The following is a 144,179-nucleotide window of genomic DNA, read 5'->3' as shown; positions in this document are numbered from 1 at the left end:
AGCGCACATTTTCATAATTGCAGTGTAATTGGGGAATTACATAAAAGACTGTGAAAACCATGGGTTAGATTAAGTACGCAGTATATACCACTATTACAAGGAAAGAGAGATTATTATTTTAAGAACAGGATATATTTTATTATTATATTATATTTTAAGACAGGAATAAACACTTTCACCAATTGTATAAATAAATGTTGATGCTGAACAGGCTGGCTGCTTTAGTTTAGAGTTATTTATTTATTATATATAAGCTTGGTTACAACACGCAGCTAAACCAGAACTTTGCCTAAAAAAGGTAAGAGCTCAATAAATGCATTAGCAAATAACTCTTACTGAAGAGGAGCCTAGTTTGCACCGGATGCTATTCAAAGATGAATGCAGTGGTTTCTTGTGTCAACCGGGAGTTGTTAGACATCTTTTAATCCAGGCGTCACCACTACACTACCCTGCTTTTAAAGCAATAGCAGAGAACGCCTCCTAAAGACAGCATCTATGTAAAGTTTGCTAACTAAGGCTAACATTAGCCACCTTCAGATACTGGTCATACAAGAACGAATAAGGCTGTAGCAGCACACGTTTTAAAATGTGCAAGATAATGTTGTATTGCTTATGAATGAACGTTTTATTTTTAAGGGGGTATTTAGTTGTTTCATCTTTCAAATCATTTTATAGTTTACCCTTTAAATCTCAGAAAAACTGAGTAGTAATCTAACCACCAGTCTTTTATTGTCTCCTGTTTATAGAGTGAACCAGATGTGGTCCCTCAAACAGACCTGGTGCCCACCCTGGCTCTCCTGCTGGGAGTTCCCATCCCTTACAGCAGTGTGGGCCAGGTTCTCCTGCCTGTGTTCCCTCCTCATGAGCAGACACATGGTGCAGTTGGAGGTTTCAGCCAGCTGGAGGCACTGTGGATCAATGCTAAACAGGTACTCTGCTCAGTTGGTGCTGTGTGTTGTTTAATGTCTCCACACAGAAAAAGCTTCAGACCTCACGTTTCCCTGAGCACATCACCTCATGTGACCATTCTGTTTCTGCAGGTCAACCGTTTCCTGGAGACTTACTCAAGCATGGCCAAAGACATCTCACCCGAGAACCTCTCTAAGCTGAAGGAAGAATTCTCCCACCTGTCCTCTGAGTACCTCACCATGGTCAGGGAGGGCCGCTCATCCTCCCCGCAGCTGGCCGCCTCCCTGCAGGCTTACCTCACGTCTGTCAGAGACACCTGCAGAGCTACCTGGGCTCAATTCAACCCAACCAAGATGGCAGCGGGTTTAGCTGTCCTGGCATTTGCCTGCTTGACTTGTTTCATCCTGTCTGAGCTGTCCCTCGTGTTAATCAGTGAGAATGGTCCGGGACTTAAGGCCCCGGCCGTGGTGGCTCTCACAGCAGGAGTTTGTGTGGCTGCTGGTCAGCTGCTCACACAGGGTTACATTGATGTTGTGTGGTGCCTGGCAGCTGCTGCCCTCTGCTCTGAGCTGCTCTTTCTCCGCTGGGCACGTCAATCCAGGACTATAACTGTCGCAAAGAACGGATCTAAAAAGTTTGCTAGCTGGCTGTCCCTGCGCCACTTTCTCGTCCCGCCTCTCCTGGTGCCGCTCCTGCGCTGTGCCTCTCTGCTCTCAGATAGCTATGTGATCGCTGAAGGCCGTGTTGTGACCTTTCTGGTGTTCTCTCTGGCTCTCTATATTCCCATCCATCTCAACTGGGATGGTCTGCTTCTGCCCCCCAGCCACGACCCTCTGAAACCTGCAGGGCTCCTTCCTGCTGCAGCCTTGCCCCCGTCTACTGTGAGGAAAGAGAGCAGCACCCTCCTAGCCTTCTTAGGACTTCTTGTTGGCAGCCTCTACCTTTCCCTCTCCTTCCATGGCTGTCGAGAAGAACAGGGCTACTGCCGCCCATCCCCCTTCCTGTCCCCTCTTTCCCGGTTGCAGGATGCCCAGCTGAAGAACCTCCACTACATCCTCTCTGTCTTTTCCCTTGGCTTGTGGACTTACCTGCTGAGACGCTGCCTCCGTCACTATGGTAACCTGAACTCCTCAGGGGGGACTGTGTTCACTGCCCGCTGGATCCTACCACTGCTGTCTGTATGCCTGGGGCTCCACTGGGCTGTTAGTGCCACTCCAGAGGACAGCTTCAGGAATCTTGCTGAGCTGATCAGCGTGGGCCAGCTGGCCCTCCCAAGAACCGCCTTCCTTCTCCTAGGACTGGGGCTGTTCCTAATCTGGCTCGATCCTCTCACTGTGTTTGTTAAGACAAGGACTGCAACTACAGCCAGAAATTCATCTCTACCCCCGCCCAGCTATCGGGCCAGTACTGGAATTAGCCCCCAAGCTGAGTTGCACCACCTCATCCCTCAAATCTACCAGCGCATGCGTCGTTCCCTGGATGATGGAGAGCTAAGTGGGGGCAATGAGGTGGACAGCAGGCCTGCTGTGGAAGCCTATGGCCTGGGAACTGTTTACTCTGCCCCTTTGCTTCTGTTTTGTGGCCTGCTGGGAATCGGTCTTCTGCTGCTGCACCCAGAGGGCATGGCTGTGTCCTTCCTACTGCTGCTGCTTGAAATGGGAGCTCTGTTGCACATCCACGCCTCCTCCACTACCCTCAGCGGCCTGCATGGAACAAATTCTAGTGAGATTTTCCTTTCTGTTTTTTTCATCCCTTTGACGCAGTCAGTGTCATCTTTACCCTTCTCACATTCCTCTTACTATTTCCCTTAGGTGGCTTTATTGTGCCCTGGACTCCTGTCATGTTGTGGTCCTTGGCTGCCACCCAGTTTTTCCATGCAACAGGTCACCTTCCCACCTTCCCCTCCATCCAGTGGAGTGCTGCCTTTGTTGGATTCCCTGATGGACACGCTGGCACCGTGCTGCCTGCCTCACTGGTTACCCTCAACACGTTTGCCTCACACATCTTGTTCGCAGGTGCAGTAGTTGTTATCAAAAAAGCAGCTTGAGATAAATGGATAAATTAGTTCGAAAAGTATTTAAAAAGTGATAAAAAATAAATCATTTTTTGGGAGGAATAAGGCTTTTACAACTGGAAACATAACAGTCATCTAGAACAAAATATAAAACACATTTTATAATCTAAAACAATAAAATAAAGATGTCATCCAGATTAAGTGATTTTAATGAAATGGCCGGTATATATACCTCCCCATCAACATCTGTTACATTGAAAATGAAACATTGAAACATGGAATGTGTAGGCAGAGATGTGTTATCCCAGAGATTTCTATAGAGTTTTATATCTTTGATTTGCTGATTTGTGGTTGTGTCCATGTTGTCTTCAGTGAGCTGCCCGCTGCTGTTGTTCTGGCCTCTGGTGTGTGAGGTACGGGGCAGCAGGGGAAGCAGAGCTTGTGGGGAAGAAGGAGAAGACGCTGTGATGGAGATGAGACTGAGAGAAAACCCCCAACAGTTCAGCTCTGCACTTTTACAACTCTCAACACGCTACCTCTTTATACTCGGGGCCCAGGTACGTTCAAAAAACACCCAAGGCTTTTGTGTTTTCTACATCTATATACACCCTGTTACTAACCATTACTGATTTGATATTTATTTATTTAAAAAAAAAAAACCAAAGAGCTAAATTCAGATATCACCAGCTTGTTTTATTATTTTAGTGTGATTATGTTTTCTTTTGTTCAGTCTCACCTTCATGTGTTAATAGTATCACATCCCTCCAGTCACTATCTGTGCACTGCTTCCCAGGTCTTTGCCTCAGTGTGTGCAGCTGCTATCCTCAGGAGACACCTAATGGTGTGGAAGGTTTTTGCACCCAAGTAAGTGTCTGAATGGATTTTCCAGCTCACATAAACTCACTAACAGTAAATGCTTTTGAGGGTATGGCCCCATAGTTACTGCCAACCACGTACTGGATGTAGGCTTTTTAGTTAATGCACATTAGTAATAGTCTGCTTCTCTGTAAGTCCACTGTCAGATTTACAGATCTGCTTCTAGAGAGAATTTCAAATATTTAGTCTTTTAAAAATCGTAACAAATGTCTAGTCTTGAAATGATTGTAATTCTATGCTGGTATGATTTCTTTTTATTGTTGCCTGCACAAAAACAATGAGTTATAACACAGACTAAAGAGTATTTAGAGTTATCATGTACATGTAGGAAACTTCTAATACTCTCCTACTCTTAAATATTGTAAGAGTTTGATAAAGTTCTGTATTACTTTTCAAATTTGTATGCGTTACTCTCCCATGTTTTCTCATTCCAGGTTAATGTTTGAGGCCTCAGGGTTCCTGGTGAGCAGTGTGTCTCTGCTGATCGGGGTCACGTTGGTGATGAGAGTAGACGTGGCCGTGGGCCGATGGTTTAAGAAACTCATCCCTGATGCATCTAGGTAGCGACAGCACTCCCCCTGCTGCTGCTGCTGCTGCTGCTGCTGCTGCTGCTGCTTTACCAATGAAGCCCACCAGAGCTCACTGTGCCACAGAGGAAATGCACATAAAGGTCACTGTAAAAAAAAAAAAGAAAAAAAGAACATTTGCCATCTTTGTCAAGCTCATGGACCCTGACAGAAATGTCGCGTGAACCTGCCTCTGACTTAAACTCTTTTAAGTGGTGAAGCTGACATTGACCGAGGCCCACCTCATTTTCCAACGACGGACTGAAAGACGAGGCTCGGCCTGAACAAGCTCCGCATTTTGTACAGTGTTACAAAATTAAGCACGTCACTCAGCTGATGAGGTCGAAGGCTTTTGAAATCTCCTAATCAGTTGAATGTGCTTTTTTTTTCTCTCTCTGAATGTCCCTTCTTAACACCTGTTCTCTAACTTACAGTTTAGATGAAACCTTCCAACCCCCCCCCCCCCCAAAAAAAACAAAAAAAAAACTGTTTGCAGGTGATGAATAGTCCAGCGGTTAAAATGCCCCCCTAAAAACATCACCCAGTTTGCACCGACTGCATGTCTGTCATAGATGGCCAGAAATTCAAAGAAATATTACTTTGAAGGATTTTTTTTTCACTCCATAACTACCTGATTCAGCTTGTTTTTGTATAAAAAAAAAACTAAATGACTGTATGAACTCATCAACCAGCTGGCTGATCCTTTCACACAGCTGTACCATTATCGTTGTCAATTCAACCTGTCTTCAGCTCCAGGTTGACCACTGAAGAGGCGATCCGTCACACCATGTCTGGAGCTGTACTCTGCTGAAATCCATCAAAGTGCATTTCAGCATGTCTGTCATCTGAGTGTTTGCTGGAGGAGCTTTTATAATTTTTTTTTTGTGTGTTTTGTATTTTTAAGATGTTGAAATAGCCAGTGTGTCTGGTTACTGCCAATTCATAAAGTAGATATTTTTCTTTTTTACACAGTTTTGGGTTCTTAATCTTTCATGTTCTCCTATCTTTTGTGGATACTGATTTCCTAAATAATGCCTATTTATAGATTTCTTTTAATCACTGGTATGTTTTTTAATCTCAAATGAAGCATTTGTCTTATCAGGCCCTCTATGACTATTTTCCTGGAATAGGTGCCTAGCTTTAAGTAATGCCTTTTTTTTCATGTATGATGTCATCCTACTGACTGGGGTCATTAAATCCAGGACGTCCACAAACACTATTAATTTATTTCTGCAGGACGTCTGAGTCAGTGTCCAGTGTAAGATCTGTTACTGTTGGCCAGCTGCAGTCAGCAGCTGAGGCTCATTAGCTAATGCTTGATATTGAAGGGAAGTTTGAGCTCAGGTTGAATTAGCTACAATGCAATAGTACTGCATTTCTCAGGCTGTTGTTTGGGAGTGACTGGTCATTTATAGCAGCTGCTGTATTGACCACAGCCATAGTGATTGTTTGGCTGGGTTATATGATTACAGGACACATTTGTTTTCTGTTCTAAAATGTTTAATATATAAATAACTGAGCAATTAATATGATTTTACATTATGTGAAAAGTGTAATTAAACTTTTTTACTTGACATTTTTGGCCTCACAATGATTAAAAGTTTGAGAAATACCCGGATTCGTTTCAGTGATTCATGTTTCAACTTTAACATTATTTATTGTTGAAGCGCAAAATATTAATACGGAGCATAAAAGTAGGATTTAATGTTGTTTATTGATCCGAGGAGGAGAAGAAGGAGGAGATCGGTGCTGCCATAAGTTTTTACTGCCCATCAGTCAAGAAGCCTCATTCATTATTCACCTGGCCTCTCCACATTTCCACTTCCCATCACTCTGTAAGTCGTCAAATATCTCACTTGTACAAACACAGAACTAAACAAGATTCAACTCAAAACATTTCCACAAGAAGAAAGTCATACTAGTGTGTTCTTGCTGGGTAGAAACTTCAATAAAAAAACTAAACTTGAAGTCTGACCAGAGGTTGACATACCTCTGGATGACGTGTGAACAGTGGTTTAGTATTGCAGCTGCTCATTTCCATTCCACCACTTTTAATTAGTGCGAGTAAACCTAAAAGATGACACCTTTGGATCACACAAAAAAATGTGCCACAACAGTGAGAGTGAACTGCAAATTAAAAACCTGTTTCCCCCCGTATTATTTTACACCATCAGACAGATCTCTGCTGCAGCCCGTGTAAGAGTGTGATCAAAAGCAACAAATGTGTATCAACAGAATGTGGAAAATCTTGAATCATATTCTCAGAGACAGAAGTAACACCCAAGTCATTGGTATTGATCAAGAAGTTTTTATCCATCCATCCATCCATCCAACCATCCAGCCAGCCATCCATCCATCCATCCATCCAACCATCCATCCATCCATCCATCCATCCATCCATCCATCCATCCATTCATCCATCCGCGGCGACGTTGGGGGGAGGGTTGGGGTTGGAGTCGATCCCAGCAGAGAGGCAGGGTACATGCTGAACTAACTAGATTTATACTTTTGTCTCTTGCCAACTGGAGACAACTCTACTGAAGTAAAATGTTCTGTTCTCATGAGAATAGGATGGATGGATATGTTGGTGGGCAGGTTAAGAATCCATTATTCTAATAAGTTACCTGTTACCTGCATGTTTTCTTCCCTCTTCTTTATTAACAAGTATATTTAAAGGAGCAGTATGTAACTCTGACATGTAGCATTTAAATAGGTACCGCAGTCCAAATTTGAAACATTGGAGAGAGCTGTCTCCTCCCCCTCCTCCCTAGAGTCGTTGTTTACGCAGGTCGCCAGGTCGCATACAATGAAGCTTCAGTGTTTAGCCAGCTCTTGAAACCTTTTTGCATTCTGACCTCTCTCTGTTTCTTTTTTTTTTTCAAAAGCATCTCCAATATTTATTCTACTTTTACCACCTGTCTGGTCGTGTAGCTTATTAGAAATATGGCGAGGCTTTTTAGGTTGGGTAGATCAGTTATATCCAAACCAGTTCGCTTGCCTGCTTTCATCGCTGCATCACCTGTTGCTTTGTCATTTGCCTGGCAAACTGAGGGGCGTCCAAAACGGCTGTGTCAGGGTGCCATAGACCTGCCTCCTTTCTCTGGTCAAAACAGATACAGACCGTTCAGGAGCAGAATCTAAAGTTAGAAGGAGGACATACTGGCTGCTGCATTGTTGTCAGAGAAGCCAGCACTTCAACATAGCATGTTTCCTTAATGATCATATAGTAAGCTCACTTTATCATTTAATTTAGTGAATATCTTAAATATTGGTCCTTTAATGTCTATTTTATACAGATTTATTTCTTTAGTACTGTACAAAAAGATTACAGTCTTAATAACAATAATGGGCTAATGACATCATATTTTATTTTGGCCTTGATCTTGAGCTATAACTTCCTGTGGATTATTATTATAGAGACCTAGGCCTATTACTGATTAGAATCTGTTAGATCTCTTACTTGTAGGCAAAACTAGGTGAATAAAAAATGGTCAAGAGATTAATTTGTTTTACCATCATCATATATAAAGTTGTGTGGCAATACAACATGTTATTACTGATTTTATTACTGAAATGTAATTCTAAAAAAAATCCCTAAGATTACATGAAAGCACATTTGATCAAACTGAGTGTTGTAGTATAACCAAGGGGAGTCGAATTATGTGAACATGTTATAGTACAGTACCTTGATGGTAATCATTCTGAAAATAGCTGTGATTACAAAAAGATAGATTTAAAAAAAGTTAGATATCTATTTTGCCCTTGCTTCGAAAAAAACAAAAAAACAAATATACACACAAGCCAGATCAAGAGCTACATTGAAGCATTAAAATGCCAAAATCAACAGAAATGAAAAGTTCCTCCAAGCTGCTGCGCTTGTGACTAAGCAACAAAAAAAAGGCAGTCCAAAGGGCTCCTTTGTTCCTTTTGGTCTCACTTACCTGGAACGTCATGCTCCAGACGAGCACAGTTGGAGGCACTGGTGTTGTATTCATTGAATGCTGAATGCCATAAGGCCATGTTACCATCACATCAACATTTCTAGAATCAGAGTCTGCTTCTTAAAAGTTTCTTAGCACAGTTTCTCACATGATGACACATTGTTGAATGTCTATGAAGATAATATGATAAAGGGGGCATACAGCTACACCAATGAGACTGACAACAAGTAACCTGTTCTGACTGACTTCATCAACTTAGTCAGCTTCGTGTTTAAAGACAGAATGAAATGTGCCAAGAATTCTTTCAAAAGAGCCCCCAAGGCTGACAAACTTAAAACCGCAGCAGTATCTCAAAATGTGACAAATTTTGCAATGACAGTAGGAAACCTCCCTAATAGGGCCCCATTTGACAGCACTCACTCTTGTTGCCCTGCTTAGCATCTCATGTATTATTCCTTCTTTACAATACAACAGTAAAGGACAATGAAAAGAGGCATTATCTGTCTGGGAGTGAAAAAAGAAAGAGCGTCAGAACACTGGCAGATATTATGATGGTTGGAGGGGCCCCCAATGAATTTTTGCCTAGGGCCCCAAAAGGCTGTAGAATCACCACTGAAGATGGGAACCAAAGGTATTACTATTGGGACTGGGATAGACTTCCAGATAATTTGAATGGGACCTTTCATTGCAGCAGTGGCACTTTATTGAAAGGTTGAAAAAGGCTAATTTTTTGTATAAAAACCAATCATGCTGTTTTTTAATGCCTGAAGCAACAGAGGCACAGAGCTGATTACCACTCTGCCCCAAACGTGGACCAGATATCTTGTCCAGCACAGATACAGGACTGCAAAGCCAATTAGCCCCCCCCCCTGCCCCAGCCTGGCACTGTATTAAAACAGTTTCAACATTGCAAATCTTGTTGAAATTGGACAGAGAAAAAGTATTTTATGTGTGGAAATGAACCGTGCATTAAGATATGCTTACAACCTGGGGTACTGTCAGAAAACTTTTCAGCTAATTGAGACTATGTAAATCACATGCTCATCACAATTTTTGCACACAGCTTCTGATTCCTATGGGGTTAAAAGCTGCATGGCAATTTCTGCATGTCACATTGTAAGCTTTACAAAGCCAACGTTCAGAGCTTTACAACTCCATCAGCATTTTTTTTCACAGGAAGAGAAATATGTGACGGCTATTTTTGGTTTGGTATTGTTAAATGGAAAAAGAACTAAGCACTTACTCTATACTCTGATCCAATTTTAGAAACCTTTCCTAAACTGACTGCACAAACCTGTATGGTCCATGGTGACTTTCAATGCATGGATCTGATTTCAAATCTTGGTTGAGCCTGATTTGAATGAACTGACGGTTAATCAGAACTAAAGTGAAGTACTGCTACCTACAAGAGGTTTTATTATTTACAAAGGAATTCCAGACCAGATCAGTTATGTCAGACACAATTTGGTTAAGGTTAGGGATAGTGCATGAAAGTGGAGGAGGATTACTTCTTCATAAAAACAAAAACAATAATTCTTGCATTAATAGCAACACAACGTGTTTTTGGATTGTATCCACAATACCATCAAAAGGGTGGAAAGAAAAAAACAGGGTAGTTGTTCAATGCCCGGCTAAACAGCTTCAAACATTTGGGTTCTCAGGGTATGTCCGATTACTTCCAGCTTTAGAGTACATGTGTGAATGGTGATATTGAGGTGTTTATTTGAACATTATCATTGTCTGCAATCTGAACATGGCATAAATCACAGGTAAATGCTGTTAAAACTGACCTTCACAAGATATGCTGTGTTTTCTTTTACTGACTGACTTATCATTTGGTGGTTCTAGAGAACACGGTAACATCTCCAGCTGTTGATGTGTGAAGCCTTGAATCTCTTATTATTGTATACGTAATGACTGTGAAGTTGTGGAGCCGATCACAGAGCTTTCATTAAGGCATCGGTTATTCTCTAATTGCTCATCATTATCAGTTGAAAGGCCCTTTGGACAACAATCTCCACACTCAGCCTGCATCAACTATTAAAGGCCGACCAATTTTCATCATAGGGATGGAAAAATCGTCTAGCTGCCACTCTGATGTTTATACTGTGAGCTCAGAGAGAATGGCTTGAACTTTCCACATAAAAGCTGACATAAAAGTGTTTTGATGATATCCATCATCACTTTCCCGAGCCCTGCAAATGAATGAAAGGGATGCCGAGTTTCTGGACTCTTATATATGGGCAGAAAATGCCCATTTGTTAGACTATAGAGTTCAGTTAATGGATTTGTAAGGGGCCCACAAAAGGCCTCTGAAAAAATGCCATGTAAGCTTGGTATAGTGAAGGGTAGCTCTATATGCTCAGTGTGGAAGTAGCATGTTGCCTTGGAAACCACTATCCCACATGGAACCTTTCCTTCTGGTATCAAAGCGAGTGAACCGGGCTGTGTTGTGATACTTTTTCAAAACTACTCATAATTTTTTTCAACACGATCTTTCCAATAGTGCTGACAAACTGCAGCTTGTGGTACTGGTCCAGACCAGGTATTGTCATGATGTCAATAATGATATAGTCTGCCTTGGCAGGTTTACTTCTGTTTTTTTTAACTTTGCTTCACAAAAAAACTCACTAACATGTCTGCTTTTCTGGAAAGAGAAAACTTTGTGATTGACAAAAATGTATTTTTTCTCTCTAATAATTTCTATGATGGAGATTATGTTTGAGTTATCTTCATATTATATTTTAATTAGGGCTGCCAGCATTAATGCGATAATCAGTATTCATTAAGACCTCCAATTTAATGTATTAATTCTTGCATTCCAGTGGCTCCCAATTTTTTTCTTCAGGGCCCCCATTGGCAAATTTTTTTTTTTTTAATATCCCTTAGATCTACCCGAAGTTCCTTATTTTATTGCGCAATATATGTAGGTTTGAATTCAGACAGGAAGTAAAGCAAACTCAGTTGTAAGATAGAATTCAAACTTCAAACTAGCAAAAACTGTTTTTAAATGCAAAAGATTGGGGGGGGGGGGGGGGGGGGGGGTAAGGGTAGCGGCAGTAGCTCAGTCTGTATGACTTGGGTTGGGAGGGTCACTGGTTCAAGTCTTGGTGCGGACCAAGTCTGGAAATTGGTCTGGTAACTGGAGAAGTGCCAGTTCACTGCCTGAGCACTGCCGAGTTGCCCTTGGACAAGGCAGCGACCCCCCTCCCCATCCCACCAGCTCAGGAGCGCTCCTTACTCTGACATTTCTCCATAAGTGCCAAAGGATCCTGTTTTTGCATTTGTGTGTATTCAACAACAGCGTGTCAAATTTAAATTCCCCTTGCAGGATTAATAAAGTTTATTTTCTATCTTCTTCTTCTGAAATAATAGAATTTCATATATACAAATGGCATATATTACAAATGGGATTCATCTCAATTAACTATTGAAATTCGGCAAGTATTGGTGATTAAAAAATGTAATCGTTCATTTTTAAGCACATTTTTCTCCACCAGTGCAGTCATGAGTCAAGAACCGGAGGGCCTCTCCACATTTTGTGAAGAGCATGGTATTTACAACTTAAAACTTGCTATTATTATATTTCAATGAGAAAAGGCTTCAGTCATTGTTTGCATGATACAGTCTGATTCGTGAACATCTAGATTGAAGTAGTTTCCAAAGCACTTTCTTTATACTTCATCTGTACAACTACTTGTCCACCAACTGTTCATATCCAGTTCCTAACAAATGAATGTTACCTACCTACAGTGATAATAGGCTATTTAAATATTACAGTAATCTACATCTGACACAGCAGACTCTTCCCTTACACAGAAAACTCCCATACAGATACATCAACATACAATAACTGAAAAAGTAAAGACCTTATGGTATAAAAAACATGATTTGATTTCAATGAAAACTTAATGGGTTTCTGAGAAGTTGTATATATATGATGTGATAGGTTGACGACTTATCAAAACCATCTTGATCTTGTTTTAATGAAAGGATTTAATGCTGTACAATCAGGTAACGCTTATCTCTAAAATAGACCATGAAACATTGGATTATTAATAAACATCTGAAGTGAGAAGGATCATTTTCTAGTGGATGGGTGCTTCAAAGAAGAAAAAGAAGATTTCCTTTATCAATCCCTCGTTGGGGAAATTCAGTTTTATACTCTGTTGTTGAGACATGTTACACAAACGGAGGCAGAATTACACACACATGCACAAACAGGAGTCTACGGACATGCACTAATGGAAAGATGTCGGATAGAGGACTTGAACCAGCGACCCTCCGGTTTCCAACCCAAGCCCGACAGACTGAGCTACTGCCACACCAATAGAATTAGATGAGACTGATGAAAATAAAATGTGTTAATTTGCATGAAATGCCAAACTATAAATATTTCTTGATTTATGCCATCTTAAAAAAGACTAATCCGTTCATTAATCTGCAGGATTTAAATGGCAGAACATTATTGCCACATATGTATAATTGAATATGAACTTGCGATTTTATTGCTTTTACAGCAAGCCCTGTGTTCAATGTCCCTGTGTGACTCTGTTTCTGCAGCACTTAATCAGAAATCTGTAACTACTTTGTTTACCTGCATGAATCTGACCTCTTTTGTGTCTCATATTGATTTGAACTAACACAGGTCATAACAATCACTGAAATGATATCTGCGAGTGAGTCCAGGGAGAAAATGAATCTCCATGTTAAATTAACTCTATCAGTTTTAAACAGATGAGGTTTGCAGCCTCAGAGTGTCGCATGGTCTGAACTCATCTTTGAATGAAGCTGGATTTCAGATTAAAGGAAATAAAAATAAATGACTTATTTCAATGTTGTTTGGACTTCACTGACTCATTCCAGAGAGCATTTCCAAATCAGTTTGTATTTTGCTTAAATAAAAAATGAAACACTGCTTTGGTAAAACACTTTAAAGAGGAATTTTTACTTCAAATCTGTGAATCTGTTTGTAGCTCTAATTCTTTCTTCCCATCAATACCAGTCTCAAGTCACACGGAAGCTTGAGCTTTTGAATAGATTTTCATGCACTTTAGGATTACCTCTCTGTTAGTCTCTTTTACAGAGTATAGGGTATGACAGTTATAACTGGTTTGTGCTATATATTGTACGTCTGTAAATGTAAAATTATATCCTCTGCTTAGAAGGTTGTGATTTGTTTTTTGTGCATCTGCAGGATTAAATTGATAACACTGGCTAAGTTTAATTGAATTGGGTGGAGTAATGGGACAAGGGAGTACTCGTAAATTAACAATTGGAATTGGATCCACTCTACAAACAATCAACATTGCTTGGATCCAACCCTTGAAGAAAAAAAAAAGAAAATGATTGGATTTGATTTATGAGTGATGTAGTAATAGTGGGTCTGACTTTTAAACAGACACAACTGTCCGGTCAGTGGCTGTAAATGCAGATTTTAATATTCTACAATGCCACAATTCATTATGTAAACGCTTTCATCCAAAGCGATTTTCACCAGAGAGTAAGGACAACACAAGCAAGGAACTAGAAAGAAGGAAACAGCGTCAGTAAGAGCAAACAATCAGCTTTGAGTCAGATCTGTCACACAGGAGCTGACAGGAAGTGCACAGAGGCAAAGCACGACCTTGACAGCAGTTCATGAGAGTTCTAATCAGCATCAAAACCATCCTTAAAGGGTCATTATTAAACAAAACCATCATTATCATCATCATCATCAATAATTTCATTAAGTGTGTAGGTATTCATTAAGGAGCTGGGTCTTTAGCTTTTTCTTAAAGGTGCAGAGGGACTCTGCAGATTGAATAGAGTTTGGAAGTTTGTTCCACCACCAGGGGGCGACAGAGGAGATGAGTCTAGTTGGAGACTTACCCGCAATTCACACATACTCCGTGCGCACCGCGGTCCGTCAGCGCCATGGTTTTGCTCTGTCGGACGGCTCGCGCCCATTCACACTAGATCCGTTTCTGGGACGTCAGCGCACCCATGACACATCACAGGAGAACTACAAGATCCCGCGGGAATAAAGAGAAAAACATGCAAACAACATGTTGCTTTGTCTTTCTGAAGATAATAAAGTGATGAAAAATACGATCGCGAGTCAGTATATTGTGTTTTATTTTGAAATTGACTGGATGTTCTGTGCGTTTCCTTGTCTGACTTCCTGTCTGGGCTGTCATATTGTGTCCAACTTGACGCGAACTTGCAGCGTGCTCTGGCGAAAATAGACTCAGTGCCGTCGGTGGTACGCGCCAGAGACAGACCGCAGCGCGCCCTGTGTGAACACAATGATTGACTGGAGTGGAAGCTAAGTACAACGTAGTGCGCGGCGCTGACGGACCGCGGCGCGCACAGAGTATGTGTGAATTGGGCTTTAGGACCCTGTTGTGATATCATATAAGACTTTGAATATCAGTCTTTGTGGAGATCTCCAGTTGTCCCTCTACTCGTATGCACTTTTATGTAGCAGTCTTTTATGGCCATGAAGTATTCCCATTGTGACAAATTGAGTCATCTTGATGTCGTATATGGTGCCATTTAAGTTAACCATGTCAGCAGACCTGCCAGAGGGCTTAACATGCTAAGAAAAAGAACATTTTCAAAGGGAACATGTTAAGAATAGATGGCTGATTGCCTCTGAAAGGGTCAGTGACAATATGGATTGAAATGCACAGTGAGGGCAGCAGGTAGCAACACATATGATATACACTTGTACTGCTTTTTGGCCTGTTATGATTGTGTGACATAATGGCTACATTCTTAGCTTTACTCAAACTATGTGCTATATGCTTTACCCCAGCTCTATCCCTTACTCAAGCCTTAATTCTAAAATGAACTGTATGTAACATTTCTGTTCCCTGCTCCCTGAACCAGGAATATGACTATATAAACTAATAATGTGCTGTCCCTACAACAGGACAAACATATAAAGGCCTTTGCACACTGAACCTCAGTTATGGAAAAATGCTCCATGGCCCTTTACCAATATATATATAAAAGCAGTATCAGGATTCAGAAGCATGCAAAGAGGAGCAACAAAACAAGTTAACACCAAGCTGCAAAATGCAAAGAGCAACCCACCGGAACCATATTTCTCCATGTCAAAGAGTGCTCTGGCAGGATACCCAAACCTAAATTGTTCCCAGAGGCATAGCCATCAGTCTGTAAAAGAGCATTTAAATCATTAGTTCTGTCACGAGTGTGTTAATGCATGTTTTGATGGGTGAATGTGGAGATGTAGTGAAAGCTGCTTTGAGTGGTGGGAAGACTAGAAAAGCTGAAGTCCATTTACCATTTACCATCCATTTACCATCCATTTACCATCCATTTACCATTTACTATAAGCACAATAAAACAGAAATACAGTCCATGTAAACACAAAATGAAATGTAACATTTTATGATAAAATGTGAACCAAAAAAAAAGTTTATGCCGCCATTGTTGAAGGGAATTTCATTCATATTATTTGCACAATTACAGCCCCATACTGATTAAAAAGCTATGTGAGTTAAAGCTGGAGACAGACATATTATATATATATAGATATAGATATAGATATATTATACATACTCCAGTTAAAGTGATGATGTTCCCCAATATTAGCACCTGATGTCCCCAAAAGTGAAAGTTTTAAGCCTGAAAGGATTTATCACAGAAGGTGGAGACCTACAAACTGTAAGAGCTCATGAACATGCACACATCAAAACTTCTGTAGGCTTTAGAGCTGTCAAACTGTTCTGCCTCAGCAAGCTGTGTCAAAGCCAAGGTGAGATTTCTTTTCCAAAATGCTCCATGCTTGGATACACTGAAGGACACAATTTGTTGCTTGAATGCTTCAAGTAAACGGGGATACTTTTTTTCTGTGACAGCGAAATATTACTGTAAAATGTGACAACTCTGCCATTAAAGTTCCAACGGCAGTTTATGAACCTTCTTGTGAATATTTCATAGGATGCCAGACATCATCCAAAGTCATGTTCAGTCATGTTTATCGTTTAAAGCCATAATTTCACACATTCCGTAATGACTCAGAGGTTTTCAGATGCCAGACAACATTATACATCCCTATCCAAGTCTGAAGAAAATAACATTCAAGGCAATCAATATTTTCTACATTAACAATGGATCAAAACACAATGTGTTTTGGAGCATGGTAATGCAGTGTGAATTCAATGTCACAGATGGCAAACACAGATGGGCAGGAGTATAATACCCATGCTTGTTTGCCCAGTTGGCACCAAACAGAGACAAGGCCACAGTCTTCTGCTTAGAAGTGGAAAATAAGAGGTTTTCTTTTTCAGTCTCAGGGTGAAAACCTTTGATATCTAGGCATTTAAGACACTGCAGGATAGCTCCTACTGTGAAAACTAAAGTCAGCTTGATGTCTGTGTCCTACTCACCTTTCTGGTCAGTGACTGTGCATTCTTTTCTTCCTCTAAAGGTTTTTCTTTAGGATTAACTTCATAATGGTTTTCACTGCAGAGTATTCTTTGTTTTCTAAAAATTGATTTTCCCAGGAGGGTGATATCATCGAATAATGAAAGAACACAGAAATAGACATACAACAGACAAAAGGTTTCAGATCGGGTGAGCGTTTGTTTCAGTCCTTGGAGCAGATATTGCCTGTAGGCGTTTGAGGTGTGGAAGAGGAGTATTGGCTGTGATCAGATAAAAAGAATCGTATCCAATGTTTTTGAGTAAATATGAAAGAATATTATGCTGCTTTTGAAAGCTGGAGAAGGTTTCTGTGCCTGTGGGAAACCTCAGCTTGTGTTATGTCTGAGGCCTACTTTTGAAAGGTCACGCAGCCGAGAAGATACGAAGAAGAACTGGAACAGCTGCTCAATGAGCTGCTGATGCAATATTATTCTCCATGAATGCTCTGAGATGGAAGAAAGAGCAGATAGATTAGACTCTGGCATCACAATGACTTTGTGATTTGCTATTGATCCTATGGAACAAAAGATCAAAGGTCAGCTTCATGAGGCTTGAGCTCAGCTCTTACATGGTCGCCCTTCAATGGTCTCTATTACACCAGTATGCTTTACAGACTGGATTTATTGAATCATGTCAAACAGAATCAGGTTTTAATAACTAAAGTTCACTTCAAGTAAGAACTTAATATATGCACATAAATGACTTAAGACTGTTATCTTGCTTAAGTTGAAAACATTTTTTAAGGAAAGAAAAGAATAGTACAATTTTGGTTTAAACTTAATATAACTGAACAAATGATCCACTTGTTCTGAATACATCACCCCAAATAATATATATTCAGCATCCTTTTCAGCGATTCTAACAAACCTACATGGTGGTCACACTGCTCCTTGGGTGATATAAGACACTTCCACCTCAAAATAGAACCTAGGATTTAACTGTGATGATTCAGAATGCTCTAAGGAGATCCTGACTCCTCATACTTTAGATAAAAATATTGAACTCTGTTCGTGTCTCCCTTAAGCCTTACAGAAATGTCTAAATGTGGAAAAGTGTTGAGCTATGTCTAAGGTTACATAAAATAAAAACGCTTGCTATGGTTGATGGAAAAACAGTATCAGAAGTTCTCTGAATTTAATCAACTAGTGCCGGTATCTATACGTTCTTCAGTATTCAGCCAATATAAGTATACCTATGAAAATGAGTGATTTTAAGAATATAAGTAAATAGATTAAAGAAAATGTATGTTTAGCATCTGCATTTACTGAAGTGAGTAGTGGGGCGGCTGTGGCTTAGTGGTAGAGTCGGTCGTCTATCAGCTGCAGCAACATGTCTGATGTCTCCTTGGGCAAGAAACCTTGATTACGAGTTTCTCCGGCTGCTTCGTCGGTGGTGTGTGAATGTGTATGAATGGGATAAGTCAATACTGATGGACACTTTGCATAGCAGCCTCTGCCATCAGTGTGTGAATGTGTAGGTGTGACCTGCAGTGTAAAAGCGCTTTGAGTAGTCAGAAGACTACTATACAAGCTCAAGTCCATTTACCATTTACCAGGCACTGTTAAGATTTCACTGTTTCAGTTCACAGATCAACACATCATACAGTCTCTCCTAGTAGTGTTTGTACCACAGATTGACCAACAGGCAGGTTAAGTAACGACAAAGCAAAGTAAGAGCAGGTCACACAGTCAATACATTAACATGGACATTTAAATTGAACTATGGTTGTAGCTTAATTTGGCCATTTAATTTGACTACGAACACCCGGGGGGAGAATCGATTTCTTGACATAAATATGCCCGACTTGGCTACAGTAGGTGGCCTATAATATCAGATCAGATTTTAAAGAATAGCAAGCAGCAAACTGGTTGTATGTCTAACAATGAATACATGGGCAACTTTACATTTTAGGCATTCTCACGTTGCCATGTTGATAACTTTTTCTTGTTTTGTTCCTGGTATCATTTAAGCTGTTTCTAATTCTGGGTCGATTGAGGGGTGAAATACAAGAGTAGATTGACCCTAAAACTGCCTGATAAAGGTGTGTTAGTCCGTCTCCAAGAAATTCGACTTTCAGTCAGTCTAACATGTTCTCTATGTATTTTAAAAGTCCAGTTTTAGCCTGACTCACACCATCAATCTACTTATTCTTAACGTCATGTCAATGTAATGAGTCAGTTTAAATGTGACCTGACTGTGTCCCCCAAAACCAACCAATTTAAAAAGGTGTCAAAAGAGCAGAGAAACCCCAACAGGACAGGCAAAGATCCAAAACCACAAAGGAGGCAGAAGAATAATAGCCTGAGTAGAGTGAAATACAGCTTGGATGACACAATGGACAATATGACAAAGAATAATAGCTACAGGGCACATATACTGAGGAGTGTCATTTTTTTGAAAATTTAAATTGAAAATTTAAATGGTGGAAGACAATAAGTACACTGATGCTTAGTGCAGAACAAGGATATGTTTTAATTAACAAGAATTCAAAATGTTTGTAAAGAAAGTCTTATGTGCCTCTGAAACAGCAGATACATTTTCTGCCTTTCTACGGAACCTGTTCACTTAAGCCTCTCGTTAGGGCTGGCACAGGTATGGACCAGCTCCTAGTTATGGTGCTGCCCTCACAGACTTAATGGGAATGCACATCAAAGTCAGAGAGTGTGTCAGGGTTCACATCTAGAATGGGCCTACGTCTTTATTTCAAGCACAAATAACCTACAGCTATACCCTAGTGGTTCATCAAGGCTATTCATTCTTTTGCGATGCTTTGAACAAATTGCTGACATAAACAAAATGCTGACCTCAACACAGGTCAAGACAATAGCTGTTGGAGCTTTCGGGTATTGCACATTTCTGCACATCATATGTGTTCATGTATGGTTACAGAATCACATTTTATCTCTTTATCTTTATATATTTTTTCCCTTACAGATGTTGATGTGCATGTGTCCAGTTTTACTTAAATCACAGTAAATGCCTTTTTAACATGTGGAGAAAGAAGCAAACGGTTAAGACAGTGATATCTTTGACATGGCTTGGGTTACATTTGTAATGACACTATACTATGTTTGCATCGGATGGTTACATGTGAGCTTGAAATTGGGCAGATATTGTTTAGTTTTGATTCCTTAAAAAAAATGGTGACACCTTAGTGTCCATTACTTGGCTTTAACAATTATGTTGGAACAATGTCCAAGGATATACTGGGTCTGCTTACTATAATTTATGCATCAATTCTCACAAATCCTTATGGCTTGGTCAATACAAAACAGGCAGCAACAACAGGGTTAAGAATGTCACAATTGTATGGAACAGAGCTTTGGGACTTTGGGATTTCCTATTGTTATTACTCAGTCATTTGATCATAGAAATAAATGAGATGACCTGGGAGACATGTATTGTTAATTAGATAAAAGATAAGAAGAGGTTAGTGCTGACCTTTGCTGACATACATTTTAGTTATTTTAATAACATTAGAGCCAGTGTTCAGCATGTGTATCACCAGAGATTGTTTTTCATGTGCATCTAGGGACCTAATGTAATAGATGAGGGACTGCAAAGTTTAACATACACAACATGGTCCCTACTGTCTTTCCTATTGGCCTATCATTTTCAAACTATCTCAAAATAACTTAAGCTCTTTACATAAGGTTATTGTATGTTGAAAGTGACAATCAAAATACGAGATCAGATGAGGTTGTAAACTGCTTTACATATATCTGGGTTTGATACTGTTGTTGTTGTTTCAGAAGACTGTGTTATAACCACAAGACCAAATCCAGTAATTAATATAAAATTCAGCATAGGCCCATGCTATGCCCAAACCACGGCCAATCATGGAAAAGAAACTTCTCTATCTCAGCTGTGAAAAACTGCTCTGTGAGCTGTGAGAATCTGATTCTGAACCTGAGGACACAGACCTCCCCATCCTTTGAATAAACAGACTGAGAATCCAAGTGAAGATGCACATGCATAATGAAGGCATAAGTAGCTGTCAAAACTGAAGACTTAAATGTTGAAACTTGTGGCACTGAAGATGATCAAGTGCTCCATGCACACCATTACACACCATTATGCATATTGGTAGTTTATCCAGAATTGCTCTTTTGATAAGAATGCTCTGCTATAGCCAAATGTTTGAAACAAAATTCCAAAGAGCTCAGTGGTGCTTTTTTAATACCAATCTATAAGACATTAAATCATAATGTTTTTATTTATTGATTTGAATGGAAGCAGCTGAATGTTTGGTAGTACTTTGAGTCCAAGACAAATTTATCTTCTATCTTTTTAAGATTTTGGTTCTTATTTGCACAAGACAGAGACAAAGACTTTATTTTTGAAAAGGTTTCCTTTGATGTTATGTGCCAGTGCAGAATTGGGATACATAATTAGTTTGTGTTACTCTGTGAAGTCACCTGACAGTGAGAATAGAGTGTGCTCTTTATATCTTCAACATGAGCAGGTCTCAGTTCTGAATCCACCATTGCATGTCACTGTCATGTTGCCACAGTAACCAAAAATATTCACTGGCTTTGAAGCAGAACTTTTGCCATTTCCATCTGTATCCATCTTTTAAACCCAAATGTCACATTTCAAAACATCATGTTTTAAAAAGTTTACTAAGTCCTTGGAAGATTATGAAAGGAGTCTCAAATGGCGGGTACAAACAAACCTGCTGCTGCTGCTTTTCTTCTTCTGGCAAAAACAACCTTTTGCCTCATTCGGGGGATGCTGTGAATTTGCTTGCCTCGTCTTTCTGTCTATCAAGCTGGCGAGCAGAAAACTCCTGCTTGACAAAGTGAAGAGACGTGCCCCCACACAAAAATATAAATTGCAAAGGAAAGCTATATTACACAGCAAAAGCTCTTGGGTTCTGTAGTGTATTTTTTTTCCCCCAGCTGCCTTGTAATCTGATGAATTAGTCTCAGCTGTCCCTTCTGCGTCCCTGAGAAAATATTTTTCTTCTCTGTTGCTCCTGAGACCCCAGACTTCCTTCAGCACAAACAAATACACTTCTGATGCCTCGCCATAGCCTGGGGCATACAATGCAGGGAAATCTCATCCAAACTAGTTTAAGAGACCAAATAACAATAAGGATGAATAAGTAAGATACAGGAAGCTGATGGGAGATGAAAACTAGCTCGGTGACTGGTTGAAGACAAAAAGTAAAGACAATCTCAAAAAGACTAAGCAGATGACATGATATGTTCCAGTTTAAAGTAACAGGAGTGTTGTCCTGATTTCACTATGTCTGCCTAGAGATGCACAACAATCTTTGATGCTCAGCCAAGACAAATATTCCTCACCTCAATGCTTTCAGAGGAAGTTTGCTGGAACCAACAGAAAAAGACACCTGTGCTCTCTGATAATGACATCCCTGAAGAGATTTTCACATTTTTGGAACTCATTTCTTGCCAACCTGGACAACTGGGTTGTAATGAGAGGCTGTTCCTAGCTAATGGAATTCATTATCTTCAGACTTTGTTTGTTGGAGATTGCTGCAATGTTTCCATGGGCTTGGCTGCAGATGGGTGTCTTCTGTTGTGCCCTTTTTTAATTTATTTTTAAAATCTCAGTAAATGTATAATCACTAAAGATCTACAGGTTTACGCATCCGAAGGTCCTTTTAGCTTGTCTTGTTCGTAATGATAGTTTAAATAGCAGTCATGTTTACTCCCTTAGTTTAGCATGTTATAATGATAACATTTGCCTTTTAGCCTGACATACCAAATAAATCTGAGGCTCATGGTAATACAGTTTTGGAAGTATTAAGTCTTCAATCAAAATATTGGATATGACAGTTCATAATGAAAGCATTGGCTAGTCAAAGGCTGACCATGCTTATAATATTACTCTCAGAGAAACATAAAGGACTACTTTATTTAATAGCAATCAAGCAAATAGTTTTTCCAATTTTTTAGTGGCAAGAGAGAAGTCATAAACTAATCAAAGTCATTTGGATTTATAATCTGTACCCATCACTGCCTGGACTGACAATGAGAAAAACTACTGGAATAGTTTAAACCTTAAAATCAGTCTCTCATCATCACTGTCACAGCTCCAGGCTAGTTCTGGGTATTTTATGTTCTTATCCTTATTTGTTATGTCTTGTGTTTCCTGTTTTATTATTATTTATTCCTGTGTCTCAGGTCTGATCCTTTCTGTCCTTGCCCCCAGTGTCTCTGTGATTACCTGATGTGTCTCACCTGTGTCTAGTTGTCTTCACCTCCAGTATTGTCTCTGTGTTCCCCTCCTTCTGTGCCAGTTTTTGTCTTGTAACTGAGCTTCCTGGAAGTTTATTTTTCGTGTTTCTGAGACATAGCTCTGACCTGTTTCTCATTCTTTATAAATTAGCCCTCAGCCTTTCGATTCAGACACTTTTGCCTTTGGTCTCTGAGTTGTGCATTTGGGTTCAGTGTGACGACCTCACCAAGTGAGATATTCCAAAAGTTGTATGTAATAATCCCAACAATAACCCCAAAGTTTACAAGAAGGTTTTAGTGAATCATAAAACTAATGGTAATGACACAAAAAGCATTGCATATTTACATGCATGATGTTTTCTACTTTAATTACAAATTTTCTGAATATTATCACTTATTAAATAACATTTCTGAAGTCTTTCTCTTCAATCATGCCATGTCAGCATATAGTTAAAATCTGGAGAAGTGAGCCTAGAACCTTGGCTGCATTGACAGCTGTGAGACATATGTTGTTGTGAATGGTGCAGATGCCAGCAGACACAGGGACACATCTGCTGGATAGCTGACACAGGGTAAAGATATTTCCACTAGCATATGAGAAAATGCACAATCTGAATCTAGGTCAATGTTCCAGTAGATTAAGGAAAACAGATTTATCAGAACTGAAAAACTATTCCTACAAGAAATCTAATTACTGGTCCAAGTCTCGGTGCAGACATTTGGAAGTTGTTCTGGTAGCTGGAGAGGTGCCAGGTCACTTCTTGAGTACTGCGGAGGTGCCCTTCAGCAAGGTAATGAACCCCCAACAGCTGTTTTGCGCTCCCTGTGCAGCAGTGTGTAGCAGCCCCACTCCGACATCTCCCCATGAATGCTTGTCCACAGGTCCTGTTTGAGTATGTGAGTATTTCCGGCCAATGTGTGAGAGAAGCCTGTCTGTCAGTAACAGAGTGTAAAACTAGAATTCCCCCTAGGTGATTAAATGTATTTATCAATGTGTTGGAAAACACTAAAATAACACAAAATAAAGCAAATAATTAAGATAAGAAATGTGACGGCCCCTCTGCATTGACTTGTTTACTGGTACTTGCTTTTTGTCTCCAGGGCTGCAGACCTGGTGAGCAGGTAATCAGGAGATGAGACACACCTGGGCCTGGAGTGCCTCATGCTTCTGTCAGACCTTCAGAGAGACTCTTATGACCACACAGCTTGGCTTTTCGGATTCTTTGTCTTCGGTTTTACAACGAAACACTCATACAGTACTTTTCCACACAACCACACCTTACACAATTGACTTTAAAGATTCTTCAAACAGACACGTTTTTTGCAAGTTTTGATTTTCCTTATTGCTTTATTAATAAGTATACCCATGTCTCCAATCTTTGTCACAGTCTAAGAGCGGAGCTGTGACAAAAATGACTTGGCCTGTATTCACAAACATCCTAAGAATCCTCTCAGAGAGCTCCTAACTTACCTTAAAAATTTCTGGCAAGGACTTTTAGCCTAGTAGTGATTTAGGAACATTCTCAGAGAAACTCTGAGCGAGAAAGGGACAGAAACTTTTATCTTAGTGAGGAGGGGGGATTGACCCTGCTGCTAGGAATGACACATTTTTTCAGAAGCTGTGATTGGTTGATCCCAAAAAATTGAGAAATAAAGTTAAACATAGAATCTAGTCAGACATTGTGTAATTATGGACACTATGAAATTATCATCTGTGTGATAATTTGTAAGACGTACTTTACAAGTATAAACCCTACAAGATGTTTAAAATCACATGCTCACTTGTCCAGCAGCTTCTTCACCTGCTGAAGTTACATCAGCAGGTAAAGGCTGTTAATCAGTGATTGGATGCACCTGTAGACAAACTCAACCTGCTGTTGTTTTTGGAGAACATTTACATTTTCTCCTCAGCTTGAGAAACTCTTAAGACTGTTAAAAGTCCTCCTCACTACTCCTACCAGTTTTACACCTTATGAGCTCTCTTAAGGGCTAAGAAGCTTTGTGAATAACTTTCATCTTGACAAGGATCTAGTCCCAACTTTTAGGGGAAATTCTCAGAAAATGTCTTGATTCTTAGAATTTTCTCAGAATTTTGTCACTAGGAGCAACTCTTAGTACTTAGGAGGCTTTGTGGATACGGCCCCATGGTGTTTTCGGAATGAAGTTTAAATCCTAGCAAGACATAAACTGGTATTATATTGGCCTATATAATTACTAATATATGAGCACACATAAGAGAGAGTGAAAGAATACTGTGTATGTTTATTTTACTTTCTTCTGATTTTGGACTAATATTTCATCGCTCATTGCTGTCAGTAAAACTGAATCGTTGATTACCCTCTCACCAACCTAAAATAATAGCCTAAACACATCTCCTTATATGATCATTTATTTTGTGTGTGTTAGATAATTAATGTTCTATGGTAATCCTGACTGTAAGTGGATGAACTATTGCCTTTAAATATGATGTGACCACTTTTTATCCCTAGAAAGTGGTTGTACAGTGTTTTTTTAAATATAAATATGTATTAGTATGAAATACTTCCTGCAAAGTGATTCATCTCACAGGTTGCAGGTCAAAGCTTTTCCATGACGTTAAAACGCTGAGGTGTTTAAGTGTCACTTCAAGGGTCTCACTGTAAGCAGATGTCGGGTCAATGAATATTATTTTAATAATTTAAACATATTACACTCTCATGGCCCCTTGAAGAAAGAGAGAGACAGAGGAAGACACACACACACACACACTGTTTAAACTAAGCTGAAGCCTGGAGCCTCTGTTGGCAGTAACAGACCTTGTGAGAGCTTGCTAAAATCTACAAGTCAACGAGAGGTTGAAAGGAAGATAGATTAGAATATTTTTTGAAAAAGTAATTGCCAGAGGAGCAGGGAGCTGGATGGTCTTGCGGTTATGTCGCATGCTCCATGTACAGAGGCTATAGACCTAGACCACAGCGGTCGTGTGTCCAAATCTGAATTGGTCCTTTGTAGCATGTTATCCCCCACTCTCTCCTCCCAACATTTCCTGTCTCTCTTCACCTGTCCTATCTGAAAGGCCAAAAATAACGCAAAAATATATTTAAAAAAGAAAATTGCCAGAGATACTTCAGTAGTAGCTCAGTACTGTGTCACTACCATCATTGCTCAATTCTTTGCCATTGGTTGGTACATCAGAACAAGACTTATTATAGTGTGAATAACATATGAGTAAGTTAAACCAATAAAGGGTATGTGTATTTTCACTTTGCAGATGAAATGAGTCATCTCCCGCATTCCGTCTGCTTAACAATCTTTCATTTTCTCATTCTGAGTATCTTAAAGGCATTGAGAAAGGCTACCCTGATACAAGAGGGTATGACCCATGGCCTTCTGAGCAGTCATAACTCCATAATACAGTGAATATTTTCAGTCTCAGACACAACACAGAGGTGAATGGAGAGGAGCACATGACAAAGTGGTCATCGGGGCATTAATGGGATTGGCTATTGAGAGGAGAAGAGAACACATTAGGCTAATGGATGAAGCCGGTGGACTTGCGCTTCCATCCCCACAAGCGTCCGAACACTATCTACAACATCAGGGCACTAATGTATAATCCTGTTAAGGACTACTGGACAATTGCATACTTCCTTAAGAGACTATGTGAGAGGCTTTTTATTGGTTTATTTGGGAAGCGAATACTTACATGGTGGAGCTTGAGTCTGAAGTCTGAGAAAAGCTCATATTGACTAAGGTTTTTTTTTGGGGGGGGGGAAAAACACATCACATTCTCAAATGTCAGTATAACCCAACACAATATTGTAATGAAACACAATGTAATGTACCTGAGAAAATGAAGGCATTGTGGCGAGTCTTTTCTTTCTCATTCTTGTTGTTTCACACTCCTCTTGGTTGACATTTTAAAGGAATAATACAACAAAAAGACATTCATCAAATGGAGGCCTTTGGGTTCTGAAAAGTTCATTGCATGTTCCTTCACTGACACCGATTAGTCAGATACAAAGAGGCAGGACTTTCAATTTAGCCCTCTTTCTCTTGTTAGTATTTCCTTCTTATTATCTAAGCCTATTTCCTAAGACCATGGGGATCATAAAGTGTATCATATTAATATCTTAAACATTTAATTTGAAAATCAGTATTTTGGCAATGTGCTTTATTACTTGTCAAATTCCATATATTTGTATTTAGTTATGTATCATACTTAAATGTGAAGAGTTAACATTGATATGGTTAGTGTAGAAAGAAAGCGTAAATAATTGCTCTTAATACAGTTATATGATTGCTCAGTTGAATATCTGCTGCTGCTCAGCCCAGTTTGGCCATCCTGGTCAAGAAAGTCTAGTTCACCGACTGTTCAGAAAAAAAAAAGCATGAGTACACCTATTGCTTAAAAGGAAGCTTCTCAGAGCTACTTTACTTGCCTTTTGGTGTTGAAAATGAAGAGTTTTCTATGAACCCTTCATTGGTTTCTGTATCCTTGGGGATACAGAGATTTCACAGGCGGTGGGCTGAAAGGGGCAAAAACTTGATGCACCTAATTTCATGAGAAAGAATGGACGGGGGTTTGGGTCAAGAACTCAGGTAATGTGACTTCAGGCCAACATTCAAATAGATACAGGGCGGCAGTAGCTCAGTCTGTTGGGACTTGGGTTGGCAATCGAAGGGTCGCTGCTTCAAGTCCCGGCACGTACCAAGTCCAGAAGTTGGTCTGGTAGCTGGAGAGGTGCCAGTCCACTTCCTGAGCACTGCCGAGGTGCCCTTGAGCAAGACACGAAACTCCAAAAATGCTCTGAAGCAATCGCTGTGGGCAGCCCCCTCACTCCGAGACCTCTCCAATAAGGCATGTCTAAAGGATCCTGTTTGTGCATAGAGTGTAAAACCGAATTTCCCCTCGCGGGATTAATGAAGAATAATATTATTAAATAATTTCTATCAAAATCCAAAATGGCGTGTTGCAGTGACAAATACACCGACCACGATCTAATTGTTGTTATTTTTTCATAGTGATTAAAGTTTTTGTTTTTGAAAATAGTATTTTAAGTAATATTTTATAGGTTTTTGCTGAGAAACGAAGAATTGGATTTTTACAACTTTGATAATCAGGGGATGTATGTTTGTATCCTTGAAGGAACATCAACCCGATATGGATTTAAAGAACAAAGACAGCTTCATTAGACATCACGTTATTTTAGATCTGAAATGTGACAGCAGTGGCCTGATGGGATTCTATAAGCTGAGCAGAATTATTGATCTGTGGTTAGTTTTTTTTATACATAGTCAGAGAGGAAGACATGTATTAACCTTGATTACAGAAGGCTCGACAGCAGGTTTCACAACAGATACTCTACTGAGACAGTTTCTCTAGAAGCTGCTGATTTAGTCATGAAGGTGAACAATATTTGCATCAAGACTTTAATTTGAGTTTTGCGTTGGGTCCATTCTATGAAGACTTCTCAATTACTCCTGATTTTGCCACTGGTGGATAACCCAGTTGGGCAGCAGATGCATAGAGGAAAACATCCACCCTGGCGTACTGAAACAAGATTCTTAACTGATTATTAAGCTTGTCAGCTTTTCTGATGGCGGCGAGGGTGATTACGTGTGCCACGGTTTGATGTGAATAATTAGCAAAGTCACAATTAGACAAAATCCACAAATAGACTGCTTCCATTGCCCAGTGTCATTAAGGACTGGCATTTCTTAAGTCAACCTTCAGAGTGCACTTTTCTCATCCAGCTGGCACTCTGTTAGCAGTCAGGCTTGTTAGCTTTTAGATTAATGCTGGACTTTTACAACCATTGATTGCCTTACACTTAAGAGTCAAAGGTTAGGGGATTAGTGGTTCGCAGGATATTCTTCACCTAAATGCCAACTGGTGAATTACAAGACAAGTTTAAGAAGAGAACCATTTAGTTACTCGTATCTTCATTAGGCTGCAACATGGGTAACAGCATGTGGAAGAACACTGATGAAAAATGAATAAAAACAGAGAACAGAATGAACTTTTTGGGGGGCATGCACTGATTTGGAAATACATCTTGAGCCAGCAAAAATGAACTTCTCATGCCCTGTGATGATCAAAGCATCAAGTAATCATGTAGTCTGAATTCCATCTGCAAAACCACTCCAAGAGCAGGACCTTGCATGTTATTCCCCTTTCCTGTTTTGCTTATTTATGCTGTGTGCTAGACTTAGCCACATCAAAGAGAGCACATTGAAAGATGGTCAAATTGTGATTTTAGGAAAGCTGCCAAAAACACATTGCATAACCTGATGGATCGATGTTGGTATTCTCTTCACAAAACCTAAAACAAAGAACCGTTCTGACAGCAATACTGCTAAGTGGGTGCCTGTTTTGGATTCTGGGTATCAGTAAGTATAGTTTTGGGAAGTTGACGGCAATGTTTACAATCCCAGTATAAGGCAAAAAGGGATACATATAGGAGACATCTTTAAAATAGTTTTTTTCTGCCTCTGTCTGTTTACAAAGATCGTGCAACTCTTCTGGATGATTTGTCAGCCTTGATAGTTTCTTGTCTCTTTTGAATAACAGCATTTACCACTAGACAATTTATGGAGCACATTCTGGAAAACACATTTTTGGTCACTATGTGCGTTCACTATTGGTAAAATGTAAATGCAAAAATCAAAACAGCATTCAGTTTGTTGACAAAAATCTCTGACTGATGTAATTTTATTTGCATGGTGCCAATTTGCCAAATGTCATCCCAAGTCACTGTTCTAGACTGTACTCTTGGTTATATTATTTGCAGAGACCCAATATTAATCCATCATGAGCAAAGCACTTTGCAATATTGCAAGAAACAGCAACAAGGAAAAACTTCCAAATGACAGGCACAAACAATGACTCATGTTGAACAGCCACCTACTGCGATTGTGTCGGAGTCGGGAGACAACATAATGTGTTTACTTCTATTTAAATCAAAGTTGATGTTTGGCCTATGTGTCGTGACACTTATTTCTATTTCAATGATTTTAAATTTAAATTTGGGGCTTTTCTGCCTTTATTGGAGGGACAGGTCAGTTGATAGAGTCAGAAATCGGGGCGAGAGAGAGAGAGAGGAATGGCATGAGGGAAAGGAGCCACAGGTTGGATTCCAACAGGAGCCATCCACTTTTGAGTACTTAAACCTCTGTAGCCTACATTACTACAGGCTACAGGCGCCCCCTTACTTCCCCTTTTTTATTTGTGTACATTTTTAACAAAGAAACAGATTTAGAAATGAGTTTGTGCATTAGTGGGATTGCATATCACAAAACTGATTCCAACCTAACAAAACTGAGAGCCCTTTGTGCTATCAGAACTCAACTTTGAGACTCAGTGTGTTGGTGTGGTTGTTTCTTAAATCTTATTTTGACAACATATTTCCATATTGGCACAGCTGATCTCAGTTTCACATGCCCCACAGGGACTATAATCATAATAAAGTCCACACAATGGGGAACGAGGCCAACATGGCCATTCATATTATTACTGCGGCTGCAGGCAGCAAATAGACAACAAAGACGGATGTGAAAGCAAAACAACATCTTGGAGGCTCTCTCACTTCAGCCACTTATTTCCAGATGAAGGGGAGATCAATACAGTTGGTGAGATTTACTACAGCGAAGAGAAGATATCATTTACTGAGAGCAGGGCCGTTATTCTCTGTTTCTCTTTCAGTCAGTGTTGTCTGACTCTAGACATATGGAAAACTACTGCTTCTACATTGTTTTTGTTATTGATATTTTAGAAGGAACTTTTTCTTTATAGAAGTGTTCTCAGCAAGAGAAAATACACTTTAATCAGGAGAGTCTTGAACAATTGAATGAAGACCTAGAGACTTACAATAAATCTCCATGTAACAGTGGGTGAACAATATTCACTTAAAAACAAGAGACAAATCAGATATTCAAACAAATATGTAAAATAGTTTCAGATTTCAAGACTTCCGCTTTAGGATAAAACAAAAAGAAAAGCAGACGTAGACACATCCACAAGTTGTATTTTCTGATCAGTCCATGCAAAGCTTTCAAAACAAAATACACTGGGAAGATGTAAATCTATTATTTTTCATAATTATGATTTACTGATATTGCGGTGTATATTTTTCATTACTTGAGTGGTCCTATTAGTTAACTTGTTCCCTGTTATTTTAGAAAACAAAGTTACAGAGATAGAATAAACCAATAGATAAAAGATGTGGTCTAAGGCACTCTATGGATGTGATATTAGCCAACAAAACAGATTAGCTTGAGAACATCATTACATTTAAATTACAGTTAATAAACAAGGCCATGTCTTCTGCTACAGACCAGAGAAGCAGTGCTTTTAGACGTTATTGTTTACAGGGTCAAGATGTTTATGACATTGAAAGCTGACCGGGGGTGGTTAGGGCGGTCAGATTCTCTCATTGTGGCTTGAGTGCATTTACACCTCTTGGTAAAGTGCTCTCTGTATATAATCCAGTCAACCAGGTGCATGTTACAATAACATTTTGGTGCATTCAGGCTGCTTCCAAAATATGTTATGAGTGTACTACACTTAGAAAAGCTTTCGTTTTAAGCTTCTGTCTGTGGAATGGAAGCATTAAATAATTTGAACTTTGATATGGCTTCAGGTCTTTTAACTACAGTACTTGTAATTAGGGACTCAAAATACCTCACACTTTTGCATTTTTTAACCCCATGTATGACAGGTAGGGTGGGTCTTTATGTCTCTTATGAATTCCTGACTGACATTCACAGCAAATGTTTTTCTACTGCTGCCCTAACAGAATATGATTTGATGAAGTTTGACTACATACCTTGAAACTGTTCGATCATGTACCACTAATATACACAGTTGTGAGTGATACTGGATTCATAGCTTTCAGTCACATGACCGGCACAGAAGCATTAAGGGCAAAAAAAGCTCAGGAACATTTAGTGGGCACCATTGCACACAGTGGGGCTGCCGCACTGGCTTGGTCATTTTCCTTTATATAAATACAGAAGACACATGTTTACATCACTTTACAAACACAGAAAAACTGAGATTTTAAGATAAGATGGAAGTTTTTGGGACTTGCGACCCGTAAACAGCACACGGGACACTATTTCTATCACTAAAAAAATGGAAAGTCCTCAGCAGATATTCATTGCAGTGATGTTTAAATGTATCTAGAGGAGAATCCTTCCCTTTACAGCAGGATGAAATCTTACAAACGTTTGGACAGCTTAAATGTATTTTCAATATGGATGGGTCAATAATGCTTGCCGTTTGGGAAATAAAGGGCAAGAAATTCATCAAGAAAGCATTTGTGAGTGCTAATTAGCAAACATCAGCTAGTTCACATTATTAATAATAGTATCGGGATCACTGTCAGCTGGTCTTTGAAGGGCAGGAATATTTTGATCAAGTTAACACAATATTTTATGGCAGGATGAGAAGTCCGTTCTGTTGGAGAGGAGACAGAGGAGCGTCTAACAGCATAAATCCACAATCTCCTCCTCTCTGGGTTTTCGTTCTCTGTAGAAATGTGTGTGATGTCACATGAAACCTATGACTCGACAAAGAGTTGTTGTTGTTTTCCCACTTGGAAAAGTGTAATCATCCACTGAGGACTCCTATTCACTTGAGAGCCAGTCAGAGAGCTACAGAGCTCAGTATATGATAATTGTGATGCTCTATTGATTTCCAATAAAGCTGCCCTCCTGGAGCAGTAAGACCTTTGTCCCCACTGAACAAGGAAACTCACTCATCATCATTAATCAAATGTATATGACCCTGGTGGTGGAGCGCAGTAAAATGCTTGAACACCTTTTTTTTTCTTTGCTAAATGCAATACTACTTTGAAAACACACAACTCATGAAACACACATGAGAAAGACACCTAACCCCCAACTGTTGGGGTGCTCATTTGTGTGCATCCCCTTCTATCATCTCTACATTAGTGCATGTCAGTAAGAACCCTCATGTGTAGCATGTCTAAACAACAGAGTGAAACATTATTTTTTTCCTCATTGATTAATTAAGTATATCTGCCTCATCTTCTTTCCACAGAATATTGGCCAAAATGGGTTCACATAGCAGTGATTTGGCTTGGTACAATGGTGCATAACAATAAAAAAAAAAGCAGCATCAGAACCAGATAGAGACAGGGACCCAAAAGCAGACTCACACATGGCTGAGTTCAGGAGAAGGCAGAGTTTAATTACAGTCCAGGTCGGTACACAGGAAGGCAAATCTTCAAGGCCAACAAATCCAAAGGGAGCAGGCAAAAGGCAAAACGGTAAGGCAGGCACGGTCAAAAATCACTAGACGTCTACTAGGAAAAATGCTGGAACAAGGTGACACACAGGAACACACTACAAACTGGCAACATGACGGAGGAAACACAGGGATATATACACACAGACAATCAGGGGATAACGAGACTCAGGTGAGCACAATCAGGGCAGGAAAACATGAGGAGCAGGATCTGAAAGACAGAGACAAGGGTAAGTACAAAATAAAACAGACAATAATACTAAATAAATGAGTAAAAAACAAAACATGACACTATATAACTTTACGGATCCTGTCAAGCAGGTGGAATAAAAAGAATATAAAAGTGGGTACAGCAGGTCAATAATCTTTTATAGAAAAAACCCAACTGAGTATGATCAAACATGCATATAATGAAAGCAATGAAGGCATTGTGCACAATATGTCTGTAGCTGCCTTGAAGTTTGATGCTATTGAGAGTGTTTTTCAAGTAGCTGTCTGTCTAACTTGCCTCCACCATCAGTTCTTCAGCATTAGAGAGACAGTTTGTGAAGAGCTAGTGGGCACAAAAGATGACAGATTACACAGAGAAGCAATAAAGCAGCATCAATAAAATATTAAAAGAAACTTTGAGGAGAAAGCAAGATGAACAGTTATGTACTGCTGTGTGAGCTCTTATCTCAAAAAGAGGTCTCGAAGTTAAACAAGATTTCACAAAATCAAAATACAGCTGGTTGTTTTTAAATCTGTTAGCAGTATGGCTCTCCATGAATATATTTGTCCATACAAAACATAAACCAATATTATGGAAGATATCCTGAGTCATTTAGTAAACAGAACTATCTGAATTTATAGATGTGAATGGCAGAAAAGTTCCTGGAAAGATGAAGGACAACCACTCTTTCGGATCTTGTCACATTCTTATATCAGCTTATGAAAGTCCAACATAGATTGCCCAATATTCATTGAAATGGTAAATGGACTTGAGCTTGTAAAGCACTTTTCTAGTCTAGTCTACACATGAACACGCCTCCGACGAAGCAACTTGGTGGTTAAGTGTCAAGGACACATTAGACATATTGCTGCAAGAGCTGGGGATCGAACCCCCAACCTTACAGTTGAGAGATAACCGACTACCAACTGGGTTAGGGTTAAGATCATAAGTAGTCATATTTTTGAGAATTTTGCTTTCATCTAGCAATACAGAGAGAAAAGAACAGTTGTCTTTCCTTGGTTGCCTTTATCTGGAGCAGAAAAAAATTAATGAAATGCAACTACATTCAAATTCAAGGCCAACATGCTGTTTGCATCACCAAGTGAGCACTCATGTAGATCAAACAAGGCCTCAAATCTTCTGAATATGACCTGATATGAAGTCCTATTTATAAATTCTCTCCTTAACCTTTTGACCATCGTGTATCCAATTTGGCAACAGCAGGAGCGGCTTCACACAACAAACAAACATCCATAACAGTGCATCTGTTATAAGTGGCAGTCCATTTCCTTTCACATTAGTGCCCGGCCAAAAGGAAACTTCTTTTTTTTCCGCCCCTCATCGTCCTGAATGGCGTATCCGTCTTTCATCTAACCCAATGACTTGATCAATTATGCATGCAAGCTAAGCACGCCTTTCTTCTTCAAGTACATGAGAGCATCACAACTGCTAAAGCAAGGCGCTGAGATTTTGCGTATAATAGCAGGGTGTCCTCATTGTGCTTTTTTCTCCCCTGCTTTATTGTCAGTTGTTTTATTCTCACCTTACATGTGTCAAGAGGAACATTTGGAGTGTCTTATATTTGAACTGATTCTGAGCTCTAAACTGTACCTTGGAAATATCTCCAAAATAGATAGTGATCAGGATCCTTTAAGGCTGTTTGTTTGTTATGGAAAAAAAATGATTTGCAATCCAAAGTAAATCTGTGCACTTCTGAAAATGTTAAATGGCCTGTAAATGGCTGTGTCTCAGTTGGTAGAGTCGGTTGTCTCTCAACCAGAAGATTGGGGGATTCGATCACCAGCTCCTGCAGCAACATGTCCGATGTGGCCTTGGGCAAAACACTTAACCCCCAATTGCTCCTGCTGCTTCGGTGGCATAAGCATGTGTATGTATCAGATGAGTTACTTGTGATGGTCACTTTATAATAGACCACTACCATCAGTGTGTGAATGGGTTTGAATGGGTGGGTGTGACCTGCGGTGTAAAAGCACTTTGAGTAGTCAGAAGACTAGAAAAGCACTATACAAGCTCAAGTCCATTTACCATTTACTTATAAAGAGCTTGTCCTCTTCAGACAGCTCAAAGCACTTTTACACTACATGCCACATTCACCCAATCACAACACATTTATATATTTAAAGAAGAGGATGATACGTAATTTGGCCAACTGTATTAACTAGTCCCACATGCTGCTGGGTGTTGCCATCAGGAGCAATATGGGGTTCAGTGTCTAGCCCAAAGTCACTTCAACTGCAGGAGCTGGGATCAAACCGCTAACCTTCCAGCTGAAACACAACCCACTCTGAGTCCTTAAAACCAACTCTCCTTGTCAGCTTTATACATGACTATGCTACAGGACCATAATAGAGCTAAACAGTGTACGTAGAAAGATATCAGGTCATTCATTTTCCAGAAGTGTAAACGTTGAACAGAATTTGTGGCTGAAATGTATCTCTGGAAGAAATGCAAGAGTTTCTTGAAGAAAAATTGTGATTAAAAAGGTGTTTTTGGACCAAACAATTCTTGGGACTTTTTGAAGATGAACTATCCACTAGGGAGTTCCCTTAGAACTACACACCATGGAGACTTTTTTTATGTCCTTTTTGGCACCCACATTGTGATGGCTGATATAAACCTCAAAGTAATGTAAGCTGGCAAACAGTTGCTAGAGCAAGGTCAATTACGACACAACCAAAATAAATATGGAGGACACTGTGGTGGGAGCTGTGTGTTTGTTGAGTGGGATTGGGTTTATCAATATAACTGATTTTGGAAGTGTTGATGGTCCATTTATCTGTGTCTAATTAATTTTTTTACGATTTTAAGACCTTATCCGACCGTTATTTATTGTTATAGTGGTGGCGGGTTGTATTGGATTGGCTCTTGGGTTCCACCAATTAACGTAGACTGAGGCATGGTACAATCACCGTGCAGTAATGTTACACACACAGTCCCTCTTGTGCTGGGAGATAGCCTATTCTGAAGCAGGAGCTAAACATGTAAAAATGTTCTTCTAAATGGGGTTCTAAGAACTAAAAAAGTTCATAGTTTAAAATAAAACACCAATTAAGACAGTGTATAAAGTAGTTAAAGATGTCGTTTTGACATTTGTGACGATGCTGATTCACATCACCAACTTGGATGCTCCTTAAAAGTAGCTTGTAGCTGCTGGTAGCCTTTGAGTGGATGTGAAATTAAGTAATTAAGTAAGCACAAGTAATAAATGTAATCATTTAAAGAAAGTACTGTTACACTCATATTATCCTAGTTAGCTCAATGTTTGGCTAAATCCTGCATAATATACTCAAAATGATGACTCTAGTGTTCTCCTTTTATACTTTACATTAACAGCTGTGCTTATGCACCCACTTTACTTCATGGGTTACCCTGGTACAATAACATATAGTATCTACACCTCTGTTTTTAATATCAGTGATTGGGTTCTCTATAAATACACAATATTTACTGGTAATGTTACACTCACTGGTTTGAAGTGGTAAGAGCTCGGATGGAAGAAGGTATAAACATCCAAGAACAAATGGAGACAGCAAAATGTGATTCAGAATCTGTGGGTAATTTGTTGAAGAAAGTATTTATAGGCCACTATCAATGACATCTGATGATACCACTTACAAGCATCCAGTTTTTGAATGTTACACTTTAACAAGGCATAAGGATTTTTAATTTCTCACTTCTACCACCTATTTGTTGTGCAAATTTCATATTAAAGTGGGTCAATTGTTACCAAGTTTTCAGGTGCTTTAGGCTCCTCTGATTAAATGTTTTTTTTTATGTCAAAGCAACTGAAACTAAAACCAATCCCTATATACAACCTCCGAAAGCAAAACCACCCTTAGAGAAAAGTTTGAGTATTTCTACAGATACATTTAATTCCTATTAACAGTCTCACACACAAGTGGGTTAAAGAGCTTTCGTGTTGTGTGCAGTCAACCCTCTCTGGCAGACAAACAGCAATTGTATTAGTGTAAATAAAAGAGTATATGTGAGCCTCCTACCATGCTAAACCAAGATTGGGAACATGGAAAATATTTCATATTCTTGCCATCATCATGTTATAACTGTCATTTTTAGCAGGTTAGCTTTCAGCTCAAAGCACTCCTGTGCAAAAGTACATCATCAGAGGGCCTGCATGCTACCTCATTTGTAACTATACATCTATAATAATTTGGCATCTGAAAAAAAGGATAATTTTTTATTTGAGCATTAAACACACCAGTAACACATGATGTATCTCAACTAAAAAACAATTTGTCATATACACCTGATGACTTCTTAAAGTGGTTTTACCAGCCAGCCTGCTCAGTCAGTGATTACTGTGTTTCCCTGTAATAGAATTGTAGCATGTGATATTTTACTTATTAACAAACCCAGTGATTTGGGGTGGCAGCTGTACTGTAATTGTGGAGGATGTGCGGAAGAAAGTAATTAGATCATTGTGATGCTGTGTTTTGCCTCCAGCTGTCTGTTTTTCATCAGTTTTTTTTCTTCCTCTAAATGGGTTCGGCATATCCCTCCCTTTCTGTCCAAACAGAAGCCAAATTACATTTTTATTTGCATATGATAATTCACTGAGCATTGAACGATTGCTGTTTATTATGCACGTGGAAACAGATTTTGATCAATGCCCAAAGGTAACATTTCACTACAGTAGAGTAAATAAAGTGGTGTGCTAATCTTTGAAAATTTCAAGCTGGTGGAGTTTCTGACTTTGCCTTTTGTGCTTTTCAAACAACAACAAACAAGTTGCATATTTGACCTTAAATCCATCCACCAGCACTCTCCTCAAATGTGTCTTGTCTCCAGTATGACTTTTGGTTCGTTTGTATGTTTCTCTGTTTTTGTAGCTGCCATCCAAACTGCTGACTGCATCCTGTCTGTTGTATTTCCCCACACTAGGAGCATCTGAAACACAAGATTTCCATTACAGGACAGAGTCCTATCAAATATTAAATCATGCTAGAATGCTCTATTGGGCTGCTGCCATTTGTACTCTAACATTAGCTTCTTCTGATTTCTGGGATCTGGATCACAAAAGAGGCAGGGGGGTAGTTCTTGTTTGCACAGCTAATGGCTTTTCCTTTCATTACTTCCTTGCTTAGAGTGCACGGAAATTAATGTCCTCATATTAAAAGATGGAGATGCCAAGTGTGGAAATGATCCTGGAAGTTTCTCTTAATAAACAAGTGAGAGACATCTCTTAGGAAAGTTCCAGACACTCTATTCTTGGTGGAAATATGGATATTTTAAACTGACTCTTCCCGATGTTGTTTCTGTTCCTTCATGTCTAATTAATTAACCCCAGCCACTTCCTCTCAGAGTTCTCAGCAGCAGAAGCGGGTTACCTTGGTAGCCAAAGATCATGCTAAATCTCTCTCTGTGTGCCGGCGCAAGCAGTACATTCTGCACAGTGATTGTTGAGTACATACAAATATTTATTTTACTGAGGTTATTATCATCATTCCGACATTTCTGCTTTCAGCAACAAACAGGAAGAAGTCACACTTGAGCTCCATGCATACAAAGGACAGAGCGCCTCCATTTAAAGATTATGCTTTTATGAATTCACAATGGTTTTCAGTTGAAATGTAAATATCCTTTTTGATCCATTGACTTAGTTTACATAATGAGCATATCCTTTTCACATACATGAACATTCTACAAATATGAAATTGGTCCTTCAATGCCTTGTGTTTGCTTACAGCTGCTGGCTCTGTTTCACAGTGCTAAATCAACAATCTTTGGATTTTGTGCATATTGAAAAGTATGCGGCCTCCTAACTAAATCCAACAAAGTGCAAAGTACAACATTGTTCCTTATCAAATTACACCACTGAGAGCACTGCACAATATAAAACAAGACATGAATAATTTGAGTCCTCAAATACATTACTGAGCCTGTTTACCCGACTGATTGATAAATTTCTTATCAGAGACAAAAGCTTGTACTTTCCCAGATGGGATTAGGTGTACTCTTTCTGCATAGATTATTGCTGCATGAAAGTAAATTAAATTTCATTGCAAATGCTCAGACAAATCTACTATTGATCAATTCATTTGCCCTCCAGTATTCAGGATTGTCTGAGCAGCTTCCATGCACAATATGAAAACAGTGCAAATGTGGGACATGGCTCTGTGGATTTAAATGTTTTATTTTCACAAAAAATTGCTCTGGAGTCTTAGTTTAAAGGAATTTAAATCCCCTAAAGACGTTACACTTCTTCATAGTGTATTAATATTGTCATCATGACAAAGCAAGCAATATTCATCCTCCAAAATGTGTTTTACATCACCCTTATCTTCTCACCACATTTTGAAAATATGTACTTCTCTGTTCGCAGAGGCAGATAAATGAGGTAACTTTTCTTGCTGTGCTCGCAGGACTTACAGCCTGTCCCTATCACTCTATCCAGACCATAAATGGGCAGAAACCTGTGACACATTTAATTAAATTCAAAAGCTAAAGCTGTCAGATGTTGTGTTATGCCCTACCCTCTTTGGATCCTAATGGATGCTTGTGGTCCATAATGCATCTGTGCCAGATCCCCTGTGTCAATTTGGGAGAGTGATGCTAAATAATGGGGTTCTCTGTCAGATCTGGTCGTTATTCTATATGAAACATCTCCAAACCATTCATCAACCTTGAGGTTTGAGGGAATGATCATGTGGAATTCAATTTAGAAAATGATAAAATTGTGTAACACGTGACAGGCAATTTGCTAAAGGAAAACAATGCTTAGTCTGTCAGAGCAAATCCTCTGATCCAGCTTGACAAAGGGGAGAAAAGGACAGTGTTTGGATAAAGCCGTGATTTAATGGGAGCAGCTTCAGATGGCAGGTAGCATCTGGATGAAATCACACCAACTGTGCTCAGTCAGGAGGTAAGCCACATGTCAGCGAATCAGCCCCACAATGTGACAAAGAGCAGCTGTGCTCCAGATTAGTCCGTGTTCTTTAGCTCTGCTTTGCCATGCTGTTGTGCACTGATGGACAGGTAGATAAGAGATTAGCATTTGGCAGCAGTCTATCGGATTTCTGCGCAAGAATGGAAATCCAATTACCACTTCAGTTATCATTTCATGCAGGGGTGTAGGAGTGTGAGGCGGGGTTCTCGAAAAAAGAGGCATTTAAATAGAATTAAAGGGAAAAAATACTATATTTAAAGCTCCATAATAAAGTTGTTTTTACATCTAAATAACAAAAGGCCATTATGGAAAATGTCCAGCTTTCATAATAGGATTCAACTCTGTGTAAAACAAATGAGCGATCAGTATGACTTATGAAATTTGGAGTCTCTGGACAGCGACAGTTTGGCACCATTCATTTATTTGACCAACCCTCTAAAGCCTTGCATGCACTGTACAATTGTATGAAAATCCTGGTGGAATATTGGCTCACACTGTACGACTGAATAATTTACAATGCACAACAAAACTCATGATTTACAGTATATGCACACACTGTACGACCCACTTGTTGGGCATGACCTGAGCTCACAGTGTTATCAGTCAAATCAGGACAGAGCATGAACAACTCAGTAGAACACTCCCAATGACGGAGGTTAAAGTCAGATCTATGTGTATTTTAGTTGTCTCATATACACATCCCGACAAAATAAAACCTGTCACTCTCTCTGACACACTCACACACACTCATCAAAAAAACAAACAAGTCTATAGCAGCTTCATCATAACTAATATGTCCTGTCAGCTGGAGGTCTGCAGATTTTTCCTGCTAATGTTTCTTTTATGATAGGAGGGGGAAGACAGATTTCGACCTGCATGGCTTGCTATTGCCATGGTGATTCTGGACGCTGTCTGTCATTTTTTGTGCAGACACAATCAGGAAAAAAGTGCCAAAGTTGGGGAATCAGCTGGTGGCTCTGCAGTCATACGAGCAAATTATGAACAACTCCAGAAAATCATCCGACTGGTAGGGAGCAGCTGATCAGGCTGAAAGTTTGTTTTCGACTTAAAATGTTGTTGTATGACTCAAAGATAGGGTCTAAAACGGGCTGAAAGCAAGGCCTTAGCCAAACATACATTTTTCTATTGATAACAGAATTTATTGCATTACAATCTTTTTTTCAACACTAATACATGTTGCTAATTAGGTTTTTTGGTCAGATGGAATATGTAACATACAGTCATTTAGAGAGAAAAGTCACTGCCAGAAGGTTTTAGTTTCATCCAATGAGAGGAAAACATGGAAGAAATGGATGTTTATACTGCTACACCCTTTTTATAACAGCTAATATTAATATCATCCATTTATGCTAATGCAATCATGCTTGTTCCCAGAAATCCCCAACTGCGTGTGCCACACCGCATTTAAGTCTAGTGTTCAAAAATGATTACATATCAGGCTTTCAAAGACATGTTTTAATAATTTGAAATCAGTGGCAAAAATGAAAAAAAAAAAAAGAGACTGGCAGCCTGAAAGTTGCTTTAATAACCTGTGTCTGTGATGTGTAGTTTAAGGAATATGAGCTATAGATGCACATGGTTCAACAGTTTCAAAATGTTCAGGTGTATGATATTCACAACTTCCTCCCCCACAAATATTTGAGTACCTGCATCAACGCTTATTGCTCATGTTGATGAGCTGTGTACCCTGAAACTGCTTGTGAGGTGTTTATTCTTTCTTTCCTTGTTTTTTACTCATACTGTCAAAATCTATATTTTCTTATACTGTTAGCAGCCATTTGCTGGTAGTGGTAGAGGTAAATCATATAGATTTAAGGTACAACAAAAACAAATTTAACTGGTGGCTTAGAGTCAGAATTAACAGCTAGTGATGGTTTTCTCTGATGTGTATGTTTCTATTTAGAGATGCAAATACATTTGGAATATAAACAAGTAAAAAAAAAATAATAAAAGATTCACATTTGAAGCGCTTGCAGTTTGAATATCAAATCATTTTAGCTTGCAAATATACAAAACAAAGTTGCTGATGTTTAGAAACAAACTACATTTTTTACAAAGAAAAAGTTTGAGGGCAGTCTCATATGCAGTGATTCATTTCTCTTCTTCTAAGAGACACACACAGTTGTGTAGGAGAACATAATGTCTGACAGAATGATCGTGCAGTTTCTCAAATTCTTAAAACCCACACTTTAAATGTTTGAACAGAAAAGTGGATTATTAGTAATGAAGCTAAAACAGTTGCATGACTGATCAGTTGCCTGGCAACAGTGTTGGTATTGGCACCAACAGGTTGTTAAACCCTGAGGCCTTTAATGCCATGCTCCACTTGGCAATTAGCAGGATTTGCATGATATAAAGCACTGATATTATGTATCCATATGTGTAGATTTAAGACTCAGAACTTATGACTGGTGAAAAGTGCATACTTCCATTTTTTTAAGTTTACAGCTACCTGATTTAGTTACTTTGTAATAGGCATTTGTTTGTAAAATAAAAACAATGTTATGTCCTCTCACTACTTATTTGGATTGCTTTTATGTTTTATAGAAACAATATTATCAAATTGAGACTTTTTCAGAACCAGTCCTCCTTGTAGGTTAAACATTTATAATAACTTATAATGAATGGACTTGGTAAATGGGCTTCAGCTTTTACTGTATGGTGCTATTCTAGTCTCCTCTGACTACTCAAAGCACTTTTATACCGCAGGTCACACCTACCCATACACACCCATTCACATACTAATAGCTGAGGTTACTATGTAAAGTGTCCATCAGAGTTAAACACTCTCACTCATACAAAAGCACACATCAAAGTGTCTTCCCTAAGGACACATCGGACATGAGGCTACAGGAGCTGGGGATTGAACCCCTGACTTTCCTGTTGAGAGACGACCGACTCTACCAACTGAGCCACAGCCGCCCCATGACTGCTGAAAGTTAAAATACATGAAATGAAACGTTGTTTCAACAAAGTGCAGATCAATAGAAATAAAGAGTTACACAAATTATAATTTCTGTTTTCCATCTATTGTGCAGTTTTGAAGTATCCCTCTCCCTCCATCTTTCTTTACAAAATCACATTTTGCATTTTGTTCAGATGCACGGATGAGTCATCTTCCTGTTAATCTGATGGTGCTGTAACATCAAACTAGGCTGAGTTTCATCCACGGCCTTTCTCTCTGGCTTATCTTAAACCCCTGCTGTTAAAGTCTTTGCATAAAGTGTTGCATTCGATGTTTTAATAAAGTGACTTAAAAGATTCATTATCATTCCCTACAGGAAAGCAATTTCAGAGACAGTTGTTTTTTTCCTCTGGGTGATGAGGATGTTTGACCTTTTTGTCTTAAACTGTGTTTGTTCAAGTTGTTTGTTGCAGTTTAAACAATAAACAGATTTAGAATTTAGTTCACCATAATTTTCAGAAACAATGAGTCTTTTAAGTTGACTCACAGGTACAGTCATTAGTGTTATCATTTCCCACATCCGTTTTCATGTAGTGATAAGATAGCTGTTGTAGGAAAGCTAATTAAGCTAAGCTAATGCTCTCGCCATGGTTGATGAATGCTTTAAAAAATGAAAAAAACTGTGAAGGGATAAAATAAGAACTGTAGCTTAACGATGTAATTATTCAGGGATTAAATATAGACAGTTATTACTTCCTTACATAAAACTGTTCGCTGCTTAGCTTCCATACTCAAGAAAGACAGTACCTTAGATTTTTTTGACTTTACAACAGGCTTTTAGGGCCCAGACCTAAATATTTGTTGTTGTTGATTGTAACACTATCTTGCTGGGGACTACACTTAACCTGAAACCAATAAAGTGCAGGTCAGATGTGCGTATATAAGCCTATGTCTGGTTGCATTCTGGGACACATTTCTACAGAATTACACTAGCAGAGGTTATTAGTCCAAAACCCTGACAACAACTCAGAGTTCAGACCAGGAGGCAGAGCTGCAGTCTTACACGCTTCTCTGCGCCTCCCTTAGATCTGTCTCCCAGTCACTATAGCTGTAATTCTGGATCGAACTGTAGTTATACTATAGGTACTGTGTCTGTCCCCCGGCCCAGACCCGTTTTTATAAGTCATCCAAACGGCGTGAATCATCAGAATCTGATTAGAATCAAAACTACGAATACGATTTTGCTACAAGATCGGAGGATTCACTGTGGACTTTTGAATATTAGGTCCTTAGCATCCAAGTCTCTTTTAGTGAATGATCTGATATCAGATCAGCACATTGATTTACTTTTTTTGACTGAAACCTGGCTGTGTCGAGATGAATATGTTAGTTTGAATGAATCCACTCCTCCCAGTCATTTTTGTACTCATATACCTCGAGACACCGGACGAGGTGGTGGAGTAGCAGATATTTTTAATTCCAGTCTTTTAGTTAACCCTCGACCAAAGCTGAATTTTTCTTCTTTTGAAAGCCTTGTAACCCCACATGTTAACAATTAAAATGTTCCTGTTAGACGTTAGCTCTTGAAATGCTCCTGTATAAGAGATAAATAATGTAATTTGATGTGACTAAGAAGGAACTATTTATCTGTTTGTATACACATATCATATAGTATCGGAGTCGGATAGACAGATAGAAAAAGAATGTACAGCAGTAGAGGAATCCATTTGCTCAGAAACATCCCTAATAAACAATATGTGCAAGGGAAAACACAGCAATTTCAGAGTAAAGTGTCAGAAATAACCTACAAGATTGAAGAAGAAACTGAACCAGCATGGCCTACATTACAATGATGGTCATGCTGGTTAAATTGATGACGTGAATCAAGGGTGGCTAGTGTAAGTAGCCATTATGTAAAGGCCAAAGTGTACCACCACACAAGTAAAAGCCTGTCATCTTGATGAAACCCGGGCTGTACGAGATCTTGCGTTTTCCATCACAGCATGATACAGTATGTGCCATACTCCACAATTTGCATAATGGGCAACAGGGTACTGCCAAGTGTAACGAAAGGGAACACAGAGGAAGGAGCCTCTGATGACAACTCTACTAAAGCCCCACCAAATATAGAAGCAGACATATGTGAATTTGTAAAGCGGGGTACACACTAAGATAATCACGTCGATTTCAGCCCAGATTCCCCCTGCTGACAGATGTAAGCAAAGGCCAGATGTTTTAATGCTTTAAAAGATCATGCGCAATGTCCTAAATAAATAAATCAAAAATCCGTCCCTAGCAGTAGTTCTTTGACTTTGTCACACTTTCAGCTTACCTATAGGGCCAGAATCTTTGATAAAAAACAAAGACCTCAACAAGTTAACCTTAAAGGAGCAATATGTAAGATATCTATTGAATCTGGAATGAGGAAACATGTCAACAACATAGCAGCCAGTTTGTCCTGGTCTGGAATGGTCTGTATTTGTCTTGATCAGAGAAGGTAGGCACTTTTAAAGCACCCCACACAGCTGTTTTGGACACCCCTCGGTTTCCCAGGGAAACGGCTAACCAACAAGTGCCGCAGTGATGTAAACGGAACTTGTTCAGATAGAACTGATTCTACCCAAACTAGTAAATCCTCTGCATGGTAAATCTACCGATAAATATTGCGTGAGCATCGACTCTCGGGACGAGACAGGGCAAGCTCTCTCTTCAGTGTTTTGAAATTGAACTACAGTACCCATTTTAAACACTAGGTGTCAGAGTGTAGCTCCTTCAAAGTGCAAGCATTGTGTTCTAGTACGTGAAGCTTGTTCATCAATTGTCCTAATAAAACAACTCAAGCATGTAATGAAACATGTTGTATTAATGAACCCATCAAATGTTACAGCAGATACATGCTCTGTTCATTTCATTTGTTTCACATTTGCTTGTGTTTCATTTTATGTCACCATTTTCAAAGCACCATGGCTATTGCTTTAGCTTGACAGGCCAGCTGTGTGTACTTACGGCCTAAAAAATTGGACACATTTTTATTGAAGTATTTAAGTGACCAAAGTAAGTAAAAAATGAATAAATGTGTATACAGTTCCTTCGCATTCAGCCTGATTTAGGTTATATCGAAAATCCAGGGCACCTAATCAGATCAATTATCTGCATTTAAAATGTGTCACAAATGATGCAACGGTTCTACAACTAATCTGTTTCAGCTACTGTTGTCCTGGTGATATGATTGCATTGTTAAAGGTTGATCTAAACCAGTGGTTTTCAACCTATTTGTAACACTAAGCCCCCCCAACCCAGAAAGAAACAAAACATTTTTTAACATCAATTCACCACACACCCATGCTCTTAACAACAGAACTTCTGTTCTGAACTGTTCAGAACTCTCCCCCCCCCCCCCCCCCCCCCCCCCCCCCATCTTTGGGCCCAGACCTCAGGTTGGGAACCAGTGATCTAAACTACTTTTAATGTTCTTCACTACTCTGTTGCAACACATGGAAGTACTTCCACATTTGATTCTTCTAAAGTGTCAAAAGAGAATACAATTGTTTGTCTTTCATGTGTTCAGTAACATACTGAAGACTGAGAAACCGATTGTGTTAAAAAGCGGATACAATGACCATGTTCATATAGGATTTAAGACAGGTGTCCTGCTGAAATTATTTTTCATTTGCCTAAAAGACAGGATAGCTTCATGATTACAGCAGGACATCAGAAAGGCTGTGAAGCACTACAGCCAAACAGGATGGATACATTCTGTATGAACATAAAACCCATAGTAATGCATGAATAATTTACAAGAAACACAATGAAACAGGAGTGTTTGGAATGAAATCTGAGCACTGTGTTGCTTATGTGAACAAGGGGGGATGTCTCACCACCAGGCCAGACATGACATAAAAAGGAAGATGTGGAGGTCACAGTGTGATGTTTACAACACATATAAACAAGAAAAGTATGAAGCAGCTTTTTTCAAATGGGCCTTAAACTGCTTGTCCTAAGAGTTCACAGCTCTTCTCAGATCCAAAGTTTTGCAGCTACAACCTCAAAGGCACAGTGGCCTTAAAGTTTTATGTCTGGTGCGAGGAACAACCAGACCCTGATCACAGGACCTCAGGGTCCTGCTGGTGTTGTACGGCTTCGGCAAGCTCTTTAATATAAGCAGCTGCTTGATCGTGCAATACTCTACGCAGAATCACAAGAATTTCAACCTGGGTTGTTAAATCGATGGGAAGCCAAAGCAAAGACACAAGGATAAAAGTGACAACATGTTGGATCATTTGTTGGTGGTTCAAGGATGTGATGATGAGACATGTGAAAAGAGAGTTACAGAATGAAACAAAAGCATGGACAATTAACTCTTCAGCTCTGGACACAACAGGGCTGAGTTTAGTTATGTTTCTTATATAGTGAAACGTCAGCAGTGAATTTTCTTGACTATTGCCCGATGTGTTCACACGTTGAGTTGACCCAACTTATTGCGGAAGTTTTTTAACAAGGGGGCTGGCAGGAAAAAGTGCAGATAAAAGATAGCTCATGGAGTAAGAATTTGGGGGAAATGTATAAGCTGAAAGATGTCTCTCTTTCAAACAGTTTCATTTTCTCAAACCAAATAATATTATCACTAATAAGAATAGTTTGACATTTGAAGACTAACTCCTTTTCTTGCTGACATAAAAATGACACAATGGTCTCAACTCCCTTATCCTTCTGTTAACTACAGAGCAGCCAGTAGGAGGTTAGCTTAGCTTAGCATGAACAATGAAAACAGAGGGAAACAACTAGCCTGTTCAGAGGTTGCAAATCCACCAAGCAGCCCCTCTAAAGCTTAACAATCCTTAACCTTAAAGTAAAAATAAATAGGTTAAAAAGTTCCTACCATATTAGAGAGATTAGAGAGAAGATTAATAACATGACAGTTCTTGAATGAGGGTCATTTCTTTAATTGGTGCTCTTGCAGTGAAATCTATTCACCACCGGAACAAATGGCAGAGTACAAAGATAAGGTATAATTACCGTTCACTTGAAGGGACCAGTCAGGTGCCATCAGGACACTTGTTCTCATTCTATAGGGGAAGTTATTCAGTGCTGAAAAGGCACTGATTGCAGGGCTCCAAAATCCAACCCCAAATCCATGGGAATGCTATTTGCTGCAAGAATGCGACTGGACTGTGAATAAACTGTTAATGGTGACAGACTTCTCCACTGAGACCATTTCAACAATTCTGAAAGAGCCACTGTGGCCTTCTATTTACTTTCCCAGCCTTCTTCTTCTTTGAAAAGCTTGGCTTTGGATTCACTACTTGTCTTCATTTAGATCCACTTTCTGTAAGAAAAGTAAAATAAGAGTTTTAACCATGAGCCTTGATTTCTTTCATTTATTTATGTTTACCCCTGAGTTCACACTATTTAGTTCATGTATTAGTGGTCTGCAGTAGCCTAACACAACCAAGCCACATGGAAAAAACTAAAATCCATACTAGTGTTGTAAAGCGCACAGGGAAACAGTGTCACATGCAGACCTGTGAGGGGTCAGGTTTTGCCTGTGACATGCCATAGATGACCATTTCTTCCTCTCCCGCTGAGAAAAGAGGCCAAGCACCTCAAGACCAGCGGGTCAGTGTGCACTCACGTCTTCATTAATAATGCATGGCCCTCCATTTGAGCAAGCAAGTTGGAGAACAGCACAGTGGGACACACACAGTTGTTCATACATTAACCACACAGTGTACCCCTCTGTGGACAGGGACTGGAGAACCTGCCTTTATGTTGCTGATGTGATACTGACTCAGCTTTTAGCTGTGTGAGCTGTCACACCATATAAACATGTAATTAATCTAATGTCTGAGCTCAGGGATCTATACATGTTTATGGATGGCATGCTTGAGGCATGATTTTATTGAATGATGCTGGCATGTGAAGATGCATTTGTACATGATTGTATTTGATTTTCGGGCAGAAATGTCTAGAAATGTAGACAGTGGCTACAGAGTCTGTTGGGGCTTGAGGCAAAAATCAAGTGGGGGGCCCTCCAAACAGCTCCAATCAACATCATGTCTGCCAGTGTACTGATGCATACTCCTCTACCTTTGTTTTCCTGTTCACCTTTTCTCTCCTATAGACGGATTATCCCTCTTCATTTTTCTTTGTTGACATCTACTTTGACAACAAACTTTGGTTTTAACAGCAATAATGCATGCAACGCTAAGCAGGGCAACAAGAGTGGATGCTGTCAGATGGGGCTCCCTTAGGGGGGTTTCCTACTGTTGTTTCAAAATGTGCACATTTTGGTTCACTGCTGTGGTTTAAAATTTGTCAGCCCTCAGGGGCCCACTACTGGCCTGGGGCCCCAATTAGTTGCATGCCTTGCCTGTTGACAAGCAGCGCCTCTGAATGTAGATTATGTTTATGTTGGATTAAAGCCAGATTGAGCCACATGTGCAAAGCATGCAAAACAGAGATTGTTATAAGCTATTACCTATTCATAATATATTTCACGCACATTTATTGTCTCCATAATCCATCCATCCATAATTGGACGGAAAATGTAGGATTGGTTAAGATGCTTTAAGAATAACTTCATTAGTGTTTCTTCCAAAACTCATGATCATTTGTTCAATATCGTGAAAAAAATGTTTTAAAACTGAATTTTAGGATTTTCAAACACATTTTATATGCCTCCCTAGCATCTTCCTAGAAGTAAAAAATTATCTGTGCGGTGCAGATGCAGCCCTGCATGCATTTAATGCCTCCATGTCACACATATGCTCAATTCTGACTCGAGGCTTCCCATGCTGTGAAGACATCCCCAACTCCTCCTCCCCTACTCTTTCTCCAGAAAATGTGACTCTATTCGGTTCAAACATTCAAGCTGCACACCCGTCGTCCAAACGAGCCCTCGTTATGATTTAAATGTCGGGTTACACAACTGTCTGCCGAGGAAGCATCTTGTCAAATGTTTTTTTTTTTAGAACAGCAGGATCCTGGTGATCCTGGCCTATCAAGACTCTGCAGGTTCGCTGAGTAATCCACAATTTATCTGACTAACTCATCGAGATTTCGAAGGGGGATTTGAGGGGGGGCTGCAAAATCGATGGTTATAAATCTGTGATCTAACCTCAGTGTCCGCCCCGCGAGCGTGCACCAAGGTCCCCTCTTGCCTCAACGTTTGTCTCCCCTGACGCCCAGGAATTAAGCTGGGAGGGTTGAGAGAGAGAGAGAGAGAGAGAGAGAGAGAGAGAGAGAGAGAGAGAGGGGAGGAGGAGGAGGACAGAAAAAAAGGAGAAAGATTTCAGCACCGGAGCTGTCCACGGCACTTGAAGAAGTCTCTATTCCTGCCAAGGAGGGGAAACTGCTTCCGATTGTAAATGATCTCTTGTGGACTGTGAGGAGGAAGGAATAATAAACTGCTCTGCCATTCATCTCTCTGCGGGGCTACCTACCGGCCAGGAAAGGCGCACATACTTCATTCGAGCAAAGTCTTGCCATGCTGGACGGCTGGGCTTGAGACAGAGAGGATAAAGTGAGAACAGCAGCCCTTCACTCTTTACGGTGAGTCAACATGCAGCCTGTTTGGCATTCTCTATTGTTACATAACAAACTGAAAACTGTCATGCTGTATATACTGTGCTGCTCTAGATTTTATTTTGTATCGATTATGTTGCAAGCATGAGCTGTAACGGGACGCCTATAGGTGCATACTGCTGGAAAGCCTCATTACACATGCTTGTATGGAAGAATATTTAGGTCAACATCCACATGGGTGTGGATGCGCGTCGCGATTGTAAAAAAAACTACAGGAGTTCACATTGCTATCTTTTGTCTCTCTCTGGTTTCATAACAGTGCATTGTTGGATATAAACAAAACATATTGGAGTTCTTGGGACGTTGTTGTTAGAACAGGTAAAGCAGCCTTACAGTGAGTTGTACCAATGAGAGAGTCTGCAACTAATGGCATGTCTGGATGAGTCAAAATGATATCTGCAGCAAAAGTAGTTTGCTCTTTCCCCAGCTGCTCTGTTCACTTCCTCCAGAACTGTCCCACAGGAGAGTGCTGCTGTCCATTAAGTCCTCCATCAGTCTTTGTTTACAACCCCTACTGTGCTTATCTTTTAGCCAATGCATGTAGGTCCTCAAACAAGCCAATTTCAGTGTTAACCTTGGAGCAAGTCCTGCTCCCCAGTCTGTGACAGATCCCTGCAGCCTGAGCTGCTTCACTGCCGCCTGTTCTGTGGTTATTGTCAGACTCTCTCTGAGTGTTTGGCTGGCACTGGCTCTCTGCCTGGCAGCGCCTGAATGCCAACGTGATGTCTCCAGCCTAACCGTGCATTGAGATTTAAATTCCTCCTCCATTCAGGCACTTTTTTTTTGTTTGTCCATTCACAAACCCCCATATGCATCTGTTCAGCCTTGAGCATATCATGTTTTTTTGTGGAGAATGTTGTTTTGCTCAGGTTGATACTGGAGGGCTGGAGAAGAGGCAGTGAAATGTCAGGGGAGGGCTGTTGGTTTATCCACACAACAGTGTTTCTTTCAGAAGAAATGAGGAATCTCGTAACCAGACGGAAAGAAGATACCAATATTTCAGCTCTTTTTGATTTGTTTGGCTCTGTGTGTCCAAGTGCACCTCCATCTGTGTCCATTTTTAATGGCTGTTAATGATGCCCCTCACTCACTATTACAGCGATCTGGGTGAACTCGTTAGTGTAATTAGTTCTAGGTCTTTGCTTCCCTGGTCTGTGGGTGAGATCTTCAGCTAAAGAGGGATTCATCCCCATGAAAAGGCATGCTTTGTGGGGCTTCCTTTCAAAAATTCCACCCCCCCCCCCCCCCCTCCTCTGAAACAAGGAATGAAAAGGAGGGCTAGTTTGGATTCTAATCAGCACATAACAGTGACATCCAACAGCTCTGGGAGGGTATTCATACAGTACATGTAACATGTTAGAAAGACCAGATTTGCTTCCTTTTTATGCTTTTATGATAGATAAGATGTTAGTTGATAGTACATAATGGGGTGTTGTAAAAGTGTAGCTTGAAAATAGATGATCTGATGTGAGGTAAAAATAAAACCATTGATTCAGATTTTGGATTGTAAATTAGTTTTTCCTATTGTAATCCGGCCAATAGCAATTCAAGTGTTCCAAAAATATAAACTTCAGCTGTGTCAATATTGGTAAAAGTGTGTGTGCGTGTGTGTGTGTGTGTGTGTGTGTGTGTGTGTGTGTGTGTGTGTGTGTGTGTGGGGGGGGGGGGGGGGGGGGGGGGGGGGGCAACAATATATCACTGCCAATTTGACTCACCATGGCACAACTACACGACTCCTCACAGTGGTGCTTGCGGCATGAACAAGACTAACATGAACATAGTTTAATAGGCCAAAGAAGAAGTTGCCAGCTGGGTGAAAGAAGAAGACGACAGCAGTGGATTAGTGTTGGATAGCGGAGAAAAAGGAGTTAAAGGTTGAAGCATTATAAAAGGTCAAATGAAACCAAAGGTGGTGAATAAATACATTAATCTGGCATTTTACCTTTTTAACGACTTTTTATCTTGTTCAGTTAATCACATATCCTGATGTTTTATTATTATTCTAATATCTAGCAATAAATGAGTTACCCTGTGATTGCCAGCCCTCGTTAAAAGGATTAGGGCAATAAATAACTATATCTGTTTCATACCTTTATTGAGCACTGGATGTATCCTCCAAGACTCTAACAAAACGGAGAAAAAGAATATTCATAATGATTGCATGAGTGTAGATTCTTTTGGTTATGAGGGACAACAAGTCAGACTGATGTAGTCACTGATCTTACTAGTAAAGATGATACAGAACAATTTGATTAAAACCACCAAAGTCATGATACCTGAGCATACTTGTTTTCTTGCTATATTTGCAAAGCACCCTATGGAGAAAACATCCAACAATAAATGAATCTTCTTCAAATAATCAATCAAACTTTTATTTATATAACGCCAATTCACACATTCGACCATTTACAAAAGAGCAGTTAAAATACCTTACTCATTATGGTGTTACAAAAGAAAAATGGGATAGGGGAAGATGGGATAAGATGCAGGAAGAAGGATAGAGACAAACAGAATAGGGGTGGGGGGGTCATAGCAGCAGGGTGTCCCCACCAACAATCCTGAGGAACCTACAAGACATTAGAGCTCAGGAGCTCCCAGGAAAGTGTGTGGTTAGTTTCTTAAGATGTACAGATAGTGACATGCAGTAAATGCATGACGTCAAAGAGAGAGAGGTGAAGAGATAGGAGTTAAAAGTTCCAGTTTCCCCCGGTAGTCTAAGCCTTTAGCAGCATAACTAGGTGCTTGTCCATACCTGTGCCAGCCAGAACTATAAGCTTTATGCTAAATGGACTTGAGCTTGTATAGCGCTTTTCTAGTCTTCTGACTACTCAAAGCACGTTTTCATGCTTGTCACACCTACACATTCACACACTGATGGCAGAATAATTAGAACTAACTAACCCCATTCATACACACTCATATGCCACCGAAGCAATCCGGGGTTAAGTGTCTTGCCCAAGGACACATCAGACATGTTACTGCAGGAGCATGGGATTGAACCATCATCCTTCATGTTGAGAGACGACCGACTACCAAATGAGTCGCAGCCGCCCCTTATCAAAAAGAAATGTTTTAAGTCTATTCTTAAATGTACAAAGAGTGTCTGCCTCCCGTACCCTGACTTTTAGATGATTCCAAAGGCGAGGGGCCCAATCACCGAAGGCTCTTCCTCCTATAGTACATTTTGAGACTGTAGGTACCACGAGCAGATCTGCATTCTGGGAGCGTAATTTTCTCGAGGAGTAACACAGCATTATTAGCTCTTTAAGATGAGATGCTGCCTGGCCATGATAGCTTTGTAAGTAAGAAGAAGAATCCATCCCTGTTTTTTTTTCTTTCTTTTGATGACAGACTTCATTACATTCTCTTTTGAACTGAATCGATCCCCAACTGAAATCTCGGAACTGCCCATCTGCCATGTAATCAGAGTGACCTTGTGCAACATCGAGACATTTCCTGTACGGCACAGAGTGAGTTAAGTACTTGTAAAGAAAAAAGATAGTTTAACTAGTTAAACTATTCTCACTGAAAGGAGAGCCAACTGTGAGTGACTGTTATTGCAGATTTTATTTGAGGGTGGACTAGTTCCTGCATCTGATAAATGTCTGTTATATGAGCTCCTGTAGATCTCAATAACATCCCCATGGTGACACTTTGCCAGCAGAGGACTGAATACTAATATGGACCTTAAGCTGTCCCCACTGACCTCCAACATAGTGCTGCTTACAAGAGAAAACTAAGATTCATTCCCTGCTTAAGCATTGTATACTCACCTCTTGTCACCAGTATATCTGACAAAAATAGATCAGACAAAATGTATTTTTTTCCCTCCTCTGTAGATCATAGCATTCACAGAATAACCAAAGGTGGAATTACATTTTTATCTGAAACACAGTGAAGCAATGCCAGTTCAGTGTAATGGATGTTATTGTTGTTGTGAACTGATGTAGTAGACGTTTTTTCCCGACATGGTCTGGTTGTGACAAATAAATGGGTGAAGGGTGAAAAGATTATGAAAGCATTACTAGAAGGAGCAGGAAAAGAATCACAAGTATATGAAGAGCACTTTGGTGCCCCCCCCCCCTCTCTCCCGAAATTATCAATAATTAATTAAACCAAGATTCTCCTGAGAGCTTCATCATCTGAGATCTCTTTACGCTCTGATGCTTCCATGAATCAAGAGAATGAAAGCCATTTGAGTCTAAAATGTTTAATAGACTCATGCAAAGTAAAATAAAAAAGTATATAAAGTTTAATAGGAAAAGAAAATTGATTAACATCTCTTAAAACCAGTGTTTCATTTCATTTTGACTATAGAATAATCATAGATCCTGGAACACAAGTCATCAAAACTATTAAGTTCATGGTATTCTTACCCATCTTAATAATAGTCTGTGGCACTTTAGGTTGACAGCGTCACATTTATTCTTCAATATGTCAGGTTCTGCCCCAAGGAGTGGCCCTCCTTTTCCTCTTTTGGTCCAGTTCTTTTTTTATCCAGGGGCTTTAAATCATTCAGAGGGATCCTGGAAGCAGAGCAGCAGAGGCAGCTGCTGCTGAAACCTTCGGAATGTCAACAGGCCTGAGGGAGTCTCATCCTGTCCTCTTCAACTTGAATTGCCCTCAAATGTAATATGGAGGATAAATTTTGCGTATATGGTCGAGCCTCAGCGGCATCAATTTTTTTGATACATTTGGCACTTGAGGAAAAATGGGATATTCATCATGGCAAGTGTTTAGCTTTTGGACTTTTGCACTATACCAGTTAAGAAATTATTTGAATGTGGAAATATTACACCATCATACTGTGGACCTTAAAGAATACAGATCATCAAACACATAATAAGCCAATATTTGGAGTCAGTATTTACACCTTTATTTAGATGTAAAAGTAAGGACGACAGAATGTTATCATATTGTATTGAAATACAGTATGTTGTTTTTTTGAGTTGGCATCCCTTGGAAAGTGTCCTTAAGAATCCCACCCCGCCCACTAATTATGAATAAAAATTAGTTGAATGACTTGTATCCTTTTGTATGTATCATAAGTGGAAACATGATTTAAAGAACTACAGTATAGTTTAGCGCCCAGGCTAGCCAACAGTTTGGAAGAAAGTGAATACTGCTCTTGCTACTTCTACAACTACTGCTTGCACTATAGCATAGCGTTAGCGCCATATCAAGCCACCAAAAGATTGACTTTAAGCTGTCAGGTTCACACAACTCAAAATGAAACCAATTACTCCAAGGTCAACCAGTGGCTAACATTCACAGGCTAACATGGAACACAACAGCTTTGATGCTAGCCAGAGAGGATAGCTGTTCCTCCACTGTTCAAGTCCCTGCATCAAGCTAACGACATGCCCTGGATATGTGTTTTTTCTTACAATGGCAGAGGCTTCAGTAATCGTATCTAATCTCACAACTCAAACCCAAACCTTTTAAACCCAAACTACAAATTATTTTGCGTACTTGAGCAGTCTGTTATTGACATGCTAACTGTTTGTCGGGTGTCCTATTGAGGCTGGCTTGAGAAGCAGTGGAAGTCATATATATACCAGTTCAAACGAGCCCTTTTTTTACAGCAAGTTTACAGCCTGGTTAAAAAAAATAGAAATTGGTCTGATTAGCTCATGTCTTGATCGGCACACACTGTGAGGCGGTTACATTTTATGATAACTCATCAGTTTTGATTTTAAGATGGATAAGCGTTGTTCACAATAAGGCATGAAGCTGACCTCATTGACAGGCAGGCGCGATGTAACGGTTTGTCAGGAGGTTTAAAACCAGCCTGAGCTCCAGCTCTTAGCTTGTAGTTAGGTTGACTGAAAGTTAAGTTGACACAGCATAGCGATAGCCATCGTGGGTTTACAGAGCCCTCTGCAGTAACAGATGATGAACAGGGTGATGTCACTCAGGCATAGTTCATTAACATTTACAGTCCATGGCCATAAATCAAACTCTGCACAAGCCAAGCTCAAATTATAGAAGGACGAACATAACTTTAACATTTGATGAATGATTATTCTCAAAACACAAATACTTTACAAATGTGCATCATTTTCTGACAGCTTGGTCTTCTTGTCCCTTCGGGCCCTTTTTAAGCACATTTCTACAAGTAACTTGGTGAATATGATGTTATTATTAGCCTACTGCTATAAATGCCAAAACTACAAAAGTATGAGCCAAGCTGTAATTAACCACTTGATTGACATGGAATCTGTGTGTTCATCAAAAAGTATCCATGTCGTTGGTGTAGATACTCACTAAAGTGCTCTTACAGATTTTAAAGAAAACACACCAGCTATCTCTCTTGCGAGCATAAAGTGAACACAGGTGTTATGCTTCACAAACGTTGCTGTCAGTCATCCAGGAAAACGGCTCCATAGTTTGACAGGTTTGTGGTCCAAACCTTTAGAATCACAGACTTGCAAGGCAACCAAGTGGCAGGTTTTCCAGCGCTATGTAATAAACTGAGGTATCAAAGCCAGGCACCGACCCATTTGTGTCAGAATCGACTTGTGCATGGAGGAAGAAAAAAACATGAAGCCCTTATTTAAAATTCACAAGGTAACCTGAAAATGACAAGGTCTTCTGTGCGCTCAGATATGTCCTGCTTCACTTACAGCTCTGTTTGAAGAATGCAAACCCTTGCTCCCCTGTTTTTCTTTTCTTGCTCTATGAATATTTTTTTTTTTTGCTACAGCGGAGGATTTATGTTTTGAGTAAAAAGATGGGCTTTACTGTCACAGGATAATGACAGTAAATTTGAGCATTTTACTGCTGGGATTGATTTGATGCAGTATGCAATGACCTTGGGGCTTTTAATAGCTCTTGGTTTATTGTTCTGCATCTTTCTTTACCTACAACTGTTTGTGAAGCCAATTCACTTTGTTGGCCATTAAAGAACAATTTGTTCATTGTTGTTTATCTCTATTAAAATGGAACTATATATTATCTGCACTGCAATTGAGAATCAAAACCAATATATCAACCAACTCAGACTTTCTCTTTTTCCCCCCCTGGAGTTCATATGAAAGAGGCAGCAGTTTATGAGCTGGTTCTCGCAGGCATCTCTGGCATCTAAAGGATGTCTGTGCCAGCGATGCTCTTTGCCAGAATGCAAAGGTCACTTGAGTGGATAATTATGTCCCTACACTAATCACTGTGCCATCCTTTACTGTGGTGACCACGTTGTCTGTGTTGACAGTGTGAGTTGTTTGTGAATTTCTGCCTGGAGATTTTTGTATATATAAAGTAAATGGACTTCAGCTTGTATAGCAAGTCTTCTGACTACTCTAAGCCCTTTTACACCACGGGTCACACCTACTCATTCACACCACACTCACACACTGATGGCAGATGATGCTATGTAAAGTGTCCATCAGCATTAACTCATCCATTCATACACATTCATACACCATTGACGAAGCAGCAGGAGCAACTTGGGTTTAAGTGTCTTGCCCAAGGACAGATCCGACATGTGGCTACAGGAGCTGGGGATTGAACCCCTGACCTTCCGGTCGAGTGACATCCGAGTCAGCAGATGAATGGCTTATGATAGAAACTGTGTATGTCTCTATTTCCTCTGTACTTTTTCTCGTAGGTCCTGAACTTTTTGTTTTTGATCTTGGTCCATTTGTGACCCCTTACCAAGTGATGATCCTTTCTTAAAGCTTTGCAGTCATCCCTCTCTTTCTTCTCACTTCCTATCCTGTTTTTTATGCAATGCCTTAAGGTGCATCTTATAGCTAGTCTAAGTCTAAGACGCATTGTTTTCGACTTAATGTAATCCCAAAGTAGATGCATAGCACAGATGAGCACTCTGTTATGTGCACCATTTAGTGTCTGCAGAAGGAAAATGTCATACATATGGTAATATAATAAATGTATAAATATAGTTTTTTGCTGTAGGATTTGAAGGTATAAATAATAAAAGTATAAAAAATATAAAAGTAAATATGATTACTGCAGTGTTAATGTTTGGATTCAAGCGGGGGGCCCTTTGTTGCATCCCACCACTTGTTTTCCTTATAGTTCATTGGATCAGTGTTGTTTACTGCTTTGCATTTCACAATGTTTGGAAAGAGATTCCTGTCAGAAAAAAAAGTTGGATTCTGTAAATTCTTAGTTTTATATCCTTTTTTCCATGTTATCCAAAAAATTCCTGCTTTAAAATAACATAGCAGATCAGCCTCAGCTTATCTATGCTAAGAGACTACCTACTGAGCTGATTGTCATTGCTGTGGATAGGATAACACAACACTCTCTGCAGCCTTCAAGAGGCCTACAAATGTGTGTATTTTAATCATTGGATATTCTCATCATGTCCGTGTCATTTATAAGACTCCAGGAGGGCGTTGTTACTAGGAGGACTGACCTTTGAAATAAAGTGGATGTCCTTGAGGAGGATAATTAGTGTGCTAGAATTTTCCCACAGAGTAAAGCTTGGCAGTAAGTATACATAGCCCATATAAAAAGCTATTTTCTGACCTGTAACTGAATATTTTCTGCCATCATCTGCACAATTTTCCCTTTCTGTACAACTTTGAGCACCTCTTCTAATTCCTGTGGAACAATAGAGTACATCAACAACACACTTCAGCCATTTTCAGTGGACATTTAGGTATTTTGGAGTATACTTCATGTTGTCATTTTTCCATTGTGGCTATGCAACATGCCCAAAACACAGCCCTACCTGCTGATGGAGTCAGCTACCCTGCAGCTATTTTTTACATTTGGCTTCCTTTTTTAGACACAGCTGCAAAAATAGATATTGTTTTGACTCTGACTTGTTGTCCTGTTGTCATTTCTTTGTTACTAACTCTTGGTGTATTTTTTATTATTATTTAAATGCATGAAACAAGAGATAGTGCAGCCTGAGTGCTGTGTCTTCCACAGTCTATGAAGTGTGAGTGTAAAGGCAGCATGAGAACATAAGGCCTGGCAGGCTATTAAAGTCTCAGCCTGGGAGGAAGAGGGAGGGAATTACTTCCATTTCACTTCGGATAAATGTGATCAAATTTCACACAAGCACTTATGAGCAGCGTGGATGGATGGGATTGCATTTGAGTGCCAAAGACACATGTCCATAAGTACCATGTAATCAACTTGAATCTATGACAGGCACCTTTTTTTCAATAATTGAATTCACAATTGTGTTTCACTTAAGTACATATTAGAACTAAGTCAGTTTCTGCTTCTTCTTTTTTTCTAACCTTGCTACACCATCTTACGGTAAAGGAACACACTTAACTTCTTTATGAATAATGCATTACATGAGACTATTTGCTGCAGAGTTCAGCTGCTGTTTTAACAGATACAAGCTCAAGTTCAAGAGAAAACTGTTCTGCCTTTTAAAGCATTGAAGAAGGAGCAAAATGACCAGTCATTATTCTGCCTTAAAAGACACATTTTATGGGGCGCTGGTGGCTCAGTGGTTAGTGCGTGCGCCCCATGTATGGAGGCTGTAGTCCTCCAAGCGGGCGGCCCAGGTTCAAATCCAGCCTGTGGCTCCTTTCCCGCATGCCAGTCCCCTTTCTCTCTCCCTGATTTCCGAATCTATCCACTGTCCTATCTCTCCATTAAAGGCACAAAAAGCCCAAGAAATACATTTTTTAAAAATATACATTTTATGCAAAATCAGTTAACTGTGTTGTTCGAACACTAATATGTGTCCCTAGCTTGTCTACGAACCCCGAAAATCATGAGAAAAGTGCATCTCTCCGTCTTTTTCTCCCTCCACTTCTACGAAAATGTGTGCTGAAAGAGGCTGTTTGGACATTTTCCCTTTGTGACATCACAAAGGGCAGTAACCGCTCCCCCTGATGTGTGACACTCCCACAGCTAGTCTTTTGTTCTGCCCTCTGTGTCTGCCTTCTCACCTTTAGCATCCCCTTCCAGAGAGGGGCGTGGTCCAACACAGCTCATTTACATATTTAAAGGTACAGACACAGAAACAGCCTGTTCTGAGCAGGGCTGAAATAGAGGGGTTTATAGACATGATCAAATACAGGATCAGAGTGGATATAGAACAAGACACTTCACACACATATTTCAGGGACATCTGAGACTCATTTAAACTTGTTGAAAAGGGGTATAATATGTGACCTTTAATAACATTTGTGTCTGATGACAAAGGATGCAAATTAGCGAATGCCACTCTTTATTTGATAAAGATAAATAATTAAATTTGTCAAAACAACTTGAAGGCAATCACATTTTAAACAATTAAAATGTCTTCATAGTTACAGCATGAACATGAAGATCATAAACCAGTAGAAAACTCACGACATCCTCATTACCTTTGGTACAAACTCTCCTTTTATCCATGATGTCTTTGTGTATACAGTACACCTCAATCTCACCCTTTTGGTGTTCCAGAGTTGCTTCGGTTTCTACATTTTTCAGCAAAAAATTGCCTTGGCTTTTCAGACAAATGCTCAGCAGTCTAAAGGTGTTCAAGCAAAAACAAAAGTCACTGAAAACCTGCAGGGAGATTGCAGCTAATAATCACCCCAGGATCCAATAAATATGATCTTATTTCATCTGATCTGAAGTCATTTCATTTGGTGAACAGGCGGAATTGAAAAGAGAAACTAGCTGAACTCAGCAGGCTGTGGTGATTGATGCAGTTTATGAGTATTCTACTGTGGAATCATTATAATGAAGCGTACATTCCATACACACACACATACACACATGCACGCACGCACGCACACACACGCACACACACATACACACACACCAAATGTAAAACCTCTTGGGGGTCTCTGAACCCTGAGCAACTCTGGCCTCCTGACATTATTATGCAAGTTAATTTACCTGACAAAAAACAAGTGATGTGTCTTGCTAGTCCACAGGGAGAAGTGCTTAGAGTGCTTTGTGTGGATGTCACACCACCACAAATCCCTGACCAATAAAGACAATTTGGTAAAGGGAATAAGATGACAAACACCTGACGTGGCATAATATTAAAATTCCTTTGAAAATGATTAAATTTACGATTCAAAAACCCTAGATAAAGGACCTTCCAAACCATCACAAATCTTTATGGTTGTGATCAGAAGTCTTAATGTTTTGAGCATGTACTGAATTTGAAGAGTGGCTAGTTATGGGGCACTGAGATTCATGACACTCTCATCAGGAAGAGATATAAAGAGCCAGAAACAAAAGAGCAAAGTATTTATTCAACATCAATATGTACAGAATCCCTTTTTCATTATAATAGGAAGAACATACTTGTATTAAGCTACATATACAGGTTTGCTCATGTTGTCTGAACAATCTGAAACAGTCACAGGGTTCCTAAGGTCTTATTTGGGATTCGACATCTCACACCTGGTGTATAGAAAATGGTTTATGAAGTTTGTGTTGAATCATCAAAACTAAACAAAAAAAGTCTCACTTTGTTCTATATCTACATTGTCCTGGGGTTTGAAATGAGTAATGAAATACTACAACTGAGCCTATTGAAATGTGGGAGCAGGAACAGAGGAGCTGCATTTATAAGTAATGAGGATAGGAGTTCAGGGATGTGTTTCTGAAAGAATGAGATGAGGGAGATTTGAAAGGGCCCAAGGTGTTCAGTGAGTACATAAAGATGTCTGAAATGAAAAGACAGTACCTATTTTCATTGGCTACTGATCTCATCTCAGTGTTTGACTGAAGCAAGTTCTCACTTTTTCCTTATTGGATTATTCTATATTTTACAAAAAAAAAGAAACATTATTGCACCAGTTCTCCAGGTGGTTTACTATCTGTGCTTTTTGCTGTTTCCATTAACTTTTCATGCAAGTCTTTTACCTTTTCTTTGAGGTAGTGAAATAAGGTCTGTACTGCACAGGGATTTTTAGTGCTGTAAAGGTGCTAAGGTGCTGTTAACTTCTTACCAAGGTACATCACCATGGTCACTAATTCTGCACTCCCAACCTGCTCTGGAGCAGGTTATAGTCAGGATAAGAGATCAGCCTGTGCAAAACACCGCCCACTCACCATTTAATTCTCTTTATCACAGAGGTTTTTTGAGCTGATTGGAGAAAGGGGGGAGGATGAGAGTGTCAAAAGACCAGCAACACATGTTGTCTACCGCAGATGATTTTCATGGATAAAAATATGTAATTAAAGATAATCAACCACAACAACTGTGTTTCTTGTATTTAAAAAATAAACTTTGCAGAGGTTTAGTAGGTACACCGAACATCGTAACTATATATATAAATTATATGTATTTATTTAAATATGGATCAGCATAATAGATCTCCTTTAAATCATTTCATTTATCTCTGCATTCAGATTCCGCAAGCTGTGATAGTTGTATTCTAGATTTTGTCTTTAACTTCTTCATATGTATGTTATATCATAGTTTGCTCATAGGTATAATATGTTATTCTACTGTAAGAATGTGAATGGTTTGTGAATGCTCATACATTGTAAGTAATGCCTCTTTGTGAACGCACTCATGGACTGGTTAATGTGTTATATGATATGATAGCCAGCGCTTTGTGACCCCTGAGTTCTATCTCCTTTATAAGGCTAAGCCAGATCACAAAAGATACCCTGGATATGATTACAGGTCTCAGGTCTGGTACTCAATAACAGGCAGGTACCACTGTGTGAATGCACAATGCACGACTGTATATCCATTTACATATAGTGTCACATTATTTATTTGTTTTGCCTTAAGTATATGACCGTTAAAGGTGATGACAGCTTATTTTGTATCCATTCCAGTCACATATTATGCTAAATGAATTTTACCATGCTTACCATGCAACACGTTTTCTAATATGTGTCCATGGCCTGTCTACAAACCCCCCAATTATGAGAAAAGTCCATCCTCTCTTTTGCCTGCTCCACTTTCCAGAAAATGTGTGCTCAAACAGGCGATTTGGAGATTTTCCCATCATGACATCACAAAGGGCAATAACCCCTCACAGATAGGTGACACTCCCACAGCTAGGTGTTCTGTCCTCTGACTCAGTCTTTCCAACGTAAACAATAGGGTATGGTGCAAAAGCACGAACCATATACCCTTCCAGAGAGTCAGGGTCGAACACATCTCACTTTTATTATAAGCTTTAGACTCAAACAGCCTGTTCTGAGCAGGGCTGAAATAGAGGGGTTTATAGACATGCTGAAATACAGGATCAGATTGAGGTCAAGACATTTCAAAGACATGTTTTGGGAAGCTCTGAGACTTTTTTAAACTTGTTGAAAATGAGTATAAGAAGATAAGACTTTAAGATTTATTGAAAATCCTGTAACCTGCATAAAGGCTGGAGTAAAACTAGTTTACTCAATTATCCTGCTAGTAGTTATTAAGTTACTTATTTAAACATATTTAAGCAAAAATCTTGTTTAAACATTAGGATAACGACAGCCAAAACAAACCTTATGCATTTGTGTTGCTAAGACATTACACATTTCACTCCTAAGTTTACAGTTCCAATTCACTTTCCATTTACTTGGCAGAGAGTCTCCACTTTCCATTCAAAAAAAAAAGCAAATAGGACGACATAGGCTTAAGGCAGCAAAATAAAGGCGTCACAAATAACGTTTCTCATAACATTATCTTTTCTAAAGCTGAAACCTGGTTACTTTTAATATTCCTCAGTGAGCATCATATATGATGTATGGAAAAAAATACTCTGAGAAAAGGTTTTGGTTATGGCATGTGATTTACATTGACATTTTGTTTCTACTACTGGTCCATTATGATCTAACAGTATGTGAAGCACATTTTGATGATGGCTTTGGGCTTTTTTGCTGCAAATCACAGCCGCGCAGTGCTGGTAAAGCAAATTAGCTAAGTCTTGGAGCTTTATCTTTTCTGCATATTTTTCTTAAGTTTTATTACTTGATATTACCTCATGAATATTTCACAGTATTACAGGGTTATCATAGATTGCACAACTATAACTTGTCTCTCTGTCTTTCTCTCTCCACGTCTCTTTAGCCATGGGAGTGCTTATGTCAAAGAAGCAGCAGGTGGAGAAGGTGCAGAAGTGCAACGCCGTCGTCTCCGCCTTCCAAGCAACTGTCAAGGAGCGTGCCATAGTCAAACAGGTAGAAGAAGAAGTGGAGGAAGCTGAAGCCAAATCTTCAGCCAGTCCTGATGAAAAGAACACAGAGGAGGCGGAGAAAGAGGAAGCGGACGGTACCGCAGGTCCGTCGACCTCCCAGCAGGCCACAGCGTCAGCCAGAGATGAGTGTAAGGTCAACCAGGAGGCGTGGTCGAGGTTACGGGACGGGAAAGGAGTGGAACCTGAAGATATGGACAAGACCCATCAGCTCACACCGCCTGCTTACGTGCGACCCAAAAGGGAAGCCGATGATGACCAGCCCATAGAGATCGAGCTGGAAAAGAAAGAGCAGGTATTATGGGATGGAAAGTGGTTGCTGTTAGTCTGTATCACATCGAATAAAGAACAGTGCGTGATTTGAAGCAGAAATATATACAGTATATATATTTTTTGAAAAAGCATTTCACTTTGACAAAACATGCACTTTTAAATCCCCAAGCCCCGGGATTAGAGAGATGTCTGCAAGATGTCAAAGAATCTCCATGGCAACAGCAGCCTATTACCCCTCTCCCCTCAAGTTAGGCATTACAATAAAGCAGTTCAGACAGGCGGAGAAGAGACTCTTAAGCTTTATCTAAACACCCTTGTTGAAGGTGAAAAAGTATGAGTTTTATTGTAAGGCTTTTTATTCCCACACACTATCTGTGAGGTGTGTTGTTGTTGTTGTTGTTGTTGTGCACAAGGACTCTTCACAGTGTGCATTTTGTGGGCGGGCTGAGAGAGCTGAGAGTGACCAAATCCAGGGTGACTCTGACTAACAGGGGGTAGAGTTCAAAGGGGCACCGACACCATCAGAGAGTAAACATTGCCTGGCAACTTGCTGAACTGTCAATGCTTCACTTCATCAAGAGGTAGAGAATTAAAAGAGTCCAGTTACAGATTTGGGAAGACTAAACCTGATCCCAACAATGGAAAAACAAAATCTTAGATGGTATTTACAGGCAAGGTTGTTTTTTTTTTAGAGTGTTGCATACTCAAAGGGTTAATTTTGGTTCCAGTTTTATTGTCTCCATGTAGACCTCTTCCCAAATGTCAATGCTGTCATGATTACTGTTATGCTGATGACACTAAGTTGTATCTAGTTGTTGATGCTAAAGATAGGATCTCAAAAGAAAAAAAGAATTCCCCACATGAAACAAACCAATAGACTTACTTCACTCTGCTCTAATAATTTGAGCAATGCATTCATTTGTTTAGTAGTATTTTTTATTTATTGTGTCCGTATGTGTATTCAGCTCATCTTGATGAAGTAGTATCTTTGTCATTAATTAATCATGTTTAATATATTTTCCCATGAATTTCATTTACGTTTAGTATTGCAAACAAAAAAATGCAAAATCAATAAATATTTGGGACTAAATTTCTTCCTCAGTTCACACACATAATTCGTTACTCACAAATCAGGGGGGGGGGGGATTCCATAGAACATAGAATGTGTCCACTGATAGGTCAATAAATTGCCAATCAATTGCTCCCACTATCAGCTCTGTCTCAAGGTCCAGTACACAAAGTATATCACTTTAAAGACATCTAAGTGCAAACATTGCCTGTGGAGTCATCCCTCTCTGAGCAGGTAGCTCTTCTTTGGAGTCTTACAGTTGAGTTCCACCAGCTCCTCTGCTGACGTGCAGAGCTGTGCTGAGGGGACACTTTTCCCCGTTTATTGTGAAGTTTATTGTGCAGACTTTACAGATGTGAGTTTCAGTGTTGGCTCCCCGCCTGTAACGAGCCCTAAGAGAAGAAAAACAAAAAAACACAAACACTAAGTCCTGCGTTTACAACGCAGACCATCTCCAAAGTGGAGATTTTACAGTATGTGCCAGGTTTGTGCCAAACTGATTTAACCCTTTATTACATTAACAGAAAATTAGAAATAGAGGTACAATTTACAGACAGATAAATAAAACATTTTGTGATCCACAGGTGGAGTTGTTGTCATGATCACTGGAAACTTCGTTAGTGAAAAACAACGGCGCAGCTGACACCATTTTTTAGAATTGGTCTTGGTTTGTGAATGAGATGATTTTCATACTGATGCTCATTTGCACAGAAAGGGACCCCATACAGTATATCTTTTGCCCCAACTAACTGCACAACAGCTCATTAAAATACATACATGTGAATAGTACTGCCACACAGAGATGTTGATATGCTTTGCAGCCATTCAGGGTTTCTATTCAATCTTTGCTTGTGCTCTGTGAACTAGTCCTTGCCTTTATGTCTCATGCACAAAAGCCACAGAGTCCTTTTGAGAATAAGGCCTTGCAAATCTGTAATATAATATAAATCATGCTTCAACAGGTGAGTTTTAGGGAAAGTAGCTGAGTACTATCATGCTCCTAAGGGCTTGATCCCTCAGTGTTTCAACACACCGTTTTCTTTAGTATAAGCTGATCTAGTAGAACTCATCTTTCTCTCTATGCCCTGCTAAGTTTAAGAGTAGCTACAATCAGTATGCTGTTCTACACAGGAATCCTGGTTAGACAGTGTGGCGTAATGAAACTTTAAGCCTGGAGGGCTTCATTTTATGATAACTCCCAGCATGTTAGGGAGTTGATGAATGAACAAGTCTGCCCGTCTAAGTCCCCGTTGAAGGCTTAGATTGCGTTTGGAATGGGACTATGAAGACAGAAACTTAAATGCTTAAACGCTGCCATCAGGTCACAAGAGGTGGGCCGTAACTCTAGGATTAAGCTGTGACTTGGGAAATTAGACGTGTTGGCTGAGATGTGTCTACAGCCCCTGAAGCCTGTGCTTCGCTCCTGAAATAAGGATAAGAAAACACCAGCAAGGATAGAAACTCAGTGTGAGCATGAGGTTATCCAGCCATGGCATTCCACAATCATCTTCCCTGGCTTGACATCTGAGTGTACTGTGGCTATAAATGGAGTCCACAGACAAGTTTAAGAAATACAGACAATGAACACGTCAGACAAAAATATAATTCTTTATTATATGATATATCAGGCAGATATCATCTAACCTACCTAAGACCGTGAGCAGTGAATATGACACCAACAATTTATACATTATACAATCCCACCATCAAACCACACTCCTACGACTGAAGCCAAATTTCTCCCTTCTGGCCTGTCATTCAGAGCTTTGATGGACAGGATACACAGCAGTGCTTGTTTGTCTATGTGTTCTACCCAACCAAGATATTAGATCAAATAATCTACACATAATCTGACAGACACGTCTGTTTTTTCATCCTGCTCCCCAGCCACCGAGCGATGAGATGTGTGATGTGTGTGAGGTGTGGACGGCAGATGACCTGTATCCCTGCAGGATCTGCACTCGAGTGTTCCACGACGGCTGTCTGAGAGAGCTGGGCTATCTGCGCGCCGAGGCCCTGCAAGAGATGAGAGATACAGCCCACACTGTTACCGGCTGGAGCTGCTACTATTGTGTAAGTCTTCACAGCTCGCTGCCTTCAACATGAATGTAAACGCACGGATATATGCTGAAACAAATTACACCAAGTGGGTTATTGTGTTAATCAAACACAAGTGTTGCCTTTTTTGTCTTCATTGAATCACAAAAAGTGATCTTGTTTTGACTTCAAAATAATTAAGTTATTTCGCCTTTTGATAAAGTCTACATGGCCAGTCATGGCAGTAATGACTAAGTGCTGTTTAATCACAGCAATCACAGGGTTTTGACATCTGACTGACAACACGTAATGTTGACAGCTCCACACCGAAGCAGCTGGAGCTGTTAGCTTTGCAGACAACTGTGCTGTCACATCTTGGAAGCCCATGATAGGATGTTCTGAAAAGTCTGCCTAGAACACTTTGACAACCTGTTAAGATGTCAGTCACATTGACTAGACGACTGCTGAGCTACCTGCTAGCTAGCTACCTGTCAGACAGAGCATTTTCCCTCTACCTTTTTTAAACATCAAACATTATACAGAGATGTGTATGAAGCTGCCACTTGTTAACATCCATGCATCAACATGCAGAGAAATAACTATACAACAACCTATAGCCATTTGTTTGTCACTGCCGACATTTGCCGTCGTAGCAGGGAATGCACAGGTGCATAACAATGGCTCTTGTTTCCTTGCACTTTCTGGGATGGTGAGTATTTTTGATAAACCTATAGGCTACAAGCATCAACATTGAAGTTGCTAATGAAAGTACTACAGTATTTCAGCAATTACAGCAGAGATTTGGACATGCAGTCATTTGTTTCAGGCAACTGTAATTGTTGAATGGTTTCACATGAAACATGTCCAGCAGCTGTTTTTCTGCAAAACTGTAAGTGTTAAAATAAATTAGAACTTTTCCACAGAACAGTGTTACCGATTTAAAAACAATAAAACAAACACCTAGCGCCTCAGATATTCAAGGCGCCGTGCCAAGACTGATGCCTCTCTGCTGATCGCCACCTCATTGACGCATGAAGAGATCTGCTTTAATTCAGGCATAAACAGCTGAAGAGGGCTTTTGCTAAAGGACCCTTCAGAGCAGAGTAGGTGCTTCTCTGTCTTTCGCCAGCCCTGAGAAGCAAAATCACTTGCCAAATTTGTGCTTAGAGGAGGGGGGGGGGGGGCGTTTTCACACAATCTGAGGAAGGACACTGAAGGGTCCTCTGTCTCTGGCTGCTGGCTCCTTTGGTGTGTGAGAGGAATGAGGGTGGAAGGGGACAATTCAGTGAGGGGGGGAGAAGGAGAGAAAATCTTTATTTGAATTGTGAATTCTAGGGAGGGCGGGAAAACCAGCTTCTTTGTTAGCACACATCAGTCAGCTGTTACAAATCCCCCCCTTCTGTGTATCTGACATTTCATTTCACACATGCATTTGGGACTGCTGCTGGCAGACGGACTGAGTTCCCTTGAATGTGGATTTACAGTCAGCCTTCAAAGTAGACGGCTGCATGTACTGTATGGCTCAATAGCATCCAATCAGACGCAGGAAAGGTTCATGAACTGTGACCCTTCTTTATAGCAGTTCATATCTATGCTCGATGCTATCTGGTAGCAATCCTATGGGCTACTATCCGGGGGTCATGCCAAGTTCAAAGTTGAAGGGTCCCTTTAAAGAGTGACATGGAGCAAATAATTCATCGATTTAAGTTCTATTTTTAGTCTGCCATGGTGAATGCAAGTTCAGTACTTGTCCTGCATTAAGTCTATCTGCTTTTTAGTGGCAGGTTTCTAGTAAGGGAGTGATAAGTCTTATAAGAGCAGAAATGACGACAAATGTAATGAATACATCACAGACATGAAAGGAACTGTTGGTAGTGGCAACTGTTTGTCATTTGTGTTGTATTTTAAATGGCACTATATAATCTATTATATATTAGGCTATACTGTTGCACTATTTATAGTCACATTTGCAGGGGACATGAACATAAACCTACATTGATGCTGCTTTTGTGTTGCTGAAGATTTGAAAATGTGCACATGAAGAACCCCTAATCTACATTTACTGCTGCTGTAGACTTTTTATCCATATGTGCTGTTGTTTATTTACATTTATTTTTTATGGCGTTTTGCACGCTCAATTCGGCTATACCTGGTACAATGAACAAATATTCTATCCTATTCTATTCTATTCTATTCTATTCTTTGGTTTATGTTACCTTTTAAGTCATACTCATCACATCTTCTACCGTTCACATTAGCATTTGACTTGAAGCAGCTTTGAAAACAATACTTTCCAGTCTAAATTTGGCTCATCTGTTTGAACATGATCAACGATGTCATCTTTCTGAAAGGGGACTAGTCTGAAGTATCTATTTTTGCACGCAGCCAAATCAAGATTAGAATGTGGTATTATTAAACTTACTCCCCAAGGGGACAATTTGAATTTGAAGTCGCTAAGAACTTTTTTTTCAGATGCTCTTTTTAGGTGTTGTATAAACTCTTAAATCTCTTTGAAGGGTGTTCATTTTTGACACAACACTATAATTATAGCTTGCATGGCAGATGGACTGTTTCATTGCTTTGCAAGCAGTTTTTACAAAAGGTTATGCTTTATGAACATGATATTGCAGATGTCAGATGCACAGAAAGTATGTCTGGCATAGAATAGTGAAGAGAGCACTTTCCAGTATGATCATTCTTTTGTGCTTCACCAGGAATATGTACTGTATGTCAGATTGACTGTCATGTATGGATGGATGGATACTTTCTGAATTCCTGTGGAAATTGAACTTAATTGAGATGCAGCACACTTAAAAGCATCTAATAATATTATCAACTACACAATAGGAGAGATAGTATGGAGTGGTGAAGTAGATGGTTTTGAAATGTGATTCAACTAGTCGATAAATAGGACCTTAAGACATCAACACAGGCTATAAGAGATGTGCTGCGTTGGAGATAATGGTGTAGCATATTGTGCATGGCTGAGAGGAAACACATCGCCTACTATTTCAAGGCTATTATCATAAATATACATTACAGACAATAACGTCAGCAAGAAACATTTAAATGTTAAATATACAATAAAGATAGAAGACATCAGAGGTGGAACAGCACTATTTCATGTACTGTTTCTTTTTGAACTGCCTTTCCTTTCTTGAATTGTATCCATGCATGTCTTTTTCATCAACCGTTGTGATTATACAACTGCAGGGAGCAGATACTAGAGGGCCAGTGTACTGTAGCTATGTGGAAGAAAGCATGCAGGTTTCTTTGATGTGGAGTTGGCTGCTTTCCGGCGATAGCTTTCACTATGCTTAGGCATTTTATAATAATAGTTCCACTGTTAAAATTATACATTTCAAAATTGTCACAATGACACAAACAGTGTCCCAAACTGGATCCCTACATTTCTACTATTTTGGGGGGTTGGAGACAGGACACAAGTCTGTTTAATTCATTCGATTTTTTATTTCCATTTCCACTCCACACTTGGAGTTAATATGTGTAGGTTAATACTGAATAATTCAGTGCACAAATTAATATATTAATAAAGGAAGGAAGTGGAAATCATACCATCCTATTCCTGTTTCCATTAGGATGATCCAGAATATCAAGTTAGGCAAGCACTTGCAGATATTAGCTGGAAGGACTGAATAATTACTTCAACCATACAGTACGCACTTTTCATCTGTAAATGCTGCAGACAGTGGGGTAGTAAACCGTTGGCAGTTACTCTGATCTTGATGACAGGTTGGAGAATCACTGAAGGACATCATGCAGCTTGTTAGCACACATGTTCAGCCCCAGTGGCTCATTTAATGAGAGCATGTGCCCATGTTTGTTAACGGATGAATCAAACTTTTCTGCAGAGAAAAAGCCGTGGAGTTCAGTTAGGGGCAAGAGGGCTCCAAGAATAAGTTTAATAGAAACTCCAGCAATCATTGGATTCGGGGGGTGGGGGGGCATAGTAGCAGGCCGCCCCCACCACCAACAATCCCCAGGAACCTACAAGAGAGCTCAGGAGCTCCCAGGAAAATATGTGTTTTCTGTATGTCTCCTCCCAATAGGCGATGTGCATGCAGGTTGCTATATCTCAGACATAGAAGATTCAGTGTAAAGCTAGCTCTGCATCTAACTTGAAACCTTTCTGCTTTGTAAACGCTCTCCAATATCAATCCTGGTTTTACAGCGTTTCTGGTTGTGGAGCTTATTAGCAAAATGTTGAGGCTTTTTAGGTCAGGGAGATTTAGTTACATCTGAACCAGTTTGCCTACCTACTTCCGTCTCGTTTGCCTGGCAAACCAAAAGCTGTCCAAAACGGCAGAGCAGAGGTGCCTTAAAACCGCCTACCTTCTCTGGTTAAAAAAACCCAAAACACTTGGGACCAGAACCCCAATTTAGAAGGATAACATACTGCCTGCTATCATTTTATGATAGATAATGTTTAAATTGGTCCTTTAAAGCAATGATAAAGGACAAATTGGAATTCACCTCCATCAGCATTAGGATAAAATCACACCACTTATCTAATGAATAATAAACAAACAAACAAACAATATATAAATATAAAACATCAGTGTCTCCTGAGATTTTCATTCGCAGGATGTGAATCGACATTTCTTATTACATATTTTTATGTCTTTCATAATATGAATTCTGATCCTAATGACCCTCTTGGTATTCCTCAAACACATAACATATTTATATACAGTACATATTCAAATGAGTTGTGTTTTTAATTTTATGTAAGCAGTTTTTTTTTTAAATTAGTTTCTGTCACATTATATGGACTGTGATAAAATACCAAGCCTCATGGTACGCTGTAATTAAAAGTTTAAATTGAAATGAATTGGAAAACACCCCTATGAACAGAGAGTGGGATATAACTGCATTTTATGTGAATCACCTTGGAAACAGAGTCGTCCACAAAATGGATTTGTAATCGAAAACCTAATTTGGGACATAATCCAAACAATTAGCGCACTCTCACTTAATAAACATCAAGTAATACTTCACTTGACTATAATAGAAATTGTGTGAGGTTGAATTTTTTATCAAGTTTAATTTTCTGTCCCCATTTCACCCTTTTTTTTACAGGATAATGTGAATCTACTTCTAACAGAGGAGGAGATGTACAGCCTTATGGAGACCTTCAATCAGTGCAAGATTATTCCAGGTGAGTCACTGACTCAAGGTTAGAAAACACATTTTGTTAAAATGTACCAAAAGGTGGTTAGACTGTACTGAAATCATTTAGCATTGGGCAGTAAGGGACATTTGTAAACATACTTTTAGCTTTCACAATGTTTGTTGGTGGATACTTTCACCACATTGGTCAAGACTAAAATATCCAAATTGTGATATCTATGGTTTGGTATCACTTGTAGAACCATAACCATCAACACTTTGCTCGATGACCCAGACAGAGTGGAATAATGTAATTCCACTTAGCCTTAGCTGCTCTTTTTTATTAAGTATCATTTTGTCAATGTTAACCTGATGTAAACATGCTAAAACAAATTTACATGGAAAGCATTCCATCTGCAATGTTACCATCGTCCCTGAAAGACTCTTAGCATACTGTTAGCATTTAGCTCAAACTGCACTCCTGAAACCACTGACTGTACAGCTTTACAGACCTCCAAGGCCGTGGACTGTTTGTCTTTTTTTTTGTATATCCATAAGCCATACTTAGCCTCATTTAGTTTCTTCTTCACTTAACCTAAAATTAAAATTCCCTCATGCATAAACATCTGGTGACACAATACTTGGAAAATGCTGACTACACCCCCCTCCCCTCCCTTTTTCTGACCCAGTCTGTATGTCTTTTTTGAAAGAAACAGTTTGTGTCCCATTTCTGCTTTTCCTTTTTGTACTCTTCTGCACTTTGCTGTACATCTGTTTCCACCATGGTCTGATTAATTTGTTAGGGGACCAATGTTCTCATATTCTGAATCTTTTTTTGTTAGTTAAGCATTAAGCATTTGCCATCAACTACTTTCTATGCAGTAGATAACTAGCCCGGTCTATCAGGCTTATGAACGTCTAGTACAGTTGGCAGAGGAAACACACAACATTTGTTAGAAAAGTATTCAGCTCACAGAGGAGTATACTGTCTACATATGTTTGCTCCCTTGTATTTTTTATCACATTGCCCAATGGGAGTTATTATGTTATTTCATCCAAATGTGTGGTATTGTTCTGCTGCTTGGATTGAGTACAATCCGTGGGAGGTGGTCTTGCCTTTGTAGAGAATGAGTCATCGTAAGTTAATTATAACTGGAAAACTACTCCAAAACTAATTAAGTCTGACGGGATGAATTGTTCCTTGCTGCTGTAGAGTCATGCCTGGTGTCAGATGAGCTGCTGCAGTACCGCCACTTTGCATCCAAACAGCTATTCGATAAGGACCTGACTGATGAGCAGGAAGAGGAGGTCTTGTCCCAGTTTACAGCACTGGACCCCGAGAAGAAGGGTCACATTGAGTGGTCCGACTTCCTCTACTTTGAATCCCTTGCAGTATTGAGGAAGTTACGCACAGAGGTAAAGTATAAGAATGAAGAAAACAAGTGGCATTTATACAGAACACAACTAGCTTACAGTACACACTCGCTGATTTTGCTTCAGCATCCAATGGAGCCTAGAGAATTGTCAAACTTACTCCTAAAAGGAGATGCCCGAGACTTAACAATGATCAATGTTGGACAGCAATATAGCAAGAACAAGGAAGACGTTTTGGGCATTAGAGAGGACAGAACCCCCAAACGCAAAGACTCATCCATTCTAATGATTGTGTTCATCTCGAAGGATAACATACCATGGCCTATAGCTAAAAATGACATCTGTTATTTAATATTTTATATAATTTGTTGGTTTATTTCCACAGATCTTTCTAATCAAAATGTGCTGATTTTAGACAGTCTGAAATCATAATAAAATGAAGACATACTTCTTTCTTTTATTCTTTCATTACTAGTGAACATGCTACACATAGGTTACATAGACCAGGAATATTTAAAAAAGCACAACCAGAATCCTATGGACATGCACTAATGGAGATACTCCAGAGTAAGGGGCTGCACATGGAAGAGACGCCCCAGCAGTTGGAGGGTTTAGTGTTCTGCTCAAGGGTAACTGGTTTAAGTACAGTCCAGAGAAAAGAACTGACACCTCTCAAGCAACCAACCCAAATTCATACTTTGGTCTGTACTGGGACTTAAACCAGCAACTCTCTGTTTTCCCAACAACAGTGTCAACCGACTGAGCTAGTGCCGCCCCTAAAACTAGAATTTATGGCCTGTGATTAAATAATTGAGAATTATTTAGGCCAAAGACATGCTCCCTATAAATATATTTTCCAGGCCCCTAAAATAACATCTATCAAAATATTAAGAGGACGGAAACTCATAGCTCATAGCTTTATCTAAAAACACTGTTTTGATGTCATTTTCTCCAGAACTCCCTTGTGCGTCTGTTGACTGCCAAGGAGAGAGACACCGCACGGTCAGTGTTCAAGGGCCTGGTCCTGGATAAAGACGGAGTGATCACAAGGGCAGAAAGCCGCCAGGCCCAGCAGTCCTGGTTCCACAAGCTCAACAAAGAATCACAGTCTTGTAATGTGAGGTAAGCACACCAAATGAGAGCCATCAGACACCAAGCAATGCATAATACAATTCAAACTTGGAACATTAGTTTAAATACTTTCACTACACAAAGGTATTCTATATCTAGACTGAGATTAAAGGCAGATATACAGTATATGTACAAGTCTGGCAGGATTTTGAGGAGTCAGGATCTCATCAGTATGGATCTGCAGCTGGCAGAGGAAGAAAATGGTTTTCTGCATGGGGAATAGAGATAGTGGGAAGGGCGTCTGGCAGCAAAAAACAAGCTGTGTTCTTTCCCCATTACATATGCTTCCTCTGGTTAAGAATTATACAACAAAAGTGTCCACTTTCATTGCTCTGCAGATGACACTATGCTTTACTTGCACTGTACGTATATCAAATGGTATTACATTCAGAAAGTATTCCGTGTTTTCAGCATCAGTGTTAGTGTAAAGAGAACTTGTGCAGTCATAGAAAGATTTATTGGTGGCTGCAAATCGTCAAGAGCCAATTAAGTAATGAAGTCAGATCTGAGTCATTCTGTTAAGATCTTCTCTGCTGCCTGATTTAGTTAAAGCTCCACTCAGTGATTGAGTTACAGGGCCACTTTTAAATTTATAGGGATGCTGAACTATGATTTCAAACTGAACTTTGAAACATGATAACTGTCCCATAGGACTTGGAATGATTCTTACCAACACTAGGCCACATAGAAGCATCCAATCAATATAGTAAGACTTTATAAGAGCTGCATATATCTACATTCTTCATATCTACAGACTCTTCTTTATTTCAGAATTTCTTTAATTCAAAAAAATTGCTTTAACACCATAGTGAGTAGATGAATAACACAAGTTATGGACCTATTTGTTGGCATGTTAAAAAACAACAACAACAACAACAACAACAACAATCAAATTCGGTACATTTGCTGCTTCTGGTGAGATAAATATCAAGAAATATTACCAGAATTGTTCACCTCCTTTATTATCTATTTGTTAAATAACTTCACTGTTGTAATTATCTCTCATAGCTGTCATTGAATAGCAGACAGCTTTTTCAAGCATAAAGTGCTAAAAAGTCACTGTACACTTCCTGCTATGCTCCAAACAGCAGAACAGCAAAGTTAGCAACTAGCTGGGAAACATGATGAAGAATTGATCACATAAAAAGCCAACTATTTCCCTCCCATGTACAGTATGAGAGACTAAATGAAGAACTTAAGGAAAGTAAATAATGGACTTGCTCTTTAGTGAGATACTAAAACAACTCCATAAAAAAGAGAAGAGTTATTGCAGGTCTGATGATTGTTTACCACTTTGCTATGATTGGCACGTTGATGAATCTGCAACCCATTTATACTGTAAATCTACACCGGCAGACTCTCTTCGAGGAGAAAGGTTTTAAATCACAACTGGAGCCAATCAACTAATTGTACTTTCCCAATGTGCTCTGTCATTTAGAAAATGTGAACTGTGAGTCAGTAAGGCATGCACTTAGTAGCTTTTGCTGTGTCACCCCAGTAAAGTCAATTTCGCGTCCACATGAATGAGCTACAGTATGAAAAGTCAAGTCATAATTCCACAAGATTGCAGGGCTCAAACTGCTGAGGTTTTGTTTGTAAAACAAAACAAAATAGCAAAGCATATTAAGGATTTGGAGATTGAGGAACGAAGTTATGGCCTATTTGTTCTACTCCAACGTTTGGTGATTATCAATTACATACCTAGAGCCTGATTTACTAACACACCACACACTGTATTGTTGTGGATATAAGTCCCCTTGATTACAAGATAACCATTCTTTTTTAAAGACTATTTTTCTGCATTTGGCCTCAAATCTTTGCCTCCATTCAGTTAACTTTGCCTTCTTCTGAGCCACTTTGCTCCCCCCCACCACTGCAGCTGTGAGTGACAGCTGGCCTCAGTCATGAGCGGCACACTCGCTTTGCAGATATGTGGGGCATCTACTGTTGTTAACGTATATTTGCATTTACAAGTAAAGACCCCCAAATAAATACTCCAGGTAAACGCAGATTTTACAATGAACATGAATCAGACATGAACCCACAGAAAGTTCAGGGTTGAACCAGCCTGTTTTCCTAAAGATTTTTTGAGTTGGTGTTAGCATTCAGCATGGAACATGTCCTCTTGCAAATTATGCCAAATTGAAACTACAGCTATGACCCTTAAGGTATCTATTTTAACTAAAATGTTGCCAAGGTCGTGTAGAACAATCCAAATACGTTCAAAGCTCTTTTTTTATCTCCACATTGATTTGGACGTTGAGTTTCTGTCACTATGATGACACTCAGGGGGTTGTTCAGAAAAAAAAATGTTAATGCTGCACACGTCTAAACATGTTGCCATTCTCTTGAGTTACTTAAAGTGCCCTTGAAATGAAAAATGTTCCTTTATCTGCGATTATCTGCCAAATATATTTCAATAAAGTTTTATTTTAGTAATTTTACATCAAAATTTCTCTGCCTGGAAAACTTTTCAAATGTCTGATGACTGCACTCAGAGACATTTACACATTTTTCGACTAATCAAAAAGCTTTGTCGAAGCTCACGATCCAATCAAAATTCATCCCAACATTATGTCCTGCCTTCTCTTTTGTGATTGGTTCTATCCCGTATCATGACACGGTATCTACACACTCTGTTTTGCGGTGTCTCCATAAGTAAATAAGATTACTATGTTTTCAAATGTGGAAGATCACTGAAGAATGGAGGGCAGTGGGTTTAGCTGGCAGAACGCAATAAAACAAAGAGTGCAACACAAAAACCATTTGAATGGAGCAATACAGTGATCTTCCCTTTATCCAGTCCAATATAAGTTAGTGAGTTATTTAAATGAACTGAGAAATAAAAATAAAATGTTGCATGTTCCTCCTCTCATATTACAGATGCTCGAGCATTTTCCGTTTTCATTAATGTCTTCTGTACTTCTACTCATGTTGCAGGTACTTAGTTATTGTCAGCTTGTGCTAAGTGAGACAGAAGTCTTGCAAGTGTTATATTATCAGCTATGAGATTGATGGTGTTGATTGCTTTGCTTGAAAATCCATTGAACTGTTGTTTTTTCATTATTGTTTTGTTGTTGGAGTGCTCCTCAGGTAGACTCAGCACAGAGCTGTTTGTGTTTTCAGATCAATCAATGTTCAACACCTGAAATTGCTGCAGGGTATAGATACAATAGCTTCAACATTATGTACAGTGCAGGGCAATCTAATAGAACAACCCTGCATCAAACACGACCACTGCAAGGCCTTTTTGTTGATACTGGATCAAAGGAGACACTTTATAACGCAATCTGGTGAAACTTCACCACAAAGAAGAGCCTGGAAAATGGCCGTAGAGATGAATCAACCTCTCTCTGATAAAACCGTAATGAAATCCAAAACCTATAGCAACCATCAGAAAGCTATTTTCCTTGATTATTTTTTTGTGCTGGATTTCACCGAACAGCTGTTGTTTTAATGTTTTCCATCCTCATGCCTTGACTGTAAACATTATTTATGCCAGAATTATTAACACTCAACATTGCACAGTAAGTGAGATGCTAATAAATAAATAAAACCTGCTCACCGTTTTACACTCACGGACAGACCTCATCAGAGTGATAATGAAAAGGGAAATAAGCTCTGATTGACTCTGAGGTTGTATATGTGATCTCTGTGTATTTGTGCGTTATTGGCTGAACAAGTGTCCAGATCCTCTCATGCTGAAACCTATAAATACAGAGTGAACTTTGTGCTTCAAAAATGTGGGTCGGCACTTGATGGAATGTACTTTTCACTACTGTTCTGTGTTCACTGTTTGTGTGTTATATGTGTGCACGTGTTTCATTACTGCGTATAACCTCCTCTGCTGTGAAATCTCACCTGCTCTACCATATCATTCCTCTCACCTATCCAACACACGGCATTCCTCACAGACTCATGGGACTCTGCTCTCCTATTAATTGTGGGTGAGTGTGACTCAGCACTGCATGGCGTCTCTCCCTTTTCCCCCCAAATCAACATCATCAGGCATGCTGCAATCCTCAAGTATTCTCAGACAACCCCTCAATTTTTCATTTCATTCGGCATATACGTAGCAACTTCCTTTTGAAAAGTAAAGAGCCCTCTTAACCCCAAACTGGATCTGATTCTGATCATGCAGCAATGAAAGATGCACGCTTCATTGAACGGAGCTTTATGAGGTGAATGGGAGCCCTACACATTATCAGGTCTTGATTTTTCTGAGGCATGAATAAGATTCCGGCGGGCCTCTCATTATAGGGATTAAACGAAAGCCTTTTGTTCTCTTTAGGGAAGCTCCATCTGAAAAGCCCATTTATCACTTCAAGAGGATGCAGTAGGGCAGAAGGTTGTGAGTGCGCTCATAAGGTCCACACATAACGCTTAAATACAGCCTCACTCAAGCTCATCAAAAAGCAAATATGAAATGAGTGTGGGGGGGGGATACTCCCCTCTCTTTGATCGCTGAATTATAGACATTCACCAACCACAGTGTGAGAGTGAAATGGAGCTTTAAATGTGGCATCAGTCAGAAGGTTCAAATCAGGTAGCGTATTTTGCACTCATCTGCTGCCTCCATTACTGCACTGGCAGCTGGGAACTGAAAATAATTAAAGTGACGTTGAAAGATGATGCTCGGGAGATGTTTGGGTTAATGACTGTTGGCAGTCGCCCTCTCAGACAGATGACAGTCTGTAGGACTGTGAAGGAAACAGGATATGACAGTAAAAACACATTGTATCTATCAGTTGATATCTGTGCAATATCAACTGTATGGAAATGATGGTAGAACACTCTTCAGAGTAGCTAGTCGCCTTAAATAATGAAGAAATTAATTTAAACCCATGGTTTAAAACAATGGGTCTAACCTGTTTTTCATTGGAGCCCACCACAACTTGAGTCTATGAAAAGCTGAGACAAAGGAGAGGGAAATAGTACTACATGGCAATTTTGCATCTGTTCTGATATTTTCATTGATAATAGTCTCTTTTCTGGTACAAGCTAAACACTTATTTTGAAAATCCCAACGAGATAAGCGTATTCTTACCAAAACAACTTTGTATGAACAATCCAGTCAGTGCATTTTCATGATTTTAGTTAAAATGTGCAGATCTAATTTCAATGACCTGGGAGCAGACAAAGCCACCCCAAGATATTTGGCACCCCCACTAGAGGGGCTCAGACCCCAGGTTGGGATCAAATGGTTAAAATAATCAAACTCTTAAAATAAGTTATACATTTGGATAAATACAAACTTAAATAAAACATGAAACACAAATATAATTTTGATAAGAAAGCATTATAGAGTAGCAATAGCAAGGCATTAGCAGGACATTTTCCTTATAACAAAAAACAAAATAACATAGTTTATTTGGCCCATCGAATGCAATGTCCCTCCATTGATTGTTGTTGTAGCCAAATATCTAACTTGTACTTTTCTGTGTGTTTTTAATCCTTTGTCCCTTGTTACAGTATAAGTCATGTTGGCCCCATATGTGAGAGCAGTCCGGCCAGCTCTGGAAGTGAACGAAGCAAGACTGATGAAAGCAGGTTTGTCCTCTTTTTATTTTCCTTGAGTTCATCTGAGGAGGGGCAAAATGTTATTGAACAGTAGCTTAGTATAAAACAGCCTTGCAGTAATGACTAAGTGGTGAAGACTCTCTTTGCCTGCAGCTTCCTATCAGTCTTACAGTTTACATAATCTTGTTCACCCTGTTTGAATAAGCCAGACATTTCCCCTGGACCAGCCTACAATATGGCTCCTGTGACCTGACAGAGGTCCCCATTGTCCAAGGGCAGTAAATATTTCACTGGCAGCAACTATGGAACACATTTCAAGTGAAGCATTGCAATAAGACTGCAGCACTGGCAGCTCCTTTGCCCTAGCATATGACCTGGAACTGACTGTCTATCTGTAGCCAGATAGTGGAGACAAATCCTTTTTGGCATATCATTACTTCTGAGACTTTTCTTCATGCCCCATTACAAGAATTTGCAATAATTGAAGCTAATGCCCCAGCACTACAGTCAGCCACTGACATGGGAACCAAAAATTACAGAGAGCTACACAAGAGAGTCTTACTACTGTAAGTTGAATACTAATTAGCATTAGCATGCGCTGAAAGAGGCCTGACAAACACTAATTTTTATAAATTATTTTTTTCAAGGCTGAGTGAGGCAAATAAAGCAAAAGTGAAGCCAAATACTTGATATGATGATATCAGCAAGTCAAGTACTGCTTCATGACTGTATTGTACTGCAAAGCCATAAATCAAACATTTATTACAATTTTTTTTAACCCAATTTTAAAATATAGCTGTTTAGTGTAGACTTTAGGGAATATAATGCAGCATTAGTAATCAGTACAATTTGTTGTTGGGGACATTTTTTAGCCTTGAATGAATGCACATTTCTGGGAGGGAGAAAAGTATGGTGTATACAATTGACTCAAAAATGGTATTATTCAGCTACAGGGTTTATTGTTATTTAGGAATATGTCACAAAGTGCAGACTGTGGCTCACTGATGAATTTTTAAAAGCGTATGCAATACAATAGAGCTGTAAGCCACAGAGGAATAACATTATAAAAGCCTTCGGCTGTCGAGGCTTTGGGGACACTTAACTCAGAATTTGTTTTGGTATTAATTGTAGACAAAAAGAAAAATATAGAAAGACTACAAACTATTGTTAAACAAGCCTTTTCCTTTTTATTTTATTTTAGGTGTTTTATTATACATTACCCTACATTGTCCTCAGTTTACAACCTTGTCCCTACCCCTTTTTCTAGTCAATTGCAAGCAGTGTTTTTCACTTCCTCTCTCTATTCGACAGGCCAGTGACCTGGGCAGACTTTTTAAGGGAGAGCGCCATCTATATCGTGGCTGCGAGGCCCAATAGTTCTGCCATGCACATCCGTCTGCCTCTATAGTCCAGGAGCCTCGACTACACCCAGCAGAGAGCAGGAGAGAGATAGAGGGTGAGCCCTATAGAGCCTACAGAAGAGTGACTGCACGGTGACGTAGGGATGGCAACCGAAAGGAACAAGATGAAGCACTGAGAGACAGCAGATCAAGCCATCGACAGAATCTCTCCTCCTCTGCGATACCTTAAAACCCACAACACTGACAACACACACACACACACACACACACACACACACACACACACACACACACACACACACACACACACATACACACACACACGTCGCAAGTGACAGGACCAAACTCAAAAATCTGACGGCTTCCAACAAATATGAGAGAGATAGGAAGCGAGGAAGACAAAACCACCTACTCATGAATAGTCAGTCAGTGCTGAAAGTTTTGAGAGCAAAAGAATCATGCACACTATCAGACAAACTCACACTCGCATTTAACGTTAAACTCTGTGGCCCTCTGACTGCATAACACACCTCTCTATGTGGGTACCTTAACGTGACACTTTATTATTTCTAGTGTTTATTCCTTTTGGCCTCATCTTGTCCTAATTATAGTTACATGCTGCTGTAATGGGATCGTGTTATTCGCATTCAAAGTTGTTATTCACACTACACAGAGGCATGTGTAAAGTCATTATTTGTACTGTTTGAAAAAAAACTGGATAGGCTTTTTCGGGAGGAGATGAACCCTGCAGCTGCCATTATCAGAACATATACCAAACAGGAATGAAAGCTATCAGCGTGCATATTATAAGAACTACAATTCATACTAGTATAAATTATTATCATGCATTAAAAGCAGTATTTATTCCTGTATCCTCTGATATATCCCTTTCCCCCCCCGCATTCTCATTCAAGAATCTATGTTCCTCTGAAGTACTAACTGTGAGAAAGGATGTGAAGTGAATGTTAATGAAAGCTAACCCATTAATCGATGTGTATATATACTGCCATATAGTACATTTTGTCCCTGTTGTACTCAGAGCTGCACATAGACAAGGTGGAAACATCCGCCCTCTGGTTCTGCTGTCATTATTTGCACTGAGGGAATGAGCTGTAGACGAACTACTGTTTGACATAATCACTTTAATGATATACTGAAGTGGAAGATGTGGTGCAAACACATGCCTTTGTGTTAATATACTGAAGCACTGTTTAAGAATTGTGGCTGGAAGTCTATAATGTTCAATTTATACAAGTTAAATGCACATAAACCTGCTCATAGAATCACTGGAAACGTACTGTAACAACTAGAACTTCATTAAGTGTCGATGCTGTGTATTGAAGGCTCCACCATGATATGAATAAAGTATGTTATTGACATGGTTGGTGATGGTCCGAGGGATATGTCACAGTGCTGAAATAAATGCATGGCATTTACTCTCCTTCAAGAGAATCGTGGTCGTGTGTTATTTCTCATTTAGTTCCAATGCAGTTGAAATAAATAAATGAATGAATGAGCTAATAAAAACAAGCATTACACATACAGTAGCTATGTTTAATATGGTTGAAATGAATGACACAAAGTCTGAATATCGATGTGAATATATCAGTGTTGTATTGACAGAACGAGAAAAATATATTTTAAATGCATGAAAATGTGCATATAAAATGATCATTTGATTTAACATTGAGCCCATTGCAACCTCTTGCCAACCAATGTCTACATGACACAGGTCTACATTTGGAGATGGTTTATCAAAACTAGTTTCTTTCTGGTTTTCTCAACTGTTTGAAGTTACAAACTTATTCTCTTCCTTATTTGTTGGACTCCTACTGCGTCTGTATTCTCTTCCTACAGCATCAGCTAATTAAGTTAATTTAGTGGTTTAGTCAAATGAAGACCAACTTCCACACCTCTATGTGTAACTTAGTCATGTCCCCATAACTCTGACCAAACATGAAGTTTGACATATAAAAAAATATTTATCTTTAAATACTCTTATTTTATTGGCTCATAAACATCTCATCCGCTGATAAGGCTGCTACATTACTATGACATTATCTTTGTAGCCATCATGTGGGTGTTGTGCCGGAAAGCCAATAAACTGAAGAAAGGAAAAAGTGAGATCCAAAGGTCACTTGAGTTTGAGGTTAAACTAGACCAATGATGTGAATTCACCAGGACAACATGGAAAAACTTGAATTTGTATGGGACTGAATGAGACTGGGGAAAAAGGACATTTTTGACATATGCAATCGTTATCATTGAAATGCATGGTCCATATGCTAGACTGCACAGTTACCATGCACGATTGGAAAACTTGAAAGATATAACCCTTACTCTGGAGCTGGAGATAAGTGAACAGTCAGTTAAACATGCAGAAAAAAAACAGCTTTAGATTTACACATTTAAAATTTGGCAAGTTAACAGCTCCTGCACTTTGATATCCAATGATTTTTTCGTTACTGAAGCAGAAAAAAAATACATCAAAGTACTTTGAAATAACTGAAAAAGTTCTACAATGTGTAAAGGCTTTTACTGAATACCTTACCTTCATAAACTTGAATAGGCCTACAGTACAGTATAGGTGTCAAGAGGGTTGCAGCACAGTCAGATGAGGGTCTGCTTAAACTTACATTCATAGGATGGAACATTGGCTCTCACTCTATAAAAGCCACCTGTCTACCACGGAAATGAAAAGGATTGTCTCTCATACCACCCAAAAGGTCACACTCACTCTTCAGGTATGCAGGGTGTAACAGAAATAGTGGTTTGAAAGACTAACCCTCCAAAGGTTTGCCAGGCTTTCAGAAGGGAAATGGAATAAGTGTAGTAGTCAGACAGCGTAGCTATGAAGCATGTATAGTGCCCTGAAGCTTGTGTTTCTTTTTTATCTGTCAGTAAAACCAGAAATAGCCCCAGCTGAGTCCAGCGGTAGCATCCCCCTGAATGTTTAACTGAAGGTCAACAGCAAGAAGCTGGGGGGAGACGCAGACATGCTGTGGAAAGATAAAGACTCACAGAAACCAAACAGGAAATAGAGATACAAGGACACAAAGCATGAGGGAGTGTGTGTGGGAGGGAAATGGTTTAGATGAGGATGTTATGTAATTGTTTCATAACAGATTCAATGATGGTGATCTTGACCCGGCTAATTGCTACTTAAAATTCAGAGTCTAATGTGAAACTTGAGCTCTGAATTAGTCCAAGGTTGTCCCGCCCAAGTAGCCTCACAAATGACTTGGCTGATGGGAAAGATAGAGTTTTAAGCCCTGTGATTCAGCCTTCATGTCTTTTGAGACAATCAGCTTATGAAAAAGACCTTATACTATCTCCCTACAAAAGCCTGACTCACTTTAAAGCGCTGAAACAAAAAAGTAGAAAAAGTGCTGAAAAGAGGTGCCAATTAAAGGTTCTATCTATGTCTTTTAAATATAAAATAGCTGCACATAAAGCAGTAAAAGTCATTACAATGTATCTATTGTTTCTGTCGTAAAGAAAAGTATCTCTATATGTATCCCCTTGGGCTAGGAGTTAGATACTGAAAGAAGCAAACAAGTATAGTTATATTGTGTTAATGATAAAGTGGACCTTGCATTTGACAAACAGATTGATGCAACTCCAGCAGTACCACGGTGTTATAACAAAATGATGTGGGGAGGATGTTTAGGGAGCTTGAACTTTTTTATATTGTTCAATCCTTAAATTCTACCATAAAAATAAATGTCTGTCAAGAATTTTTGAAAACATTTTTTTTTACAGTGCATCATTTGTTTCAGTCATCTTTTGCACCATTCCCTTTCAGTCTTTAACATGTGTTTTTTCAAGGCAGAAAATGTTTGATACCAAAAGTGATATATCGAGCAACACTCAAGATTGAACTTGAAGATTGATTTTGTCAAAAGACGAGCCACAAGTCAAAGTGTCCTTGGACAATATACAGGTTCCTGAAACTGGACCTATAGTATGATTGTTGGTTTAACTTTCGATATGCAGAAAGAACTTCTTTGAGTGGTGGAGTCGGTCGTCTCCTAAGCGGAAGGTCAGGGGTTCCAGTTCCTGCAGCCACATGTCCGATGTGTCCTTGAGCAAGACACTTAACCCCCAATTGCTCCTGCTGCTTCGTCTGTGGTGTATGAATGTGTATGAATGGATGAGTTACTTCTGGTGGTCACTTTACATAGAAACCTCTGCTATAGCTGTGTGAATGGATGTGAATGGGTAGGTTTGACCTGCAGTGTAAACGCACTTTGAGTAGTCAGAAGACTAGAAAAGCATTATACAAGCTCAAATCCATTGATCATTTACCACTGACTGAGCAGACAGTTGTTATGTAACTTAGTTTTGTACAAAGAAGGAGTTAAGCTTCAGTGGTGAGTATGACTCAATGTGATGGCAGTATAAGAGGATCCGACCAATCAAACGTGTTGTTCCAGTTCATTTATATATTAACCATAGAAAATACTGACAGGTTACACAGCAAGTTGGATGGGAGCAACGGTATTCGTCATCTTCGAGGCATTTCTGTCGCAACCTCAGCTGCAGAGTAGCTGGGAGCCACCCTCCACAGATGTTTCTCCCCTTTAATCCCAGTACATCTCTGGGTGGTGAGGCAGTCTACTTACCGCTCCCTGGGGCTTGCCCTAAGATCCTTGGTTCCAAGATGCAATCAAGCAATGTGAAACTTGCAGAAAGAAAAACAGTTAAAATGCTCAATTGAAGCTGCATAATAGATGGCTATGTTTTCATGATGTACCTAGAAGCTGTTTAAAGCTGAAGTGGATAAAAACAAACAAACACTACAATAAAGAATGACAATAAATAAATCATATCAACACATTTTCTCATTTAGCTAAAGTCTAAGAAAGTAATTTTTATGTCCCATGTAACTTAAACACTTGAATTAACCCCAGAGAATGTTACAATGGAGTACATGTTATTACTCTGATCATGGTCAGGTTAGTTTGAAGCATTTACACAAACATACACTTGCTGCTATACTCTCATTAGAGCAATTGATGAGTATTAATCTGCCACTAACAGAGTGCACAATGAATTCCTGTTTGTGTCCTACGGAACTGGGCCTATATTTACACTTTACAATTTACAATTCACTTAGTAGACGCTTTTATCCAAAGCGACGTACATCAGAGAGTAAGTACAACACTAATCCATTCATACACCACCACCAAAGCAAAGGGAGCAATGCAGGGTTAAGTGTCTTGCCCAAGGACACATCGGACATGTTGCTCAGCTGGGGATCAAACCCTCGACCTTCCGGTTGAGAGGCGACGACTGTACCAACTTAAACACAGCCGCCCTTCTCGTCAGTTTCCTGCTATTACATTTGTGTCCTCATTAGGAAACAATGAGCTTGGGGATACCGGTTGTGTTGCAATGTAGAAAGACTTCCACTTACACAGAAAACTAAATGTATCCCTTATGCCCAGATGAAGTTCCCTAAAGTCCCAATGTTATCACTGAAACACAGTTTTACTCTGTTTTCTTTAACAGAGAAAGAAGTGCATTCATACAGGTGTGTTTGAGTGTGTTGCATGCGCTGATGTGATCATGTAAGTGAGTGCCAAGGCAACAAGTGTGAGTCTGAGTCATCATCCCCCCTGTGTAATCCAGAGGAGCTCAGAGTAAAGGTTATCTGGCATGTCCTACAGAGAGTATATCAAGGCTGGCTGCTGGCTGAGGTGTGATGCAGTGTCTGTGATGGCTTCACTCAGCAGGAAGAGGGATTGGTAAACAACAGTGGCAGAGTGGTCATTGCTCTTGGGCAGTGAAGCCGGAATGGAGCCAAGATAAAATGTCAGCACATCACTCACATCGTGGAGTTCATCACGAGGTCTGTAAACCAACACAGGAATTTTAACAAGACTGTAAGAGATGTGTTTGGACTTTAGTTACAGCTTCCCTTAAGAGTGGTCAAAGATGACATTCTGTAAAGATAGAAAAAACATTTAAAAAACAGTGTTTGATTTGAGAAGAAATCTACACTGATATAGTAAGAGATGGATAAGAGAGTAGTAGTTTAAATGGATGAAACAAAAGGAAAGGTATAGGGTTTAAAGTCTTAGAAAGATCCATAATCAGGGATTACCCAGCCCTATCTCACTCTTTGTTCTTTCATTGCCATCAGATTTTCAGTCCGTGAGTACAAACAACCTGCCATACCATCCTACTCTGTATCCCCAATCCATTTTAAATCCACCCACAAGTGCAGGCAAAAACATCACATCCCACCTCCACCCGCCAGGCTTACTCTTTCTTTGGAGCCCACTCAGTCTCCGAAGCTGATGTGAGCCAATTACAGGCGTCTGGTTCGAGGACAGTCGTCAAACATGCTCTGGCTTCTGGTTTTTAAAAACTTGAATCAGAATCAGAATCAGAAATACTTTATTAATCCCAGGGAAAATTTTGTTTGCTACAGTTGCTCATAACACCAAAAATCAGTAGGAAGTACAGATAAGTTCACAATATAAAATAAAATAAAAATAGTAATAACAATTTAATAAGCATAAGTACCAAGTGAAAGCAATAATAAAGTAATAATAAGTAATAAGCTGTGTTCAAGCGGTAATTGAGAATATAAACAATATTTACAAATATGAATATACACAGATGGATTAACAGCGTAGATATTGCACTGTTCATGTATAAATATTGTCCAGTTTTCAACAGATTGCACAGTTTTAGTAGAGAAATAGTCAAGGTAAAGAAATAGTCAAGGTGAATTTGATGAGGTAGAGTGGTGCTCTTGTGACGTTATCGCCTTTCTCTTATCTGCATGAAAACATACACATGTAAATTGTTGCATCACACAATACAAATCAAGTTTTCCTCTGGATAAGAAGCCATCAGAGGAGATACCAAAATTGTTAGATTGTTATTAGAAGGCATAAAGGCTGTGAAGGGATAAATTAAATCTCTGTAATTGAACACCCAGTGTGTGCCAGAATCTGTGTACCGCAATCAACTGTGACAATGCTTATAATTTGGGACTGTGTCTGCTGTGACATTCCTGCTAATAGAGCCCTATTAACTGTAGATCCTTCTGTTTTTAAATGGTCCAGTGAAATCGAACCTTCATCTCTGCTGGACACTTTTTTAATGTAGCTCCTCGTTATGTTCCAAAGCCTCCAGCATCCGCTGCCCCTCTGTGTCTGGAGGCCGCTGAGTGCTATTAGGGGGTCACATTATTAGCTCCAATAAATCTGTGTGCAAGTTTGAGTTGAAATAATTGCTTTAGTTGGGGAATGGTTGCAAAGATGAAAATAATTTCTTCAGCATGTGGTGCAGGGGTATCATGGCTCTACTAACAGAAAACTGCAATCCCTCAATGTGAAAGAACTAAAGACTCTGGAAATATAGCTTACCCCTACCATTCCACTATCAGAGCAGCTAAGAAAGCTGGTGTAACAAAAGAGGAATAATTCACATGCCTTTCAAAGTGCTCTGCCTGTTTTTAATGAGTAAGAACTTGAAAATGTTGGGTAATATGTACATTGAGAAAGAGGAAATATTTCAAACTAGTCCAGCACAGTTGTTCCTAATGACACTGATAATTGCTGACTCCACTGGGTGTGTCTCTTGCAGAACTCTGTTATTCTGAATTTTGGATCATTTATATGACGAACACGTACAACTAGATTGGAAGATAGTAGGTGATAATGCTTATAATTACCTGTACTTTTCTTACAATTTAAACTCAGATTATTAACTGACAGGAGCAATGGACCATTAGCAGAGCTGCTTGGTACAACAGTTACTGAGACAGCTGTATGAGGTCTGGCACTTATTGCGGTGAGCTGCGTATCATGATGAGTTGTGATTTGCTGCATCATTTCACCCTCTATAGAGCTTGATAATTGAGGCACTACAACACTCCAGGTAAACAATTGTGGCCTTGAAGATGACCTGAAAAAGGTAGGCTGTCAGATACCAAGGCCTTTTTTTATGTGAATTGCAAGTTGTATGCATATGACCTTGATGAGCAGACTTGATAAAACAAGTTCTGCAAAAAATCAATCAGTCAGTTTTTATTTTTGGGATACTTACAAAAAAGGGCAGGTATATCTGAAACAAAAATCACAGAGACCCAACATATCAAACTTGAGAAAGCGCTTGATAACATTTGGCAACAGTATAGAAACAACTTTTTTTTTAACAGGCAGAAATGTTGAATAGAACCAGGCGCATGGTCAGAAGCATCTGCTGCTGGCTAGGCAGAGAAAGTGGGAAATGCAGAAAGCGAAGATGCAGTATGTTTTTCGAAAGGTGTACTTTACTTTTCACTCTACATTAATTGGAATTGGGTTTATGACATGTTGGTTTATGCATACAAAAAAGTGTCTGTGTTATTGGTGCATTGAATAAAACATAATAATACAAGTGAACAGCACTGTTTTTAATCGTGTTAATTGACAATATGAATATGAGTAGGCTTTTATATGATAATCTATAATATACTTAGTTTATCGTGTATAGGCCTATCTGTTTATCCTGATGTTGTATTGCCCTATGCAAAATATAAAGGCCTAGGCCTAAGCTATACCAGCCTGGGCAGATCTTTGTATTTTATATCTCTAGAAAGTCATGCGAAATTAACAAGTTTTACCAAAAGAAATGCATGTAGGCTAATATAACATAATATCGCAATTTAATTATAAGTTAATCGCTTTATATTGCTGTCTTTCAGTTTACTGTAGCCTATATTTCCCTGTTCTTGACTCACGCTTCCATCTAGTGTTCACTAAGTAAAATTACATTTCCCACAACAGATGAATTCAAATATAAAAATAATGTTAATAATACTAATACTACAAGTTAACAATCGTAATAATGATTACGCGATGATTTAAGTGGGAAGATTAAAGTGGTTTATTCAGTTGCTTTGAAATAACGTGCTCACAATTTCACACCAGCTGTACTGCGCCTGCGCGAATCAGGGGGCGGGTTTGTTGTGCTTGACGTCATGTTTTGTTTTCTGCTTATTTTATGGGGTTCTCTGAGCTAACAACACGGACAGCTGCGACTATAAAATATCCCCAGGTAAAAATGAGAATGACTGCTACAGAAGTCTGTTCTTAGTCAGTGACTTTATTGCTTGAATTGTTATCTCTTAAATGTTGTATTCATTAGCACTGTTTGGTTAACAAGACCTCCAGCCGGCTACATGACACAGTGATGCTAGCTGCTACCTAACGCTGCAGCTTTGGTGGATAGCTAGCTCTTATTTTGTATTACTCAGGTACAAATGGCTGAAATTAAATGAGTTTCCTGCCCTCCACTTAGCTTACTTGAATCAAGATACAACCAAGAGTCCGAAACAAAGCGTAATATCGCGAACATTAAGTTTTAATGCGAGCTAACGTAACGTTAGCCTCGGATTGGGGGATCACTATCTTTGGTAGGTAATGTCAGCAAGTGAAGTTTACTTGAAGTTTTTCGTAGCTTTGTACCACGTAATTGAGGTTAACTGTGTTGCATAATGTTACATTCGGTTTATATTGTTATCCCATTCATATAATAATTAGAACACTTCTGACTATTCCTGGAAACAACACTTCATACTAAATGAATTGACCCTGACTGAAGTTATTCTGTGTCTACCAGCCATACTGTACTGTTTGAATTCGAGAAGTTAGGATAGTATTTCGCACATAAACCGGATTCAGACAAGGATAACATACTGAAGTTTGCAGTCACCCTTTTCAGCTATCTAATGTGTCTTTACTTTTGCGCTTTGAGTAGTTGGAAGACTAGAAAAGCGCTATATAAGCTCAAGTCCATTTACCGTTTACTTTTCATTGTCATCTCTGTTGGTTTCAATTCATTTCACAACATCATGTAACTGAATTTGCACAACCATCTGGGGAAATAGGTAATCCATTACTCTGTGCTTTTATTGTTCAAGGTTATGCTATTATTGCTTAATTATTCAGTGACGTGCAACACATGAAGTATTAACTCTAACAACTCAGGCATGCATGATGTTGTTAAATATTCTTCTTCATTGCTATCCAGATCCCAACTAAAGGCATTATTTTGTTGACTGTTTGGTCATGAGCCGGGGATCCGGCCGAAGATTTCTGCCTTTTAATAAGGCAGTTTTTTCTTACCACTGTAACTTTTGCTGCTTTGCTAAAGTGCTCATGATGGATAGGCCGGATCTTTGTAATATAGCAATAAGAAAGGTCTTTTACCTGCTTCTTGTAAAGTGTCTCGAGATAACACTTGTTATGAGTTGATGCTATACAAATAAAAATTGATTGAATTGAATTGATTGATTTTACACCCCTATGTGTGGAGTATACATTTTCCATGCCCTTCTTCATGGATCTAACCCCTGCTGCATGCACATTTAAGTTAACCTATTCCTCTTTTGCACTCGTTGTTAATTATTGTAGAGAGGACTTTTAGTGTCTGTGGGGTAAGACTTTGATCATATTAGAGTGACGAGGTCCTTCGAAGTAACTATTGTTGCCTGTAGCAGCTAGTAATGATTAATGACCTTACTGGAAAAATGTCAGATACTGTGAAGTCTTTTCTAAGTTTCTGGTTGGCCTTAAACTCCTTCTTACAGTGACCTTGTACTGGTGTACAAGAAGACAAAGCCATGGGGAATACAAGCAGTGAGAGGGCTGCCATGGGCCAGGGGGAGAAGGCTCAGCGGAGGGATAGCCGAGGAAACAAGGAGGGAGAGAGACCAAAAATCCTGATGGACAGCCCAGAGGATGCAGATATGTTTCATGGTGAAGACATGAAGGTAAGTTCTTCTACTGTCTAAAGTAAAGGTTATTATTTACCAACATAGTCTTGCCTGTTGACCTTTAAATGTAGGGTTCAATAATTATTGTTGTTGCATGGATATTTTAGGCTCCTTTAGAGAAAGAAGAGTTCCTTGCATGGCAGCAAGACTTGGAAGCAGACGACAAAGGGCCAACTTTAGACCGACCAACAGTATTTCGCTGGACTGGAGATGGAAAAGAGGTCTTCCTGTCTGGATCTTTCAACAACTGGGCCAATAAGATTCCACTAATAAGAAGGTAATGGGATGCTAAAATGTGTGATTGTGGGTTCAATTGTCACTGTTTGTCTGTTATAATTCTTAACAAATGTCTAGCTACTTCATACAAATAGTTTACTGTTCCCTTTGTAAGGCAATACAACTCAAAATATATAATGTTCTTTTTGTTTTTGTTAAAAGCCTGGTTGTTTCAGGGAGGGAAAATGTTGATTGAACTCAAATTTGATTTTAAGGCTTTATATGCGATTTTTTTTGATCCAGCAGATGTCGCCCTTGAGCACCAGCATGAAACCAAAACAACTCGCGCTGCATTGTTGTGTTAGCATGCTAATGCTAGCGATCTTTATTATGCTCGTATCTTCACACTGCATGTAAATTTACCTGAAATGAGCGTGATCTAGAAACACAGTTAATCAGTGAGTACAGTATGTTATTCTTCTTTTCTCTAGTCCCTCAATTAAACAACTTTTATACACGAGAGGAGGAATTGGCCGGCCGTCCGGGCGATGTAAACAAAGTGAAGATAGGACACTGAAAACATCACAGACAGTGGGACTCGGGTGTTTCACCCATTGTAGACAGTCATGACTCACAGAGTTATTTTCAGAGGATATACTTGATTTATATTACAGTTAAGCCTTTATAAAGCCTTATATAAAGCCTTTAATCTCTTAGTTTATGTGAGTCGGGTTATTTAAATCTTAGTAGTTAGAGGGCATACATATAATTGATGAGGTCAAAGATTTAAAGAGAGGTACTGTGTTAACTCACCTTTGTGCAAAATGCTCTCCCTTGTCATCTCTCAAAGTCAGAACACCTTTGTTGCTATTGTCGATCTACCTGAAGGGGAGCACCAGTACAAGTTCTACGTGGATGGCCAGTGGACCCACGACCCTGCTGAGGTTAGAAATGACTCTTACATAAGACTAAGAGCTTCTGTTCAACAAGCTATATGGTCAGCTCTCCATGTAACTAGGAAGGAATTATGTGTTTTACTACACTTCATGTATTGGCTTTCTAAGACTTGGTGGGGATTATGTTCATATATACATGTTTGATTTAAAGTGTTTGTTTGTTTTTTTACTCCCAAGGATTTAAGATACTCATTCCATTTTGTTAACTTCAAAATTTTAGTGAGGAAATTTGTAGCAATGGAGAATTGTTGTAAGCTTATTTGTTTATTTTTAGACTCTTGTTTTTGTTTATTAGTATAATCATTTTCCACATGTGCGTTGCTTGATGGGATACTTCAGTCAAATACTTTTGTGTTTGTTTTTTTTCTTGTACGATTAGTTTATTATTTGGGGCTTTTGGTTTTAAGTGATTAGTCGGTATGGTCTTTATGTTTTCTCACAGCCAGTTGTAACAAGTCAGTTGGGGACAGTCAACAATATCATCCAGGTGAAGAAAACTGACTTTGAGGTGTTCGATGCTCTAATGGTAGACTCTCAGAAGTGCTCCGACATGTCAGGTAATTTATTTGTTTTACTTTACATACTTTATTAATCCCTGAGGGAAATTCTGGTTTACAATCTGTTATTGAGAGGCATGCTTCTCACACACACACATGCACAAACAGGACCTGTGGACATGCATTAGTGGAGAGATGTCAGAGTGGGGTTGATACACACTGCTACGCAGGGAGAGCACCAGAGTGTTTGGGGGTTCTGTGCCTCGGTAGTATTTGGGAAGTGCCCTGACACCCCTCAAGCTACAGTCCTGAACCGGCGACCCTCAAATTCCCAACCCAAGCCCCCACTGACTGAGCTACGGCCACCCTAATAAGTGCTGACAACAGCCTTTTCCCATCTGATTTGTAATGTTTTGTCTTTTTAAGCTGCTTTAGAAGGATGTTCTCTCAGCATTTGATCACTTTGGTCACACCAATTAAATAGTCAACCATAATATTTGAGATCATAATGAATACTTTCTATTGTGTGAACAGAGGTCTTGATTTTAAAACAGGTCTATGGAAATATTTGAAAATCATGTTTCGGTTGTTTTGCCTCAGTCAGACATTTTTGCCTGTCCTCCTTGTCATTAGACCTCTCCAGCTCTCCTCCTGGGCCTTATCATCAGGACGCCTATGTCCCTAAGCAAGAAGAGAAGTTTAAGTCCCCACCCATACTCCCACCTCACCTGCTACAGGTTATCCTCAACAAAGACACTGGCATTTCTGTAAGTAGCTGTGATGAAATTCATCCAGATCTACAGATTATAATAAGTCTTTAGTGAACATTACTCATGTAAAATTCTCCTTTTCCTCCTTTTACAGTGTGACCCTGCATTACTCCCTGAACCCAACCATGTCATGCTAAACCACCTCTACGCTCTCTCCATTAAGGTAAGGCCCCCACATTGACTGCATTACACCAAATATACAGTAAATGGTTTCTGCACCATATTGCTGCTGAGATGTGGGAAAACTTTCAGTGGTGACACTTGAGAAGTCACCAGCTTTGTTAGCACTTTTAATACAAACTGTGAGCTGCTGCAGCTGCTTGTAAGCTTTCACATGGCTTGCCGAACACATTGTATCTGGTTTATGCAGACAATGATAACACGCTGGCAAAAGGGGAGCTGAAGGAAAGATAATTGCCTTCTTTTCACACATTGTTTCTGGAAAAACAAACTGTGAATGTGATATATTAATAGCAACTGCAGTGTCAGATAAAAAAGAAAACCCACGAGAAGAGTACACACTTGGATTTCCATGTAAACAAGACACATTATTTTCCTTGCCAATTTGCAACGGCTCAGATAGCCAGCTATTGACTCCGCTGGTTGTACTTCCCTGTGATGGTACAAAGGTAAATACGTGTGGGCTTCGTAGCTGTGATCAAACGGTTATACAGGAAACGGATGTTTTTTCATATATGGAAAAGGGAAATAAAAGCTCAGAGAAAAGATTTTATCATTAGTAGACTTTGACAAGGTGATACAAACAGAACAGTTGTATGTGCGCTGTTTTCAAACTATATTTATTGGACAAATCAGGATGACATCTGGACATTTCAGAACACACTTTTGTGTTTGAGTAATTCCCTGCTATTGGATGGCTGAGCCAAACTATAAGCAACAGTGCTTAAGGTGTTGCTTACTTTTTAGATACATGGGGAAGCACAGGGGATGATGCACAAAGACTCGCAACACTGTGGCTTTCAATAATTATTTATTTGCTATATGCCCGACCGGGCTCTTCATCAGTTCAGAGCAAAATAGATTGAGCTTTAAAGCACAGGGATTGAACATGATTTACAGTTAATGATTTTCTAAACAAAAAAATGAGATGCTGACACCACAATAAAGGCTCACCTTCTGTAGCTTCAAAATAAAAGCCCTGCTGCTGTAAGTCACTGGTGAAAGCACTTTTAAGGATGGGTTCAAAGTATTTCAATGGTTCTCTTGAACAACAAATGTTTTTTTCATTTAAGACCTGATACTAATCTCAGATACTTCACATAGAAGGGGTTGGGGACAAAAACTAAAGTCCTTGTTTGCTGCTGAAGTCTATTGGAAATTAATTTGAAGTAAGTAAAAGCTCCCATGAGGAGTTTTTAACAGGTTGTAAATCATACTGGAATTGAAAGAGTAGCTTCAATAGGTGGCTTAAAAACCACTGAATGTATTATTAAATGTGATTTTCATTCATAGTGTCTGAACGGCTGTAAACTTTACTGTATTGCAGCTGTTATAGCTGACATGTGTTTTCTATGAAAATAAGAACAGGAATAAAGTAGAGGGACATTATAATGCCTGCCTCAGTGTTGAGGATTCCTGAGTGGAGCTGGAGCACATTGTAGAGATTAGTGCATGGCCCTCCCTCTAATCTCTTCGGTTGATTTTATGTTTACTGCACATGGTTTGACTGATACCATTGTTGCCATCAGCCCACTTGTCCCTTTGCTGTAAGCATGTTTTCATGGTTAAGAAAATGCTTCTTTTCTTTCTTTGTTTTGAAGTAATATCCTGTGTTGTACATTTTCTTTCACAGGATGGAGTGATGGTGCTCAGTGCTACACATCGTTACAAGAAGAAGTATGTGACCACTTTATTATACAAGCCCATCTGAGTGACAACAGGCTTGTATATCCAAGTATGTTAACTGTACACTGAGTGTACAAAATATGAGCTCTGCCTGTTTCCTTCTTAAAATAGAGGGAGCAGGTGAATCCAGGTTGTGAGTTAGACCTGCTGAATCCACATCCTGACCTGGAGGGGTTCAAATCTGCTTGTAGAGGTCATTTCAATTGATTTATTCTTGTTTTGTACTACACAGTGTCCAGGAATTTGACCATTTGTACTCTTTATCCAAACTTGAGAAGGCCAGAGGTGATTATAATGAGAATCCCAAATTATCTAGCACTGTTAAGCTCTGAGATTTTATCTTGTACACTCAGTGTATATCCATTATTGTACTCATCTCTTTAGGATTATAAATGTCACTCAGTTACCCCAATCCTTTATAATCTGCCTTTTATTCATTCACTGATTGCCATTTACAGCAACACACTGTTTGTTTGTTAGAGATAGAGAGGCAGTTATTATAGGGTAGTACACTATGTCTGACACAAAATCAGACATAAATGTTCTGAAGAGGATTTATAATCCTGGCCAAATCTGACTGAAAGTTGTCCAATCATGAGTTTTCCATGATGAAGAAGACAGCAGCGGTACAATCAAGAATGTAAATATAAAGGTCAAAGAAAAAAAAATGGACTGCAGTAGTTTTCCACTGATTTTATTTTCATGTTTATCTTGAGAAATATTCATTTATTTATAGTCACACAGTGCACAGTAGAACATGAATATCCTTTGTGAAGTATTTAGTGTTGTTTATTTTATTTCTACAGTCTTTGATGATGTGATTTGTTTCTGTGTCAAACACACTTTTTTATAGTTAGAAGTTGTCTTCAAGACTTGAGTGGGAAATGTGGCCTAGCATATTGGTTGTGTGGGAAGAATGTGCAACTTTTTGATCCACTAGATGAGCTCCAGGATTAAACCAAATCAAAACCTCTGTTTGGCGACACCTCCGCTATTCTGAAGCCTCAGCTCTCCTCCAGCGGCACACCTCCAACCCCTCCCCCTTCGCAATCTCATAAAGGAGTTATGAATTAGATTGCACCATTAAGCGCAAGCGGTTGACAAAATTGTCCTTTTCTTGAGCTGCAATTGCCTTAGTCCTGCATTGTTGTGTTAGCAGGCTAATGTTAGCACACTTTGGTTTGCTCATATCAATGTTGCACATTCTTCCTTTAAGACAAGCCTATGTTAAGATCAAAAATACAACCATGTTTTAATTTTCAATAATTTTGCCTTTACTAAATAATGATTTTATTGGTTTTGCATGGCAATGGTCACATTTATTTAGAAAGAAGAATATGCATACAGTGTATGTACACTCAAATCCCACCAATGTGTCGGGAGAGTAAATCTTACCCTTTTTGTTCGTCAAAGCAGGTCAATGCATTTCAAAGATATACTCATACCAGATGGTGTATGTGTGTGTCAGGCGTCAGTGTGTGATCCATACAATGTCGTCAATCAGTGGCAGTGATGGAGATTTTTCAGATGAGAAGAAGAGCAAAAAGCAGAGAAAAAAGGTCCAATGATTTAGTCAAAGAAAGTCGAATGAAAAAAAGAGCTTGAAGAATTAGAACCTGAAGGACCATCACGGGATCACATGTCAGAGCTGTTCTGTTGTAGATTTTATTTTTTAAAAATAGTTTCCTGTCTGTGTGTGCATTTCATGAAGTCTGACGGGTTGTATTAGTTTAAGTTAAAGATATGACATGTAGCATCTATTTACATCAATGTTTCATTTACAAATAGTCGATCATGGAATCATTTTATTTAACAATTTATTATGATACATCTATTTTTGTTGTAAGCTGTAGGCCAGTAGAGGATTGACAGTCTCCTCAGTATAAGACTACTACTTCTTCTGTTTGGTCAGAACTATTATAGTCATGATGTATTTATGCTAGAATATTTGTATTTCAAATGAATTGCAGTATCATTTCAAATGTTGATCATTCTAACCAAGTAGGCAATTTTTTGTTTGGAGAGACATTTGTATTAAAATAATTTCAAAATTGACATGTGGATTGTGGATCTTTTTATATCATTCTTTAACTCAGAAAATGACTAGCATTAGTTATCATGTATATATTTGTATTTTTTCAGCATCATTCTCATACACAGGAGTCCATGTAAGGCAGTGGCTAACTACTTCACATAGACTCACCTTAGGGCCTCCTGCAGTGATATTTAAACAACTCTAGTCTTGTACCAATCACTTTTATGATCAACCACAACATAAACATCAAGCTCCTCGGAAATAACATTTTAAACAATTTATCTCCAAGTACCCAAATGAGAGGAAAAACTAATTATAACAATAACCCTAACCCAAAGTATTTACAGTTAAAAATAATGCACACCTTTTATCAGCACTAAAAGGGACAAATAATGTTCAAAGCATCATCATTATATTAAAATAGGTAATGCATATCACTTCATTTACCGGTACATTGAATCCAGGAAATGTTCAAAGCATGTTTCACCCATATCAATGACTCCAGGAAATGACAGACAATCAAACTGACAGTCATATCGTCTGAGAGAAAATGAAAAAAAAACAATAACTGTAATGAATTCCCAGATGTGAAGGTAAATCTAAAACATTCTCCTTCATTGTCAAATTATCACCATTTAGGTCCAGGATTTCCATGCCTCTATAAATGTTGGGACATTTTCATTTGGAGCTTTTATTTGCTGAAATAATCAAATAAATAAATGACATCCAAATAAGACATTTTGTCACTAAGTGTCATACAGGCTCAAACACACTGGGTTTCCCAACATCTCTGACCCAAGAGTCCAAAATAATGTTATGAACCCCTACACTTATGCACATTTCTTTTGTTCCGGACCCCCTCTGTAATTTTAAGGAAAATCAAAGAAGGTAGATTATAAAAATCCCTGCTTTGGCCATGTGAACAGACAATCTTTACAATTAGTTTTGTAGTCTACTCCATCCAATAAATCAACAAGTCATGACCAAAACCAGGGTGTATCAACAGTAAGACAAGATCAGGACTGTGACTGATTCAAAATGGTTGGAGGACTACAACCAAGGCATTTAGAGAAGGTTCAAGCGAAGACCAGTGCAAACTTTAGGCACTATAGGCATTCCTCAAATCCATGTGAAAAGTCCTCATTCCCATGTAATCAACCAAAGGTATCATATCAAGTTCCTCTTCCCTGCTTTTGGCCTATGAGTCAAGGTTTTGGTTGCATTTGAAGAGGCCATTTTGCATTCAATCACATTAAAATAATCACAGGCAATTCTGCCAGTGATCCTGTCAATAACCACTGCTGGTGTTGGAAGATGAGGCTTTATTTTCCAATTTATGACAATGGTGTTGGTCAAAGTAAAGCAAAGGGCTCTGTGCTGGTAAGTTAAGAGGTTTCCACTCCAAAAAATGGAACACAAGTAAATGAAAAAGGGACTGACATCATTACTTTTGTAAAATTAGTCTTTTCTTCATGTTAGTATAGTACATACGGACCTAGCTTGGATCCCTATCTCCAGGGGAAAATCAAACATGTTAACAACAGGGCTCAGGGTTCACAGAGTTATCAGATGTTCCCAAAGTGTGGGAATCTCCTCCTGGTTTTACATATGCAGGTCTCTGCAATAATCTCAGAGTTTGTGCATTATGAGTCCTGTGACCTTTAGTGGTATGAACAGCTGTTGGGACATGTCCCAAGGTCTCTGACTTGATATATAAAGAGAATAGGATGTCAGTAGGGAGTGCTACTGTGCGACTGACCTCCCTACTGACAGGATGAAAACCCTCCAGTTTCTGTTTCTCGTGGCTATAAGCCTCTCTCTTGGTGAGTATACTGTAGCTTCACCAGGGCTATCCTGCATTCCTGCATCTACATGTGTGGCGCTTTCTGATTGTGTCTTTTTGTCACTTCAGCCCAGTCCATGGACTACAAGGCACTCAACCAGTTTAGAAACATGATCCTGTGTGTGATGCCTGACAGCTGGCCTGTCTTTGACTACGCTGACTATGGCTGCTTCTGTGGGAAAGGAGGCTCTGGCACACCTGTGGATGATCTGGATAGGTCATGATTCATTCAATAAGCTTGCGAAATTGAAGGGGGTAAAAACACATATTTTTTCAAATGTTGTCTTGTTTTGCCTTCTGACCCCATAGGTGCTGTTATGTGCATGATCTGTGTTACAATGATGCCATGCAGCACCCCGAGTGCTGGCCCATCCTCGACAATCCCTACACCGAGTTCTACGCCTACAGCTGTGACGAGGCAAACAAGAAGGTCATCTGTGGCAGTAAGTACTAAAAATACTAGATCTTCTAAACTTAAGTTGCTGAGAAAACGCTAGCATGCATATTGTCCTTCATTACTAAACTGTCAGTATTGTCCCAGACTAATGTCATAGAGGTTCCATTAAGTTAAATTTAAGACTTCTACTGTTTTAATAATACTGATGCTACTAGTTCAAAGGAATTGTTGTCACAGAGACCTCTCTTACTATCCTCTTCAGACAACAACAATGAATGTGAGATGTTCATCTGCGAGTGCGACAGGAAGGCTGCCGAGTGTTTTGCAAAAAGTCCTTGGAACCCAGAGCACGAGCATCTGCCCAGTGACCAATGTCAGTAAAAAACAAACTGTATTAGGATTTTTTGCCTGGTTTTAAAGTGCTATTTGGTTAAGAGAAAACACAACACACATTGTCAATTTGTTGAGGACTCATTAGCTTATTATAAATAATCACACAGATGTAACATTCTGGCACAAAGTATTCAGTACGGATTCCTATTTGGCTTATAATGATTTTGTGTGACCTTTAACATTCCATTATTACTTCCATCTGTAAACGTATTCATGTTTGTTTTGAAATTGTGATAATAAACACAATTTTCCCTGCATCTCTTATGTCCCATCACTTGCTCTTGTTGTAGTTTGAAAGGTTAAAGCATAACAGAAACACACAATCTGGACAGCAACAGGCACAAACCAATAGTTTTCTATCCTCTGAATTTAGCCAAGTCATAAGGTCATGTTCTGATACACGTACACACATACCCTCCCACTCTTTCCTGTTAAGAGACCAGCTGTCTGTCCAAGAAACTTCTAGGAAACGGTCTTTATATAGCACACATGTTGTAATTACTCAGTATGATGATTGCCCATAAAAGGATGATTGGGATGTTATAAAAGAACTGCTCAGGCAGAAATAAACAGAAGGCTTATTTTATAAAGGTAACTCACCTAAAGTCACCATAGAGGGCACTGCTATCTACCTTTTCTGTCTTCTGTCTACAGTATGAAGCCATGCTTTGAATCATAATACATTGTGCTAAGATGATTATTTATTTTAAAGATGAGATAGTTACATTAACATTGTAACACAGCACATATTTACATTGCAGGTAGTTAATTGTTGTTTCAGATAGCTTTATTTTATTTTATCTTACAGACAGAAATGAAGATAAAAATTACACCAAAACATAAAAACTGATGGATTCATGCCACCACCATTATCTTAACACTCAGTAGGATATTTTTTCTGGATTAACGTGCACAACCAAAGTATATGTTGGCTGTCAGTATGCAATAATCACACAATTCATAGTGATTCTACGATTAACAACACAACGCATGCCACAATTCAAATAGTGTAGAAGCCATGAGGTCAACAAGAAACAAAGAAATACATCTTTTGGTCAATTTCCTCAGCCTGATCTTCAAAGTTTTCTCTCCCGTATTTATGTTTAAAGGAGCAATATGTAATTCTGACACCTAGTGTTTAAAATGGGTAATGCAGTCCAAATTCTCTCAGAAGCCTCTGTTAGCTCTGTATCGGTCTGGAAACCTTTCTGCGTTCTAACCTCTCTGTATTACTCAAAAGCATCTCCAATATTTATCCTAGTTTGAAGAAAAACGCAGAGGCTTTTAGGTTGGGTAGAATCAGTTACATCTGAGCCAGTTTGTTTGGCAGTTTTTATCGCTGCAACACCTGTATGTTTGCTGTTTGCCTGGCAAACCGAGGGGGCAAACACGACTTGAACAGCCGTGGGAGGGTGTCCTTGAAACCGCCTACCTTCTCTGGTCAAATAAAGAAACGAACCATTCCTTCAATATAGCATGTTTCCTTATTGTCTGGTGATAAAGTAAGGTCGATTTATGATTTAATTCAGTGGATATCTTACATATTGGACCTTAAATTAACAGGAAGGAAAAAAGTCTTTGCAAGCATATTCATACAAGTTTCTTAATCTACAGAATGAAACAGAAATATAATGACGTGTTCATCTGTGTGAGAGGGTTGGCAGAAAAAAAATCAATCAAAGCACAATATGATATGGTAAAATGTGTCTGAGAAAGTTCTCTAAAAGAATGCCCTGTTTCTCTTTGATTATATATGTCTTTAAGTCACTGAAGAAAATAAAACTCACCTTGAAGAATACTGGAATATCTTCATTCATTTTAAGAAAAAAAAGGGCGTATTCAGTGTCATGTGGTCAGAGGATTATAGCAACAAAGAAATAAGTCTGAAAGTGTTTCTTTTATTTCAACCTGACAAAATGTTTCCCCCACTTCTTTCATTGATAAAAAAAAACAGGAAGTAAGGGAGATTATTTTCAGATAATAATTATTTTCTACATTTTTCTTGAGTAATAAATACAGAATAAAAAATAGACAATCACATTTGTTTCTTTTACTGCCCATCAGGACTTCTGTACAACCCGATTTAACATTTCTAAAATGTCTTACTCTATCTAGCAATTATGCAAAATCTTAGTCGCTTTGAGATTATTTGGCACCAGAATAAAACATATCTGGTCACTGCAGCCTAATGTCTTTGTTTTTATCTAGCCACTACTCTATACTGTACACTGTCTACTGGTAATTGCAGCTGTGGCTTCGGTGCATTGGATCTGTCTTCAGGCTATTGTTCAGAACACACCAAGCATCAGCACTCTGAGCTCCAGCAGCTGGCGGCTGGTCACTAACCACCTGTGGCTGCTGCTGGAAGAAAAAAATGAAATGAAATGAAATATTATCTACTGTAGCTTGCATATTGCTGTGCCACACACAAACACTGACTGTGGAGATGAGCTTTCGAAAAAAAACAGTCTGCTTCACATTTCGTTTTGCCAAGGGTCTTATGGTGTTCCAGACAATCACAAAAGGTTTCATTTTTCTTCAGCGCCTTGCGAAACACCCACGTTCGTTTTGTTTGATCTGGCATCCCTATTAGCAGGATGACATCATGTCTAAAAGCAGTTACAAAAATGATTCATAATCTGCCTGCAATTGAAATTGTTGAAGAAAGTTACTTAGGCTTAACTTGACAGTCAATTATTTCAAATCACAGTTTCAGGAGTTAACCACAAAACTCTGTTAGGCTCATTCCACACACACACACACACACACACACACACACACACACACACACACACACACACACACACACACAAGCATTGATTCCTGGAATACAGACTTTAAAAAAAATCATTCTTGTTACTCACATCTCTTCTCACTCTACTGTTAATATTCTGTACTTGTCTCAAAGTGTCAATTATTCTTCGGTTTGACTCCAATTTTAGAGTCAACTTGAAAATAAAAGCTGCAGGAATCACAAGGTCATTTTTGTTTTGTATCCTTCCAGAACATATTTTATGTCTTAAATCATTTAAGTTACCAAGGGAACATAAACTCACCCTTATCTTTATTAAATTACTGTTCAATGGAAACATCAACAAAAAAACAATAATTCACAAAGATCGACCTGCTGGACTCAGCTGACTTCAAATAATATTACCGCTTACACTGCCCCAATAATTGTATTAAGCTACCTTTGTTTTGGTCAAGCCATACATAATTAGATTGATTAAGAAAGACAGGAAAGAGCCTGTCTTAATGTCATTGCCATTCAGCTTTTTCAGCGTTGATAAAATTAACACATGTTGGAGTATGCTTCAGCCAAATACTGATCCCTGAATAGCCATAGTTATATAGCCATAGTTTTGAATGAGTGCATCAATGGGGTAAATACAGTGGAGTACTGTAGCTAGTGTGAACCACCTCATGTGCTCAGAATGCTAGAAACACCATTTTACTACAGTTTATAAACCATTCGCTGTTTGCATCGAGTGTCATTATGTCTTAGTTTTGTGCTTTTGACATTATTTGTATGAATTCACACAAAAGAGACTTTGTAAATAAATTGCTGTGCTACAAGGGTGGGGTTGTAGGGATGAACTGGACAGAAATTGCCAAATATTGTTCCTATTCCAATCCTGCTAACCACTATGAAATAGAGACACACTTTTAATACCCCAGCTGCTGTATCAAACTGAAAAATAAAGTGAAATTAGAGGTACCCCTCCCCTCTGGGACTGTTATAATCTATCTTAACCATTCACTTTTGGGGCATTTAAATCAGATAGGACAGTAAAAAAGTTACCAGGGATCAAGGGAAGAGGGAAAGATGGCTTTGATATGAATTGTCAGTCCTTGGCTTGATACACCCTGCAATGTACATTACAACACTGTGGTATACGCCCTAAGGATTAGCCTAGTGACAGTAACATGTGATTGTTGTGATGATGTCATGTCTTAGGTATTTGAATGTAACAAATCATTCAAGGGTAGCTAATGATTGTCCCTTTAACATGTGACAAAGTTAGACTTTCGAATGTGGGCTTATTCAGCATCATTGGTTAAGCATTTGTTAAAGCTCCTGAAAAACTCACTCGTTTTAACCAAACTGTTTCAAATATTGCACATATGCAATCTAAATTGACACATGTTTGCAAGAATCATGAAAGGAGTTTGTAGTAAACCTACATGTAACAGCTTCTTGTAGTTTTTGTGTCTTGTTCCAAGGTTCTGTACTGCTCATCATTCATGGGCTGCTAAAAGGAAGAGGAATCTAATAGCTTGTAAGAGAAGTCAAACACTGTTGAGTGACATACATAAGAATGACTTTTTGGCTAAAAGGTGTGTAGACATGCTACCTGTGCCGTCTGCTCACATGGGACGCTAAAGCTGAGTTCACTTGCCAAATTTGGCAATTTGAATTGGGCAGTGGTCCAGGGAAGAGACTAGCCTCAAAGAAAATAAAGAACAGGTGTAACAGAAACGTGACTAAGAATATCACACCTTTATCCGCCACAGTATCCGACGCTGACTCCACCCTGGCTTGTAAGCACATGCCTATGTAGTCTCCAAAGCACATGCCGGCCCCGATGCTGCCATGGTTACTCACTATTTTGCCAAACTGATCATGTTCAGGACAAGGAGTAACAACTCCCAGCGTGTTATTCCACTTTTCACAACAGGTAGGGGAATGTCTATAACAGACTCTCCTATGCAAATCCTGTGTGCCACTCTGCCCAGGGGATGTGTCTGTTTGTTGACTTTCTGTCTGGTATGCATGACATACCCGGGGAAAAGACACATCGGAAATCTGAGCCTGAGCCAAGACAATTAATGTCTGTGAAAGTACATCACAAACATAGATCATCGTTTCATGCTGTCTCTGTGCTTGGAGTAAATAGGTTACAGGCTAAGAGCTCAAAAGGTTCTTTGGATAAAATAGTCTCTTTGTGTGCTGATGCATGTGTTCCCTCTCCTTTTACACTTTCCCTGTAGGGCCCCTGTATCTTAATCAGGGATTTTGTGTCACACACATGTTTTACTGAAGTAAAAGCTGAGCTGCGTTTGTACATTTGCACGTTATTAATGATCTAACTTCCACAGAGTGAAAAAAAAGAGTGCAACAGTTGTTTTTTTTCACTAAAAATGTTTAATCAGACATGTATATTGCAGCATATCAATTCACATTTCAGCAGGGTGGGTGAACTCAGGTGGGTAACATTTTTCCCCCCAATTTTCAAAAAGTTCATACTTTTCATGCTTTAGGGAATAAAGCTATATCTTTCTAAAATATATTAACATCAGTTTTCATATTATTGACATATTCACATAGCTCTGTTCACAATGTATGGACATACTGCACTTCCTAACCGAACACAGTATCCCAGTCTGCTTGGACCCTTCTCGATAAGCTACCCTGAAAGTAACAGGGATCAGCATATTTTTGCAAATTGAGGTACACATTTGAGGGCCAAGATGGCTGCTGATATTTTGAAAGTGTAGGGTAAAAGCAGTTGGCAGTGCCCTGGTTAGCATTAGCTCTGTCTTTTTCCACATAGATTGTGTAGTTCTGTCCATTGTTGTCATCCCAGTGTGTTGTTGCTCCAGCTCCGGTTTTAAGCGACACGCAGAACTCAACTCTGTCCTCTGGATCTATGTTCTTTGGTAAGCTTACGTCAAAGGCAAACACATCCACCTCTGAACCACCAAAACGCTGCTGATGCAGGAATGTGCAGGGGACGTCATGATGGCTCCGCCAAGAGTCAAAGGTCACCCTTACATGCACAGCCTTGTCAGTGCTGACATGAGAGACACGCACTCTGCCGTTCAAAGTGTTTTCTGAAATGTTGCAGCTTTCCAACTGTACGCGCATCTCTCGCAGACGTGCCAGAGAAATGTCTAGGACTGGCTGAGGGAAACCCAGCCTCAATTTGTGGCGCTGCAGTTTGTTTGAGAGGGTCTCCTGCTGCAGTTTCTTTATGGGTGACTGTTGACCTCGGAATCTGACCGGGACAGGTTTCATCACCAGAGTAGGAGTAGGGATAGAGGAGCCGGGGATAAACATGCGCACAGCAGTGAGGGCCAATCCTTTAGCATCTGCAAACACCACACGCTTCTTGTTCTGACCGCTGCTGTCTTTGCGGAAACAGCTCCGAGGCCCCGAGTACACAGGAGAGGAGGGCAGCATTGAAGATGAGGAGTGGCGGTGAGAAGGGAAGCGGCGGCTGACAGTCCTCTGCAGACATTGAGCTGGCCGAGAGCTTTGCTCTGCCGGTTTCAGAGAAGCACTGGACAGCAGTTCATACAGCGGTTGGCACTGACTGAGGCTCAGACACAGGGCGAGGTCGACAGGTATCACTCCTGGCTGTGGGTGACTCCCAAGAGCACTGAGAACTCTGAGAAAGGAGAAACAATGGAGTTGAAATATTGCCAAAGAATACAATATGCAAATTCAAGCATGCAGTGATTGGTACTGTAAGACATGACTATATACCAATGATCAAATTACCTTCTGTATCTTTTTACCTTGTTATCTTTATTAGTCTATTTTCATATTTATTTATCCGATTTTTCATTTTATGAAGGTTTTTTGTTAAACCAACAGCACAGGTAGAAATACAGTTAAATGAGTTTAATTTAAGCACAGTGACTTACCTAGTGAAGCTCATTTTCAAACTGAAGATTTGACTTGGTCAGTTGTCCTTGCCAGATGGCTACAGCAAAATCAGAATGATCTATGAGCAGGATTTAGGTTTAATGAGAAAAAAAAAACCTTCTAACTGATCGTCAGTTATTCCAAATATTAAGTGCTCTTCATGACGCAAACAGCTCCCAAAAGTAGGCTAAATAAAAAAATAATGTCCTTAACCAAAGAGAGGGTGGCAGGTCTGAGCTGTCTCCGCTCTCTCACTTGGAGCTTATGTGCAGGGTGTAAACTCGAGGCTGAACCTTCTTTGACACCATATTTGCATGTTAGCAGAGTTCAGCCAATGAAGTGGATCTACTTTGTTCCTGCCCCTGATAGAACTGTTGCACAGAAAGTGAAGCGTGTTTACGGAAATATCACTTGTTTTAATCACTGAAAAACAGGCTCAGATCATGTAAACTGTTCATCTTAAACCACAGATATAAACTGAAGACTTTAGAACAAAGAAAAGTCATGTATTTATACTCAAAGTTACATTTAAATTACGGGAAATTAAACCCTTTTAATCTCATTTGGTACTCACCTTGGCATGGAATCTCATTTCGGGATTAAAGGAATGACTGTTTAAATTATTTCCTGTTTTTGGGGGGTATTTCATCCTTTGTGTTGCTTGTTTTCCTCGTGTGTATTTTTCATTGCTTTATTTCCAAGTTTAGCATTAAGGATTTTCTGTTTCATTTTGTAATTTCTTACCCCCTGTATTTTATTTTGTAGTTCTTGTCCAAAGTGTTTCTTGCCTTACTTCCTCCCTTCGTCCCGTTTCCGTCCATTTTGATTGTCCTCACCTGTGTCACCTTGTCACACCTGTATCCAATCACTCCTCGTTTATTTAGTGTCTGTGTGCTTTCTCCTCTGTGTCAGCTTGTCATTATGTCATCCCTGAATCTTCTCCTTGTAAACCACAAGCCACCAAGTTGGACTTTTCTTTGTATCTTCCCTTGGCCATTTAAAGCGTAAGCTTTGTTTGCCTTTTTTGTGAAAAAAAAAACAAAACAAAACATTTTGTTTCTGCACTTGGGTCTTCCTCTAAGTTTTTGACAAACTGTGACACATACAGTTTTGTGCTGTCAAAAGTGAAAATTAAATATTTCAATACAGAACTTGTGGGGAAAAACTCACCAATATTATCAATGATTTTGCATTCCACATACTTGAAAAGACTTGGATGGCAGGACTTATACCAGTTAGAAATAAGATCTTGGTATATATCTTTGATAATAGTTGTCCTCTGCACTGATTTCTTCCTATGAATTAAAGCCCAAGTGAGGAGTTTTTCGCTAGGGTGATACAGACAAATGAATATTGATGCCTCTATATTACATTGGCATCCAAGGGCATCAGAGACAAGACTGATCATTTTTAAAAAGTAACTTCTACAATTGTAATCTCTGCCATGGGGCTGGTATAAAAGGCCTTTCAGATAGGATGTGTTGGGAAATGCATACCACTCTCAACTCATTCATTTTCTATTTGTTGGTGGCAAGCATATCTGCACTGTGCCTAGCTGAGCACAGCACAGGGTCGCCCGTGGACATAAGTTACACTTTAGACTTTATTGTACCCATGGGGACAATACAATTCCCTCAAAAAGAACAGTGCATACACACAACACAATGTAGAGAACAAATAAAGTTGAACAACAATCAAACAATTCCCCTTTTGTTCATGGCAGCTATAATGGCAGGGATCAGGCTTTTCCTGAGGCGAGCCCTCCTGCACCTCAGTTGTCTGTACCTCTGTCATGAGGGGAGTGGGGTAGGGTGGATGTTTAGTGGATATGGGATGTCCTGTTCTATTGAGGTTGCAAGGCGTGTGATGTCATTGTTGTTGAGTGTTAGATTGGGTGTTGGGAGACCAGTTTTTTTTTCATCTTGGGTGCAGTGATTTGTGACGACTCCTTGGCACATCCAATAGGAGGGAAAATCAAATCACAACAAATGGTGTCCCGTTTTCCTGAGCTCTATAGTACCAGTTTAAAGACTTACTGGGACGTCGGCAAGAAAGCTTTTATCCTTTCAGAAGGAGTGAGGAGGGTAGACATGCATCAAAGGGCCGAGGTCAGGAGTCAGACCTGTTGCTGATGCAATATGGACTATTCTTATGTATACAGGGCTCCTGCTTTACCAACTAAGATACGTCAACACCTCATGATGTATCAGTATGATAGCCAGGAGTCATTGTGTACATTTCAGGATCAACATGTCTTTTTCTGGCAAAGTGAAAATGTGTAATTTGCAGGACTGACGTTCAAGCTGAGAGTAGTCTGGGAGTTTCCATCATGCTACCCTGGGCTGTCATAACAAATAATTTCAGTGTTTCAATGTTGGATACTGTTCAGCAGGTGACTGACTGACTAGAATTTAATTCTAGCAGCAGCCAAGCGCTGCATCAGAAACTGTTTCATTCATGACAAGCTCAAACAGTCACGTTCTATGAAGTGAAGACAAACAGCTTTTGTAAATATGTTTGGGGCTTCAGCTAAGTAGCACCTGTACGGTTTTGGCTCCAGCTGTGACTTCAACAAGCAGGAAAATTACTATTTATAATAAATGTTGTTATAGACGGTGATTACCCACACATTCAACAATCATATTGTATCTGTGTGAGCCTGTGCTCATACTGTATCATTAAAGCATGCTAATGTTTGTGCTAATCACTAATCCAAACACCAAAGCTAATCTGTTAAATAAATCACAACTACTAATATTTGTACAGTGACTCAATACTCAATATGCATTTCCTCATAAGCTTCAAGTTTATATTTATAAAGTTTTTTACTTCTATTTAGAAAAAGAAAGTCATGAAGTAGTTCATTGTTGACACATCCGGATGCCAACAACCTGATATGCCCTTCATGCAGACTTTCCCAGGCTAGGTGAGCTGAGGTGAGGTGAGCGATGAGTAAGTCTTTGCACATACCTTCCTCTGCTGTCACCATATCTGTTTGCACTCTTAGCTTATTGTTCTGTCTGCTCTCCAGCAGCTCTGGTATAAAAAAAATGGCAAAGAGCTCATGGTTATGTCTACATAAACTAGAATGATACAATCATGTTGGTCATTTGTTTAAATGTAAAGAGAATGGAATCATCCTTTTTGGTGTTGTTTTACACTAATAGCGTGATGGTCTTGTATAGGACATGTTCTGAATAAAAGACCTGTATTATACTCCACAAACTGTTTCCACTTATGGTAAATGGACTTGAGCTTGTATGGTGCATTTTCTAGTTTTCTGACTACTCAAAGCGCTTTTACACTGCATGTCACACCCACCCATTCACACACTGATGGAACTGGTTGCTATGTAGTGAGACCATCAGAAGTAACTAATCCCATTCATACACATTCATACGCCGCCGACGAAGCAGCGGGAGCAATTCCAGGTTAAGTGTCTTGCCCAAGGACACAGCGGACATGTTGCTGCAGGAGCTGGGGATCAAACCCTCGACATTCCGGTTGAGAGACGACGACTCTACCAACTGAACCACACCCGCATTACTTATGTAATGCAGACATCAGGTTCCATCAGCTACTTGCAAAAAAGCTCACCCATAGGTTTTTAAAGGGCAAACCATAATGAGGTGTATGCCAACACATTTAGTAATAAAAAGATTGTTACAGATTATATCTCCAAAAGATGCCAGACATTTAAAAGAGCAGGATTGTTTTCTTCCATTTAAGGACATGACAACCTAACATTTTGACAAGTCAGGAATTGATATTCTCTACAGCTATGCAAATGAATGCTGAAGAAAGATACAGATCTTTATGCTAGTATACACAAGTATTTCACATCTTCTATGCTAATCATTAAGACATCGTCTTTAATCCACCCACGTACATTTCAAACTATAATTTGCCGTTTTAGCCACACATATTTAGAATTCATTCATCTTAACCACTATATAGGTCAAAAGGCCAAGGTTGATTTCTATCTGCATCCCTTATCTTCATCTGGTTTTGGTTTACCTTAAAATCATGGCATTACAGGTACTGCAAACAGTAAAGTATGTGATACCTTAAATGGGTCTATAGTGATTTCTTCCAGTAAGTTACCCCAGAGAAAGTGCAGCCAAAAGTCATGATGCATACCCATTGACTGTTGTCTTCTCCATGCAGATGTTCAATGAGCTCATCACATGTAGTCATAGAGCAGGTGTCATAAATCTCAGTTTCCACAGCCTCTGTCAGTCTGTCTGTGTCTGTCTTTCTTGCTGTCTGACGGCCTGCCTGTCCGTCTTGTCTCTCTGTCTACCTGCCAGACTGTCTGTCTGTCAGCAGGTGTTACTTATCATTCTATCGGCCTCCAAATCTCATTGGGACATTTGTCATTACAAACGTTCATTACAGCAGCTTTAAAGGTAAAGGAGTAAATGTTCATTGCAGATTGTAAACACAACATTCAAACTGGTCTCATCACCAGAAGTGTACACTCACTGCAGGACTTTAGTGTGTATAGGTTTACTGCCTACACTGCAAGCTCCCTGAGACTTAGCAACATTACTTTTGTATAAGTCTATACTTCCTTTGGGTAAAGCTAGTGACTCTGCCCGTAAGAAGGCAGTTTGTGTGCAGCAGTGATAATTCATACACTCCCTATAATAAACACACCTCCTGTCACTAAATGCCACTAATGTGTCTATAACACTTTATGAGTTAGCTGAGCTGTTTGTTCTTATACACCAGGGAGAGGTCTTAGGTTAGATTTTTGTACAAAACCATTTCTGCCATATTGACTTTAAAAGGCGTTTAAAGAGTTATACTATGGGACAATTTGGTACGCATTGTTTTGAGTGTTTCTAATTGTACTTCTGCATCACTAATAAAAGCAGGCAAAAAAGGGACTTATACAGCCTAAATGGGCTACAGAAACTGTACTTTGTGGAAAAACATAGCATAATACTGTGGTGTCACTGTCCAGTGAGATGCATTCATGTAGGATTCAGACTTCCACTGGTGATTTAATGCAAAGTCCCAACCCACAGCTATATGCTATGTCTTCATTTAGATCAGTTTACCTCTATTTATTATTATTGTTTTTGACATTAGCTCTGTGCTTATTGCCACGTGATGCCAGAGGACTGCCCTACTTTGCCATGCAAGCTTTGACATGAATTCAAAAAGCTGCACGTGAAGCATGCATAATTACATGTTATAGTTGTCACAAAATTCATATCATGATGGGTGTTCCTTGGTGAGCTTGCCAAACGAAACCAACTTCCAATGAAGGACAAAAGTTCACAAAACGCCAGATTAGCACTTTGGTTGTCTCTGTTTTTTGTTTTTACCTGTTTAATATTTCCAATAAATTACCTGTTTGCATGAAAACAGATGTCATTGCTAAAATACAACGCAACTGCAGGTGTTTTTCATCCTGCCTCTTGCTTGCATGAAAAACTACACAATGAATAAAATGTCCAGTGGAGGAAGTTAGTTATTGTGTCTTTATTCTTTGCAGATATGTGCTGTATGCATGCAGTAACAAGCCATTTAGGAATCCTATTTTTGCACTGTTTGAATGAAAAGCAACTTTTTTTGCCACTGGTGTAAAGCATAATGTCATCACATGAAAAAAACATTAATCTATTAGATATGTTGCTTAAATACTTCTGAAGTTTGAATTTCAATTCAAAATGCCTCAGGCACTTTTTTATGCAGGAAAAATAAATGAATATATAGAGTTATAATAATAATATCTTAAAGGCCAAAACTGTATTACTTTTTTTTGGGGGGGTGGGGGAATTATTCAAAGCCCAAACTGTATTTCTGCTGGCAGAACGATGAGGATTCTTCTTCTGTGAAGAATGGTGAGAGAGGCTGATGTAAGCTTGCAGGGACAGAGCAGATAATTGCACATTGTAACCCCATTACCACCCTATGCTCACTGAAGATAGGACCCTGAAGGACTTCCATCATCATTTCTGCTGACTTCTTACAGAGCCAGAAGGGATGAGGGATGAGGGATGAGCACCCTCTTGTGGGAAGAGAAGGGAGTACTTCTACTCACTCTGAGAGGAAGCAGCAAATGTATTGGGAATTTGTTATACTTTCCTGAATGCATACCATTTCCATCATCTTTTCTTTATTTAGTTTCTGTGTTAATGTGATTTTTTTAGTATGCATTAAGATGCATTTGGTCATTTGGTTGTGATTTTAAAACCCAAACAATCTCAGGAGTAAATCAGAAAATTCCCACACTGATGGCAGAGGCTGCTATGTAAAGTGTCCTTCATTAGTAACTAATCAATTCATGCGCATTAATGCTGCCGCTGAAGCAGTGGGAGCAACTTCGGGTTAAGTGTCTTGCCCAAAGACAAATCCACATGTGGCTTTCAGGAGCTGGGGATCGAATCCCTAGACCATTCAGATGAGAGACGATGACTCTACCAACTGAGCCACAGCTGCCTAATGTGTAGTATTAGCAGTAATCAGTCATCTGAGATGATGATGAAATGGGGAGGACTGATTATGTTAATTATAGAGGTTGAAGTTGAGCAGCTCTACGTCTCACTTAAACATTATATTAATGATAATAGATGTACATGTCACTGAAGACTTCTGATCATTTGACTTTCTTAAAGATCTTTATTGTGGTGTCACGTTGTTTGTCTTGGATTGACTCAGGAGGTTAAATAGTCAAATTTACGATCTCTAATTATCATGGTAATAGGTCATGCTGGAGGCAAGGGAGGTGTGAGGTTATGGGTATGTCTGATTTGGTGGCTTGTTCAGTTTATAGTTTTGAAAGTTCATCGCCATTAAGGGAATACGGTGGTTTGACATACCTGATTACCTGTTTGAAATGTTCAATCAATGAGTATAACTTGAATATTGAGAACTTAACATTAAGTGTTTTGGCTGTTTCTCGGTTGATGGTGAGATTTGGAGAATTGTTGATTTCAATGAAGGGTGTCCACTTGTAAGACACAAAGTTGAGGTGGGTGGAGCTTTACATTACACACAGCAGGTGCAGCCCTATAGCAGGAGTTAATATTTGGGTTGTGTATGGGCATGTGGATGTTTAAAGAAGACAGTCACACATGTAATTATCTGCTTTTCTTTGGCAATTTAGGATCAATGAACAGCCATCTACTGAAACTGCACCAGGCTTAAAAAATGGGATAGAGGGAGATGGGATAAGATGCAGGTATAAAGAAAGGGACAAATAGTTGCATTCAGACAGGCCGTCCGCCAAGGATCCCGAGGAACCTACAAGACATGAGAGCTCAGAAGCTCCCAGGAGAAGATGTGGTTAGTAACTTAAGATATTACATGCAGTAATATGATGTGAATGCACAGAGATACACATTCTCTAATGTAGCAAGTATCATGTCAAATTGATTTTTTCTCTCTACCTGTAAAAGATTGATTGCAAATGTATAAATATATTACAATTTCAAACATTATTAGCAACAGGCACTAGAATGCATTAATAAAAGAGTTGTGAATAATCACTGCTTAGAAATGTGTGTGTAGAGACATTAAATATAGGTTATTAGACAATGTGATTTGTTACTTAGGGGAGATTTATGTCCTTGGAGGCAGATTTTTCACGCTCACATGAAATATAATCAATTTCTCCCCGGAGGTTAGGAATCCTAGAAGATCTTATGATATGATTCTGTCGTGAAAATGTAAAGCTTAGTGATGATCACTGCAGTCTGACAGATATAATCAGTGCATGGCATGTTACATTCAGCAGACTGAACAAAATAGCGACTGCCTTGCACATCATAATTTTTTAGCTGAATAGGATCTGGGGAATCAAGATTGACTGGTGAGATTTGCACGGTTGCACTACCACAATAGCTGAGTGGCTTGTTTTTGAAGATTAGAGAAATCAAGATCAAGAATATTAAATCTTTTCTTTGCAGCTGGCTCAATGGGGGTGTTGGAGCGAGAGATGCATGCTCGCTGCCATGTTTCCACTAACAGGCTGCAATCCAAGGCTGGAGCGGGAGTGGTGAAGAGATAACAGCTGAGCGTTTTAGCTCCTGTAGCGTGTGCCAGGGGGGTCCTTAGGTGTCCTCAGTATAGGTCAAGGCAGCGGCAGGGAAACCTGAGACTCTGCTGTTGTAGAAGATGCAGCAGACTGTAAGTAGCAGTACCAGAATGTCAACTTGTCTTTCCTCACTTATCTGGTACACATATACGATCAGGCTGTTTCATCACCTTTTGGTCGTGTGCAGAAAATAGTAGTGCCCAACCTGCTTGCACAGCCTATTTACAAACAACATTTACATATAGGATATCATGAATTGTGCACATTACTGTATGGGGAAAGGCTTAAGTTATAGGATCAAAACAGGTTCAAAGTACAAGTTTCCAGTAAATAATGTAGTTATTGGATGCACATGGAAATCTCAGTGCTCTGCCATTTGCAGTTGTCAGGCGTTCATTTATGAATCAAACATATCTAAAATATGAATAATATCCTTTAAAATGTATTTTACCTTCCAACAGAAACCTTTGATTTGAACAAAATAGCTGTGTTCAAATATATTAACAACAATGGATTTTGAATGAGGAAAAAAAAAAAGATCGTATCCATCAACTTTCAACTTCATTCTCCCCGAGGGGAAATTAGTTTCGCAGCCAGGTGAGAACAATATAAAAAAAATACAAAACCTATAGAAACACAGGCAGATAGACTCAGACAATAGAAACAACAAACACCATGGATGAGATTAAATACAAAAATACAAGGGTTCATCAGGTAACAACAGGAAACTGAGAATGTCTAAAAATGTCCATAAAAGCCACCATCAAAACCAGAACAAAAACTGGATTTTTCCATTGTGAGGCATTCATGAAAAATAGGACAAGCCAGAATTCTGTCACTTTCTCTTTTTCAAGGTCTCAATCCTTGAAGTACCATGTGGACGTATAAAAGTTGGCAGAAGGATGTTCTGACATCTTAATTAAATGTCTTAATGTGTATTTTTTAAAATGATTAAAAGATGAAAGGGAAACTGATGTGCTGAAAAACTTTTCCACAAACACAATGAAAGTGAAAGTATCATTGTGACGTTCATACATGAAATAAAACAGGGGATGTTAAATCCATAGAGACTCTCATTAAAAACTCCAGTAACAAGCTTTCATGTGTTAATGAGTTTCTATAGGAGGTAACCTGTGGTGAACTCGTAAATATGCATTCTCTTTTACGTTTGTAGTATCTACACATATCCTGCATGTGCCGCTCCGAAGTTCAACAGTGGAGCAGGAGAAATGTGGAGTGTGCTGCATGAAATAAAACTCCCCTGAGGTCTAACCGTTTGTAAGTACACTAATGTGTGATGTATAATGTATATCTAATAAATAATGTACTATCATATAGATATGAAACATGTCTCTGTACCCTCAAATGAAAACAGCAAAATGATTCACACCAACCGTGTTCTATGAAAGACAAGCCACTGAATTTAAATTAGTTAAATACAGTGAGAACAATTCATTCACGATTTATTCACGCGCTAAAAATCTGGTGGATATAACACATCTTTTTTTGTTGGGCTTTTTATCTCTTTATTGGAGAAGTAAGGCAGTGGATAGAGTCAGAAACCACGGAGAGAGAGAGAGAGAGAGTGGGGAATGACATGCAGGAAAGGAGCCACAGGTCGGATTCGAACCTGGGCCGCCCGACTCGAGGACAGCAGCCTCTGTATACAGTATGGGGTTTGCAAACTAACCACTAGGCCACTGGCTCCATGATATAACACAAATCTTATTGTATCATTTTGCCACATTGGGAATTGGATGGTATCCCATTTCTCAACCAGTTGTTGAAGGTCAACCAACGCGGTTGTGTTGGTCACTCTAGCACGTACAGCACACCACACTGATCCCACAAGTGCTGTCAATCAGGTGTCAATCAGGTGTCAGTCATACACAACTGGCACACACCTGGAAGCACTTGAAGCTCAAAACAGGAGTGAATATTGAAGGGCATTTTGGCAAATTTGTTTTTCGGCGCTACTCACACGTTTGGCTGTGTTGCTCATTCCACAAATGCACGATCCTTACAAGTTATACCTCGTTGTAAAGGTGACTAATCAGGCTTTCCAACGATATAAAATACAACACCAATTAGTATCATCAAAGGGGCGAAATAATTGACCGAATTAACGTTTCCAAACTTTTTTTGAGGAGTTTATTATGTTTCCATTTTCCAACACACCTGATTCAAATGATCAGCTCATCAAGGAGGCTGGTAATGACCAATTAATTTGAATTTGTGTTGAAAGAGGGAACGTGTAAGACATGCGGGGCAGTGGGTCTGCATGACCAGACATGAGAAACACAGCCTTGAGGAGATGCATCTTTTTCTACAGTGTCTGAATATCCATCTGTGCTAAAGGTCCCCACAAATCCTGCATGTCCTGACTCGCACTATCACACCAACAACACCTGTGCTTCCTCCTCTGACACAGACCCTGGACTTAACCATGGATTTATTATTGCTCATATCACATCCTCACTTCGTTATCAATGTGTAGCCACAGTCACTGGGATTTGTTAAAACTGGCGGCATGTGTCCAAGCCGCTCATCCTGTCTGAACTTTGGTTTTATCTGAAGGAAAGTGAAATCCAAAATAGTCTTAAACTACTGCTCATCATGTTTCAAGGTTTGAGGAGTTGATCTGACCTTTTTCTTATCAATGTCACCTTCTTTATCTCCTGTCGGTTTTTACAGATTTCATCATTTAGAAAACAGCTTTCTCCTGATTCATTCAAGATAGTGGAGGATAAAAAGACATAATCTGACTGCACCAAAAACAATGCCTTGCCCATTCTAAAAGACTTAACTTGAAAAGTTCTTCATCAGGAGAACTTTAGTTCACTCAAAGGTCAGCTATATTCTAAGACCAGATGTGCCCCAATTTACATATTGCAGCACCATTTCATTTAACAGCTGTGAGCAGCAAAAAAAAAAATCTACAGGTCTACGTTCACATCTGGACAGGCAATGGAGCGGTCAGGTGAATCCAGGTGAAAGTTACAAACCTTTACAGCTCTCAACTATGGATTTCAGATGAAGCTTGATGGAAGTTCATTAAAGAACAGACACGGGTAGATCTTTTTGTCTGTTTTTAGCCGTGAGTCCTTATTTTAGAAGATTTACTCATTATTTCACATCTTGATCTAATAGTCTGTCAAACACAGGTTTAAGTGAAAAACCTCTTAACTCTTATATTGTTTGTTTTACTCAGGATTCACTTGTTTAAGCTGAATCAAACACCCTCCTGCAGTCTCCTGAAGTTCCACTTGATGGCAGCGGAGTATCAGCCATAACAGTGACAGAAGCCTCTTTTCCATGGTGCATCATTAAGTTCCTGCACAAAACACAATAAAAAAACAGCACTGTACCGTCTTGATAATGAACAGCAGAACGGCACTGGCCTGCAGCCCACAGGTGAGTTTGTGGCTTTGGCTTCGACTCAATCGGTTGATAGGGCCTCGTGAAACACTTTCCACAAACGCAAGCACTTCTGTAACCTTGGACAGAATATCAGCAAATGATGTTTGTTGTTGGGAACTTTAACAACCGGTTGTAAGTCCTTTGCAAGGCACTAACAGCACTTTGGGCAGCATTGTGGCACCTAAGCCGCTAACAAACACTTCTTGTATTCTCAGAAAATCTCTTGATTAAGCAGAATAAATGTTCTTTCCCCCCCCCTTTTTAATAAGTGTACTATAAGCTTTCTCGTGGTTGCTGAGCCATATTAGAAAATATTAATTTTGTAAACTGAAAGCATTAATAAATTATGCAAATAGAGAATTATGCACCCAGAGCGTGTCTCGTGTATGCTAGTGTGGTAGTATGAGACATAGCCCCTGGTGCTCGAGAGTAGAATACAGTCTCAAGTGTATTCATATCACACTGCTGCTGCAGCTGCTGCTGCACTGTGCATAGGTGCAGCAGCAGGAATGCACATACAGTATTTCTTGCATGAAACAAAGTTCCCATGTGGGACGCACTATTAATAATGAATTCTCATCCCCGTGAAGCACTGGGAGGAACTTAAAAGTCTCAAGTGCTATTGCTCATTTCAGCCTATTTGCAGTTGCATGATACAATATGTTGACCTTGGAGAGGCCACATTGCGATAGCTTATTTCCTTTAATGCATGTCATGATCCCATAGGCATTGCATGGCGGAGTCCTACACAGGTCCTGTGGATTTCTACATTATTGAAGGACCTTACAACACAAGAGCCTCAGTGGGAGGGGAAATGGAACACTGTTAATTAAATTCTGTAAGTATTTGAAGGGGGTATATATTGTATAAGTTTTACTTTGATTACATCAATAAATTATAACAATGCTTTGAAAGGACAACATTTTTTTTCTAAGATATACATGTTTCTCTATGATTAGATGTTGTCTAAAAAAGCATTATTAGACTTTTGTGACTCCCCCAACAGAAACACAAAAGATATTGTTATCCTAAAAAATAAGGATTGTTGCAATTATCTTGAGACTGTAAATGTTGTAACCGAACCCCCTCGGGTAGGAGAGAAGGGATGTTGCAGTAAGCAGCTGGGCAGAAAGTATGTTCTACGCGGTAATGCAATCTGTTAGACTAATATAGCTGATGTTACTGTTCTACCACGTCACTGTGAGTAAGTCATCCTTCAGCTTGAAAAGATACAGCCCCCTTTTTTTTTTTTTTAAGATGGAGCTGCTTTTATGCTGAGAAAGATTGCGAGTGAATTAGCTACGCTGCACACAGAGCTGTATTAAAAAAAATTCCTCCTCACTTCCTCATTCCCTGTGATGCCGTTTGATCTTGTCCTTTTATTCTTCGTAGCCCTGTTCATCAACTTTATCACTCTCTCTCAATTTCCACTAATACCTGAAGAAAGGAATCTTGACGCCCATACAGAGTTATTGCGCGGTTCCTGTGATTCTCAAATGTACTTATCATTTATGGATCACACCTTAGAGGGGAATTCCAGCTTTATCTGGCTTCCTTTTTGTTTGCTAATGGACAGGTAATTCATTCGTTTGATAAGCAAAGAAAAAATTTAATTGCATTCTTGTCTGCCCTTTAATAAAGTCAAGGAAACCATGTTTTATTCAGTACTTTACCTCCAATAGTGATAAAGTATGTAATCATTTTCAAGAATTATATTACAACTTTTATTTCATAGAGAATTTAAGTCATAATGATCTCTTATCTATTTTTTTATCTTTTAAAAATGGTTTTCATTACAGAATTGAATAGAAGGATGAGCTCTGACACAAGGAACTTTTAAAGAAATTGTAAATCTATGCATTTATCTTTAACAATATCAGAATGCCATAGCTTTCATGAAAGTGGAAAAAAAAAGTTTTTTGTGAACTTTGTGGCAAAGGTGTTATACTGTCTTCACAAGATGGTTTGTTTTTCTAAAGAAAAAGAAAAAAATGTGTCCACCCTCAATCCATACAAAATAACTGTGAACATCTGCACCTACTGCAATCAAGGGATGAGTCATATTGAAACACTGTGTCTGGCCTTGGACAACACACACCCATTTAAAAAGAGGTTAACTCTGGGATTGGAATCTGCAATGTTGATTCTTCACTAACTTTGGTGCTGAACTTCTAGCAGAGAGAAGAAGCTATTTGTACAAAAGGCAATCAAACCCGCAATGGATAATTGCTGCACGCACCTGAAAGTCTGAGCAAGCGGGCGCGCGCGCTCCACACACCAGGCGCTGGATTTTCAGAGCGGGAATGCGTAGCAGAGTAGTGATGGGAAAAGCAGTTCTTTTCAGTGTACTGAATCAGTAGAATCAGTTCAGTAAAGTGATTCGTTTAAAAGATTCGTTCACCGAATCGTTTAGTACTTCTCAGAATTTAATAAGCTGAAACACGGCCGAACGTTTAGTTCTGCACTCAAAGAAATCATTTGTTGGGTGAACGTAATAAAATTATGGGAAGAATTTCCACCTAATTAAAATGCTTTCATTTAGCGAGACACAATTTTGTTGAACCAACTAATTGTAAATATGTTGAGTGAACATAAAGTATTAGCGTTACCACTACTTATTTGCAATGTTTGGGTCCAACTTAATTTGTAAAAGTTGTTTCAACATATTTACTAAGGAAGGATCTGACTCAATTGTCTTGGGTCACATTAACTTGTATAATATGATTATGGATAACTTATTTTGACATGGTAGGTACAGCTACATTTTTTAAGTGGTACAATAACACTAATTAATCATGCTGACTGAACAACACTTAAGTTCAATCATCAGAAATTATTTACTGTGAGACAAACCTTTTTATCATGTGAAAATAAACTCTAAAATAGTAATTATTCAGAAAAACACACGTTTGACATATCAAGAATGTTTACATTTAGCAGTCTAAACGTGTCAACTTAGTTTACCCCCAGTTGGTGTCAAGTTTGGAGAAAGACAACACAACAGACTGGATTTGTTGGAATAGAACTGTATTCCCAATAACAAGGACTTTCACAGCATCTTGAAAACATGCTTACAGGTGTGAAAATACAGCAACCAGATTCAACCTTTGAAATGCTGACAGATTGTGCATTATGCTATCTGTTTTAAAAAATAAGCAGACAAGCAATACAATCACAAAACTGGGGACCACTGTCTGAACCTGCCCCCTGTTAATCTCCCACATTCAGCCTAAACATCCAAAATGTTTCCATTATATAAAATGTATTAAGAAGAAAATCAGGCAGAAGCTTCGGTTGAAAATGGATCTTGACTTGGTAGCCATTAAAATAAGTGCTTTTTTGCTATGATGCAGTCTGCATCATACATTCCTTCAAATTGTTCAAAGACTTTAAGTAGAAAACCATTTAACAGTGCATCATTAAGTGTCAACATTTAATATGGAAACCTACGGTTGCCCTGAAGTGCAAATCACAACGGCAAATCAGAAAACACAACAACAAATGCTGTTGTGTTTTCTGATTTGTTGTTGTGTTTTCTGATTTGTTGTCGTGTTTTCTGTTTCGTTGTTGTGTTTTGCACTTCAGGGCCACCATAGAAACCAATATTAAACAGAAAATATCCTCAAAATTGAGGAATTTTTGCAGCCTTGTCAGGTTCTCATTTATACTACTAAGAAAACACTGTGCATAAATCAACAGATAGGAAACCAAAATGTTCATTAAATGTAGTTTTGAATATCGGAATACTGAACTCTTGTACAGTACAGTAGCTGTTTTCAAAATCACTCAATTACCCATAGTATTACCAAATCCTGGTAATACCATACTGGTTACCAATAAAATAAACAACATTTTACAAAGTTATGTGCAGATGAAACTCTGGCAACTCATAGCAAAGAAAAATGTTGTGAGGAAAAAATGAAAAAGCAGCACTGTGCAACATTTGAAGTACTAAACAGAACTAAATCTATATGCAACAGTTTCTTTTGAAATTACTCTGTTCATTTTTGGTTTCTCTGAGGAACATTTCAAGCCAAAATCCTTTCTCTCAAACAGCAACAGTTGACCTTTTGGTCACTCTACAGTGGATCACGTACGTGAAAGCAGGCTTTTCAGTGCTTGAGCTTTTCTTGAGAGTCGGTTTCCATCAAGCTCCATGATGATCTTCTGCAGAGCTTCGAAGGTGTATCTTAGCTCTGAAGGGTAGCTGAGGTTGAGTGCGTAGACCAGAGCGAACAGCATCGCAACAGCAAATGGGACATTCCCCAAATCATCCAGAACTTGGACACCCTCCAAGATGATACCCACATCGTCTGGGTTATCCTCTGTCTCTGCACCCTCTTTTCAAATGGCATAGAATCCAAAGATCATCTCCTTCATTTCAGCCTGGTTGAGTTAGAACATCTGCGTCCTGTAGGGGGGAAAAAAAACAAAACAAAATAAAGAAGACAATTTTCATTCATGTTATACTAGTGCCTTTTAATAAATGTAAACAAGACAACTGTAAACAGCTATTATTCATTGACTTTACATAATCAAAGACTATAACGGCATTGTCTTTTTTTAGTGAATGACAAATGTCAGAGTAAGGCCTGGAGGACAAAAACTAAATTCCATACCATGTAATCTTTCACCAACTTCTCGGGCTCTTCGTTGAGGTACACGCACAGGGCTTTGAGGATACACTCTCTTCTGGCATCAATGATGTTGGTCTGAGGAGTCTCAGTGAAAGTATGCTACAAAACATAAAAAATAAGGAACCCCGTTTTCAATAATGAGGAGAGTAGATGTAACAAACATAATACAACATTGTACAAACAAATTTTCAAGTCTAAATCCTAACTTTTCAAATTAAAAATCTGTGCAAATCTTTAGTTTTCATTAAATAATGTGTAATTTATCAGAGAAAAATGTTGATCTAATCAAATTTCTACTCTTTAAATGTCAAGTTTTCTAAAAACAAAATTGAAGGTATTAAAGCTGTACAGGTTTGACAGTCTATAATTTCTATTACCATACCTGGAATAAGGGAACCATTATGCTCCTGATCTTTCTTCCTTGAGTGCCACCTTTCTTGCCAAACACTCTGATAAAGTGTGAAGAGTTAGTATCCAGCCCAGAGAAGACCCTCGACACCAGACTGACTGTTGTAATCCTCTTGAATTCTGCAGCTACCTTAACACAGAAGCCAGGTTATAAATCATGACACTGAAGCATCTATTTAGTTAAATAATTGTCATCTTTCACCAAATCAAATGGGGGGAAATAAAAACAGTGACACATACAAACATATTTTTCCATCAAATCTTACACTTACATTAACAGCTAAAATTACTAAGTGTAGAGGATATATAAACCCTATGGGAGCAGACTGTTGCTATGGCAACAATCAGATTGAAAATGCACTGAAACATTCAATAATGGACTGTAGAGACTGTTGACAGGAGGACATTTGATCATGATTTATGACATATTATATTTAAGCGCTGTAAAACAATCTCAAAAATAAACTCCGTTAACTACAGGTTTTGTGATGCATTTATCTCGTTTCAATAATGTGGAAAACATTATTTACACTTATATCATATATCAGGTCTATACCGTGTTCTTTTATTTAACAGACTAAATAGCCTTATGTTATTTATCGTGTTTACATGACGGGGTGTCAGTTCTGTCTCTACATCGCGCACACACACGGAGCCGAGCACATCCGTATAGAGACAGGAAATAACCAGAAGAAACGCAGAAAAAATAAAACCTTTTTAAGCGCTCCCAGGGTCATCTCTGTGAAGATGGCAACACTCGCTCTCCTGTGAGTTCTCCCCTCCCCAACACTGAGGCTGTTTTATCAGGAAAAAATAAATAATTCATTTCCCGCTTTGTGAATTTTTGTAAAAAAAAAAAAAAACATTGCCATAAATGACTATCTTACCGCACAAACAGGTTGGAAGACAAAATTATAAACCCCGCTGGCGCCCATGATCCTGAACTTCAGCTGAAAATGACCACTTTTGCTTCAGCCACGAGTTATAGTTTGCAGGCTAGTGAACAGCAAATTGTCATTTAATCACTAATTTACCTACATACCAACAAACTTACTCATCTACTGTCACACGTGATGTTTAAAAGTTAACAGTTTCTTCTGTTAAAAACTATGCTTAAACTAGCTAGCAGACATAGTTAGCTGTGCAAATGGTGACAGTCGGAAATATATAAATACACTGAAATAAATAAATAAATAAATAAATAAATAACACACAATAGAAAGGGGAAAATAACTTACTGATTAATAAATTTCTCCACCGAGATGGTTTAAATTTTGATGGATGGAAATAGATTGAAACTGTTGTCAATCTCCCGCTCCCAACTCCCGGTAATGGCTCTTCTTTGCCAGAAGCATGCTGCATTGGCTGATGAATGGGGCCTGTCGCACATTACTGCCACCTTCTGCTCTGGAGAGGTATTGCAGATGGGATTCCTACCTAAACCCATTAGGTTGTGGTGACATAAAGCATTCTTGTAGTTTTAAAATTTTTGCATGACATGCTAAAACTACATGATTTAAAAACGTTTAACCACTAAACATGAATTAATATATTAGAAACTACATCTTATACTTATGTTGATTAAACAGACACCCATGTTGCTTTTTTTGAGTGTGCTCGTGATCGTACTGAGAACAGCCGGTGGTGAATAATAAACCAATGAGCTGAGAATTTAGTTGGATAAAGTTACAGTTTGCAAACTGAAAGCAGCTAAAACAATCACATTTATTTTCCCCGACCGTTCTGTTCAGTACGTTCAGTACAAGAAGAGGAAGAGAGTGACTCGGAGGCGGAGCTGAGAGGAAGAGCGGAGCTCTCGTTCAGTTCATTCATTGAACCTCCGAGTCACTCTCTTCCTCTCAGTACGTTCACTGAACCAATCACTGACTGAACGTGAACGAGCGAGACTGCGAGTCACCAGCCTCAGTCACACACACACTGTACTGACTGAAACACGATCGTTAGTGGATGTTAAAACAGTCAGCTGAGTGAAATTAAGTTGGATATAAAAGCCGTTTGCAAACTGACAGCAGCTATAAAAAGCACATACATTTTCGCGACACCTAAATGTTAAATAATATATTTGCTACTTCCTCAATTTTGGAGACATGAGAGGGAGAAGTAGGGGCGGGCTTTAGCGACACAGAGCTCCCGACCGACTCCGTCCTGTTGGTTCAGTCAGTACGTATCACTGACATGAAAGGGAGAGGGAGGGCGGGCTTTGAGTGACTCTTACGGTCTAGAGAGAGAGACGAGACGGGAGAGAGGAGAACTGAAGTTAAGAAATGAACGACTCTTTTCAGTAAGTGATTCAGTTCAGTTCCTTCACCCAAATGATTTGTTCGTTTTGAACGAATCGTTCACGAACTACACATCACTAATACACTGTGCAAATTTAGTCAGTTTCTGACCCGATTTTTGAGTCACACAATAGATTTTGAAGTCAGGAAGAGTTTTATCGCAATTGAGCGTTGTTTGAAAACAGTGAACAGGGGAGAACGAGGGCTGACCACAGCCCTGTTTAACAGAACATTTTGATATGCTGTCAGCAAAAGAAAAAACTGTTCAGATGTGAGCTGGGATGACATCTGAACAGTGGGATGGTCTGAATCTCCCTTTCAGTGTCAAGGATAATTCATGCTCTGATGATCACTGTTTACCCTATATAGACTCAGTCAAGTGTTCCTGTGTATGAAGCAAAAACTAAGATAACCTACCTGAAACAGTCTAAATGCCATCCCACTGTATGTGTTGCACACTTGTACACAAAGAACCAAGCGTGCATGTGTAACAGGCCCCGTATGGAGGACTGTTGCCAGATTAGATTTGTCCTGTTAATAACAGGGAAATAATGAGACAAAGCAATAGTAGTGTGTTTCTTATCCTCGCTTCTTCTAGTCTGAAGACGAGGGCTGCCGAGCACACTAAGCTGTCCCACCTGGAGGCCACACCTCCCCGTGGCACAAACCGGAACCACACTCCAAATTACATTTTACACAAAATAACAAAACTAATGCTCCCAATTAGACATTTACATATTGAAACATACATAATACACAAAAATAAATCACATAATGTGAACACACATTTCTGTGTGTCACACACTCCCTGACAAAATAAAAATGGCTCCTGACATCTTAAACCCAATCTTTTTCAATAACTTCAGTACACTACAAAAAATACTCAATACAACAAGGGTGTGGTGTATGTATAAGGTGTGTATGTGTATGGAATATAAGGTGTAAGATTTGGTGATTGTGGAATGTAATGAGAGGCCATCCATGCAGATATGTAAGGTGAGGTGAGTGTAGCAACAGTAGGATGAGGTTGTAGTGTTGGCTCACCTAATGTTTGATATGTGAACATCTGTCTTGGCTTTCTCGCTCTAGCTGACCTTCTAACCTCACTAGATGGGTCGGCTTCAGGGGTGTGTAAAACCCTTTCTCCTTCTCTAGGAACTGAAAGTTCATCATTCTCACTGTCTGTTTCAGGTAGGTTTGGGTCAAGTAACAACTTAGTTGCTGGCTGGCTAACAGTCACATTCTTATTCTCATGTCTGTCTTCCCTTACAGATACTCTGATCAGTCTTTCTTCCCTTAAAGGTACCTGTACATGGCCATTTGTTCTTTCAGGGACTGGATTAGCTTGAACTGAGGTAGGCATATTATGGTAAGTGTTCTCCATTGCAGGTGTTCTTTCTTTTGCAGGAACTCTCAACCAATATCCTCCAGTACTCCCTTCAGAGTCAGAGTCACTTGTGTCACTTTGGTGTCTCACGTGTCTGTCACGGTTGCTTGTTTGTTTAGTTTGTCTCTTTGGTGCAGGCTTTGGTCTCAATGGTGGAGCTTCAACTGGTAAGTCATTGACAAGCAGTAGTAAGTTACGGTGGAGAACTCGTCTTTTGTTTGTCTCCTGTCTCACGGTAAACTACATACACAGGGTTGTCTGCTACTTGTTCTTTGACTACATAGATGTTCTGTTCCCAATATGACCTGAGTTTCCCTGGACCACCCCGCTCGCTGAGATTCCTAACAAGGACCCTGTCCCCAGGATGTAAGACTACACCCCTGAGCTTCTTGTCATAGTAGGATTTGCCTCGGGCACTGGACAGTTTGCTGTTCGCACTTGCGATCTTGTACGCTTCAGTCATCCTTTCTGCCCACTTTTCTGCATAGTTCTTGTGTGACACTGTGCTTTTCTCACCTATTAGACCAAACAGCAAGTCTACAGGGAGACGAGGGTGGTGTCCATAAAGCAAGAAGTAGGGGGAATACCCTGTCGATTCATGACGCGTACAATTGTAGGCATGCACAGTCTTTTGGAGATGATCTTTCCAACGCTCTTTTTCTTTGTCACCGAGTGTCCCGAGCATCTGCAGGAGGCTTCTATTGAACCTCTCGGCAGGATTGCCTTGGGGGTGATAAGGTGAAGTTCTCAAATGTCCAGTGCCAGATTTTTCTCGTAGTGTCCTGAAGAGCTCATTTTCAAACTCACGGCCCTGGTCGTGATGCAACCTGCCGGGGTATCCGAAACGCTGGATGAATTCACCAAAGATGAGCTCTGCTGCGGTCTTTCCAGACTTGTTTTTAGTAGGATACGCCTGAGCAAATCTTGTGAGATGATCCACGACTACCAGGATATACTCATATCCTCCTCGGCTGGTCTCAAGATGAAGATAGTCTATGCACACCAGATCCAAAGGTGAGTTTGAGGTGACTGCGCCCATTGGGGCACAGACATGCACTGTGGGTTTCTTCTGTTTAATACAGGGACATTTCCTTGTGACATATTCCTCAACTTCCTTTTTCATGTACGGCCAGTAAAACCTCTCCCTAGCCAAAGACAGTACTCTATCGGTGCCAATGTGCCCCATATCATCGTGGAGGTGCTTTAACACTGTAGGTTTGTATTTGGCTGGGAGGACAAGTTGTTGTCTCTCATCAGTCCGTTGGTACAGAAGTCCATTTTCAATGTGTAATTTTCTCCATTCATGAAGAAGTTTCCTTGCTGCTCTTCCAACTGTTCGTCGTAAATCATTGGTCATTACAGCCTTGGTCTCTTTTAGCTTAAGGATCTCACCCACTGCTTCATCTTCCTTCTGAGCTGATGGTTGGAAGTGGTGGGGGAGATTCTTGGTCAGCAATTGCAGTGAGGGTTAGAGCAGCAACCCAAGCTACGTCCTTTTCCTGAGCCACTTTGGTCCCATTCCATGTGGCTTGCACAACGTCCTGCGACAGCTCTTCGGTACACTCTGTCACATACTGATAAATATCAAGTGGCATGCAAGACAATGTGTCAGCGTCTATGTTCGCCTTTCCAGGTCTGTACTTCACCTCGAAGCGGAAGTCGGACAACTCCCCCACCCAGTGGTGCCCAACAGCATTAAGCTTGGCGGTGCTCATGATGTACGTCAGGGGGTTGTTATCGGTGTAAATGGTGAAGTGCGGGGCGTAGTATAGATAATCTCTAAATTTCTCGCACACTGCCCATTTCAGTGCCAAAAATTCCAATTTCCCGCTGTGTAGACGATAGTTTTTCTCAGCTGGAGATAATGTTCTGGAGCCATACCCTATAACTCTTAGCTTACCATCTTGTCGCTGGTAGAGTACAGCACCAAGGCCACGCTCAGAGGCGTCAGTGTGCAGCACAAAAGGTAAGTTGAAATCGGGGTACGCTAAGACTGGAGGGTTGGTGAGCATGTCAATGAGATGGTTCAGTGCTCCTTTGTGTTCGTTGGTCCACTCCACAGGGGTCTTTGAGGACAGCTGAGGGCCTTTTGTTTTTGTCTGTTTAGCCTTGATTGGTGACAGGCCAGGTTTAACTTGGAGAAGCTCATACATTGGTTTCGCAATTCGTGCAAAGTCCTGTATGTAGCTGCAGTAGTAGCTGAGGAAGCCTAACAACCGCCTCACATCACCAACTGTCTGTGGTGTTTTCTCCTCAAGAGACTGCACAGCCTGTAAGTCTTTTGGGTCAATGTGCACACCTTCTTCAGATACAAGACGACCCACATACCTCACTTGCCTGCGAAACAGTTCACATTTCTCGGGTCTCAACTTAACTCCATGCTGTTGAAGTGCTTTTAAGACTTTGCGAACACCTTCAACATGCTCTTCAAAGGTCTTTGCATAGCAAAGGATGTCGTCCAAGTAGGGAATACAACAGTCATCTCTGAGTGAGTTCAACATCTCTTCCATACTCCTTTGGAAGGCTGCGGGCGCATTTGACAGGCCAAAGGGTATTCTCACCCACTCATACAGCCCCCAGAGAGTTACAAAGGCAGTAAGATGTCGTGAGCCTTCTGCCATGAACCCTTGGTGGTACGCCTTACCTTGGTCAAGGACACTGAACCAGGAGTGGCCGCCCAATGTATCGGTCAGATCTTGTATCCGAGGTAGTGGGTGCCTGTCAGGGATGGTCTTCTGGTTCAGTAACCTATAGTCGATGCAAAGGCGTAGCGAGCCATCCTTTTTGCGGACACATACAACAGGAGCAGCATAAGGAGACTTTGACTTGATGACCCATCCTTTTGCCAAAAGATCTTGGATGTACTCCTTTACTTCTGTAACTAATGGCTTTGGGATAGAGGAGTAAGCCTTCTGCACTGGAATGTCATCTTTGAGGTTTAATGACATCTGCAAAGTTGGCACACAGCCGATATCATTAGCATCTCTTGCAAAAGCAGACGACTCATCATACAGCATCTTTTTCACAATTTCTTGTTGCTCCTTCTCAAGGTGACTTATATCAACTGGTGGGTGCCACGGTGAAGAACAGTTTGGGGCAACTGAAGAAGCAGTGGCACTCTGAACTTTGATGTCTTTGTCAGTAAGTAAGTCGGTCTCAACAATCTTTTTGATTGGCTGAATGCTACCTATGGGGGATTTTCGAGGCAAGACAATGTCATGTTTTGTGTGGTTACCTAGGGGAACAGCTACGTAGGGGGTCCTGCCTGTCTGAATTTCCAGTAAGCCCTCCCCAACATCAAGCTGCTGTAGCTGTACACTACCTTCCTCAGGCTCAAACAACACCAAAGGCTCAGACGGGTTTAGCTGAGGTGGTACCTTGCACTTTACCCAGGTAACGCTACCTGCAGGAATGACTTTGTCTTTCTGACCAATTCTCAAACGTCCCTGAGCAGTAACTGTCTTTTTGGTCTGTACAAAGTGAACAATGTTTTGAGCTGTTTCATTGGAGATGGACATGGCTCCGCTTAGCAGCCGGGTTAACGTGGAAACTAGTCGATCTGGTTTTCCCTGAATCACCACTTCTACCACATTAAACCCTATCAGTGGCATCTCAAGAGGTAGAGAACTTACGAGAAAGGGAACGCTAATTGATAAACTTGGGTCTTCATTTCCTGGTAAGTTCACTGTTATGATAACCCAACCATCGAATGAGATGAGTTCTCCATTCACTGCATACACTTTCAACATTTCTTCGTCCTCCAGGAGCTCAGCAAGTTCAGACAATGGGCGAACGTCAAGATCAGGTAGGTATTTGTCTTTCCAAGGCCTGCCTATTAGGCTGACTTGAGCCCCAGAGTCCACAAGAGCATTTACGGCGAGACCATTGAGGATGCACTTAGTTAAAGCTTTCTTGCCAATTAGTTTAGCGACAAGCCCCTGGTGGGATGGTGAAACATCATGCAGTGGTTCAGCAACAGTTTTCTTGCGTTTGCGACGTTTGTTGCCATCAGGTGTTTCAGAGACTGTATTGTTCTCGCTTTTAAGGTGGATGCCTAACACAACTCGAGCATCTTCTTGATGGGACTTGGAAAGGGCTTCGGTTACTGCTTGTCCCCCCGCAGCAACCGGTTCGCGTTTCCCTGATGCTTTGGGTGTTTTAGGCAACCTAACCTAACCTTGTTTACCGCATGCAAAACAGTGCTTACAATCCTGTAAGCCTTCTTTCACGCATCTTGGACATCCGTAGGGTTTCTCTCTTCTGGTTACATGAGGTTTGTCAGATGAACAGCGACAAGTTTGTCCTTTCTGTACTGTCTCTGCTAGTGAGTCAACTAACTTGGTGAGTACATCTATTTTCTCTGTAAGCTGCTGTACTGTGTCTGTTTTAGCTTTATGTTCAACAGTCTCTTTCTTTATGTTTGGCTGTTTCACATTTTCTACTTCAACTTGTACACTATGTGCAGCAGTATGTTTTGCGCGTTGTGTTGACCCTAGCCGACGCTGTCGTTCACTCTCATCGCTAGTTATTTTCATGACGTGCTTAAGAATTGTCTCATCCGCAACTGTGTGGTCTGAAAGTAGGGATTTCATCTCTCTGCGAATGTCATTGTGTTTGTGTCCTATCCCCTGATACACTGTATGTAAAAATACATCTTGTACTGTGTCTGGACTGTACTGAATTCCGTTACCTGACTGTTTTGAACCGAAAAGGATTTGTTGTTTCAGGCCAATAACACGATAGAGGAACTGGGGTTTCATGTTCATTTTGTTTCGCACACATAAGCTCTTGAAATAGTTCTGTGCTATTTCTCTCACCCAAATGTGATTGGAGGAACCCCTTCAGCTCAGCTATGGTCATGTCTTCCTTATTTACTAACATGTCTTTGAAATGTCCAGGTTTGATAATCCTCAGCACAGCTCTCACTATCTCAGAGTCAGTAAAACTGTCCTTAACTCCCTCCTCAATCTGTCTACACACACTGTTATAACTAATGTCAGATGAGTGATCCCCAATTTGGCCCCCATGAACCTTAAATTCATGACGATGAATGTAGGGGAGATTCTTCAGAGACATTACTTGTTCTGGTGTAGGGTGTTTGGTAGTGTCTGGTTGCATGCTATGTTGTGTTGGAGTAGGTTGTGCGGTGTCTTGTGAAGTAGGAATGTGTACAAGACCACGAAGTGTTTTACCCAAATCTTCGTAATCAGAAATCATTCTCTGGACATTATCTGGTAAAACATTGACATGACTCAATGCAGCATCATCAGTTGTTTTTGTGAACAGCCGTGGGTTAGCTAGGGCAGCAGTGTCTACACTGGCTGCATCAGCAAGTGGTACATTAACTGTGGCTGGACTAACTACTTCAACAGGTGGAGCAGTAGTAAGTGTGGGCTGTGGCTTTGCGTTTTCACTTTGCTCAACATTTATGGTAACACCACTTTGAGACTGGACAACATCATCAACAACATCTTTCAAGGCCAACAATTCACCCATACCCATGTCCTTACTGTACATGAAGGCGTGGATGTACTCAAAACATCCCTCCGCGTCTCCACTTGAAAGCTCTGACGGGTCTTTGTCTACAACTGGGCCAACGTTAACAGCGAACTGGAAAAGATTATCAGATGACAACGAAAACAGGCTCTTCCTGATGTTCCACACCAGGCTCTTCCTTTCGCTGTCTGCCATGTCTTCTCCAGTCATTCACCGTCGGTCCCTCTCAGCTACTCGTCTGCTCTCAGTGGGTCACAGCTCCAATGGATCACGCCAACAGCTCACCTCTCTTTGCAGGTATCGTCGATTTTTGGGATCAGCTCCTGATAAACATGAAGAGCCAATCCCCGTATGGGCCACCAAGAATCTGTAACAGGCCCCGTATGGAGGACTGTTGCCAGATTAGATTTGTCCTGTTAATAACAGGGAAATAATGAGACAAAGCAATAGTAGTGTGTTTCTTATCCTCGCTTCTTCTAGTCTGAAGACGAGGGCTGCCGAGCACACTAAGCTGTCCCACCTGAAGGCCACACCTCCCCGTGGCACAAACCGGAACCACACTCCAAATTACATTTTACACAAAATAACAAAACTAATGCTCCCAATTAGACATTTACATATTGAAACATACATAATACACAAAAATAAATCACATAATGTGAACACACATTTCTGTGTGTCACACATGGGTTTTATGATTATTCTTTTACTTCGGTCTGAAACACAGAGACACAAACACATCAACTCAGCGTGGCTGCACACTCTCGGACATCTGGGTCAACTGAGCTACGCATGGCATCAAAGACCCCTGTGCTGCCCAGAGCTGCCCCAAAAGTGCTTGTGTGATACTTGATATATCACAGATATACGTGATATAATTTGACCCACAAATGTACCAACTAAAATATCACAGTGCCTTTGTACAGGAATATCTAACAGTATGATTGAACAAGATAATAAAATAAAATATCAAAAACAATATATGAGACTGGGGGGGTGCCTAGTGTCCATGAACATGCCTGATATTAATACGGGCCCCACGTATGCAATTGAAATACAAGCCAAAGTAGAGTTTTATCATTCCTGATGAATCTCATCTTTATTTGAATGGCCTAGTGTAGCCAACAGACCATAGTGAATAATGTATAAAGGTTTGAGTCACATGTGGTTTAATCCTGGAGTTGGGGTTAGGACTGGGGTCAGTGGCAGGTCAAAGGGAAACTCTTTAGGGATGGACGAAGAAGGTGCTGAATATTTTCCTGTTTCTCATTATAAAACACTAATTCACTGACTATTTTTCTCATCATTTTATTTGATAAAAGCTTACGGTTCCATTATAAATCAAATCAAATATTGGTTTTAAATGTACTTAATCTTGGGTTAAGCAACTCTATGCAGCAAAATTGGCTTGATGTAACAGATGAGGGGGCTCTCCCTGGATCTTCCAATGTAGTCTGAAAATCTTATCTCATTTTCAATTTTTCCACGGCATATTGGCATAAGTTAATTCCATGCCTGCTTTTTTTTCTCCATCTGAATTTCATTGTGTCTGCCTAATCAGCCAGAAGCAGAAATGATCTGCTAACATTTCATTTCTCCATGAATATTTGATTGTCAAAAATTGCCCTGAGGGAATGAACTGGGCCCAAGGTTCGGTTTTGATTTGCGATTAAACTATCAAGAAATCAATTTCATCTGCTTTGAATAATTCAGGGTTTAATGGAATGAGAAATGGCAAGAGCGGCATGGGTTATGAGATGGCCTGAGTGAGTGTGGGTATGGATATGTGTGCGGGGGGGGGGGGGGGGGGGGGGGGGGGGGGGTTATGGGTGATGCAGGGGGTTGCACCACTTAAAATGAAAGCAGGGTCATCGAATGTGGTGTATGTGTGGTGGTATTTCACCTGTACTGCTGCTGTGCCATGTCAATGAGGTGTCACTGTCGCGTTCCACGTTTGCAATTTATTACCTTCTATTCTAGGAATTGGAATAGTGAGCAAAATATTCTTCATAATATATCCTTCATGTTCTGCAGTATAAGTTCAGTGATCATTTGTCCTCCGCTTGATCATTTTTTTACTGGAAAATTTGCCTGAAGTTAAGAGTATGGTTAAAAAAAAACAAGTAATATAGAAATCAGACTCAAAAAGAGAAAAATAAGGGGCTGAAGTACTTCAGGGACTGAGAGGTTCTCAACTGAGAAAGGGCAAATGTTGCATATCTTCCTAGGAGCACCTAATGGTAAAGGGTTAGAGAGGCTATTTGATGTCATCGAGGTGCTTTGACTCCCCAGAACAGTCCCACAGTGATGTGCACAAATCGTGTGCTCTTGTCAGTTCAAAAGAATGGCAACGCTGGTGTTTCTTGACAAGACACAAAAAACATGGAGCTGCAGTGACTGCATGCAACCCGACCTGACAGTTGTTGATTTAAAGAGGTGGCTGTGTTGTCGAGAAAAAAAAAAAAAGGCTAGACTGCTGGGTGGTACCAAAACAGAGCCAACAATCTTTGTTCTAGTGGAGGTGTCACCATGTTCTGTGCTTTCATTTGAAAAAAAGTTAGCAAGCCTACCCCAACAAGCTAACTTTAGCTGCTTTTTCGTCAGTTTACGTTTGACTGATCTTATGCACAACTTTATTTTAAGATCTTAACGCCCAAATCAGGACAGGTGAGTTATGTGATGCTTGAAGAAGCAGGACGCTTTGAAAGAAAGATTCCAAAGCAAGCTATTTTAGGGCTAATAACTTCCTAGCTAGACAGCATGCAAAGGAAAGTTTCCATAGCCTGCTGGAATGCTTTCATCATTAGTGGGAGTCACTTGCGATAAGTACGTTTGCTAGATATAATTGGCCAGACAAGGTTGCACACAGGAAGCAGGTCACATTCAACAAGTGTCTAACTTGTGAAATACTCAGGGTTTCAACTAAGGTTCATGCCAATATATACATCCAATTAAAACAAGACAGCCATCAGCTGTATAAAGACATGCTTGAGCTAAATGTAAGCAAGCTAACATTACATGTTGACATTTTGACGTTACAGTGCCAACACGATGTTGTTTACCACATCTTTGTGTAGCTTGTTAGCATACTAACATTGGCTCTAAGCAATCTGAGGCTGAAAAAAAAAATACACTCCTGCGAGCTAGTTCAGGCAGTCAACCCGAGCTGCACTGATTTCACACTTGGCATGCCCTCATTCTCAACAATCTCCTGACAACACCTCCTTCAAATTAGCTGTCTATTTAAGCTGCATGATTTCTGGTCTCTCCCGCATCCTCTTTCACTGCCAGCTCTGACCAGCATCAGTATACAGCACTCTTGCTCAGAGCAACCACCATCCCAGCATCCACCTGTAGGCTCCGACTGGGGAGGGTTAAGATATCATCCCATCACTTCCTCAAATTTCAGCATGTCAATTAAAAACCTCGAGGAGTAATTAGGTCAGAGCTTAGACGTCAAACAAAAACTATGTTTGGCTGCAATAAATATTTTAAATGATGATTTAAAAAAATGGAACGTAGACCAACTGACATGGCGCCAATGCCCGAGACAGAAACAATGTGGCTGTTCCACACAAATGTAAGCAAGAACAGAATTGGAATGCTGTTCATGCTAAAAATGCATTTACCTGTCTAACTCCCTTCCACATAGCTTGATCCCCTTCTTACATGTCCTCGAGCAAGACCCTTATCTGCTGACAGCTGACCACTGACCTCAATCCTGTACAGAAAAGTGAAAAAGCAGTATGCCTTTACCTTCTCATTCAATACAGTATTACAAAATGCTTTAAGGTATCATCCCATCATATACCTTCTCATTCAACATAGTGTCAAAAAATGCTTCTAACCCTGGGGTAGAAGTTTTGAGCATTGTCCAAACTTTTGTTTTAACTATGGAACTATGGATGTTTTCTATACACATTTGCTGCTATTGTATAGATTCATATGTAGTTGAAAAGCTTAATAAATTCAATAATATGCATGTTTTCTTTTAAGATTTATTATGAGCTTTTTGTGCCTTTAATTGAGCTTTAGGACAGTTGATAGTGGAAATCAGGGAGAGAGAGAGAGCAAGAGAGGGGAATAACATGCGGGAAAGGAGCCACAGGTTGGTTTCGAACCTGGGCCGCCCACTTAGAAGACTACAGCCTCCATGCATGGGGTGCACGCACTAACCACTGCGCCACCAGCGCCCCAGTATGCATGGTTTTTGAGTATAAAATCTACTAGATAAAAATAGAGAGTTTTGAGCTGAAGCAATGATATCATGCTCACATGTTTATGTTGCATGTTACAGCTGTATGTTGTTATCTGCGCTGTGTGTCACACCTCCTGTTGTCTCCAGCTCTGCCCAGGTGAAGCTACTGATTATTGAACAAGCAGCACCTGGCCTCAGTGCTTAAAAAGCCAAGTGCAGAGTTCAGTTGGAGGAAGGCTTTTGGAGTTGGGACTGTTGCGTGGTGCCCTCTCAGTCAGGGATTCGGTGTTGTCTTGTTGATTCAGTCCTTTTTTAATAAGGGTATGTGCCTTATTAAATCATTTGTACTTTGTTAAGCTGTTTCACTTCTTTGGGTCAATTTGTGGGTTGTTGCTAGCCCCACAGGTCTGCCTTACAATAGGGTGTAACATGTAGGTTTTGATAATTCTTCCCTCCCTTTATGGAGCAGCAATAGGGTCATACTTACCCTGCACACAGAGGAGGTTCTCAGAAATATTACAGACATTAATTTAAAACACCCCCAAAAGAAGCCTTATAAACCGTTGATTTGAGTTCTGTGCTCATTGTGCACCTGCTCTTCTGTTTCACCGTGTTCTTTTTTGAAAAATATTTGTCTCTCTGACGGGTACATTACAATATATCACTTGCAGTTAATTTCCCTCCTCCGAGGTCTTAGCCATGTCTATTTTTGTCTCCCAAGTTTCTGCCCTGCTTTCAAATTGCTCAGCCTCCTCACCCACCGCGATAAGGCGGCTATATACATTTAAGTATCCCATTTTAGGCATTTACTGTGGGAGGATAACTTGCAGAGTGGCTCACTTAAATTCACACTTTTGCAATATTTCATAACTTGACTTCTGACCTCTTGTCAACAGTTTCCTCGCTCTTGATTGCAGAGACTATAACGATTAAAATTGAGGAGAGAGTGTACAATTTTATGGATGCTGAGTATGAATACAAAATTAGTGATGCCGCTCTACAACAGTTTGGGAAATAGGACTGACAAGGAGTGTTGACACATCATCAAACTGAGACTGATTGCTTGAATAATTGGTTTGTACCTAATTATATTAGAGTGCCCTCTTGGGCGTGTGTATGATTATGTGTGAAAAGTGCTCAGTGTTCCTTAGCTGCCTGTACTGGGATAGTGGCCGGCCGGGGGGAGCTGTGCTCCAAGGAAACTGGCAGATTTGCTTTCTAGCGGGGGCTACGATCAAATTCTCAAAGCAATTCTCTAGAACCGCAATTTAATTTCAAAAGTTTACAATCACTTTAGGGAGCTGTAGAGAGAGAGGGAAGCACTGGAAGGGCGACCTGGTGTTTTTGTTCTCAGGCTGTGATAAGAAGGCAGCCTCTAAGTGAGTTAAATGAGAAATAGCGTCAGCACAGCTGTTGTTCCATTAAATGCCCCCCGAGGAGGCTTTAGAGGGGGTCTGATACGGGCAGGGAGCCAGCAGGCCTCACTGCATCTGTTACCGATTATTGGTTTGGTGGCAGAATCTCTCATTTGGTGTTCGACCATAACCTGTTTAAGTACAGATTTATAAACATCTTATGGTCATTCACTTTAAGGACATGAGGACAATAGTAGTGTGATGACCTGATTTCTGATTCAGTACATTCACAGATTCGGGTGATTGCGCTTGTTTGGTCGTTTTTTTCCCCTCCCCTTCTTAGAAATCCTTCGCCAGTTTTAACACTGCTCTTTGTATTCCACCCACTGTAATGCCTGAATAAGGAAGCAAGCAAAGTAATGGAAATGGAGGAGTGGAGGAAAAAAAAGGCATCTGTTGCATCAGAGTACAGGTGGATCTTGTTTCTTAGCCTGTATGGAACTGTTGATCCTATATAAGTGCGAGCTCCCACAGGAAAATGGGGGGCTTTGCATTTCTGAGATGAGAGCTTCACTGCAGAACGTGGATTGAATAGGAATCCTCCGTTTCATGTCTATGTTCCCCCATATATTTATTCTACTGTTGAATACCACAGTGTCTGTAACTTATACTGCTATTATTAAAGGAATGTGTTTAATGTGAAAGGTGCTGCTCAAATATGAATCACTATCATTGGCCCTAGAAATGGATTTATTCAGTCTTTATCATCAGGCAGATTCTGTGTGTTGATTATAAAGTAGACATGGTAAAAAAAAAAAAACAACCTCCGGGGCGTTAGATGGCCTAGTGGTTATGTTGCCAGGCCCATGTACAGAGGCTATAGTCCTTGTTGTCAGTTAGAATTACAGACCAAGTTTTAAATTGATGTGCTGTTTATCTAGAAATGTCATTGCTTCTATTAATAATTTAAGTGTTAAAACAACACAGATTAGAGCAGCTCCACATTAAAGCATGTTCCTTCAGGCTATGCACTAAGTCCACGTTGAAGCACACTCTGTGTCCAAACCTGGTATTGCAGCGTCACGTGATGCAACTTGGCTCACAAGACTACATTGGGAAAGTGCAGTCTAAAAATGAGCTGATATTTTTTTTTTTAAATACATCAACTTCCCAATACCCAACAAGCTTTATCTGCTTATTGTTTAAACTCACAATGACTACATTTTCTCTTCTTTGCCGCTAAGTCCACATCCGTCATATTCGCCGGTTTGAATTGAGTCCAGTCACTGATTTGTATCCCCTCCATAAGTCACCTGCACGTTGTCATTGGCTGGGGGAAACATCCCGTATCAACTAAAACAAAACATTGAAATCAGAGTCAGGGTCCCTGCAGACATAGTCCCCATCACACATGTATGGAAGCCCATAAGTTTTAATTGAACGGCATTACTTTTGTATAAATCTATACTTTTTTTTAAGTAGGATATTGCTTTTTGTAATGCATTGATGAGAAAAACTGTTCATTTTATGAAAACTGCTAAATCCCTAGGGGTAATCAGAATCAGAATCAGATTTATTGGCCAGGAATGTTTACACACACAAGGAATTTAACTTGGGTGAACTGTGCTCTCTTATGTACAGGTACAACATTAAATATCAACAATAAACATAATAAGAAAATACTAATATTTACATGACTAAATATGAAACAGTGCAGTGGTGAATAGATGCTGAAGTAACATGATAAGTAAAATGGGTAAGACACCTTTAATGGTAAACCAATATAAGATTCAAATAATAACAAATTGATGCTCAGACATGTTGTCTTCTCAAAGAAAATTACATTATTATGAGCACAATGAACACTACAGATTTTTTTTTTTTTTTGGTGCTGAGCAGAAAGTGAATGTTTCAAAAAGTTAGTTCTTCTTTAGTTCTGTGTTCATGTGCATCATTCTCCCCTGGGGTCAACAGCACTGAGAGAGTCTTATAACTCCAGCTCTTAGTCAGACTGCTAAAGATATCTATGTCAGGAGACGCATTTATTTTTCCCCCATACACTTTCATTTCTTCAGCCCCTGTGACCATAAAACTGTTCCGCCATGTAACATGAATCTCTCCTCATGAGTAATTTCTTTGTGGGCTACTTATCTTGATTTCCTCTCATGTCTGAATAAAATTTGAGTCTAGTATAGAACACATCCTAATTGTAGAAATTATATCTGACTCTGCGGCCTGAACTCAGCTCTCTCTCTCTTATCCTTAAGCCTATTTTTGAAAGTGATAAAAAAAATCTGCTTCCCCCCTATTTCTGGTTCATTGTCATTATTTCAATTGCCTTATTAAATCCCAAAGCATTACCCTGTTGTGCCATATGAGATAGCTCACAGCCTAAAACTGAGAGCACTTCTTCGCCTGTCTTGCCTGCGATGACAATTTGCTTTCATGCTTTGGCATTGCTTCTGACAACGCCACAGCATTTTCTGCAAATTTCTGTATCCATCTTTTCATCTGCAGACTTGTTTTCAGCCTCAACAATTCCACATTTCGGTGTTTACAGCCACTTTCTTGTCGTGCATACTGTGTTTCCCCTTTTCCCATCAGACTTTTTTACACCAAGGCAAGATCCATTAAGATATATCTCGCAGAAATGAGTCGGACTAGCCCCAAGGGTACATTCTATCACCGCTCACTTCCTTCCTTTTCTCCTACTCTTTTCCTGTCCGTAGAAAACAGAATGACTTCACCACTGCCAGAATATCATGTTCTCATTATCGTGTTTTGTCACTGTTTTGTTGTCAATTACAGCTGCTTATAGCATGTGGCACCACATGTAGCACCCTGCTGTTTGATAAAACTCTTCAAACAAGCTTGTCTGTGAAGAAAACTGTAATTCATGGCAATGTGTAAGATCAAAACTAGAGGATGAAGAGAGTCTGTGTGCTTGGAAATATATAAGAATATTTGCATAGGTTCAGGGGAAATGAAATCACCCCAGCCATAAAGGCTCCCTTAGTGAGGAGCGTAGAGCGTGCACGGCTGGGGATTAGCGTCCGTCATGGGGTTTTGAGGATAGTCAGGATTTTAGATCTGGAGTGATATGGTGCCAGGGGTAAACACCAGGCAACAGATGACAGGATTTAGCCTGCAAAGGCTTCCCCCTCCACGTGGACCGAGTATCACTGTGTTCTAAAGTACACCCATTTCCCACGGTCATTTACTCAAGCATCTCCAGTGGGGATTTTGTTATCCTCTCTGAAAGGGCAATGTAGTCTTATAATACTGCCCCTGCATGAGCTGGGGAGAGAGGGGGGGAGAAAGATAATGATTCATTGGGGATGAGAGAGTCACTGAGAAAGCCAGATAAAAAAAAAAAAAAAAAGATAAAAATAGGAAGAGATAGCGATTGAGTCCTCACGTGGCTGTCGTGTGCAGGCTTTAAAAACCAGAGGAGGGTTGTATTTCCTACATTCATTACACCATATTCATGCAAATGTTGAGGTTTTATCCTCCAATTGTCTAATCTAAGTTTAAGCTTCTTCATACATTGAATTCCTTTCAATTTAAAGGTTAGGTGAAAAATAAATACCGTACCTGTTATCTTGAAGCAATTCAGTAATTGGAATTCAGCCATTCCATTAAATTTGATTTAGAATACATTATAAAAATAAAAGCCAATTAAGGCAAAAATATCTTACCTT

General features: G+C 39.6%; 5 protein-coding genes and 1 long non-coding RNA gene across 8 annotated transcripts in view; 4 read left to right on the top strand and 2 right to left on the bottom strand.

Annotated features, from left to right (window-relative positions):
- pigo (phosphatidylinositol glycan anchor biosynthesis, class O) overlaps window positions 1-5,983 on the top strand; it is a 10,269-nt gene extending 4,286 nt beyond the window's left edge. Inside the window, exons 5-10 of the mRNA XM_061062042.1 lie at window positions 747-929; window positions 1,041-2,631; window positions 2,721-2,924; window positions 3,296-3,480; window positions 3,717-3,787; window positions 4,234-5,983. Of these exons, the coding sequence (XP_060918025.1) occupies window positions 747-929; window positions 1,041-2,631; window positions 2,721-2,924; window positions 3,296-3,480; window positions 3,717-3,787; window positions 4,234-4,363 (2,364 nt within the window). The 3' untranslated portion in view covers window positions 4,364-5,983. The remainder of the gene's footprint in view (window positions 1-746; window positions 930-1,040; window positions 2,632-2,720; window positions 2,925-3,295; window positions 3,481-3,716; window positions 3,788-4,233) is intronic.
- Window positions 5,984-50,511: 44,528 nt separating this feature from the next.
- phf24 (PHD finger protein 24) lies at window positions 50,512-83,113 on the top strand. 2 transcript variants are annotated; one of them, XM_061061469.1, is made up of 9 exons: window positions 50,512-50,813; window positions 64,804-65,222; window positions 68,157-68,342; window positions 73,407-73,485; window positions 74,650-74,852; window positions 75,766-75,932; window positions 79,856-79,888; window positions 81,414-81,491; window positions 82,773-83,113. In XM_061061469.1, exons 2-9 carry the CDS (start codon window positions 64,806-64,808, stop codon window positions 82,867-82,869), a joined length of 1,260 nt encoding a protein of 419 aa, XP_060917452.1. In that variant the 5' UTR covers window positions 50,512-50,813; window positions 64,804-64,805; the 3' UTR covers window positions 82,870-83,113. The 2 variants fall into 2 exon arrangements, with proteins under 2 accessions (XP_060917452.1, XP_060917453.1); XM_061061470.1 differs by lacking the exon at window positions 79,856-79,888.
- Window positions 83,114-91,751: 8,638 nt separating this feature from the next.
- prkab1a (protein kinase, AMP-activated, beta 1 non-catalytic subunit, a) lies at window positions 91,752-99,962 on the top strand. Its single transcript, XM_061061290.1, has 8 exons — window positions 91,752-91,882; window positions 93,417-93,599; window positions 93,710-93,879; window positions 94,669-94,762; window positions 95,217-95,331; window positions 95,905-96,038; window positions 96,136-96,204; window positions 97,855-99,962. The coding sequence occupies exons 2-8, from the start codon at window positions 93,450-93,452 to the stop codon at window positions 97,930-97,932; spliced, it is 810 nt and encodes a 269-aa protein (XP_060917273.1). The 5' UTR covers window positions 91,752-91,882; window positions 93,417-93,449; the 3' UTR covers window positions 97,933-99,962.
- A 1,647-nt stretch (window positions 99,963-101,609) lies between these two features.
- LOC132992317 (phospholipase A2-like) lies at window positions 101,610-102,832 on the top strand. Its single transcript, XM_061061556.1, has 4 exons — window positions 101,610-101,765; window positions 101,855-102,002; window positions 102,095-102,228; window positions 102,445-102,832. Exons 1-4 carry the CDS (start codon window positions 101,717-101,719, stop codon window positions 102,561-102,563), a joined length of 450 nt encoding a protein of 149 aa, XP_060917539.1. The 5' UTR covers window positions 101,610-101,716; the 3' UTR covers window positions 102,564-102,832.
- A 4,874-nt stretch (window positions 102,833-107,706) lies between these two features.
- Window positions 107,707-109,482, bottom strand: ppp1r3c2a (protein phosphatase 1 regulatory subunit 3C2, duplicate a). Its single transcript, XM_061061787.1, has 2 exons — window positions 109,227-109,482; window positions 107,707-108,967 (listed from the first exon to the last, which is right to left on the bottom strand). Exons 1-2 carry the CDS (start codon window positions 109,238-109,240, stop codon window positions 107,938-107,940), a joined length of 1,044 nt encoding a protein of 347 aa, XP_060917770.1. The 5' UTR covers window positions 109,241-109,482; the 3' UTR covers window positions 107,707-107,937.
- Window positions 109,483-124,276: 14,794 nt separating this feature from the next.
- LOC132992579 (uncharacterized) lies at window positions 124,277-127,352 on the bottom strand. Of its 2 annotated transcripts, none has more exons than XR_009676349.1 (3): window positions 126,977-127,352; window positions 125,717-125,868; window positions 124,277-125,433 (listed from the first exon to the last, which is right to left on the bottom strand). It is a non-coding gene; the product is annotated as an uncharacterized LOC132992579 (long non-coding RNA). The 2 variants fall into 2 exon arrangements; XR_009676350.1 differs by having other exon boundaries at window positions 124,278-125,108.
- Window positions 127,353-144,179: the final 16,827 nt, after the last annotated feature.

This window comes from Labrus mixtus, chromosome 17 (assembly GCF_963584025.1).
Source record: "Labrus mixtus chromosome 17, fLabMix1.1, whole genome shotgun sequence".
In the NCBI taxonomy this organism is placed as follows: Eukaryota; Metazoa; Chordata; class Actinopteri; order Labriformes; family Labridae; genus Labrus; species Labrus mixtus.
This window is presented reverse-complemented; position numbering and strand designations above follow the sequence as displayed.

Bases quoted from the DNA above. Each gene is read 5' to 3' on its own strand.
- LOC132992317 (XM_061061556.1), top strand. From the start codon at position 101,717: ATGAAAACCCTCCAGTTTCTGTTTCTCGTGGCTATAAGCCTCTCTCTT. The intron at 101,766-101,854 runs GTGAGTATACTG...TTGTCACTTCAG, and splicing joins GGCTATAAGCCTCTCTCTTG to CCCAGTCCATGGACTACAAG. The intron at 102,229-102,444 runs GTAAGTACTAAA...TATCCTCTTCAG, and splicing joins CAAGAAGGTCATCTGTGGCA to ACAACAACAATGAATGTGAG.
- phf24 (XM_061061469.1), top strand. From the start codon at position 64,806: ATGGGAGTGCTTATGTCAAAGAAGCAGCAGGTGGAGAAGGTGCAGAAG. The intron at 73,486-74,649 runs GTGAGTCACTGA...TTGCTGCTGTAG, and splicing joins TCAGTGCAAGATTATTCCAG to AGTCATGCCTGGTGTCAGAT. The intron at 75,933-79,855 runs GTAAGCACACCA...CATTCCTCACAG, and splicing joins TCACAGTCTTGTAATGTGAG to ACTCATGGGACTCTGCTCTC.
- prkab1a (XM_061061290.1), top strand. From the start codon at position 93,450: ATGGGGAATACAAGCAGTGAGAGGGCTGCCATGGGCCAGGGGGAGAAG. The intron at 93,600-93,709 runs GTAAGTTCTTCT...TGGATATTTTAG, and splicing joins TTCATGGTGAAGACATGAAG to GCTCCTTTAGAGAAAGAAGA. The intron at 96,205-97,854 runs GTAAGGCCCCCA...TTTCTTTCACAG, and splicing joins TCTACGCTCTCTCCATTAAG to GATGGAGTGATGGTGCTCAG.